We start from the raw sequence: 137874 nt of genomic DNA, 5'->3' as shown, positions 1-137874 counted from the left end.
AATATACAAACAGCTTATATAACTCAATATCAAAAAAACAAGCAACCCTACTGAAAACTGGTCAGAAGACCTGGATAGACATTTCTCCAAAGAAGACATACAGCTGACTAACAGGCACATGAAAAGATGTTCAACACTGCTAACTATCAGAGAAATGCAAATCAAAACCACAATGAGATATCACCTCACACCTGTCAGAATGACTATCATCAAAAAGTCTACAAATAACAAATGTTGGAGAGGATGTGGAGAAAAGCGAACCCTTGAACACTGTTGGTGGGAATGTAAATTGGTGCAGCCACTATGGAAAACAATATGGAGGTTCCTCAAAAAACTAAAAATAGAACTACCATACTATCCAGCAATTCCACTCCTGGGTACATATCTGGAAAAAACAAAAACACTAATTTGAAAAGATACATGCACTCCAATGTTCATAGCAGCTCTATTTACAATAGCCAAGACATGGAAGCAACCCAGGTGCCCATCAACAGACAACTGCCTTAAGAAGATGTGGTATATATATACACAATGGAATATTACTCAGCCATAACAAAGAATGAAATACTGCCATTTGCAGCAACATGAATGGACCTAGAGATTACCATACTAAGTGAAGTCAGAAGAGAAAGACAAATACCATATGATATCACTTATATGTGGAATATAACATAAATGAACATAGCTAGAAAACAAGTTAGATCCTAGAGAAATGGAAATAAAAACAAAAATAAACAAATGGAACCTAATGAAACTTCAAAGCTTTAGCACAGCAAAGGAAACCATAAACGAGACCAAAAGACAATCCTCAGAATGGGAGAAAATATTTGCAAATGAAGCAACTGACAAAGGATTAATCTACAAAATTTACAAGCAGCTCATGCAGCTCAATAACTAAAAACCAAACAACCCAATCCAGAAATGGGCAGAAGACCTAAATAGACATTTCTCCAAAGAAGATATACAGATTGCCAACAAACACATGAAAGGATGCTCAACATCACTGATCATTAGAGAAATGCAAATCAAAACTACAATGAGGTATCACCTCGCACCAGTCAGAATGGCCATCATCAGAAAGTCTACAAATAATAAATGCTGAAGAGGGTGTGGAGAAAAGGAAACCCTCTTGCACTGTTGGTGGGAATGTGAATTGGTACAGCCACTAAGGAAAACAGTATGGAGGTTTCTTAAAAAACTAAAAATAGAACTACCATACGACCCAGCAATCCCACTACTGGGCATATACCCTGAGAAAACCATAATTCAAAAAGAGTCATGTATCAAAATGTTCCTTGCAGCTCTATTTACGATAGCCAGGACATGGAAGCAACCTAAGTGTCCATCAACAGATGAGCGGATAAAGAAGATGTGGCACATATATACAATGGAATATTACTCAGCCATAAAAAGAAATGAAATTGAGTTATTTGTAGTGAGGTGGTTGGACCTAGAGTCTGTCATACAGAGTGAAGTAAGTCAGAAAGAGAAAAACAAATACCGTATGCTAACACATATATATGGAATCTAAGAAAAAGAAAAAAAAAAGGTCATGAAGAACCTAGGGGCAAGATGGGAATAAAGACACAGACCTACTAGAGAATAGAGTTGAGGATATGGGGAGGGGGAAGTGTAAGCTGTGACAAAGTGAGAGAGTAGTATATGGACATATATACACTACCAAATGTAAAATAGATAGCTAGTGGGAAGCAGCCGCATAGCACAGGGAGATCAGCTCGGTGGTTTGTGACCACCTAGAGGGGTGGGATAGGGAGGGTGGGAGGGAGGGAGACGCAAGAGGGAAGAGATATGGGAACATATGTATATGTATAACTGATTCACTTTGTTATAAAGCAGAAACTAGCACACCATTGTAAAGCAATTATACTCCAATAAAGATGTTAAAGAAAAAAAAGAAAACAAGTTAGAGATGACCACTCACTACTTTTTTAAAAAATTAATTACTTTATTTATTTGTTTATATTTGGCTGCATTGGGTCTTTGTTGCTGCACGCGGGCTTTCTCTAGTTGCAGCGAGCAGGGGCTACTCTTCATTGTGGTGCATAGGCTTCTCATTGCAGTGGCTTCTCTTTTTGCAGAGCTCGGGCCCTAGGCGCGTGGGCTTCAGTAGTTGTGGCAAGTGGGCTCAATAGTTGTGGCTTGCGGGCTCTAGAGTGCAGGCTCGGTAGTTGTGGCGCATGGGCTTAGTTGCTCCGCGGCATGTGGGATCTTCCCGGACCAGGGCTCGAACCCACGTCCCCTGCATTGGCAGGTGGATTCTCAACCACTGCGCCACCAGGGAAGTCCCAACCACTCACTACGTTTTTCAATGTAGTGCTGGAAGATCTAGGCGAACAATTTACTTTCTATTCTCCGTCTTCTCATCTGTAAAATGAGAGAGTTGGACTAAGTGATAGCTAAGCCTCCTACCACCTCTAATTTTCTCAGACTGGACTTATTCTATGCCTGATTTCTGAATTACAAAATCTTCCTTTCCCAACCATCTGGGAAAGAAGAGGGCCAGGAGAGGACAGGCACTTGTCACGACAAGAAATAGGAGAAACAGGACCACATGTCACTTGCACAAGTTGCTGCCTCAGCCACTGATAGGTTTAGGTGAAAAGCACGGTTATAATTAGAGCAGCAGCCTGTCCTGACTGCTCCACCAGCCACTGTGGGCACAGCTGGATCTGCCAACCACATGCACAGGACTCTATGAGGCTGCTCGGGCCTTGAAATGATCCTTCTTACAAGGATTTTCCTTCTTCCTCAAGGGAAAGAAAACCCATTGATATAAAACCCCACTTGCCTTCCGGCTTCCCCTGCTAACTGCCACTCCAACAGAGACCGAGTGTGGACAAATACAAGAGAAAGAAAAAATCGTAAGCTGAGCCTGGTCACATTGCCCCTTGTGATACAGTTTTATTTTTAACTTCAAAACACTTGAACTATTTCTGTTGAAGTTTTTTTCTCCTTTCCCTACCTCCTCGACGAAACTCTGTCCTCTGCTGTAGCCAATGCACGCCGAGCCACCTCCGGCAGTCTACTTGCTCACCATCAAGGGACACAAGTGCAGCAGATGCTGACTCAGCCCATGCCATTAAGGTAAGCTTTTCAAATGTGGGCAGGTTCATCAAGGGGAAATTTAGAGTGGTGAACATGGAGGCAGAGGCTGAGCGGCATATCACCTTTTTGCTCTGAGTAAGAGGGTTGTTAAGCAAATTAAGTTACATATGGGGGTGAAAAGGTTAGCACTGAGAATGAGACCCAGCCATAGGTAAACTCCTGCTTTGAATCTAAAATCTTAGAGCAGGAAGAGATGACCTGCTTTCTAACAGCTTAGGCTCTTTCTTCTAAAATCAACCATAGTGATAGCACATAGTGGTTATGTGCTATCTCTAAGGTTACACAGTATTGATGGGGGTTCAGGATGGCGGGGGGAGAGGAGATGGTGAGGAAATAGGTGGAAGGCCCAGAACCCAGGGTTTCTGTTTTCTGAAGTCCAAATGTTGTGATCTTTCCCCAATCAGCATTTTCTATGTAAACTGCAAGTCATTCTCATGTACTTTAAATTCCATCACCTGTGTCACTCTACCAGTTAATTTAGCACAGTTGTATTTACTGCGTATATTATTTAAATTCTGCCTGCAGAGTTTAAAACCTGTTTTTCTTTAACAATATTCCCTAAACATGACTCACTCCTCCCCAGCTCTCTTGAATCCAAATGCATCTATGGAATAGAAGTGAAAGTATTTTACAAGTTGAAAAATGGTATATACATGCAAACCAAAAATTATCACAAATTTGAAACTTGCAACTCCAGGGGAACAAAAGTAAAATGATTAATGATACTTGAGGAGTCAAACACTTTAAAGTGTAGATAGGTTATTTCTAGCTTTGGGAATAACAGCATAGTGTTGCATGCACAAACAAATTGGCAGGAATAAGGGAGCAGTGTTTATTTTCCTGTTTTCCTCTGGACCTTGCTTTAGTGTTATACAGTTAAAAGTTCAGCTAAGGACATACTAGGAAGTGGCCTGTGCAGCAAAAGGGATTCTGTACACTCTAAACTTTGCACTGTACAGGCTAAAGCCACCAATGTCAAGTAAAAGGAGACCTACCACCAGACACCTTAACTCCTGTTTCCTTCTTGCCTGCCCCTGTAACCTCCAGATGCATCCCATAACTCTGCTATAGGTGTCTGGGTTATAATTATGCCTGTTTGCTAGGCACAATCAAATGCACTGTGTATAATTGCCTAACTTCATTTAATTTTGTCAGAGTTTCCATGGCACAAAGGTCTTCAAGGGGTATACCGGGTACTTTCCTAGCAAGATGGGCATGTTAGCTTAGCAGTAACCAACCAGACCAGCTGACTCAGAGCTACTCCTAAATAATCCATCTAGTTTGCACTTTCTTGGCCAATACAAAACAGTAATTTAAAATACTGAAACTAATAATGTAAGTACAAGATATGAGAATTAACTAGCTAATTAAATAACTAGAAAGTTTAAAGGTGGAGAGATTTCTAGTGTAGGTACAGAACTGCAGATGGTGAGGTTGAACAGATTTGAGGGAGGATGATTTTTAGGGTATAGTGAAAAGGCTGAAATCATAGCCTGAAAGCCCAGGATTATGCGACCAGATGTGGGAACTATCCTCAGCCAACTGGTTGTGTTAACATCTCAAGATGCAAAGGGATTACTTTAATATTTAACTTTATACATTTTCTTTCCATAGAATTAAGTATCTCCATAGCAGGGAAACAGATTAACAATGTATAATTAAAGTAACAGATTAATTGACTGGTTAATAGGTTAACAGTTAATCTCTGTCCTTTAACTCTTGACCTTGTCACTTCCACTAAAGTTAAAGCTCAGGAATAAATAATTATTGCCAGGGCTAGCCACATGAGGAGGCAAAATAGTCGCTGCATCATGTGAGGGGTGCTGGGAGGGCCTCTTGCCTAAAAATATCTCCCTGACACCAACCCTGATTGCCTACTAACTTTATAGTGAAGAATGTTAAAACTATTTTCTGTTAATTGCATTCTCTTTTGCTTGAGTCAGTGATTTAAATATACCTGCTTTATGCCTTCTCATGACCTTGTTGGCCAGTGACACTTGGTCACCACCTCTTCCTCATTCTTCCAGGCCTTGTCCTGCTTTGCCCTTGGTACCACCTAAGCTGCCCATATGCCCTTGGCCGTCATCATGCAGGTAGCTCTGTGTGGCACTGTGGTTTCTACAGAATTTCTCAGTAAACTATCAAGGTGAAGTAGAAAAAAGAAAAGCATGTGATTAGAGTCAGAGACTGTGGGAGCATAAGCAAGACACATTACTTCTCCGGGCCTCAGTTTCTCTTGTAAAAAATGAAGAGTTTAACCTAGACTCTTTCCTAGACCATTTGTTCTACCAGATCAGAAGCTGCATTTCAAAAAAGATTGCCCAGGTGATTCCTATGCACACTGAAGTTTGAGAAGCTCCAGAGCAGAGGATTTCTGGTTATCTACCTGAGCCAGATTCCTGATTCTATGACTGTAAGTGTTGAGAACAAGTTGTAACCTCCTACAAACAATTCTGGCAGCATTCAGAGTATCTGTTATAACTGGAGTCCACGGAGTCTTTTCCATTCAGTTAAGGCAACATTAACCAAATAAAGTTGAAAACATTTATTTTTCTTCCTTTAAAACAAAACAACAACAACAACAAAACACAAATTAGCATATATCTGACATCATTACCCCTTCCTCCTAAAGGTCTCAAATTGCTCTCACAGGTGTTTCAAATGCTGCCTTCTTTAGGGTCCTGTTCAACTCCATCCAATCCAATCCTTCACTGAAGGCTGATGGAGTGCTGGGAGCCCTGTTAGCTCTACTCACTCTCAGGGCCTCAGAAATCATTTCTGTATCCCTCCTGGGGCATTCCCACCCTCTGCTGATATTCCAGTCAGAGCTCCTTTCACAGCCTACACACATTCCATGGGTCCCAGCACTTCTGTTCCGTTTATGCCCTTCATCAGGTCGTTCACCACTCACACCATCACAGCAACTTCCCTCGGGTTGTATCAACACCCAGAGTCAGTCGCGAGAGGAGACAAGTCTCAACTGAAACCTTCCTTTTTATTTATTTATTTATTAAATAAATAAATTTATTTATTTTTGGTTGTGTTGGGTCTTCATTGCTGCTGGCAGGCTTTCTCTAGTTGCGGCGAGCAGGGGCTACTCTTTGTTGCGGTGCGCGGGCTTCTCATTGCGGTGGCTTCTCTTGTTGCAGAGCACAGGCTCTAGTCACGCAGGCTTCAGTAGTTGTGGCTCGCGAGCCCTAGAGCACAGGCTCAGTAGTTGTGACGCACGGGCTTAGTTGCTCTGCGGCATGTGGGACCTTCCTGGACCAGGGCTCAAACCCGTGTCCACTGCATTGGCAGGAGGATTCTTAACCACTGTGCCACCAGGGAAGTCCCTATAGTGCAGATTTTTAACCTTAAAAATCTTCCCTGCCACATTTGTATTCCCTGAAATGCAAAGGCATGGAACCTGCGCAGTCTTCTTGTTTCCTCTATTCAGAAGGGCACAGTATGGGTTGTAGTCCAGGGGAGGACCAAAAAAGAAAAAAAATTCATCATAGGCATGGAGGATCTTCCTAATGTGAAGCATCCAGCTTCTCTACAATTTGGAAAGATTATACAGGTAGACACCTTTCTGTGCCCCAACTGGGGGAAAAAAGGCTTTCCCCTTACAGACTCTAGCCATGGTCTTGCATTCTCCCCAAACCATGGAGATGGACCACAAATGTCTCTATGGGTCTCTGATGGACACAGTGTGATGTAGCAGACAGTAGAGTTTGAAGCGAGACAAACTTAGGCTTCTTTGTGCCTCAGTGTCCTTATCAGTAAACTGGAGATGGTAATACCCACCTCACATTATTATTGTGAGGATTAAATGAGATGTTATGTAAATGCACATGTTAAGCACTAATATTTTATTTCTCTTCCACTATGACATCCAAAATGGAGAAATCACTCCATCTAGGAAACTCAGACAGACCCCATGGAGGATAAGAATCCAGTCACTGCACAGGAACAGAAATTGGGAGAACAGGGCATCTCATGTCACAAGACAACCAATGATAAATCTAATTTGATTAAATTGAGGCAATACCAGCTGACTCCAACCTAAGGTGACCAATCAGCTGTCTAAGTTTGCCTGGGAATAAGAGGTTTCCTGGGACCTGGGACTTTCAGTGCTCAAACCAGGAGAGACCGAGGCAAACCAGGATGATTGGTTACCCTGTTTCTCCAGCAATAATTAGACTATCAACAATTTTGGATTGTCCTTTATCTCAGTGGGAAAGATTTCCTCCAGATATACAACAAAAGGTTCAGATGTGATTTTTTATGCCCTTAGGCTATATTTGTCTTTCTCCTTTCCTCCACTGACAAATGTCTCCAAAAAGTCATCTCCACTCAGTGTCTTTCTGCTCAGCACATGCCTTCTCTCAAAGTCACTCATCTGGGGTAGCTCCAGAGCCTGGCAGAAGATCCTTAAATAGCAACATAAAGCAACAGCATCTTTGTTGCCTGCCTTCATTGCTTTTCTTTTCTCTTAAAGGAATATTTTCAAATAACCTCAAAGAGATGGAGAGCAATAAGACTCCACCACAAATGTTCCCAGCTTCAATAACGCTGTTGCTAAGAACCATCTTTATAATGCTGAAGGATAAGAAATGATTGGCAACAAGGACCTACTGTGTAGCACAGGGAATTATACTCAATATTTTGTAATAACCTATAAGGGAAAATAATCTTAAAAAATTGATATAGATGTATATATAACTGAATCACTTTGCTGTACACCTGAAACTAACACAACATTGTAAATCAACTATTCTTCAATTAAAAAAAGAAGAAGGAGAAGAAGGAGAAGGAGAGGAAGAGGAAGAAGAGGGAGAAAAAGAAATGATTGGGCTTAGAGTTCATCACTATTGTCCCTCCAGCCAGACACATGCCTGCTGATAGGGGCAGAGTTCTCACTACATACATTGAGTGCACAGAACTAGCCAGAGCTGCTTTGCCCTTGCTGGAAACTGGGCTCAACTTTGTGACAGAACCCGGTTGGCAAATATGAAGTTGGATATTCCTGGTGCTATTAGCTTTTTTCACATAACCTTACTCCATTCGTGATCTGCCTCTTCTTCCCCACCTAAAAACCAACAGGGGACCCTGAGTCATCCAGAGTCCATTCTTGATGAATGTCTATTATGAATAGAAAGCAGATGATCACATTCTCCCAGCCAGGGCACAGGCCCTGCCAACATTGGAGTGTGTGCTTAATAGCTTTCTCCTCTACTCCAAACAAACGCTAGATTTTGAATGGCCAAGGGTTCCACCTCACAGCTGAAATGCAAATGCTCTGGCAAGAGCTCTTTGGGGAACTGCCATGAGCAGTGGCATTGTCATCCCTGTTCTTAACCGCACAGCAGCATTGGAGGCCATCACTCACCCTTTCCTTTACATCTAGCAACAATAGTCCTGACTCTCTTAGCTCACTGGTCTCTCCTTCTCTGGCTCTGCTTCTTCTTATTGTCCCCAAAGTGGTCATACTTAGCCTTGTACTTCATGGCTCAGATTTCTATTCTGTGTTCTCACTTCCCCAGTTATGGCTTTCTCTTACTTTTAAGTGGATACTTCTCAAGTCTGAATCTCTATATTCTAACCCCTCATCTTCCCACCCACATGATCTGTCATCACCTAAAGCAACTTGTATTACACTCGCTGGACCCATTTTTCTTCCCAAAACAGTTCCCTCCTTAGACCTCTATTTTTCTCAGAATTACACCCAACATTCTCTCTTCTTAGTTCACCTTCTTGGCATCACCTTTGACTCTTCTTCTTCCCCCATCTCCAGCCAGAAACAAAAATGTTAGTTGACCCTCCCTTGTAATGTCTCCTCTCTGTCTCATCTTGCCTATTTCTACTGTCATCAGTCTCACAATCTCAGCCTCCATCATGTTCTCTACATAGCAGTTTCTAACTCTAGGTCTTTCCACTCCATTCTTCCACTACTACTGGTTAACACCCCAATTACAATGGTAAATGGTTCCTTACTGAGTACCAAATAATTCTAGATGCTTGAGCCTAGTATTTATGAATTTCTATAAGTCCATAATGGGCTTTTCCCCCTCAGGAGTGATCTGGAATATGGCAGGAGCCTACCTGAATGTTAAATTGTATGTTAAAAGATCAAGTAGCTAGACTCTTGTATCCAAAAGATGTGCTCTTTGCCTGATCCTATTCTGCTCCATCTCAGTCCTACCCTCATAGCTTTTCCACTCTGCTCAGTTCCCTCTCTGTCTGATTAATCTCCTAGTTAACCCTGAAGCTACTGATGGTCAGGCTGACTATTAGGGTATGAGGTATCCCTCTATAGCCTAAGAGGGATTCTGGCGTGATCCCTCTTCCACACTTATAGTGCATGAGTCAGATGGGGAATGTGTTAAGAATGTAAATTCCAGGATACACCCTTCGCTCAGGTCAGGGGTGCAGCCAGCATCTATAGCAGTGTTGTCCAATAGAGTAGCTATTGAACACTTGAAGTGTAGCTAATATGACTTGAGGAACTGAATTATTAATTCTAGTTCATTTTGATTAATTTAAATTTAAATAGCCACATGTGGCCAGTGACTACCATATTGAACAGTGGGGATCTATATATTTAACAAGAATCACAGCTGATTATAATGAACAATAGTGTTTAAAGCCACTTTAACAAGCAGTCCGGGTGACCCTTATGCTCACTTACTGGTACATAGTAGGTAATCAAAAATGTTTGTTGAATGAATGGATGAACAAATGAATACATGAATGAACTAGCATACAATTCCCTTGATATTTAAGGCTGTCTCTTCTAAAAAAGAAAAGTTGAGGGGGATTTTTCCAGAGGAAAAGAGGCTAAAAAGATTTAACAAACAAATGTAATAAATTAACCTTAAAGGGATCCTGGTTCAAAACTGAGTTGTTTTTTAAAAAGTACAGAAGATATTTTGGAGATAATTGGGAAAATTTGAATATAGACAGCATGTTACATGATGTTAGAAAATTATTTTTAGTTTTCTTAGGTGAGATAATGTTACTGTAGTTACAAAAAAAAGTCTTTATTCTTAGAAAATACATGCTGAAGTACTTACAGATGAAGGGTCATGACATCAGCAACTTATCTTCAAGTGGTTTGGCAAAAAATGTGTGTGTGTGTGTGTGTGTGTGTGTGTGTTGAGAGAGAGAGAAAGTGAAAGGGGCAAAATGTTAACAATTGTTGTATCTAGGTAGAGTATATTTGACTGCAAAATGTGGGCCAGGGTGGTGGAAGAATACATGAAGTCTCTTTGGCCCCTTTTAAAACAGATAAAATACTTTTCTTACTAATCATTCATATTTGTATATTTATATTTTCCCCTAGAGTTACAAAGCAAGAAGAAATTTGGAAGCTATGGTAAGTACCAGGTGCTTATTGGAACTTTACCTTTCACAGGTCCAGGTCTGGCTTCATTTAGCCTGTAGCCCAAGCATCTGGCAGATTTATCCTTTTGGTCTGATGATATATATTGGCTTTTTGCCGAACCATAGATGCTAGAGCAGAACCTAGAAGAAACTGACACAGAATAGGGGGAAATCATAGACCTGAGAAAGATCTGTGAGCAAAGATTTTTAGTAAAACTTTACACATGAAAAAGCAAAAAATCCAGGTATAACCTAAATGGCTAACAATTCCTTCATTCGGCAAATATTACTGAGTGCTTACGATGGTCCAGGCCCTGTGACAGGTGCTGGGGACCAAGATGTGAACAAAACCAGTCATGCCCCATGTCCTCCCAGCATACCCCTAGTGGTAGTTGGTTAAATGAATGACAGAACACTCATTCTGGAGTGTTACACTGCCATTATGAAGAAAGTTTGCAAAGAAAAATTAATAAAACAGCCTAGACATGTCATAATAGCAAGTTAAAGCAGAATGCAAAATTGTATTCATAGTATTAACTGTGTCATATAAATCCACCACAACCCACAACTCAAAAATAGCAATTGTCACCTTGTAGCCCATTACTTTCACCTTTGTTTTTTTTCTATTCTCAACACAGCTAATACATAGAATAAACTATTGGGAAATAAAGAGAAGAGTATTGATAGCTGTTATTTCTAGATTGTGTGGGATTATGAGTATTCTTGCTTTCTTCTTATGATTTTCTATATTTTTCAAGATTCCTACAATAAACATGAATAAACAGGAAATAAGTCAATTAAAACGTAAACACTCACAGACATGCATAGAGCTTCTCTTCCAGCAGTCATTTGTTTTCTCTTTCCCCTTGCCTTTGGTGTCTCCAGCGTAGGGCGCGCAGGCCTCCACGAGGGCAGCACAGGCACTGTGACAGATGCTTCAACCGTCACTGCCACATGCCTATGGAGCCTGGTGTCTCCTGCCTGGTGATAAACTGCCACCTGTCCTGCGGTGCTACCTTCCACATGTGCAAAGAGGCAGAGCACGAGCTCCTGTGCCCTTTGGAGCAGGTTCCGTGCCTCAACTCCGAATATGGCTGCCCCCTTTCCATTTCCCGTCACAAGCTGGCCAAGCACCTGCAAGTGTGCCCCGCCAGCGTGGTCTGCTGCTCCATGGAGTGGAACCGCTGGCCAAACTTGGACTCTGAAACAGCCCTTCACGAGAACATCATGAAAGAGACCCCCAATGAGGAGTGCTTGGACACAGCCCTGGCCCTCCAAGACCAGAAGGTCCTCTTTAGATCTCTGAAAATGGTAGAACTTTTCCCAGAAACTAGAGAACCCATGGAAGAGGAACCTACCATGAATGGTGAAGCCAGTTGGAAGGAAATGGAAGGAGCGGTGGGTGGGGCAGATGCTGGTTTGGTAACAACCACCAACGGAGAGGTGGCAGAGCTGAGTCAAGAAGAACGAGAGGTATTAGCCAAAACCAGAGAAGGGATGGACCTAGCCAAGTTTGACAAGTGGGAAAATATGTTCAGCAAAGAGCATGCGGCCTCTGCTTTAACGAGCTCATCAGTGAGCAGTGAGAGCAAGAGCAGGGATGGCCCAGAGAAAGAACAGATTTCCAGCAGCAACAACATGGTAGAAAAGAGCGCTGCCAAAGGGAAGGAAACACAGGAAGACCAGAAGCAGCAGGAATTTCATGAAGCCATAGAAAAGTCAGGGCTTGCCCCTTGGCAGGATGGTGTTCTGGAAAGACTGAAAACAGCTATGGATGCAAAGGACTATAATATGTATCTGGTGCACAATGGGAGGATGCTTATTCACTTTGGTCAGATGCCTGCTTGTACACCTAAAGAGAGAGACTTTGTTTATGGCAAACTCGAGGCTCAGGAAGTGAAGACTGTTTACACCTTCAAAGTTCCCATGAGCTACTGCGGGAAGCGGGCTCACCTCAGAGACACCTCGTTGAGTAGTAGGCCAAGTGAACACAAGGCAGTAGATACTTTGGATTTAGGGATCACTGTGGAGGACCTCCCCAAATCAGATCTCATCAAGACCACCCTGCTGTGTGCTCTGGAAAGAGAACTCAAAGGTCATGTCATCTCTGAATCCAGGAGCATTGATGGGGTGTTCATGGATTTTGCTACACAGACATACAGTTTTGAGCCAGAACAATTTTCCTCCAGGACGGTGCTGGCTGACCTTCTAACCACTGCCAATCTGAATGGGCTCCATATGGAGCTCCACAGTGAGTGTGTGACCAGGAGACACAACAAGAGCAGTTCTGCCTTTACTTTCACTTGCAACAAATTCTTCAGGAGGGATGAATTTCCCCTACATTTCAAGAATGTCCACACAGACATTCAGTCATGTCTCAATGGTTGGTTCCAGCACCGATGCCCCCTTGCCTACTTGGGATGTACCTTTATTCAAAACCATTTCTGTCCCCCAGGGAAAAAGGCAAAAGTAATCTACAGTCAGGAGCTCAAGACCTTTGCCATCAAGCCGGAGGTTGCTTCAGAGCTGAGTGAGGGAGGGAACAACCATCTCTCAGGCCATGAAGGAAAAAACCAGAATTCTCTAACCAGCCTGCCCCTGGAGGTTTTGCAGTACATTGCTGGGTTCTTAGACAGCATCAGCCTATCCCAGCTCTCCCAGGTGTCCGTGCTGATGAGGAATATCTGTGCCACTTTGTTACAAGAGAGAGGGATGGTCCTCCTGCAATGGAAGAAGAAGAGGTATTCCCATGGAGGCACCTCGTGGAGAGTTCACAGAAAGGCAAGTAAATAGTCATTCACTTATTCATTCATTCAACAAGTATTTACTAAGGGCCTTCTGTGCACCAAGCCATGTGCTAGGCACTGAGATTGTACTAGGTTACCGGGAATAAAGCACAGTCTATGAACTCAAGGAGGTCAGCATAGTAGAGGAGACAGACCCATAAACATAAAAATGGCAATACAAATGGTAATGCCTATTTATGTATGTGTCCTGCATGTCTTCCGTTTGCTCACATGATCCATTCTCCATCGTGATCTGTCCCCCAGGAGGCTGATCTTTATAGACTAGCTTAACCAGCTCCCCTGCCCTCCAGCTTCCAGTTGGGCTAATCTAACGGGAGTGTATCAGCAGGAGATGGTCAGGAGGGAGAAGAGTGAGGTTGACATGGTTATTCTTCTGGCTTCCTTCCTGCATGCATTCTCCCCTCCATGATATTTTGCACTGGCCATGTCCCTCCAACTGTATCTGATATCTGATAGGTTACCGATTCTGGGTTCCATTGACTTCCTTCCTCCCTTTCAGGCCTAGGGTAGTAACACTCTAGATTGTTACTAGCCTGGGTTTTCTATACCCTGCTCACACATTTGTATATCATTCCTTTATAAAATTCTCTTCAGATTACCCAGTTTGAGTGTGCCATCTGTTTTCTGCCTGGACTCCAACTGATACAATATGCCAACAAATTCTCCTCAGCCCTATGTCAACCAATTTATTTACAAACAAGTTTTGCCCCTGTTGAATTCATTTTGAAATTCTAAAATAATTTGGTCCACTGATTTCCCCTGGTTCAAATGCTTATTTAATTCTTTTAAAAAAACTCTGCTGTATAGATCAAAGAATCTTTCCCTTTGGAAAAACCTCATCCCCTTTTCCCAATCAGGTTAGGCTTGCTTAACTGTATAAGTTCTATTGGCTTGTACTCTATAGAAGTGAAACTCCCAATTTGTCATATCCAAGGTGCCGTAGCACCATAGCATCCTCTCTTATGGTACATATATTGGTAATGTGAATCACAAATTTATGATGCCCATTTAGGTCAATAATTCCAAAATCTCACTGTTGAGTCTCTTCCCAGTATGTGGGTATATGCAAACTGGTATTGGGGAGTTAGGAGATGTTTACATCTATTTTTGTTATGTCTAAAACATCTTGCATATTTTCTATTATTTATTCCCTGAGCAGTCTTCTTCAAAAAATAATTATCAGACTCTCCCTCATGAATTCATGCTTGAGTCCATGCCTGCAATCCATGTGTTAGATAATGACTGCCAACCAACCATGTGTTAGGCATAAACATGAATGAGACTAAGACCCTGCCTTTGGAAATTGTATTGCCAAGATACAATGTATCATTTAGAACTACCTAATATCTTCCTCTGTAAAATCAAATGCAAATAATTTAAGTTACATACTAGAAATTTCATTATTTTTTGGCTCACATTTTTTCCCAATTCAGTGATTGCTGACCGCTCTTAAATATCATTTGGGACAAACTAATTTCCTTATAGATCACAGGATACACTAATAGATCACAGGATACACTTTTCTTATATAGTAACAATGACAAGAAACTGAGGGTGAAATGATCAGGTTGAAGGATATCAGATTATGCCTATCCTCATAGGCAGATTTTAAAACTAGTGGCTTTGCCACCACGTCCTAGGTGGAAAGGCCCACAGGGATTTGAGTGCCAGACTGCTAGATTTCTCCTAAGGTTTCTGTTCTACTGAGACTCTTATTAGTTAACATACTTTTAGTTTTAAGTAATAGAAAACCAACTTAACATGACAAACAATAAAGGGAATTTATTGGCCCGTATAACTGAAGAGTGCAAAGGTGATGGCTTCAGGTATGGCTTGATCTAGCAGCCCAAAATGCCCCCAAATGACCTTTTTACTCTCTATTTCTTATCTCTACTTCTTCGCTTGTGGCTCCACTCTAAGACACAGTTCTCGCTTCGTGGTCCCTGCTGGCTGCCAGAAGCTCCTAAGACTGTAGCTTCCAAGTTCAAGCACAGAGGGGAAAAGAGAATCTGCTTCTTGGTATCACAAACAAAAGTTCTGGAGTAGAGTCTCATTGGCACTGGTTGTCCTGATTTGAACCATGTGTCTATTCTAGAACTAACCACTGTTCCTGGGGAGGTGGGGGATGGGGGAAGGGTATATGTCAATAAGCAGATTGGTGTTAGTCATTTCCACACAACACATGGCTGGCTGGGATGATTATCAGTTGGAAGGGGGCTCTAGGAATTGGATGCTGGAGAAAGGACTAACAAATGTATGCTGCAGCCACTAGATACTCTCAGGAATCTAAGAACAGAAAGGCATTTCCCCACACTGTTCAAACAAAGCTGGCCTGAGGGTAACACTCCAGTGTTTACTTTGGAACTTCTCTCTTTCCTCATAGATCTGGCAATTCAGCAGCCTCTTCTCCAAAATCAAGGGCTGGGAGTTTAATGAAGTTGCCTCCATGTCTGAGCACCTGAAGTCCTGTCCTTTCAACGTTGTAGAACACAAGACTGACCCGATTCTTTTGACCAGCATGTGTCAGCCCCGTAAGCAGGCCTCAGAGACTTTAGTCACAACCTTTAAAGCCAGACCAAGAGGAAGACACACCTACTAAAGGCTCAGAAGCCACCCTTCTTGGATTCCCACTCAGGGTTACTGAAAGTTCGACAGAGTTTGGTTTTGAGGACTTCCTTCTGTGAACTGCAAATGTGCTTATCTCGGTGTTTTGGAACATGCAAATGTCCTTCAAAACCTGAGCAGCTGCACAAGGCCGAAGAATTTCCTAAGCCATGGCTTGTATAACTGCTATAGTGCCATACTGATAACTTATTTCCTTCCTCCCCCCACACTCTTTTTCTAAAATAAATCAGTCTGTGAAGTATTTTAAATAGGTGACTTGAGGCCATTTGGAAGATGAGATGAGAGAGCCGTGAAATTCCATAACCAGCACAGGCCTGTGCTTTTGTGGAGAGCTTTTCAGTTTATAAGCACTTGTAATGATATGGAGCAGGCAATGTAGGGATGGGGACTGACATGCCTCCCAGGGTACCCAGGGTGAAGGGCACAGTTTGAAATTTCTGGAGCTGGGGTTGTCCTGACAGCCAAGTCCAGGGCTTTTTTTAGTTGCCCCACTGCGTCTAAGCCCAGACAGTCCAAACAGCCCGAAAGAATAGAGACCTAGGCTAAGCACAACAGCCTCGAGGACACCAAAGGCCAAAGGATGAGAGGTAGAAATGAGGTCCTAGAATGCGATTGTTGTATAGAATCCTGGCAACATATAGAAAGACAGCCTTGAAAAATGAAGAAGAATCCAGAGGAGATATTATATTTATGGAGAAAATTAGGACCAAAAGCCAGAGCCTACTTTCAAACATTTTAATAGTGACTTGAGAGTCAAGGTTCTTTTCCTCTGAAAATTATATTCTCCGTCTAGATTAGGGAGAGCACAGGCACGGGCCAGCACCACCCTGAGCTAAGTGAAATGATCACGAGACACTAACACCAACTTCAGTGTCATGTCAGAATGCACAGGGTAGCCCAAGGAGACCTCGCATTTGGAAAAGTCCAGACAAGGCCCACTGCAGCTCCTGTGGTACCAGTCGCCAGGTCCTAGACATCACTTGAGTACCCCATCGGGATTCTTGAGAAGGAAGATATCTGAACATAGTGATTCCCTATAATTGCTCCTACCTATTGCTGGCCATGACTGCATTCTGTCAAAAGTGCGTGACACTTCTGGGTTTTGGTAACAAATAGTTAAAACTTATGAGAACAAAAGTAAGATAAAACTACACAATAGAAGCTGGCATCCCTTAAAGCAGGGTTTCATGGAACTACTGACATTTTAGACTGGATAATTCTTTGTCATAAGGGACTGCCCTATGTGTTATAGGATGTTTAGCAACACCCTTGACCTCTATCCAATAGATACCAGTAGCACCCCTACAGCTATAACAACCAAAAATGTCTCCAGACATTGCTAAAAATCCTCTGGGAGCAAGATCGCTCCTGGTTGAGAACAACTGCCCTAAAGAATGACATGCCAATGGCAGTAAATTAGGATAAGTTTGCTTTTTAGTACAGCAAATTCTTATCTCACATAGTTATCTACAATGGTCATGATTTCATGCAGCTCTTCTTTCTTTACCAAATAGGTTTTAGACACATGATGATTTTAAGTTGGGAACCAAATGGAGATGGTTTGTTTGGTGTGGCTTCACGTCCCTGGGTCACAGTGCAAAAAGTATATCTTATCAGCTCTCCAGGTATAGCTGAAGCCAGGAAGGCTGAGCTATTTATCTTAACCCTAACCCTAACCCTCACCCTAGCCCTAGCCCTAACCCTAACCCTCTCTCTTTAATTGATGCCATTTTCCTAGCAGTCCTCAGCGAGTGAGAAAGAAGGGAAAAGGAGGATGGGCATTGTGGGGGAGCAGAGAACAAAGAATTTAACCAACAACAACAAAAAAGAGTCTAGTCAATATGAATGTTTGTTATTGCCTGGGTTCCCCTCTGAACATGGTTCAGAGCTGGTATAGATGAAGTAGATGACACCCCTGAGAAGAGTCAAGAAGGCATTAAAGCAAATCCCAGAGTAGAAGTATGCTCATCTTCCATTATAATGTGCCACTTGGTACTATTGAGTAACGTAACTCTATTTTTCCTAATCCTTATTGTTTGGTTTATATTTCACATTTGTATATAAGGCGCTATTTTCTAAAAAATATAACTAGAATGTGAGCTAAGATTTTATTCAGTGAAGATGAATAACTGCGACAGCTAAACAGTGAAGTGGGAGAAAAGGAACTGATCCAGGGTTCAGTTCCATGTGTTTTGAATCTAGTCCTTCCTATATGGAGGAAGAAAGTTCTGAAAATCCATTTTGGGTTTCTTATTTTATTAGAAAAAGAAAGCAAGGGGAGCTGTAGACTAAGGGAGGTGAAAATCCGGGGCTAACATGAGCTGCAAGAGAAGTATAGAGAAAGGAAGAGAGCAGAGGGCTCTTCCTTGACATTCTGGGCAGCCCAGGGTGCAGGAGGGCATTCAGGAGACTAACCGCACTGCTCTGTGGGCCCCACCCTTCCAGGCACGCTTTACTTTCCCAGCTGCTGCCTTCAGCACAATACTGAGCTGATCAACATCATCAAACACATTTTACAAGGTATCTAATTGTATACGTTGCAGGAAACCAGAGTATTGCAGGTATCCACTGGCCTACACAATCAAGCACATCTTATGGTGAGAGGGCAACTGGAGAAAAAGGGAAGCCTTTTAGAGAGATGGTGGATTAGACAGATGATTTGATTAGTGGGATGAAGCTGTAGTGAACAGCGTGAGCAGCAAGCATCACCTGAGAGAGGCAAGACAGCTAGACACGGCTTCAGATTAAGAAGCAGCTAAGGAGAGTGAAAGGGGACTGTGGACCCAAGAATAGGAGCCTGGACAGGGAGGTGTCTGCGAGCAGAGCCCTTGAAGAGAATCACCACCAAGAAAGTCAGTCCAAGTAGAGATCAGCCAAATGTGGAGGGCGAGGTCTATAGAACTGAGGCAGAAAGGACTTTATTGCCTTAACAATATGAGGATCTGGAAAAGAAGTTTCTGTCTTATAATGAAGGGAAAAGTGAAAAGCAAGGTGGAACTTGGATGTAAGAATAAAACCACTGCAAAAGTCTGATCTATGTGTGATGGCAGATCAAACTGAAGTGAAGAATGAAATTGTGTATATCTAGTGTGACTTACCTCTATACACTGGAAACCCCAATGTCTCTATAGGCAGAAATAAAAGCTGCTTTTCACTCTGAAAGTCTAACTGGGTGAATCTTATAAGTGAGGTGTAGAGACAGATGCGTGATTCACTGGCATAGAAGTCACTGTGAAAACAAAGGTGTGTCTTGAAGAAAAGCCAAGGAATGAGCCTGAGGGATGCAGTGCTCTAAGCACATGGACAGCTCACCACTGAACTTTTAAGGACTTTTATAAAGTCCTGCAGCAACTATGGGTCTCAGACACCAATCCTAGCTCTTCCTTGATCCCACTGTCTTCTCCATCTTTGAAAGCTGAATCCAACTTCAGATACTGGTTATAGCACAGACTTCTATTTTCCACCAATCAAAGATCCCCTATACCAAATCCCTGACTTTCATTTCGATTTGATTTTGGTTTTGCCTAGGATCTCCTATTCTGGACCTTGCCGAGCCCAATGGCCTGGGGGTTAGAATAAACTCACCGTGTCCTGGCCTTTCATTCTCCCTCATCCCCATACTTTGCTTGGTGATTTGCTTTTTGCCTATCACTGGCCGTCCAAAGGTCCTCACTTCTTCTCCTATCAGCAGCCTCAGCTCTGGACCACACAGAAACTTTATGAGCTTCCTCAATCTACCTTCTTACATGACCATCGATTTCATTCATCCAGCTACAAGGAAGCCTAGACTTTCTCTAGCAGAGGCCACTCTCACTCTAAATCCTCTTAACACCTCATTGTTTCTTTAGTTTTAGTCTTTTTCTCTTAGCTAAATCTTTTCCTCCTTTCTTTCCCCTAATTTGTGCTTTTGCCTCAAGAATCATTATGCATGAAAAGAGTGTAGTCATTACTCCCAGGCAGAAAGTGGCTGGCCTCTCACAACTGCTGAAGCCAGCAGAAGTTGAACTGTCTTATCATGGACACTTCCTGGCCCCTGTTCCCCTACCTTACTGCCATTCCCCAGGCCCATCTTGTTTTGGACTGGGTATCAGTAGAGTCTAAGGAAAGGGCACGGCCCTTGACATCCAGGGTGCAGAGTGATGGGCAGTGGAGGAGGGAGTTTTCTGGATACCCCTAAAAGATGGGAGGAGGATTGGAGCCATGAGAGTCAGGACCATTGAGGGCTGCATAAAAAGTACTATTTACCTCAGAATAGAGGTGAGCCGTGGTCCCGCTTTATTTCCACTTTAGGACTGAGCAGAGAAAAGATTCAGAGATATTTCTGCAGAGAAGGAAAGTGAGCAAACAGCACAACCAGGAAATATAAACATACCTTCCCAGGTAAGCAAACCAGGAAGCTCAGAGTTCACAAACAAAGGAAGGTAGAGTGGGGGTGGGGGTGGGTGTTAGAGGGGGGATTCATGGGGAAGGAGGCAGGACACAAGATAAACATCCCTGAGATCATCTAGGGTATCCAGGATAGACAGGACACCGAGGGGAAGGAGACCTCCTTCCTCATGCTGTCTCTGCCCCAAACCCTAATGGAGAGGGAGAGACAGTCTGTCTAGAGCTTCAGGCAACTCATGACATCCTGTCAGACACTTGCAGCAGAAATGGAAAGCGGGTGGAGGCAGAGCCACTTGGGACAAGGGAAGTCACAGTGCAGAAGACACACAGCCACAGTTACTGGAGGAGCGTGACATAATTTGCAGGGAAGAGTCCAAAGTGGCCGTGGCAACGTCCCCGCCACCAGCCCTCATCCACCATCTCAATGTCAGTGATGATGTCATCTGGATCAAAGGAAATCTCATCACTTCCCTCTGGGGAGAAAATTGACAGGATATTAGGATGGTCAGGCAGGAATCCCTCCACCCCTGTGTCCCCTTTAAACCTCAGGAAGGGAAATAGGCCTGTTCTTGATACCAAGTCTGGGCCCTATCCTGACCCCCAGAATCCATCCCCGTTCTCATGTATCAAGAGCCTCCAGGCACCAGGCCACTCCCAACCTACCTCCTTGGTAATCATACAGGGCTACAGCTGAGATCCCAGCCCCAGCCCCAGCCGGGCAGCCTGATGATCCTGCATAATGAGAAATATGAATATGGTCTCATCAACATGGAAAAGGAAAACAGACAGGTCCTTCTGTGTAATGGGGGAATTCTCCCTCTTCCTCTCCCCTACAGCTGACCAAATCCAGGAGCTGCCCCACCACTCACCAGCCAGAGTGGAGGAAAAAGAGGGATCCTCAGGCTCGAGCACATCTTCATAGTCACCCTTTGGTTCCTCATCTGGCTCATGTCTGTCCATTTCCCCAACATCCTCATAGTCATTCTCTGGTTCAGGCTCGGGCTCAGGCTCAGGTGCTTCTTCATACACTGGCTCTTCCTCCATCTGGAAGCCTTCTGGAGTCCTGGGGGGCAGAGCTGGGGGCTCCTCGTTGTCCTGAGAAGAGACAGTGTGAAGCAGGGTGACATCTGTTCACCGGGAGCTGCCTCTCCAAAATCTCCCAATGGAGGACTGCTAAGACCCCACCCATCCCCATGCTTCCATTCTACCCTCCATCCTTGCATCCTTCTAACAGTCTCTCCTAGGGAACACAATCTTTCATCCCTCTTCATTCATCAACCTCCCACACCCATCCACTCAAAGCACCTACCAAAAGATGATAGAAGGGAAGCAGAAAGCAAGTCAGAATCCTTGGAAGACCAAGAAAACATTGAAGCAAAAGCAAAAGCAAAAAAAAGAAAGGTGAAAGATGACAGCTAGGATGACTAAATATCCTAGTCTTCCCAGGACTGGGTGATTTCCCAGAATATAGGACTTTCCGTGCTAAGACCAGGATAGTCCCAGACAAACCAGGATCATTGATCATCCTGTACAGTCCACCTACTAGGACATGAGGAGATGGGGAAGGAGCAGAGAATCTTTGGGGCTCTGCTTACCTCTGGGGGATTCTGCCTTGGGGGCTGGGTAGGCACTGGTTGTTCCCTACTGGTTCTCACAGGCCCACGCTCTGATGACAGACAGCTCCCTGCTGGAGGCCAGGCCTGTGGAGGATGAAGCAACTTTCCAGTGAGCAAGAAACTTCCATCTTCTCTCTTGTACTGACCTGGAATACCCCTTCCTACCTCTGCCAGTTCAAATCATCCATTCCTCAAGATGGGCTCCAACCTGAAATGACAGCTCCTTCCTCTTGTTGTTGCAGCAGTAATTGACTGCACTGGCTGGTGACCTATCTTCTGTTGTACTATGTAAATCTTGGTTTTTTTCAGCTAACATTCTCATATGTATATATGAAGCTTAATTACACAATCAGATTGAAATCTTCCTGAAGACAGGGATAGCAACTGTAGACTTTGCCTAACACAGGGGAGGCCTGTGCTTTATTTTCTAAGAATACAGACCCCTTAGGCTCTTGTCTGGGCAAGGAATCCTTGACGTGGATCCCGAAGGGCCAAACACTTACCTCTGAGGAGATTTTCTTGGGCAGTGGGGCTGACACCACCGGCTCTTCCATAGTGGCCACTGGTGGCTGAGCCTCATGGCTCATCTTTACCAAGGCCTTTCTCTCCTGTTGCTGCCTGGCTTTCTGTTGTGCCTTCTCCTCTTCCTCCTGCTTCCTCTTTTCCTCAGCCATGGATTCAAATTTTGCCTTCAGCCCACGGGCACCACTGGAAGCTGCAGACACAGGCAAGAAAAATTAGGGTTGTCTTGGGTTGGAGGTAGGGGAGTGGCACTGGAATGAAGAAGAGGAACCAGTTAAATATCCAAAGAAGAGCAGGTAGAGAGGGGACTCATGGAAAGGGAGGTAAAGAGGTATCAATGAAGGAACAAGGGGGTTATAGGAGGATAAGGTAACCCTGATGCCTAGATTTCCATACAGCCAGGCCATGTGATCTCAGACTCTTGCCCTTTTTAAATCATAAGGCTTGTTCTCCTAACCTGCATCTTCTCTGTCCACATTTCTTAAAGCTGTATGCCCTCTGGCCACCATCTACCCTCTATCCCCCATCCAAAGCTCCTTTCCTTATGTGTTCTTCCCAAATGGCTCCCTCCCTTCCTCCCTCTGTTCTCTGCATACAGTTTCTTCACCAGTGTCACTCAGATATCCACTTAACCTAATTTTTTCTAGGAGAGCGAATCTGGGAATATGAGGGTAGGGGTCAAGTCTACCTCAGCTAATCTAGGTAGGTAAAGGCTTGGAATAGGTAGTCTAAGAAGAAAAAAGAATGAGAAGGGAGAAGAGGTTGAAGAGCACAGAGAAAGGGAATTAAAACTTACCAGCCTCTACGGGTGTTGTCTTCTTATAAGCTGTGGTTGGGGCCTCCATTTCATTGAAACCAACAGCGCTCTGCAGGTAAGAGAACAGTATAGGTAGTGGTGGGGACAGGGAAGGGAGTGGTAATAATCCAGAAGGCAGTAGTCGTGATTGGGTCACTATAGGAGGTCTCCCTAACCTTTTGATGCTTATAGTTAGACAGGGTATTCAAATAGTGTTGTTTTGTGGCAGAGAGAGGGGTAAAGAAGTTCTAGACTGGTGGGATTAGCTCTCCTTTTAAAAAGCTCAGTGTTCCTGGAATCTCACATCTCTAAGTCCAGTTGCCTGGAATGCAGGAGGGTCTCAGGCCAGTACATGAAGAGGTGTAGGGGACGACTGAATGGAGTGGGAAGAAATTATTGATTGAGTTAATCAATGCCAAGCAATCAATGAAATTTCGAATATCTTTTCCTGGAGTTTTTCTGTTTCTCTGTCTCTCTGCCTCCCTCCACTCTCCTTAGTTAAAGCTCAGGCTTCTGGGACTTCCCTGGTGGTCCATTGGGTCAGACTCCATGCTCCCAGTGCAGCGGGCCAAGGTTCGATCCCTGGTTGGGGAACTAGATTCTGCACGCATGCCGCAACTAAGAGTCCGTGTGCCACAACTAAGACCCGGCACAGCCAAAATAAATAAATATTAAAAAAAAAATCTCAGGCTTCAGAAGACATGCCCTTTAGATGCTGAGGGCAGTCAATGGGGAGAGCAGGACACCAGGAGGACAGTGCAGGGCACCTAGCTTTGCCCATCCTTTTTCCAGTTTTGCCTCTCACTCTTCTCCATGTACTTCAGGGAACCATTCTCAAGACACTAGTGTTCTGGTGCTTTACCTTATCCACTCGGTCCTTTTGGATGCCATACTGACCACCAAAGCCCTTGGCATAATCTGCAGGATGGAAAGGTCTGAGAGTCATAAGAGGAGTTAAAATGCTAGAAATGTACGGGAAGAGGGAGTGGGAGCAGTGAGAAGGAAGACCAGAAGACAGGAATGAGGAAAAGAGAAAGATCAATGAGAAAGTGTGAAAATCAGATGATAGAGAGGCATGGGTGGGAAAAGATGAAAAAGGATGGGGAGAAAAACACTTGAGAGAGGATGGAGGGATGAGAGATGGGAAGAGAGAAACAAAAAGAAAGAAGTGACAGAAAAGGGGAAAATATACGGGAAGAAACAGGAAAAATTGAAGAGCGCCCCCCAGCCATCCCCTATGTGTCCCAGGGAAGAAGGCTTTCTCTCTGTGAAGCAGAGGGGCCTCTAAGACTCACAGCCAAATCACCCTCTTGTCATCACCCGGCCTGTCTATCTTCATCCCTTTCTCAGTGATCCCTTTTCTTTGGTCATCCTCCTCTGTCCTGCTCCTTAGCTTGCTGTTTTCCCCTCCACCCCTGTTGGTCTCCTCCCAGCTACCCCTATATACGTACACTTACTTTTCATCCCACCACTTCCTGCATACCTGCCCCTCATATTCTGGGTCCTCCATGTCAGCCTTCAGGGACAGAAGGAGGGCTCCATGTACCCTGTGACCTCCCTCCTCTCCAATCCCAACTTACCTCTTTGGGATTCGTGTTTCTCTGTCTCTCCCTTGTAGTCATATCCCAGAGCTGCCTTGTCCCGTTTGTCCTCCTCTATCCCATAACGGCCACCGAAGCCATGAGAGTAATCTATGGTGGAAGGAGCAGTCATGAGAGCTCACTCTCAGCCCACGGGGAAGTGCTGTGGAAGAGAAGAGTCAGGAGGGATGGGTGCAGGGTGATAGGGGCCCAGGAAGAGAGCGGGGCTTGAATACTGGGAAATGAAAGAGAAATGTTATTCTAAGCAACTTCTATAAGCTTTAAACAATGTTCACTCTTTTCCTCTCCTCCCTTACTTCCATTTCAAGATGAGAAGATCATTTGAATTTTCTCCCTTCTTCAAGGAAGGAGAAAGTATAGAGAGTATAGAGGAGAGACTTCCAGAAAAAAAGAGAGATGCATATGAAATATATGCCTTTCCCTAATCTTATATAAACACTTAGCAATGTCAGAAAAATAGAGCAATCTCTCTTTTTTTTCTTTTTTAAATAGTGAATCTCAAAAGAAAAGAAGAAAAAAATTCCCAGCTCCAGAAACAAACAGGTGAATCAAAACAGCTGACATGATGGTAATTATGAGCTGATATAGAAAACCCAACCTGTTTTAAGTCCCAAATTTAGTGCCTAGGGATTAGCATCTAGGGTCTGGGGTTCTACTTCCTATAAGAACAGGTGGCTGGAGAGCAGGTTCTGCCCACTCCTATAAAAGAATTCTAGAAAAAGCCTACTTACCTGTCCAGGGAAATAGTGAGAGGAACTGTAGGGTTCTTTTTAGCATTTAGAGAAGGAAGTTTTACCTATGAGACTTGGAAACTCCAAGCCTACACCTGAAGGTGTGGGATACAAATATCCAGTTTCATGCTACTTATATCATACAGAAATTCTAAGCTGAGAAATTAATTGAATACTGATGTAGGAAAATATATACCGCAGAAACAGTAAGCATCAGAAGGATGGCATGAATATGAGACAAAATGGACCCCAAGACAAAATGCATTATAAAAGGTAAGAGAGACATAACTCAATGATAAGAGTGCAACTTGTCATTCATCAGGAATATATATGCTGGTATAAACCTATTATCAGAATCAAAACTCATGAAGCAAAGCAGAAAGCAAAATAGACAAATCTATGATCATAGTTGAAAATTTTAACACTCTTTTCTCATTATTAGTAGAAAATTTCAACAAAAAGAATCTAAAATTATAGAAGGCCCAAATAACATTATCAAGACCTAAGTGACATTTACAGAATATTGCACCCCCAAACTGCATAATACACATTTTTTTCCATGCACATATAACATTCACCAAGATAGACCACATGCTTGTCCTTATAAAAAGTTTCAATACATTTCAAAAGATTGGAACATGAGATAACATATCCTCTGATCACAATAGAATTAAATTAGAAGTTAATAACAATAAAATTAGAAAATTTCCCCACTACCTAGAAAATAAGCAACACACTTCTAAATGACTCATGGGTCAGAGAAGAAATGAAAGGGAAAATTAGAAAATGTTTTGAACTGAATGAAAATTAAAATATGCATGACTGTGGAATGTAGCAAAAACAGTGTTTAGAGGGAAATATATAGTTTTAAAAGCCCATACAGTAAACAAAGGTTTAAAATCAATTATCTAAGTTTTTACCTTAAGAAGCTACAGAAAGAACAAACTAAACCCACATTAAAATGAAAGGAAAAATAATGAAGATAAGAGCAGAATTCAATAAAATTTTAAAAACAAGTAAATAATAGAGAAAATGAGCAAAGCCAAAAGACACTTCTTTGAAATTAATAAAAAATAATACTGATGAATCTCTAGCAAAAATAATTAAAAAGAGAAAAAACACAAATTAACAATATCAGAAGTAAAAGTGAACATATCACTATAGATCTTACAGAGGTTAAAAAGAAAATAAGGGAATACTATAAATGAAGTTATGCCAATATATTTGAAAATATAGATAAAAATGGAAACATTCCTTGAAGAGCACACTATACCATAACTTAAGAAAGACTGAATAGACCTGTATCTATTTAAGAAATTGAATTCATAATAGAAAACAAAAATCATAAAGAAAACATGGTCTATTACTATTAAAACCCCTAGAACTCAGACAGAAATAAAGGCATAGTTTCTCTGATGGGAAACTTCTCAACCCAGGGCACATAAAACTCTCATAAAACAAATATCCCTTTCCCCCCACTGAAATAAATTTGCAAACAAAAATTACAAACCATCAAAAAAATAAATAACCATGAGGGAAAACAGATTAACTGAACAGAAGAATTAGCACCCTCAAGAACTGCAAATAATATAACAATGTGAAAGAAATTATAAAATGAATACTTTAAAAATAATTAAAGAGTTAAAGAAGGGTGAAAAACATAAGGAAAGCAATAGGGCATTATGGAAAAGGAATCAGCAGATTTTCTATAGAATCAAAGGGAACTTGCACAAATGAAAATACATGAAATAAAGTTAAAAATTTAGTGGACAACTTAAATGATAATTAAATACAGCTGAAGGGAGAGTTACAGAACTTAACAAAGATCCAAGGGAATTACCCAGAATACAACACAGGGAGATGAAGAGATGGAGATAGACAAGAGAAATTAAGAGACATCAAGAACACAACTTATCAAAATTTTTGGATGCAGTGAAAGCAGTGCATAAGGAAAAGCAATGCATATATTAGAAAAGAAAAAAGACCTAAAATCAACAATTTAAGTGTCCACCTTAGGAAACTGGAAAAAGAAGAACAAATTAAATACAAAGTAAGCAGAAAAAATAAATAAGAACTGGAGCAAAAAAATCAATGGAATTAAAAACAAGAAGCCTATAGAGAAAATCAAGGAAACCTAAAGCTGGTTCTTTGAAAAGATCAATAAAATAGATAAGCCTCTAGTCAGACTAACAAAGAAAAAAAGAGAGAACATAAATTACTATAATATCAGAAATGAAAGAGGCTATATTACAACAGATTCCAAGGAAATTAAAAGGTAATAAAATAATACTATGAACAACTTTATTCCCATAAATTTGATGACCAAGATGAAATGGACCAGTTCCTTGAAAAGACACAACTGCCAAAACTTACACAAAAAGAAACAGATGACCTGAAAGGCCTATATCTACTAAAGAAATTGAATCAATAATTAATAATCTTCCGAAACAGGAAGCACCAGGCCCACATGTGTTCACTGGTGAATTCCACCAAATATTTAAGGAAGAAATTATACCAGTCCTCTGCACACTCTTTCAGATGATAAAAGCACAGGGAATACTTCACAACTGTTCTATAAGGTCAGCATTACTCTAATACTCAGACCAGACAAAGACACTACAATAAAAGAAAACTAGAGACCAGTATTTCTCATGAACACAGATTCAAAAATCCTCAACAACATATTAACAAATCGAATCCAACAATGTATAAAAATAATTATCTACCATGACCAAGTGGGATTCATCCTAAGTATGCAATGATGGTTCAACATTTGAAAATAAATTAGCATAATCCATCACATCAATGAGAAAAAAAGAAAAATCACATGATCATATCAATAGATGCAGAAAAAGCATTTGACAAAATCCAACACAATTCACAATAAAAATTCTCAGTAAACTAGAAATAGAGGGGAAATTTCTCAACTTGATAAAGACTATCCACAAAAACTCTACAGCTAGTATCATACTTAATGGTGATAAACTTAAAGCCTTCCCACTAAGATCAGGTATAAGGCAACTATGGCCTGTCTCATCACTCCTTTTCAACATTGTACTTGAAGTCTTTGCTAATGCAATAATGCAAGAAAAAAAGTATGTAGACTAGAAAAGAAGATACACAACTGTCTTTGTTCACAGATGACATGACTGTCTATGTAGAAAATCCAAAAGAATTGACAAATTCTTGAAACTAATAAGCAATTATGGCAAGGTTGCAGGATACAAGGTTAATATACAACAGTCAATTGCTTTCCTATATACAAGCAACAAATAAGTGGATTTTGAAATTAAAAATACAGTATCATTTACATTACTACCCCAACAAAGAAATGCTTAGGTATAAACTTAAAATATGTATAAGATCTATATGAGGAAAACTATGAAATTCTGATGAACAAAATCAAAGAAAACTAAGTAAATGGAGAGATATTCCATGTTCATAGATAGGAAGTCTCAATGTTGTCAAGATGTCAGTTTTTCCCAACTTGGTCCATAAACTCAGTGCAACCCCAATCAAAACCCCAGCAAGTTATTTTTTGGATCAACAGTTTCTAAAGTTTATATGAAGAAGCAAAAGACCCAGAATAGCCAACACAATATTGAAGGAGAACAAAGTTAGAAGACTGACACTACCAGACTTTAAGACTCACTATGAAGCTAAAGTAATGAAGACAGTGTGGTAGAGGTGAAAAAATAGACAAATAAATCAGTGGAACAGAACAGAGAGCCCAGAAATAGACCTCCATAATTATAGTTAACTGATGCTTGCCAAAGGAGCAAAGGTAACACGATGAAGACAAGATAGTCTTTTCAACAAATGGTGCTGGAACAAGTGGACATCCACAGATTAAAAAAACAATGAATCTAGACACATGCATTACAAAAATTCTCTTTTCACAAAAATTAAATCAAAATGGATCATAGACCTAAATGTAAAATGCAAAACTATAAAACTCCTAGAAGATAATATAGGAGAAAACCTAGATGACCTTAGGTATGGTGATGCCTTTTTAGATACAACACCAAAGACACAACACATGACAGAAATAATTGATAAGCTGGATTTCACTAAAATTTTAAAAACTTTTGCTCTGTGAAAGACAATGTTAAGCAAATGAGAAGACAAGCCTTACACTGGGAGAAAATCTTTGCAAAAGACACATGTCATAAAGGACTGTTACCCTAAATATACAAAGAATTCTTAAAACTCAACAATAACAAAACAAGCAACCCAACTTTTTAAATAGGTCAAATATATTAATAGATGCCTTGCCAAAGAAGATATACAGATAGCAAATAAGCATATGAAAAGATGCTCTACATCATATATCATCAGGGAAATGCAAATTAAAACAATAATATAACACTACACACCAATTAGAATGGCCAAAATCCAGACTACTCACAACACCAAATGCTGGTGAGGATGTGGAGCAACAGGAACTGTCATACATTGTTGGTGGGAATGCAAAATGGTGCAGCCACTTTGAGTGACAGTTTGGCAGTTTCTTACAAAACTTAACATACTCTTACCATAGGATCCAGCAATTGCACTCCTTAGTATTTACCCAAAGGAGCTGAAAATGTAGGTCCACACAAAAACCTGCACACAGATGTTTATAGCAGCTTTATTCATAATCGCCCAAACTTGGAAGCAACCACTATGTTCTTCAGTAGGTGAGCGGATAAATAAACTGGGGTACATCAAGACAAAGGAATAATATTCAGCAAAAAAAAAAATGAGTTATCAAGCTACGAAAAGACATGGAGGAAACTTAAATGCATATTACTAAATGAAAGAAGCCAATCTGGAAAGGCTACATGGTATATGATTCCAACCATAAAATATTCTGTAAAAGGCAAAACTATAGAGACAAAAAAAAATCAGTGGTTGCTGAGGGATGAGGGAGATGAATAGGCAGAGCACGGAGGATTTTTAGGACACTGAAAATACTTTGTATGACAGTATAATGATGGATATATGTCAGTATACTTTTGTCCAAACCCATAGAAAGCACAACACCAAGAGCGAACCCTAAAGTAAACTATGGACTTTGGCTGACTTTGATGTGTTAGTGTAGAATCATCCTTGGTAAGAAAAAAAAAAGAAAGAAAAAAAAATACACACACACACACCATTCTGGTCAGTGATGTTGATAATGGGGGAGGCTATGCATGTATGGGTGCAGGACTGTAACTTCCTCTCAATTTTGTCCTAAATCTAAAAAGTTCTGAAAACATAAAGTCTTTTTTAAAAGAGAGAGAGAGATGGAGAATTAAAAGTTCTAATATACATCTGAGTTCCAGAAGAAAGAATAAAAGAGAAGAGAGGAGAGACACTACCTAAAGAGAAAATGCCCGAGAACTTTTCATGTTGAAAGTTAATTCTCAGGTTGAAGAGGAGCAATAAGTCTCATGTAGAATAATAAAAATAGATCAACACCTAGATATAGCCTGATGATATTTCAGAACATCAGAAACAAAAAGAAAAATTTTCATGAGACAAAACAAAAACAGAGAGACAAGACATGTTACGTACAAAGGAATGATGATCAGACTAACCCAAGAGAAATGCCATGGATGATGGAATAATATCTTCACCACGATGAAGGGAAAATAACAATGAAGAATGGAGCAAAATAAATTTTTTTTTCAGACAAAGCCTGGGAGTTCTCTCATAGACTCTCACTGAAAGAACTATCAAAGGATATACTCTAGCAAGAAGGAATAGAAGAAGTAAGGAGGAAACAATGAAATATTATAAACAATGATGAGCTAGTAAACTGGTAAATATGTTGGTCAATTTAAATAAGCCTTCACCTAGTAATAATAATGATTAATTTTTGTGGGGTTTAAAAACAAACACATGTAATCGATATACTAAACAATTGTTCAGTTGGTACAAAGACTGTAGAATGTAGAAGAAATGTAATTAAATTATTCTTCATTTCCTGTGTTACTCAGGAAGAAATAGTGATTAATTTAAAACTTAAGCCACAGATGCACATTAAAACTTAGGAATAACTTCCTAAAATAAAGGAGTATAATATCCTATTTTTGATCCATTAGAGGGGAAATGGGACTAAAGAAAACTTGACCAAGCTCATAGAAAGCAATATAGGAGAAAAAAAGAAGCAAGTACATGCTTGGATTTAAAAATAAAATAAAATAGCAGGGAACTGGGCCATGGAACTAAAGGGAGTTGACGATGGCTGTTGGTAGTTGAAGTCTGGGTAGGCAGGTTGCTAAGGCTGAAATGCAGGGTCCTTGCCTTTCTGAGATGCGTGTTTTTCCACTTCTCCTTTGTAATCAAAGCCAACAGCTGACTACAGAGAAAAGGAGAGAGAATTGATTAGAGTCAGAGATGAACATTTTCTCCCGCTCTCACTTACCCTTACACCTATAGCTCAGCCCAGGGGTTAGTTATAGGGGCTCAGAGCTGAGTATGGGGGTTCAATGTAGAAACAGACAGTACCCTGACAGGCTGGTGTAAAGGCAGTGTGCTACAAACCAATGACCATGGGCCCTGGACACAGATAGCTCTAGATCCAAACCCCAACCCCACCTTTCCTATTTGTAGTTGTGTAACTTTAGGTATGTCCTTTAATATTACTAAGGCTCAGCCTCTTTTTTTAGTTTTGTTTTTCTTTTGGCCATACGGAGGCATGTGGGATCTTAGTTTCCTGACCAGGGATGGAACCCGTGCCCCCCTGCAGTGGAAGTGCAGAGTCTTAACCACTGGACTGCCAGGGAAGTCCCCCTTGGGCCCTTTAAATATGAAATGAAAATAGGTATACCTGCCTTATTAACCTCAACTGTAAAATGATTCCAACTTATTTGGGATATTGTGAGGACTAAATGGGGCAAGATACATAAAGTGTGGGCACTCAGTAAATTAGTGTTTTTCTTCCTAAGTCTCATGAAACTAAAATGAGATAATAGCTAGAAAACTGCCTTTTAAACTATAAAGCAGCACTGTGCACATGTAAGAGATATCATCCTATACTGACTGATTATACTGTGCCTCTTCTCTTTCCTTACACAACAGTGGAAACGCAGAGATGTAGATTTTGGTGGGATGAGAGGCAACCAGGAGAATCTGGATCCTAGCTGCTTTGGGACAGGATATATTGGTAAATATCTAACCTAGCTATGTCCCCATATGGCTCAGTAATAGGTCCCTAAGCAAGTCTAGATTTTGCATTTTAAAAGTTATTAGTATGGGACTTCCCTGGTGGTGCAGTGGTTAAGAATCCGCCTGCCAATGCGGGGGACACAGGTTTAAGCCCTGGTCCGGGAAGATCCCACATGCTACGGAGCAACTAAGCCCGTGGGACACAACTACTGAGCCTGTGCTCTAGGGCCCAAGAACCACAACTACTGAGCCCTCGTGCCACAGCTACTGAAGACCACACGCCTAGAGCCCATGCTCTGCAACAAGAGAAGCCACTGCATGAGAAGCCCATGCACAACAAAGAGTAGGCCCCGCTCGCCACAACTAGAGAAAGCCCGTGGGCAGCAATGAAGACCCAATGCAGCCAAAAATAAATAAGTAAAATAAATAAATTTATTTTAAAAAAAGTTATTAGTATGTATTGTTTCTTGATTTACAAGACACACTGATTGTTAAGGTGATTCGGTTTGTGGCTGGTGAGGCAGGAATTGAAAGAAAGAACAGTGAAAGATTAGGCAAAGGCAGTAGGGGAGCCAAGAAGGAAGAGAAACTGCACCCTGATTAGAGACCATTACGTGCTCCATATTCCATTACGGCTTTTAAAAATTATCCTCTGTGCTTTTACTTTACCTTACAGTATGCTTTGAACTTTTCTGGGTTTTTTTACCCCTACAATTCAAATAACACTCTAACACTTAGCTTTAAGGATCCAGGCCTACTTATTAACAGCTGCAGGTTAAACAAACAAACAAACAAACAAAATCTCAGCTAGCTGTGAAGGAAATGTCCCCTCTGTGTGCTGCTGCAGGGCAGAGACACTACTCTGCTCCATAAAGAATGAGCTCAAAGAATCTGATCTACTAAGGTGTGAAAATGAGAACATGAATGAGTTATCAATCGTACTCTCCGGACCACTCTATCGTCTGTAATCATGCTGTCCTTTTTCTCTTTCTCTCTTTAAAACTATCACTATTTTTTGTACAAAGGAGTCTTTAAAACACCTGGACTTCAAGGAGTTAGTACTAAGTCCTGTGAAAAGTAACCTTCACCTTCTAAAAACATTGTAACCTTAATTAGTTGTTTTACTTGATTATTTGTTACCATTGTAATAATATTTCAGCTGATATGTCTGTTTTCCTGAAAGGCATAAATATTTATAAGGCTTTCATATTAGACCAAAGGAGGAACTTTGGAATTTCCTCTTCTCCCTTCATGCGTACAGGTATGATAAAACCAATGGCTTAACATAGCACAGGGAGATCAGCTCGGTGCTTTGTGACCACCTAGAGGGGTGGGATAGGGAGCGTGGGAGGGACACGCAAGAGGGAGGGGATATTGGGATATATGGTATAGCTGATTCACTTTGTTATACAGCAGAAACTAACACACCACCGTAAAGCAATTATACCCCAATAAAGATGTTTAAAAAATAAACAAATAAATAAAATAAAATGCAGGGGGAAAACAATAAAACAATGGCTTAGGGATTCCTTATTCAGAGTTTGGGAGTCTTTGTCTCTTTTAAATTAACACCTTTCAGGTCAGCATGTGGCCTCCAACAGCGGCACCAAAGAACTTGCTGAAGGGGGTGTGGGAGCCATCCTCATGATGGACCCTCCGTGAGGCCACTGCCCCATCTTTCCACAGGAGAAGCACAGACCTACATTCAAGGTGATTGTTGGTAAGTCCCACATGATCTGAGTTGGGTGGCACAGGGAGAGAGTTGTCACTTACCTTGTCTGCCCTGTCCTTCTCCACTCCGTATTTGCCCCCAAAGCCTCTGGCAGCATCAGTCTGGGAAGAGTGCTTCTCCACCTCAGCAACATACTCATGGCCCACAGCACTCTGAAAAAAATCAAGATCGGAATGAGTGAGAAGATAAAAATGACCATGAAAAAATAAAATGATCAGAGATAGGATGGGATGTAAGAATACAAGAAATTCCACTCTAGGTCACACAGATAATCTCTGACGGAGTGCCAAGGAACGTGTGATGGGAGAGCAAGATGACTTTTTCTGGAACCTTGCACATCCTGACTCTTCTTTAATACCACTAGGAACCCATCATTTAGGAAACTCCCATAGGATGGGTTGGGAACCAGAAGGATAGAGACTACATAGACAGGGAAGTGTTTAAACCACTGCTTAAAAAGAGGGTGAAACACGGGCTTTGTGCATCAAAATAGAAATGAGGGTAGTTACTGGGGAGACACCTAAGGGGACTGACTAGATGCCATAGCCCGGATTGAATATTTAACACAGCCAGGTGCTTTTGTTCTGGACCTTTGTTCCTACACAACCATCAAAGTTCAGAAGTGCAGCCTGGGCCTTAATATTAACAGTGATTGACTCTTTATACCAAAGGGGGCTGGTAGACAACACCGTGAGTAGTCCAAGATGGCATATAATTTAACTGTTTTTTATTCCCCTCCACTTTTTTCTCCATCTACCATTTTCTACTTGGTTTTGAAAGGTATGTCTCTTTTAATATTTGGATATGGATGCTTTAATAATCTTGGAATTGAATAATACTTCAAACCAAATAGTGATACCTTGCAGAGTCTCAACTAAGAAGAAATTAGAAAGTTTCTTCTTCCTCCTGAATTTCCGATTCCATGCTGGGATAAATATTAATACAGAGATGGATGTGAAACACTGCCCTATATGAGTTCCTGGGAGCTCATTTTGCAGTGTTTTTGGGTCTGTGTAGGTCAACTTTGTTTGCTGAATTCAGGAATGAATGACTGCTTATCTATTTTACTCTTTCCTAGGAATTCTGTGGGAGAATACAATGCCTACTTTGCACTTTACACAATGACAGAAGGGTGAACTAACAGCTTTCATTAAATTGCTTTTTCTCCTTGGAGATTAACTCTTTTTTCTTATGGGAATATATCTCTATCTTTTTTTAAAATTTATTTATTTTTTATTTATTTATTTTTGGCTGCATTGGGTCTTCGTTGCTGCGTTCGGGCTTTCTCTAGTTGCGTCAAACGGGGGCTACTCTTTGTTGTGGTGTGCCAGCTTCTCATTGCAGTGGCTTCTCTTGTTGCAGAGCATGGGCTCTAGGTGCGTGGGCTTCAGTAGTTGTGGCACATGGGCTCAGTAGTTGTGGCTCTTGGGCTCAAGAGTGCAGGCTCAGTAGTTGTGGCACATGGGCTTAGTTGCTCCACAGCATGTGGGATCTTCCCCGACCAGGATCGAACCTGTGTCCCCTGCATTGGCAGGCGGATTCTTAACCACTGCACCACTAGGGAAGTCCTATATCTTTATCTTTGAGGTTAGGAAACTCAATGGAAAAATACAATTCAACATACAGGCTTTCTTTTTATCATACTTTCATAGTATCTAATGGATAAAGGAAAAATAATAATATATTTGAGGACATCTAATAGATAAATTCACATAAATATTTTTCACGTCTATGTGCAAATCATATTAAGTGATGTATAAAATATGTACAAAAAGAACACTAAATATACAGTAAAGAAACCAGTAAGAGACACATCCATTTAAAAGCAGTAAGTGATTTTAAAACATATTTTCCCCTTCTCTACGTGTGTCTCCTTAGTCTAGGAGTTACAGTGTGGCTGGGTCTACATACACTAGGCCAGCCCTTCTAAATTCTTGGCTCCCATTTTCCGCCATCTATATTTTATGTGTTGAAATCAGGGGGCAAATGACACAAATAATATGTGGACATTCTCTTTTAAAACCCAAATGAATATTTTACTTTTGAATAAGTTTTAAACCATAAAACCAACAAACGAATCAATTCACTTATTTATTTTTTTAAAGCAAATATCCCCCTTTCAACTCACCTTGTCCATTCGGTCTCTTTCCACCCCAAACCGACCTCCGTAGCCGTGGGATGCTTTGGGCCCTGATTCCATCTCCTTCTTCTTGAGAACATCATGCTCCTCTGACACTTTGTTCCTCAGCTGGTGAATGCTGGAAGTAACCACATCACAGAGACTCGTCTAGCACAGAGATGTCAACAAACCCTCCTTCACAGAAAAATTGAAATCTTGCAGCGTGTTCTGTTCATTTTTAGCAATAGCCCCCAAAGTGTACCTGTGCTGGGTCTGGGAGTAGGAGGTTAGTGTGGTCTGCATATACAGCCTGATATAAACTCTCCATAAGCCAATAGTATTTCTTCTAGTCTGTTATTTTGCTCACTAAATAACCTTCTGATATTTAGTCTCATGTTCCTAAATATTAGAGGACAGTGTTACCTATATTCTAGCAACCGAAAAGTTATTTTCCTCTCTGAATGGATTTATTGTTTAACAGTTCGGTACTCTACCTCAAGAAGCACAAAGATATTCATGCACCCTTTACCCACACATTCTAGTCCTAGAAGTCTACCCCAAGGAAATAGTTTTAAATATGGCAAAGTTTAATGTCTAATGATATTCACTGAAACATTGTATTTAATAGCAAGAACCAAGAAACAATTTATATGGAAAAAATGGGGAATAGTTAAGTAAATTGCAATATTACTTTTCAATGGCACATGAGGAAGTCATTAAAAACGATGATTACGAAAAATGCAGCATTGGGAAATTTATCTATACATTAAGTATTCTGTGTCTCTTCTTGTCAAAAATGAATGCCCTTCACACTGCCCATATATCTGCTAATTCCTGAGAGGACTAAAAACTAAAAAGGGCTCACTAATAAAATTCACTCTCATCACTAATTGTTGCAAAACTTTAAGGCTCAAATAACCTTGATTTGGGACACTTCTGTCCTTAAGAGAACATAACACCAAAAGGAGGCATTCTCTTTCTTACTTCACTTTCATCTCTACCATGTGGGTAGAGAATACCTCTCTGTATTTGTTTGGGCTGTGGATAAGAAGTGACAGCTCAGCACCAGCACCAACACCAGTACCAATAAGTGACAATCAGGACTGATACTTGGACACATATAAGGACCACTGGGGATTCTTAGAAATATTTGGGCAAGAGAACCCTAAATAAAAAATTTGACTTCCTGCAGCAAGAAATGGACGTTTAAGGAACTGAGATATAGTGATGTTCCTGGGAGTGCGCTAGCTCAGAAAAACCAGATATATTGCTTACAGGTAGAATGGCCATCTCACATCAGAAAGTCTCCTCTTTCGTGGAAGAATAGATCCATCTTGTGGCCTTGTAGTATAAGCCCAACAGAGGTCTTTTTAAAAAGCCTTCTCAGCTTTAGTCAAAGTTAATTTTAGAAAACTGGCTTTGAGCCAGATGAAATTAAGCTAACAGCTGGAAGAACCCTCTGTTCCTGTGCCTGCTCTAAACCCTCTGGCAGCAGTGAAGGCAGAGATCCTGTGTTGCTATTTCAACAGCATCAACACTTTAGAACTGTCAGTGTCAGAAAAGTTATTGGTTCCAAGAACAGGTAAATGACCAATATTTCCCAACAAAAGTGTTCAGATGAAGAATGAAGAAAATGGGACTAAACATTACTTTCAAATGGGAAAAATTAGCAAAGTTTTAATAAATCCAATTACTGTTACATGGATCATAACTGTATTATAGTTGAAACAAGTTTTTAAAAGGGATTAGAAAATGAGATTCAGGAATATCCACCTAATAGATGACAATGAGGTTAGTCAGAGAATCATGACAATAGATAATATAATTTGAATGAAAATGTTGGGGCCAACAAAGACCAACTTCTTACCAAATTCATCAGAATATAGCTAAGGCACTATAAATGTGTTAGTTATATTATTCCTTTATTAAATAAATATTAAACTTTTTTGAGTGTGAGGCACCATTAGGCTCTGGCAATACAAAGATAATTAATGTATGAAAATAGTGATCAGGTGGAAATACAGAAAGGAAAAAAAAAATTGTAATTCAATGTCCTAATTGGCATACCTAAGAAACTTTTAACACATTAACTCTCAGATGTCTATTTTAAGGCTTAAAATACCTTGGAATTGATGAAGCAATACAGTTTATAGAAATCAAGTGACACCCAGGACCTCAAAGATGAGCTAAGAGAAGGAAGAGCTTTTTTTGTTTTTTTTACAAAAGTAAAAACACAAAAGTGAGTGACAGACTGTAAGATTTTATTCACAAACAGTATGATCATAGTTGTAGAAAATCCTAAAGAATCTACATAAATGTGCTACTAGAACTATTAGGTATATTTAGCAAGGTCCCAGGAGACAAGATCACTATTAAAAGCAATTTTATTTCTACATACTAGTCACAGACATTTCTGAAAAAATTAAAGAAGACCTAAATAAATGGAGACATATCCCATGTTCATGGGTTGGAAAACTCAAGACTATTAAGATATGAGTTCTCTCTAAAATGATCTATAGATTCAGTGCAATCCCATTCAAAACACCAACAGGCATTTTTGCAGGAATTGACTAGCTAATTCTAAAATGTATGTCATACAGAGTGAAGTAAGTCAGAAAGAGAAAGACAAATACCGTATGCTAACACATATATATGGAATTTAAGAAAAAAAAATGTTATGAAGAACCTAGGGGTAAGATAGGAATAAAGACACAGACCTACTAGAGAATGGACTTGAAGATATGGGGAGGGGGAAGGGTAAGCTGTAACAAAGCGAGAGAGAAGCATGGACATAGATACACTACCAAACGTAAGGTAGATAGCTAGTGGGAAGCAGCCGCATAGCACAGGGAGATCAGCTCAGTGCTTTGTGATCGCCTGGAGGGGTGGGATAGCGAGGGTGAGAGAGAGGGAGACGCAAGAGGGAAGAGATATGGGAACATATGTATATGTATAACTGATTCACTTTGTTATAAAACAGAAACTAACGCACCATTGTAAAGCAATTATACTCCAATAAAGATGTTAAAAATAAAATAAAATAAAATGTATGTGGAAATGTAAAGTCCTAGGATGGTAAAAAGTGTTTTTTTTTTTTTTTTCAAAGGAGAGCAAAGGAGAAGGACTACCTGATTTCATGACTGCAATAAAAAGTGCAGTACAATAAAGCTACAACAACCAGTGCAGTATAGTGTGGGTCAGAGCAGACATATAAATCAATAAAATAGTCTAGAAATAGACCCTCATGTATATGGTCAAAGATGCCAGGTAAGTCAGTGGGGAAAGATTAGTCTTTTAACGATGTTGGAATAATGAGATATCCTTATGGAAATAAAATGAACCTCAATCTTTACCTCACACTGTATGCAAAAGCAAATTTGAAATAGATCATAGACTTAAATGTAAAAGCTAAAACTATAAATCTTTTAGAACAAAACATAGGAAAAATCTTCACAGTTTGAGGTAGGCAAAAATTTCTTAGACACATAAAGCACTAACCATAAAAAATTTTGATAAATTAGACGTCATCAGAATTAATATCTTCTGGTCTTCAATAGAAGCCATTAATAAAATGAAAAGGCAAGTTACAGTCTGGAAGAAAATATTTGTAAAACACATATGTCACGAAAGACTTTTATCCAGAATATATAAAGAACTCTTAAAACTCAATAAGAATACAAAGATCCCACTTTAAAAGTGAGGAAGAGATTTGAATAGACACTTCAGAATGAAGATAAATGAAGATATATGAATGGCACAAGAAAAGATGCTCAATAAAATTAGTCAGCAGAAAAATACAAATTGAAATCCCCACACACTTACAAAAATAGTTAAAATTAAAAATATTAATAATAACAAGTATAGACAAAGATGTGGAGCAATTGAAACCCATACATTATTTGTAGGAGTGAAAAAACGTTTCTTTCAGAAAACAGTTTACTGGTTTCTTAAAAAGTTAAAACACACTTTTTATATGATTCAGGAATTCTACTACATTTAGGTGTTTCCCAAGAGAAGTAAAAATATATGTTAACAAAATGACTTGGATCAAAATGTTCATGACAACTTTATTTGTAATAGTCCCAAATTGTCAACAACCCAAATGTCCATCAACAGGCTAATAAACCAAACTCTGGTATATCTGTACAATGCAAAATTACTTGACATTAAAAAGGAACAAAAGACTGATATACACAAGACCATGAATAGATCTCAAAAATATTATGCTTAGTGAAAGAAGACAGACACAAAAGAATACCTTCTATATTATTCCACGTACATGAAATTCTAGGATAGGCAAAACTAATCTGTAGTGACAAGAAGCAGATCAGTGTTTACATCCAGCCAGGGGTGGGGAGGGGTATATCGACTGTAAAGAGGCACATGGGGGCTTCTCTGGTGGTGCAGGGGACACGGGTTCGTGCCCCGGTCCGGGAAGATCCCACATACTGCGGAGCGGCTAGGCCCGTGAGCCATGGCCGCTGAGCCTGCACGTCTGGAGCCTGTGCTCCGCAACGGGAGAGGCCACAACAGTAAGAGGCCCGCGTACCGAACAAGAAAAAAAAAAAAAAAAAAAAAAGAGGCACATGGGCACAAGTGAGCAAAAGTGGGGAGAAGAAGATGGAGAAAATGCAAGAGCCCTTGAAAACCTGGCAGCTCCTGGAAGCACTAGGCTGCTTGGAGCTGCCTGGCCCAGGACTTCTCTACACAATAGATGAAGGATGGATAGGATCATTTGAACTATTCACCAAATTACCAAACCATTCCCCAAACTAAATATATTTTAGGCAGACTTAAAAAAGAAAGATCATGGTGTAGAGGATGGTAGTGAGATTAATGAGAACCACAATCACTTCCTTTTCCTGCTTTGAGTCATTTGAGCTCTGCAGCTACTGTTCTCCTGTTCAACTTCCCCTCCTTTCCAAGGACTTTAGTGATTCCCATCTGACGTTAAAGGTTTTCCTAGCCCACACTAGCCAGAAAGAATCCCAGAGTATTGGAGGCTTACTATTGGAAGGTCCTGTAGAGGTCTTTTTGATCCCAATGGCAAGACTGGGAATCAGAGAGGGAAGTGACCTGTCCAGGATCACCTGGTTAGTTACTAGCAGAGACTGAGCTTTTATACCTTAGTAGCCTGGGTAAACGGCAGGGGAGTGGGTTTTTGTGTAAACGTCTCCACCACTTATTCTATCAGATATAGATTCAGTGAGGCTAATAAGGAAACACCCAGGGTCACCACATTTTACAACTCTAGCGGTCACCAGTCAGAGTAATATATATACTGGACTGTGTAACACAACAGTCCAGGTAAACGCCACTTAGGAAGAATGAAGATCGCCATCTGTTTACATGTTTACTTTTAGGTTTTTAGGAAGAAAATCTGATTCAACTAATCTATATTAACAGGAAAGAGAAATAACATTATTGAGCTGCTAAGTGGTGCTAAGTACTGCACTAGATTTTGCTATATGTTAGTTCATTGAATTCTAACCATACACCTGCCAGGTAGCTATTATTATCCTCATTTGATAAATAAATAAGCTGAGTTTCAGAGAGGCTATATGTCTAACTCACATTGCTATTAATGGTAAAGCTGTGAATTGAATCTGAATCTATCTGATATCCAAACTCCAGCTCTTTCCATAAGATCATGGCAGGGATTTAGGAGTCTTCTTTAAAATGTTCTACTCCTACTCTGCATAAGACAGGCACTGGGAGGGGAAAGGTACAAGGAGAGTTTGTATGCTTATCTTAACAGTTTTCAGGATACTAGGACTGAGCGGCCTTTTCTCAGAAAAGGAAAGACGTCTTACTTTGGGTAGGATTGATGAGCCTACAGAGGAGCATCAAAGAAGCTTCCTGCATGACCCAATTCCATGTTTTTGCTTTCCAACTGCTTCCAGAATTGCCTACTTTCTTTAAATATGATATTCATTACAGTTACTTGAAATAAATCATTTATGTCTGATTAAACAACACTGTGGAGTACTGAATATTATCAAATTGTATAAACATGTGCCAGGTTTTCATAGTGTGTTTCTTGTGCAATGTGATAATCCACTGACACTTTTTAAAATCTAGAAGAAAATGAGGTAAAAACACTGCTGTTTGTGGGGGAGGGGAGTTAAAATGGAGCTTAAAAAAGATTAATTTTGCCTATTTATTTACTTTTAAATTTTGCTCCTGTTATACTGTTTATTGCGTCTATTGGACATTCTGACACTATCCAAAGCAAACAGCCCTGGTTAGATGATCCCGAATAATCCATGGATTATTAAAGAAGAGAGAATCTCTCAATCCTAATACACAACATATCCCACAGAAACCCCTGGATTTGTCTGTGAGTAACTTCCTTCTCTGTTATGGTATCAGAGTTTATTGTTTGTTTTGCTTTTTTTTTTTCTGGTAAAATATTGGGTTATAATCTTTAAGATCCCTATACATCAACAGGTTTTCCAAGTGTCATATTTCTTCATATTACCATTCATGGCTTCCTACTTCTATTAAGTAGCCAAACACAAATTTTTATTTTAAAAGGCAATTAGACCAGGTATGGGACCTGATATTGTCCTTGTTTTACAGCATTTATTCTGAGTTCTTTATCTTGACATTTTACTGAATCCCCCTTGGCCCATCAGAAGTCACCCTACAATCCAGACACACATTTACATTTATGTGAATAGATAGAGAGTAAATGATACAAGCTCAGCACTTCCCTCTCTGAATTCCTCATGCCTTACTGACGGAAGAGAAACAGTTATAATAATAGGCACAGTTGGGGAAATATCAGAGTGGCTAGAAATAAAAGACAGATAATAGGGTTGGGGGGATAAGAGGAGAGACATGAAACAAATACACAATGACACCCAAAGGGACACATGGGGACAGACTGAAGGAAAAGCAAAGACACACAGACAGGAATTTCCCTCTTTCCTTCCCTCCTCGCCTTCTCCTGAGTCTCCAAGGTTTCCTTGGGTTCTTCCCATACCTCTTTCCCTCCTCCCAGTCCTTTTGGTACCTACTTGATGTGCTCTGTGCGTCCAGACCCCTCAATGGTCTTGGCTCCCCACCGTTGTTCCTTCTCAGAGATGTCATTCTACAAAAGACAACACTCAGCAATAAGTGATGGCAAGAAATGTGCCAGGCTGCGAGAGGCCACACAGCTGACACACATAACCCCCACGTCCCCTGCATTAGCTGCTTCCGGCACTCAGGGACTTTACTCAGACTCCTCTCTGTGCTTATCCCACCCAGGCCCCCATGTTAAAATTAAGCTGGTGAGCTCTGAAACCTCCCTTTCTACTCTGCATCCCTCAAACTTTCTTCTTTAGGTCTCCTACAACTTCCGAATTCCCCCAAATTATACATGTTCAGCTCAAATCCTGGCTCTCACGCCAAAGGACACCCAGTTAACCTGTTCCCTCAGCATAGCCTGCCATAGCCTGTCAATCACAATGTCAAACTCCTTCGCACCCGTCTCCTTCCATCCTCAGCACAGGCTATCATGCAGGCCCCACTCATGACAGCAAACTGTCCTGCCAGGCAGTCCCACCATGAGGGCTATCCCAGTCCCAGACTTTTTCTAAGCCCCCTCAAGGGTTACAGAGTGGCCCACACGCCTGCCCACTGCCCTTCATTGTCCAAGGAAAGTTATTTCCACACTCACCACAAAGTCAGGGTCTGTGTCCCAATCATCACCCTGGGTCTCCACGGAAACAGATACATCATGACCTACTACAGACTTCCACATCTGAGGGTGACAGAAAATGGGAATGATTAGGTGAAAAAATCAAGAAGAGGGAAAACAAGAACGCTGAAGTCAATGATATAGCAGCCAAAGTTTCATGCTATTTTTTTCTTAGAAGAAAATAGAATCTGAGGCAAAGCAGATGGAAGTTTTAGGAAAGCACTTTTTCTCAGTTAGAGGAAGGGGGATGTGGATTTATTTAAGACAAACTAATGTGGCCTGGGCTCATTAGTCTGGACTGAAGTCATCATGAATGTAGGTAATACTAAATAACCTGGGTGTCAAATGGCTGAGATCCTTCACTTGTGTCAAGAGGCCAGCCAGCTAGTGGCTTGAAGAGGTAATCAATGAGGATTGCTAGAACATCCCTGGAATTACAGCAACATTTCACTCAGGTATCTACATATAACTTCTTTCATAGTTCTTGAGATATATATTTGTCCAGCTCTTGATAATGTGAACATCTACACTCCTCTACAACCTGCTAAACGCCGTTGAGAATTTTTCCAACCTCCACTCAATACTGGCCACTGCACAGCTGTGTGTCAGTAGGGGCACTCAGCTGAAATTCCTCAACTGAACAATGCATGGGGAAGCATTATTTGCTGAGAATAATTCATTTATTGTTCAATTTTTAAAAACAGTTTAATTATACTTTGAAAGTAGATAACTGGTTCAAAAAAGAGCATGTAATAAGCCCCTTGTTTTGAACATTAAGAATTATTTGACTTTTATTAACTAAATAAATGTTAGAGAAATATTTAGAGAACACTGCTTTGAGGGGGTGCCAAATTGTTATTCCACTAGGGCATCCCCAGTGTTTCTGCTGGCCCTGCCAGTCCTGTGTGAGGAGCTGCACAGGTGCTCTGCATCTGTGGGATCCTGGATCTTGGTGTGGAGAGGAAACAACAGACAATGCCCATCTGTTCTGGTGCTGAGACTTCTTGACCCTGGTACCACTTGCTGGCTGGCAACTCCCTGCCCACCCTTCCCTGCTCAGACTCCTTCCCCACACTGTTTACTGTCTTTTAAACAAGCCCATCTTAAAACCACTCCTAAGACCCTCCAGTCTCTCCAGAGGTGCTCAGATTCTCCAATTCTCCTTTCCACTTGAAAACTCCATCCTTCTCCAGCTCTTTGAAAAACCCCTTGGAAACCAGTCCAAGGGAAATCTGGGGGTAGATTGGTTAACAAGATGCAAAGAGGACACTGGGGAAGTACGGACCGAGTCAGCTGCACTGTGCGATGAGTCACTGCCAAGAGCAGCTCTGCCTTCCCCTGTGGGGCAACAGTAATGCATGGTGGGGGGCACATTGATAAGACCTATGGTCCTGGCTCCTGGGTTGCTCTGTAACAAAAGTTCACACAGAAAACTGGAAAAGAGAAGTTTCTGAAATATTCATGAGCAATAAGGAAGCAGTGAGGACCGATAGTCCTGTCCTCTTTCTTGCTGTTCCTCCCAGGTCTCAGGTTGACTCTCCCATAAGCCTGCCATCCTCATGTATTTTTGAAACAGAGGGAAGGGTTTCTGACACAGAGACAATTTAGTATGCTTGAGCTACTGGCCGGAAATACGGAAGCCAAGAGGTACTATTTAGAGGTGGGAGACCAGAGAATAAGTCGGTGAGGCCTGGTGGCCAGGATATCAGGCACAATCGAAGGCCTCTTCTTAAGGCTGCCTGAGTAAGGTACACGGACAGAGAGTCAGATCATCCAGCTCTGTGGGAATATGGGTTAGGGAGTCAAAGTAGAGAGGGTATGTACTTATTTGCCAGGTACCAGGTTAGGCAATTTACAAATATTAACTTAAATAATTTGGTAAATCACTGAACTTCTCTGATACTGTTTCTCCCAAGGGAAAATAAATGGAGAGGTTAACCTCGCTAATTCATCAAGTCCCCTCCATTTCTGACATTCTGGGATCCTGTGACCCTACAATCAGAGAAACTAGCCCTAATCGAACCGCCACACCTTCATCTGGCACTTGGTTCTCAGCACTGGTATACATTAGCTACCACTACTTCCTGATCTGTTGCAATGTCTCCTGCGGGTTTTGTCTCTCTGCTAGACCATAAGCTCTCCAGGGGCAGAGACCGTCTCATCTCCAGTGGTCCTCCTCCCAGCTCAGTGCCTAGGACCATCGGGCCTTAGAGAGGATTGTAGATTGTGGGCAGAAACCAGGGGTCCTGGGTGGCTGCTGGATCGCGTTCCCTGGGCTCCAGCATCTCCCTTCTGCTTCCATCCCCAGATGCTTGTTATCCACAAGACCTCACACCCAGGCCGGCCTTCTGGCCATGAAAGGTTAGCAGCTTACTAGCAGGGACTTCACAGCTCAGCAAGGACGAAAAGTCAGGCAGAGTCCTCTCACTTCAACTCTTGTCCTATGCTCCCCAACTTTCCCACTGCCCGGAGTACCCACCTTTAACTGCGCAAGCGTTTGCTCTAGGCTCTCGGCTCCTCAGGTAGACACTCGGCTCCTCTCTAGCTCCTGCCACTTCAGAGCAAGAAACTCTGAGCTGCTGCTTCAGTTCCGTATTCAGGTTTTCTGTCATTTCCTGCTACCCTGTCTTCACAGCTACTTCCTGAAGTTTGAGTCAGTTCCTTCTGCTGAGGCATTGAAATAAATAAGGATTAAATGCTCTGTGCTTACTCTTTTGCAAGGCTTTGAGGGTTCCAGAGGTCATAAAAAAGTGCTGCTCTTACTCTCAGAGTCTATAATCTGGTCGGGGAGCAAAACGTTCAACTAGAAAGCACATAGAAGAATGCTGTACAACACTATTTGTGTCCCAAATAGGTGGGCAATTGTATCTGTTTATATTGAAGAAATTTAGAGAATTTGGTATGGGCTGAAGGAATCAAGAAAGGTTTAATGGAAAAAATGATTTTTATGTGGTTTTGAAAGATAAGATTTAAAAAGAAAGTCACTTCCACATTACGCACAGTACTAAAAACTGGGGTTTGCATACAGTAGATGTTCAAATAAACATTGATCAATCAAATGATGGAAGGGCATAACTCATAGGGGAAAGGCAAGACATGGAGGGAGGAAAGTTCAGAGATTGTTAAGGGGGCAGTGAGGAGTGTGAGCTAATTCAGAAAGATTTGGTCCCAGGTAGTAGGAAGAAGTCTGAAAAAGCTAAGTGGTACCAGATGATGAAAGGTCTTTGTGGTATTCTGTTATTACTGTTCTGTAAGATTTGCTGCCCCTCCCTTCCCTCTTGAAGTCAGACTTGCTCAGGTGACTTTGTTTTGACCAGTGAAATGTAAGAAGTGAAACATCAAGTGAGACTCGAAGTGAGACTTCAAGACCAGCTCAAGCTTTGCTATGCTCCTGTGTCCACTGCTTACCAAGTGTGAATGAAAAAAATGTTGCCTATCATTATCAGTAAATAAAGGATGCTGCAGCTATCAAGCCACGGGTGATGCCTGAGGGGACTCAGGATGGGAAAGAACAGGACACTGGCCCTAGATAGCTAAGGTGCATATCAATGAGCCCAGACTCTTACCTCCTCCCATACACAGAAAATTAACTTGAGATATCTGTTTTTCTTTCATTAACAGTAATCTTTTGAAGTTCCGACTATCTGGTCTTTGCAAAAACTCCTATATATCCTGGCTCCTCCCTTACCTCTTCAGAGCAGTCCCTCAGAGCATCTGAGAGGCTGCATCCTGGGTTTAAGTCCTCAGTTTTGTCTGCCAAATAAAACATAATTCTCAACTTTTAGGTTGTGCATTTTTTTCGCAGTAGACACAAGGCAACCTGCAACTCTCCAGAGTGGCTCCTCTGGCAGCCTAGGTCCCTGAGTGAGAGGGTCCCCAACTAAGAATGACAATACAAGTAGAGCTCCATCCATTGTGTGAGGGACTTGGAGTCTTTGACTAAAAAATAATCCTAAAAACTAATTACTGTTTTAGCTACTGAGAATTTGGGGGTGTTTGTTACTGTATCTGACCAAGCCTCTCCTAATCTTGATTGACATGGAGTCCTGACCTCATTTGCTCAGTTGTGGGCTCCCCAATGGATTCAAACAGATAATGGATGAAATTTGTCCAAGATACAGAGGAGGGGATTTCTGCATTAGGAACGTAAGACTTTAGTCACTTCCAAATCTAAGGATTCTACGCCTAGCATGGAGATCAACTGATTATTTCTCCTACTTCATAACCTATTTATTATGGCAGCACCAAAATTATTTTAAGGAAGAGTAAATTTGTAGAAGGAAAAAAAATCTTTTAGAACATTTTGAGTCCTAATTTTGGGTCAAAAATAGAAATGATCAGACCAGATATTGTGACACACCATCCAGATACAGATGTTTAGAGAAATCATAGAATTTAATCATAGATGACAAGAAAGCCCATCTTGGATAACAAGACGTGATACATACATACAATCGAATACTACTCAGCCATAAAAAAGAATGAAGTAATGCCATTTGCAGCAACATGGATGGACATAGAGATTATCATACTAAGTGAAGTAAGTGAGAAAGAGAAAGCCAAATACCATGATATCACTTATATGTGGAATCTAAAATATGACACAAATGAACTTATCTACGAAACAGAGACAGACTCACAGACATAAAGGCCAGACTTGTGGCTGCCAAGGGGGTGGGGGGGGAGAGGGATGGGAGTTTGGGATTAGAAGATACAAACTATTATATAAAGAATGGATAAACAAAAAGTTCCTACTGTATAGCAGAGAACTATATTCAATATCCCGTGATAAACCACAATGGAAAAGAATATGAAAAATATGTATAACTGAATCACTTAGCTGTACAGCAGAAATTAACACAACATTGTAAATCAACTACACTTCAATAAAATTAAATTAAAAAACAATCAAGGGCTTCCCTGGTGGCGTAGTGGTTGAGAGTCCACCTGCCAATGCAGGGGACACAAGTTCGTGCCCCGGTCCGGGAAGATCCCACATGCCGCGGAGCGGCTGGGTCCGTGAGCCATGGCCGCTGAGCCTGCGCGTCTGGAGCCTGTGCTCCGCAACGGGAGGGCCCAGAACAGTGAGAGGCCCGCGTACCGCAAAAACAAACAAACAAACAATCAAGTGCACCTCTCCTTAGCAAATGTCCCAAGTTCACTCTTTTGTGGTTTTTTTTGGCCGCAACGTGTGGCATGTGGGATCTTAGTTCCCTGACCAGGGATCGAACCCGTGCCCCCTGCATTGGGAACACAAGTCTTAACAGCTGGACTGCCAGGGAAGTCCCCCAAGTTCACTCTTGATGAGAGGCAGTGAGACAATAGCAAGCATGGGCCTTAAAGCCAGATAGACGTGGTTCAATTTACTTATTGTACCTTGAGAAAGTGAGCTAGCGTTTCTCAAGCAGTGACTTGATGTAAACACATCATAATGCCCATCCTGCTTTTCCCCTATGAGACTTCCCTTCCCGCACTCCTACCCAGAGGGATCCCTAGGGACAAAATGTTTTCAATATGCACCAGACAGTTCTCCCAGGCCCAGGCAAAAACCTGCATGAATCTCATGCCCTAAGGCCCAGCTTGTTTGGTTCAGTATTAGGATGGAATTTCCTCACTCTGCTTCACCACCCTGGGGTCTAGCAGCTAAGGCTAGAAGGACGCAAGCAGCCGGACGCTGGCCAGTGAGAATGAAGCCTGGATATGCAGAGCTTTCTACTCCTATGGTAATTCCTGGCTACTCCATCCCTACTTCCTCTATGTACCTTCCTCTCCTCAGCATGCACACACATATATGTAAGCACCTGTGTATACATGCATTTACACGCCACCACAGTATTTCATTCTGAAAATAATTTTATTATTTTACAGTTGTTCAGGAAAGTTCCTGGGTTGCTGTGACCATGATTTGGCCACCACAGAACAAAGGATTAGAGCGGATCAGTCCGTCCACCAGTTTTCTCTCCTCTCTGGGTGGTGAGAGCAGGCAGGGAACATGTGCAAAATGAGAAAATAACCAACGGGTAAGGGTTGGAGAAAGGAGAGCTGGGGAATAGGCACAAACGGAATTCAAACCCGGCTGTCATTCTCAGGCTTGGATTTAAATATTTTGTCTTCTCTATAATCTCCCTCCATTTTCCTCAGCTCTCTGTTACCGCAGAAGGCAGATGACGACGCAATGAGAAACTGGAATAACTGTCACCAACAGCAAAGCAGCTCCGTACTTCAAGCAGCTAGGAGTGGTTGTCACAGCAGTCAGACCTCCCTGGCTGGGAGTCAGTGCCTCACTTAGGACTGGTTCCTAGGGTACTGTCTTAGGGTCCACATTCGAGGCTTATTCAGATAACACACAAATGACAAAAATTGAATCCCACTGTCCATAGCCAGTTCCTCTTGCCTTTCAGTGAAAGGAAAGGCACAGGCCACTTAATACCTTAGTACACAAGTGATGAAGGGATAAGTAGTGGGATCCTCACCTTATAGTCCAGGACCATGACTCTCACTCCACTTATGCCTGAACAGCCAGGGAAAGCGATGCCGTCCTCCCCTGTGATCCAACAGCTAAAACCCCTGGGGAGTTCTTCTATTCTGGCTCTATTTTGCCAGAGACCTAATTAGATATCCTATGAGATAATGTTCCCCAGAACATTCCCCCTGCCATTGTTTATGGCAGGTTCACCTTCCCTCTGAAGCAGGACAAAATATAAGGTACATGAGACAAAGAAAGTATCAATCAAAATGATATTGGACTTCTGATTATTAGGTTTATTGGAACCGTCCTCCTGGCTGAAAGACATTCCTCAGCATCTTTCATAGGACCATAAAAGATCAGGGCCCTGCAAAATCTGAACAAATATTGGGCTCAATAACCAACTGTGGGGCCTCCTCAGATTTTGCAGAAGAGTCAGGTCCTGGACAGTAGAAGAAAGCAGACTCACTGGTCCCTGCAGCTCTAACCTGTGCTCATATCCACCTCTTTTTGCAGGCACTTTCTGTGGAGAGTTGGAGAGAGGACCTGTAAGTGGGAAGATTGTTCCATTGGAATTGATGGTTTTGATGCTAGAGGTGAGGGAATTCCAAGTTCTGAGGGGAGTGATCCAAAAGGTGAGAACTAGGTTTATAGATGGCCTGTGAAACATAGAACAAGTAGGACATGAACCATCAGAAAGTAGATGGCTGCCAGCAGTGGCACCCGTGTCCGGGAATGACAGAGCGAACGCAGGACCCGCTTCCATCCAGCACCACTCCGGGTCTGAAAGGAAAATTTGAAAGTCAGAGAGTTTTGCCCTATAGAGATCTGTCCCTTTCCCTTCTCCAACCACTGTAGAAAAGAGGTAACCTGAGAGAAAGCCCCTCGGGGCCAACGACTTGGCAGCTTCCACTAGTTTCTTCCAACCTTCCATATCCTTCCAGTCTCAGGCCCACATTCCTCCTCCTTGACCCCTTGCCCTCAACACAGCCAGCCCTGTCTGAGAGTACAGTACCCTCTCTTTATCCTTCTCCCTTCTTACCCTTCGACAACTGTTGCTTGTAAGATCTATTAACAGTGCCTGCTCCTGGGAGCCACAGGAGCCAATGATAGGAGACCGGGCAGAGTCCCATTCGCCATGCTCCAACCTGTGTTGAGAAAAAAAAGAGGCATTGGTCCACGGCATGAGAGGCTGATGGCCTTCTTGTCATGTGATGCAGGGTAAGGGACTTGCAGCAAGGGCTGCTCCCACGGCCCCACCCCCATGCAAGGAGTGTAAGGGCAGACAGATTTCTTTCAGCAGCAGTAGAGATGGTAATAATTACCAGGAATTGACTGCCTACTGTGGATCAGATGCTGGATCACATGCTTTACATACATCTAATCCTCAGGTTTGAGGTTGGTGCTATTATCTTCAAAGTAAGGCTTAAGGAGGTAAAAGTACTTTTCCACGGTGGCACAGCTAGTGAGATGTAGAGCTAGAATTCAAAACCCAGGTGTGTCTCTAAACCTCTGCTACACCATACCTGACTCAGAGAAGCTCATTAATTTTTTTTCCATTTATTAAAAGCTAATAGGCAAAAGCATCCAAGAAAGATTTTTGTGGGGTTCTTACAATTAAACTGAACTGGCAGCCTCTACTGCTTTCTGCTTCATTTTTTGCTGATTTGCTTATTTATTTAATACTGGAACTTCTCCATTTAGTGAAGAAGCTGCCTTTATCCACTCAATGGTTTCTCACAAAAATGAGAAATGTATCAAGGGGCTGTGAGTAAACATAGTGCACACTTGATCAAGCATTTGCCTAGAGGGATGCACGTTTTAATCGTGGTGGGGAGGATGGAACTCTACTCCTGATGTTTCCTCCATGTGAAGGTATGTCCATTAGCCTAAAACTCCTGGACTTTCTTGGCAGGGCCCACACTTTTCTCCAGGAGAGAAGGAACACTTTAATCTGATTTGTGAGCCTGGAAAGAGAAACTGAACATGCCCAGCCTAGCTCCATCCTGCCTGTTCTCCTCATGAGAGCCAGGCTGGCTGAACAGGACCCCTTCTGTGTCTGTTCCTCCATAAGATAAGCTTTTCAGGGGCAGCCTTGATGCGGACAGAATGGTCTGGTACCGTGTAGGTCAGTCTGTCACCTTCTGCAGGCTAGGGTGAGGAAGGAGGAGATGTTTATAAGTATTGGTGAGCTGCTTTTAAATGGCAAGTCTGCTGAGTTCCACAAGCACTGTAGAGTGCGTATGAGGTGCTAACACGACAACGGCAGCGCCAGGCCTGGGAGGCAGCGCTTGATTAGCTGCCTCAATTTCCATTCTGCATCAGGGCCAAAGAGGGAATTGCGGAGGGGCTGAGCTTGGATTAACGTGGCTTGTCTTGATCCTACCCTCACTACAGCACCCATCTGTAGTGAGAATTAGAATTAGATCCTAATTATTCCCAAGTCTGGCCACTGAAATGCACATGAGTATGATCAGAAAGGGTCAGAAGTGAACAGAGGCTGTGTCCCTCAGCCCTTTACCGCCTGATCTGCTCCTCAGCCATGGAGAGGGCAGCCTCAGCAGCCACTTTTTGGTCACGTTCTTCTTCCAGCAGCTTCCTCAATTCATTCATCTCCTGTTTAGTGTTGCACAGCTGCTGCTGGGCTTCAGAAAAGCTTCAGGACAAAAGGAGAACAACAGCATCACTAGATGCAGGACATAGTTGCTGACACAAGGGATCCGGAGTCTTCAAAAGGTTATAAAGCATGAAAATTTATAGAAAACTGTACAAACACAAAGAATATTTTAAAAGCATACCTGTCAAGAGATGTAGGAAAATCTCTTAAAGCTGTAGGAAATGCTTTAAGAGATTTTAGGGACTGACTGAATAGCTTTCATTTGAACACCATAACATTAGTAAGGTGTGTGTGGGGCAGGGGCGTTGCTGTATAAACTATTCACACACAATTTGTTATTAGAATTGTCACTTTTAATCCTCACATTAATTCTGTGAGGCCAGTAAGATAAGAAGGCATAGTAAATCCATACAATGGACTCCTGTTCTAACTCGATGACCACCCAATTTCTGCAGACATAGCACACGCTCCGGGGTTGAGAACTCCTCCCCAACCTTAGTTGTGGCTCCCTCAGTTCTTCAGGATCACCCTTCCTGTGAGCTCCATTCTTTTCCTGGGGAGCTCCTGGAGCAACATCTATATTCAGTGGTCCCTAGAAGAAGAATAAGTTTAGTAATTCAGTGATGAAAGCAGTTAAGAAACTGTGCTTAGGCAAACTGAGAACTCACTTAGGCATTGGAGAGAAAGAGAAATGTGGAGAGGAATACCTCCGTTATCACTCTCTTTAGGTACAGATTTAGAAGTGAGAATCTTTTGTTCTAATAGATTAATCTCCTACATAAAACTCTTTATTAGATTTTCCTTCAGATTCTCATTCTTGAATCTCTCCTCTTAAGGGGCTTCCCTGGTGGCACAGTGGTTGAGAGTCCGCCTGCCGATGCAGGGGACACGGGTTCGTGCCCCGGTCCGGGAAGATCCCACATGCCGTGGAGCGGCTGGGCCCGTGAGCCATGGCCGCTGAGCCTGCGTGTCCGGAGCCTGTGCTCCGCAACGGAAGAGGCCACAGCAGTGAGAGACCCACGTACCCCCCCCCCAAAAAAAAAAAAAAAAAGTTTAAAGGCTTACCACTGAAATCTGCTTTCTTCTAGTGGAGGTTCATGTACATTCCAGAAGCTACTCTGCTCCTTCCCTTATTCAACAACTCCTCCCCAACCCCTCCTCTTCCTTCCATGTCCTATTCACCTCCACCCTAACTCTCAGTCTCCTCCAACTTCAACAACCTCTCCTCTCCACTGCTGTCAACAGCTCTGCCTATTTTGTTTCTCAGGTCCAAATCTTCCTACAGCTGTCTTATTACTTAAAGCAAAAAGCCTTCCAAAAGCCTCAGTCATCACTGTTTCCCACTCACTTTTTTTTTTTTTCCCACTCACTTTTTGATTTCTCTCTCACCACCTCTCTCATCTTTTTCCTTCTAATCCATTCACTCTTTTTAAAAACTAATTTATTTATTTATTTATTTTTGGCTGCATTGGGTCTTTGTTGCTGCACGCGGGCTTTCTCCAGTTGTGGCGAGCAGGGGCTACTCTTCGTTGCAGTGCACGGGCTTCTCATTGTGGTGGCTGCCCTTGTTGCGGAGCACGGGGTCTAGGCGCGCAGGCTTCAGTGGTTGGGGCTTGCGGGCTCCAGAGCACAGGCTCAGTAGCTGTGGTGCACGGGCTTAGGTGTTCCGCAGTATGTGGGATCTTCCCGGACCAGGGCTCAAACCCGTGTCCTCTGCATTGGCAGGCGCATTCTTAACCACTGCGCCACCAGGGAAGCCCCTACCGTTCACTCTTTAGTTTTTCCTGGACCTTATTCCTCCTCTCCTCTCCTCTCACTGTCTCCATCACACCTAATGAATCCTCAGCCTGAAGACATCAACCTCTTCGATGCTGTGCTTTACGCTTTATCATCTGCACTCAATTTCCCAACACTCTTCCCAGCCTCTCACCTTCTCACTCACCGCTTGCAGCTCTTGAACCTGCTTCTCCAGAACCGCACAATGATTGAAAAGGTCGCTGTAGTGCTGCTGGTTCTCACGGAGACTCTGACTGGTGTCACAGAGCTGAATGGAAAGAGTATTTTTCTCTTCCAGCAGTTGAGAGAACTGAAATAGGAGAGAGGATGAGCACCAGCCCATAGGACTGTTTCACTAGTTTCACTACGAGCAGTGTATAGGCAAACTGTCCTAAGTCTTAAGGATCAAATTTTTTTATGCAAGACCTTTCTTTCAATAATAGCAAAAATAGCACTGTGTTCCTCCAACATGAGAAAACTCAGAATTTTTCAACTGAGAAAGGAAAACAATTCTGGAAGAGTGGTAAAAACTTTACTTATGGTGCCTAGTACATTAACTGAATAACTAGGAGGCAGAAACCCAAAAGCAGTCTAACAGGATAGGCTAACCAAGGCCTGTAAAAGGAGAAAGGCAATAGCTTGGGTCCAAGTTGAGATTACTAATAAATGACTATAATCCTCAGAGCTCAATATGGCTGGAGACAGAGCTATCACCTAAAAATTCATACAATAATATTCCTGGGCAGATTCTTCAATGCTGTAGACAGTTACAAGCTACCGAGAAAGTAAAAATGATAACAGGTGGTAAGAGGGAGAAACAGAATAAATCCTACTATGCCTATGTATGTAAGAAACTATATTGGGAGCATCAACTCTCACAGGGGGAAGCATTTCAGTCACTCAAGTCAGGGCTCTCCTCTACTGCATGAGTAACAGGTAGTAATTCTGTCTTCCCTTGAATGTGTCCAGCAGCCCAAGCCATTTTTTACGTCAAAAACAGATATTTTTCTTTTTCATACTGAATAAAAAATTTACCTATTGTAGCTTCCACCCAATGACTTGAATTCGGTTTTCCTGGAACTATAATTCTAATTCCTCACTTGCAGGCTGTCAAATTTTAAGCTTTAGTTATGATTAACATCCAGATACATTAACAACCACAGAGATGTCTCTCTGAAGTACCTTTTTGTTGGATAATGTACATTATGTGAAAGGAAATTGGTGTACCTGGCTGCACATTCAGTCTTTTCTCAAGTATTCTCTTTTGTAAGTATTCTGGGTTAATGTTTGTGTAAAAAAGTTGAATCAACATTTACAGGAGAAAGGACAAACAGTTTTTTAGAGATACTCTGACTGGGAAGGACATTTAATGCATATGGAAAATTAGAACAAGAAATCCATGTGGTATAACAAAAATATTTGCATAGCCAGAATGAAAAACACAACAAATAACCTTACCTCTAAAGAGCAATTTTCAGTTTACAAAGCACTTTCAAAAGTATTATCTTATTTGAGAGAGTTAGAGGAAGAACCACTATCTTCACTTACAAATGACAAAAAAGAGATGAGTGGTGACTTGTCCAATGTTATGTGGCTAAAAGATGGCAGGCCAGGACTCAAGTATGGTTCTTGATTCCAAGTCTGGAGCGCTATCTGCTTTCTGATGGTGTCCCATCTGAGAATTCAGCAAGGGAACTTAAGTAGGTTGTAGGGTTTTTCAGGGGTGGGAACAGTTAGTAAAGGAAAGAATATAAATGTTTAAGAAGCAATACTAATTGGAAAACAAAGGTAGCTGGGTACAATGACAACTACTGGGTTCTGAGACAGGGAGTAATATGGTCCTCTCCTAATATAGAAGAAAGTCAACTTTCCTGGCCACAGTAAGCAGCCCAAACCATACCAAGAAAAACCAAACAAATAAATGAAAAAACAACCCCCCCCCCCCAATCACTCAGTGTTGAAAAAATCCAACACATTTTTCTTGGAAGATCTAGAGGAGAAAGGGTAGACCAGTAAAACTCACTGGAAGCAAAAATTCCCATAACTTAAGAAGTCTAACTGCTTTTAAGCCACCCTCATACAAACCACCTTTTGTAATGTCTGCACTGTTCTGTCTAGGACAGACGTAGATCCCTGTAGTTTAGGGGTTGGCAAACTATGAGCCAGGGCCTACTGCTTTTTTTTTTTTTTTTTTTTTTTTTTTTTTGGCTGTGTTGGGTCTTCATTGCTGCGCATGGGCTTTCACTAGTTATGACGAGTAGGAGCTACTCTTAGTTGCACTGCAAGGGCTTCTCATTGTGGTGGCTTCTCTAGTTGAGGAGCACGGGCTCTAGGTGCACAGGCTTCCATAGTTGTGGAGCGTGGGCTTAGTAGTTGCGGCATGAGGGCTCTAGGGCATGCAGGCTTCAGTAGTCATGGCATTTGGGCTCAGTAGTTGTGGCTCGCAGGCTCTAGAGCACAGGCTCAGTAGTTGTGGTGCATGGGCTTAGTTGCGCTGCGGCATGCAGGATCTTCCCAGACCAGGGATCGAACCCGTGTCCCCTGCAATGGCAGGCGGATTCTTAACCACTGCACCACCAGGGAAGTCCCTGCCTTTTCTTTGTAAATAAGGTTTTATTGGAACATAACCACCCCATTTGTTTACGTGTCATCTGTGGTTGCTTCCGTGCTACAACTGCAGAGCTGAGTAGTTGTAACAGAAATGGTATGGCCTACAAACCCAAAATATTTACTGAGTCTTTAAGAAAAAGTTTGCTGACCTCTGCTCTAACTCATAAGCTACTGTATTTCACCATATCTATACTTGTAAAAACAGAATAGTAGGGAATAGAGACTACAGGATACCAATAATCATTCCCCTCATGTTTTTAAGTTTTAAGTTTCATGTTTTAAGTTTGCATTACATACAAATATCCAACAATGCTAGCAGAGATACATATAAAATCTGAGCATCCATGGGAAGAATTAGGGCAGTGGCTTGGAGAGGAGACATTCTATGCTGACAGCCCATCTACTACCATCCCATGCTAGGACCTAAGAAGCAGTCCTCCTAGCTAGCTGGGACCCATTTAGAGTGAGGCTTTAATATCACCAATTAGCTCCATGAGGGGTCACTGTGTATCCTCAATACCTAATGTATGGCCAGGCTCATAGAAGGCAGATAACAGTTATTTGTTTTTGATGAATGATGAATAAGTGAACAACCAATCCTAGGGATGGAGATGCCTCCTTACAGCTGATTTCTAAAGGAAGAACTCTTTCTCACCCAGAATGAAAGTGATCTAATGCAGTGTTTCTCATACTTTAAGTGGTATGTGAAGTATATCTCAATAAAGCTGTTAAAGAAAACATAACTTTGATAATGACCCAGAACACAGTATTTAAATATAAGTAACTGAAACTAAAGTTTCTCAAAACAAATTATATTCTTTATTACATATTACATAATACATAGTTTCAATCTCTTTTACTTGTTTTATTAAAAAAAAAACTATATGCACTATTTGTAATAGCTCAAAACTGAAAACCCCAAAAGTTCTTTAACAGCAGAATAGAGAAATTGTTATATGCCTACAATGTAATAAATACTACACAGCATGAGAACAGAAAAATCACAGTACACATAACAACATGGATGAATCTCACAAAATAAATGAAGCAAACAAAAGAGAAGATATGATCCATTTATACATAGTTCTAAGGTGGTGGTAGTGAATAGAAGACACAAGGGACTCCTGGGGTTCTGGTATGTTCTGATTTTTGATCTGGGTGCTGCTTATACAGGTGTCTTCACTTTCAGAAAATATACCATGATGCACTTGTGATTTGTGTGCTTTTCAGTGTTTTACTTCAGTAAAACATTTACATGAAAAATGTTTCAGTTGCTGTCCACGAAAATGACCTCATCATCTACTAATAGCCCTGAATTGCAGTTTAAAGTACTGTCCGGAAAAGACAAATGCCCAGAGTGATTCACAGTCTAATGTTCAGGAGGGCAAATATAACAAAGGTTGAGATGGAGTCTATTGAATAGTTTCTAGAAAGAGGAGGTGTTACAGAGCTATGAAGGGCAGAACTTTCTGGAAATAACTGACTAGGCTAGAAGAGGAACTGGGTAGGATCTGCTCTGGAGTCTCCCCACTGCCCCCCTAAAAACTCCCAGACAACCTCCCCAAAAAGGGTCTGCAATTTTACCAATTCATTTTGATCAACAAACCTACTTAAAAAAATGCAAATTTCTCTGCCAAAATTAATAGTGTTATCAGTCTCTGATACTTCAGTGTCAATTAGTTGAATTTAATAACATTTAGTAAGTACCTTCTACATAAACCAGGCACTGTGCTTTTCCATGTACATTATCATATTTACCTCAGTCTGACCTCCTCCTAACACATCAGGCAAATTACTTAATACCTCTGGGCCTTAGTTTCCTCATCTGTGATACAGCCTACTGATCTTTACCACTTTTGGATCACAGATCCCTTGGTGAATGCCTGAGTTCTTGTGATGAGAAATTTACACACACACACACACACACCATTCTGCATATATTTTTTGGATATTTATAGCCCTCCTCAAAGCTAATTTTTGGATTCCAGAGTCTCAATGATTACTTAAATCCCTTCCAGTGCTAACATACACTACCTAGCTGGCTTCCTCTGAAGAAGGCAGAACTAGAGGAGGTGCCACTAGAGAATACTTTGACTAGTCAGAGAGCAACAGGAGTATAATAATTCATAAGAGGGTGGTGGAAGGGAAGCAGATGAAGGAAGAAGCGAAGCCAGAGAATGGATGAGGGGAGAAGACAGAGATGTGAAGGCACCAAGAATAATCTTTTTTTATCTTACCTTGGCTTTTGCTCTAGGAACCATATGGCAAAGCAGCTCTTCCCTATAGACAGAGGTCCTCTACTTCAGCATGCTTCCCTAGAGTGTCTAGAGTGGCAAGGCTGGGGTTTGGGAAAAAGCAAGCTGGCTTCTTTAATTCCGGAACATTAAATACACAATGAGGGAGCTTACAAATGGAGTGAAATGAAGAGCAGATCTCTCACCTCTGTCCCTGTTATCTAATCACACATGAAAATCCTCTTTCCTGAGACTTCCCTGTTACACACTATTGGGAAATACAGAGAAACTTGCTGGAGGATTTGTGGGGAGTTAACTCAATATTACTAACAAGTGATACAGATGGGGAGATGATGTTGGGGAGGAAGGCTCCCTTAAGGAGTTGGCTTTTTTATTCTTACTGAATGGGTTTCTCCAAATCGCTCCCAAGGACTCTCCAAGAGTGAGGAAAAGGAAATGGCCCTGTGTGCAGTGCTTTGGGGTAAGCAACCCAGGCTCTGAGAAAGGTAAAGCTTCTGTCCCCTAATACAGCTAGAGCCAGGCTTAACCAGATTCTACTTACCTTCTTGATTCTAGTCATGGAAACAAGAAATTGAACTCCAGCCTAGCAGGAAACACCTACCTTGCTGTTCAGTTGCTGAATTCTTAACTCCTTTTGGTGAATTTCCTTTAAGCTGTCATTGAGCTGAGTCCTAAGACGTTCTGTCTCATAAACTAGGTTTTGTGATCCATCTAGGGAAGCTGGTGTCTCTGGGGATGCCTGCCAGGATACAAACACTGATGAAATTCTCTCTTAACATTGTTCATGCTTAAATCCTTCCTTCCAGAAACCCTGCCCACCTCATAGGAAGTCATCAGATGGTTTGCCTAATAGTGGCAGATGGGCACTTAGCTTGCAGGAAGCTGATGTTTCCTGGGTAGTGGTTACCTCTGAGTAGCAATCAGCGCTGAAATCACTCACCTGTCTTTGATACTGCATTTTGTGGGTCTCAGTCGGGGAGGAAGAAGATCTCAGTTCCCTCATAAGATTCTGCAGATGGCTGAGCTGCTGATCTTTATCTGCAATAGCCATAAGGTACTGCTCCTTCATCCTCCTCTCATGAATTTCCCAGGAACTCTTCTCCATCCTAGAAAACACATGAAATAGTCACAGGCAAAAATATACTTGTGAGACAAAGATGAATAATTGCATATTTAAAACAGTATTATGGGCTGTAGAGACGTAGTAAAGAAAATACATAACCAGAGAGAAATTTATGTTATAAACAGAACTATGCAGCAAGATGATGGAGTAGAACTTAAAAAAGAATTGCAACTGGCAGGATTGGGGAAGAAAAGCAGGCATTTGGTCTGAATCCTGAACAATGAGTCAGGCAGGTTTCCATAAAGGGAAAGGCATTCCAGGTTCAGGGAGCAAACAGAACAAAAGGCACAAGAATGAATATATATAGTGAGTTTTGGAATTGTTGTAGTAGTGTATAGAGTGGATAGGGCAGGAAATGAGGGTGGAGAGGAAAGAAGTCAGACCCTGTGGGGCATTGAACACCATGCTAAATAAAACTTACTCTAAGCAATGGGAAACCACTGTAATTCTTCAGAAAGGCGATGCCATGATGCAGTATACTATCAGGGTTATGAGAATGCAACTGTAGAGTCTGAAGGATCTGGGTTCAAATGCTGGCTCTATCATACACTAGGCATGAGACTCTGGGTAAAAGTAACAATCTCTCTGAGTCTCACTGGTAAAATGGAAATAAATGATCTATTCCTTAGGATTATTGTGAGGATTAAATGAGATACTTTATGTCATGTACCAAACACAGAGCCTGGCATATCACAATCACTCAACAAATATAAACTGCTGATATTTATTTATCCCCTGAATTTGACCAAGAGGGAAGCTTCTATTTGACCCCAGCTAATTTTCATAGTTCTATCAAAAACTGCCTCTCTGCCATATTCTTTAGTTCTACTTCTTTCTACACTATGATTGAAAAAAACCATTAGGATTGTAATCAAATTTCTGCAGCATCTGTTTACTTTGAATAGTACCCATGTCTCTAATTTTTCCTAAAAATATAAGATTTTATTTGAATTGCATCTGACTTTTTTGTTTCTCTCTAGAAGTAAGGTAAAATGGTCCTTTCTTTTCTAAAGGACATACACCAATTATGAAATAATCCTGCTATGTCAAGAGGCGACTTGGATTACAGTCAGATTTTTTTAAAAAGGCAGAGCTAAAACTTAGAAACTAAAATAAATTTTTATTACAAGGCCACTATATGGAAAAGGCACAGAAATTTTCTAAAACACTTTCTCCGATATTTGTCTGTGAAAAATGAGAGAGAATAAGAAAGGAGGAGTGTAAGACTGAGAATGTACAAGAAAGATCACAATTCTTCCATAAAGCTTTAAGCCGCCATTTTGTTTAGAAAGATGGACAAGTAGTTATGGTGTGGAGAGACTCTCAATGGAGAAGAGGCACTAAGGAACAAACCTGATTACTTAAGAGAACACAGCCATAAACGGGCTATACCTCACTTACCCCTTAAGTAAGAGAGCAGAGGAACCAGAGCAGAATAAGCAAATCAGTAGCTACAAGTGGAAGAGAAATGTTACTGTATAAATCCAGGCTCTTCTCATAAGCCAAACCCAGTGCCATAGAAGTCTGAATGAGATGTTCCAGCTTTTTCATGTTTGAAAACCTCATTTCTCTCAAGTATTTCAAGAGCAAAAAACAGGGAATCTTAAAGATATTTGGCTAAAGAAACTGGTCCTAGAGTCAGTGAATCAAATCTGTGTCCTCATTTTCTTCTTCTAAAAGTGACGTTAAATGTCTTCCTTTCCTTCTCATAATTTACTCACATCCACTTGATATACAATTTTTCTTTTCTTCAAAACTTCTCAAATGTGGAAGGTAAAGAGAGAAAGGCTAAGAGAAAGGTGGAAAGGGAGAAAATGAGGGAGGAAAAAAATCAATAGGCCAGAAATCATTTTCTTTCTCCCTCTTTTTCTCTTCCCTTAAGGGTCAACTTTATAAGGAAAGTATCCTTTCAGAATGCCCTGTGAGGAAGTTTAAAGAGGAACAAGTGGCTGCAGAAAATAACCCTTTAGAGCCTTGCAGCCCTTCTTCCGTTTACACTAGCAACTGGACACAATATTTTTTTTAGTTCCAGGTGATCTGGAGATAATATGGGAGATGTCAAGGTGATGTTCCCATGTGCTCCCAATCACCTTTGGGGGGCCCTAAATTCAGTGGTCAACATTAATGTGCATCTGAGGGAAGATGATCTCTTGATGGTGAATTGAGATTCTAACAGAATAAGCTAGGGCAGCTATTCCCTGGCGGAAAAAAGGATGAGGTTAAAATGGAGCATCTTTCTTCTAGGGTTCAATTCCAGAAAGAAGAAACAGAAGCAATTTGTATTCCCAGAGAGCAAAAATTCAGTATTTTTACCTTCTCTGCAATCATCCTTTGATTAAAAAAATGTGCTCTTGTATTATCTGGGGAAGTTGCCAACTCCATGGAATAAGTTTAATATATTTTCACTTATAAAAATGTCTGTAAAGATGTTGAATATGAAAATCTTTTGGACGTAATTTCACTCCATAAAATTTAAATGACCAAATTCTAAAAAGCATTTTGCTCTATAAACCTTGCTTAAGGTTTATTTTGAAATATCACGTTAGTAAAGTGCATGGCATCTAGGATCTGTGAAGGAACAAATCTCTTCTATCTACACGTTAAGAGCTCTCTTAGGGATGTTACAATAATAATTTTACTATATTGATATCTGTCATCATGGTAGATAATGTAACCTGGATGGGACTCTAGATTCCACCTCATAATCTCTGTATTCACTTGCCTATGTTTGTCCTGTAGCAGCAGGTGAGACAAAGCAGGTGCTGCTTGATCAGCAGCACTTTCCAACATGGAGATTCCCCTTTTAGTATCAAACTCTGAAAGCTTTGGGTCTGATTTTACTAAGGTGGCATGTACCACCATCTTACACTAAACAGTAATAAAGTCCCAACAATGAGGCTGCAACAACAGGACCTGTTTTTATACACTGTTAAGCACTTATTCTTTACCTTTACTTTTCAGATCAAATCTGAAACAATGAATTAAAAAACCATCCAAAATTTGAGTTCCTATCATAATTTTTTTCCCTCTAGTAGAACATATAGCACTGTTAGTCATCTTTAAAGGAAAAGGGCTTGGATGTCTAGATCCAAACAAGATGGAGTAGATGCAGTTTTCCTTATTCCACCCACTAAGTATAGATAAAAAAAAACCTTGGAAATTATATATAAAACCAAACATAAGACGACTGGAAAAGATGGAGAAGAAGGTAGAGAAGCTCAGGACTCTAGGACTTAAGGAATGACATGGTGGTGACTTCACTGGTTTTCCTTTTTGAATTCTACATATCCCAAACTGGGTGAGGGAGGATCCAACAACTTAGAACACGAATGAGTGCCAAGAAAAGTTTGCTGTCTTTTGCCAAAGGCCCAGGAAGGGGAGGACTAGCAAGACAGAAACATTAATGACAATAACCACCCAACTGCAGCAGAACGCCATGGAAAGACTACAGTATCTCCCTACCGCCATTAACAAACTCCTAGTGAACAGATTAGTGTCATTCTTGCCTGGAGGTAACTAGGTGCACCTCACCCTCCATGCTAGGTGGTGTCAGAAGAGACCAAGTGGGGACTTCCCTGGTGGGCCAGTGGTTAAGATTCTGCGCTCCCAATGCAGGGGGCCTGGGTTCGATCCCTGGTCAGGGAACTAGATCCCACATGCTGCAACTAAGAGCTCGCATGCTACAACTAAAAGATCCCGCATGCTGCAACTAAGTATCCTGCATGCTGCAACTAAAGATTCCACATGCGGCAATAAAGATCCCTCATGCTGCAACTAAGAGCCAGTGCAGCCAAATAAATAAATATTAAAAAAAAGAAGAAGAAGAAGAAGAAGAGGCCAAGTGTGTACACTGGACTGTCCATCACTCTGGTAAAGAGGTGCCTCTCTCTAACCACCCTCACTCTCACCCTCGCTACGGTGTCATTGGAGACAACATGTGGAGACTGGACATCCACCTCCACCCATAACAGACTAAAAATGTTCCCTCCTGTTCCTGCAGAGGTAGTAACAGAAGAGGCCAGAGGGAAGTTTGAACTGTGGGCACTAACCAGTGGTAACAGGTGCCCCTCCTCAATCACCCTCCTGCAGTGTCAGTGGAGAGTAAGTGGGGAGCCTGGACTTTCACCACTGCCCAGTGACAATGAAGTGCTGCCCTCCACACCCCTGAGTGGTATCAATGGAACCCATGTGTGGAGCTTAGACTTCTACTCTCACCTAACAGTAATGAGGCACTGCTCCCTGCTAACTGCAGTCTCAGTGGAGTACTAAGTGGGGAGCCTGGACTTCCTCTGGCAGTATCAGGGCACTGCCTCCCACTAGGGGTTATCAATGAAGGCTGAGTAAGGAGCCCACTGGACTTCACCCTCCTCTAGCAGTAAAGTGGCAGTGTTCCCCTTCCCCTGCTGGCATGGTGTCAGTGGAAGCCTACCAAAGATTTAAGTAAGATTGAGTCTTAAAACTTATAGGACTCCAAAACGTCCAGGTTACAACTGAAAATCACTCATCATACTAAAAACCAGGGAAATCGCAACTTGATTGAGAAAAGAAAATCAATAGATTACAACACCCGAGATGACAGAGATGTTGGAACTATATATATGGAATTATAGAAGTATTTTAAAGTGGCCATCATAGAAATGCTTCAACAAGCAACTACTAACACACTGGAAATAAATGAAAACAGAGAAAGCCTCAGCAAGATACAAAGACCTGAATGGAAATTTTAGAATGGAAAACTACAATAGCCAAAATAAAAAGCTAACTCAATGGACTCAATAGCAGATTGGAAGTGATGAAGGAAAAAGAAAAATTATCAGTGAACTTGAAGACAGACAATAAAAATTACTGAATTTGAATAAAGAGAAAAGTAATCAATAAATTGATTTCATCAAAATTAAAAAGACCTTCTCAATGGAAGGATGAAAAAAATAAACTGCAGACTGGAAGAAAATATTTGCAAGCCATGTATCTGACAAAAAAACCTGTGTCTGGGGACTTCTCTGGTGGTCCAGCAGTAACGAATCCACCTCCCAAAGCAGGAGGTGCGGGTTTGATCCCTGGTCAGGGAACTAAGATCCCACATGCCGTGGGGCAACTAAGCCTGCCCACCACAACCACTGAGCTCGCGCACCTCAACTAGAGAGCCCGTGTGCCGCAAACTACAGAGCTCACATGCCCTGGAGCCTGCACGCCACAACTAGAGAGAGAAAAAAAGCAAACGAAAAAAACAAAAACCCGTATCTGGAATACATAAAGAACTCTCAAAACTCAACAGTAAAAATTAACAACCCACTTAGAAAATAGACAAAACACATGATCAAATATTTCATCAAAAAGGACCTATAGATAAGCATGTAAAAAAATGTTCAACACTAGTAGCCATTATGCAAATTAAAACCACAGTGGAACAGCATTACATACCTGTAAAAAACTAAAATTTAGTTACAATATCAAATGCTGATAAGGATGTAGCATTTGATATTGAAACTGGACCACTCATATATTGCTGGTAGGAGTATAAAATGATACAGTCATTCTGGAATACAGTTTTGCAGTTTCTTAAAAAACTAAACGCCACTTATTATATGACCTAGCATTTGCACTCCTGGGCAATTATCTCAGAGAAATTAAAACTTATTGTCCACATAAAAGCCAATACACAAATGTTTATAGCAACTTTATTTATAAGAGCTAAAAATTAGAAACAACACATGTCCTTCAATGAGTGAATGGTTAAAGCAGTACATTCATACCATGAAATACTACTCATCAATAAAAAGAATGAAGTATTGATACACACAGTGATGTTAACGGATGTCAAGGGCATTATGCATGAGTAAAGCTAATTTCAAAAGGTTGCATACTTTAAAAAATTCTCAGAATGAGACAAAATTATAGAAATGGAGAACAGATTAGTGGTTGCCAAAAGTTAGGGATATGGGGATGGGAGGGAGGGGAAAAGTGTGACTATAAACTAGTAGCACAAAGGACACATCTGTGATGATAGGGCAGCTGTATACTTTGTTGTAGTGGTGGTTACATGAGTCCACACATATTATAAAGTTGCATAGAACTATATACATACTTGAGTGAATGTCAAATTGGTATGAAATCTGCATAAGATCTCTGAATTGTACCAATATCAATTTCCCAGTTTTGAAATTGTACTATAGTGATGGGAAACTGGATGAAGGGTACATGAAAGCTCTTTGTACTATTTTTGCAATTTCCCATAAATCTATAATTATTTCATTTAAAAAAAACTAAAAGAAAAGGGTTAAATAGCAGGGATTACCATACCTGAGCTGATGCAGCTCATGCTGCCAGGAGAGGTTTTCCTGCCTGAGTTCTTCTTGCATAATCTGAAATGTTTTTGTCTTATCTTGATACTCCTGAAGTTGAGCCTTCAGTGGACGTAACTCAGTGATTTCTTGGTTAATCTGTAAGTATTGCTGCTGCAGATTCTTCAATTCCTTCAGCTTTAACCAAAAGGAAAGTAAAAGGGTGATTCATCACATTTCACTCATTCAGCTGTAAGTCAGCAGCACCTCCCTGCTAAGTCAGTCAACATCACAACTGACTACCAGCACCTAACAGTCCACTGACATAATGGCAGCATGAATCCCTAAAATGGTGAAATACAAGCAGCCAGGCTGGTGGGAATCTCCTGATGGAGCGGCCATCAAGGCTGTAGGGCCTGACCACTACTGCAACTTCAACCCCAGCCCACTGGCCCTGAGGTTCTAAGTTGACACTAGATCTACAACTCGGAGATAGGATAGACTTAAAGGACTTAACAGCTTCTTGGTGGGTGGTAACTCCCTAGAACAAGAAGTGTAAAGATAGATTGGCTTTCTATTTAGTCATATGCCCTGGCTAGGCTTCTAAACTTTCTTACATGAATATCAATCTTAGTTCTAGCTTAGCTGATGTTGATTATAAAGAAGGCATTGATGCCCAGGCCAAGTGTTAAGAGCAGTTAGAATTTGGAGTCAGCTGTCCTGCCCACATAGTGTGTGATGCTATGCATGTTCCACACACCTTCTAAGCCTTAATTTCCTTCACCTATAAAATGAATGTAATTATAGTACTCCTCATAAAGATTATGAGAATTCAATGAGAAAATTAATGCACTCCACACATAAAAGTTAGTGGTGGTGATGATGATGATGAACTTGCCTTTAATTAGCAAAACTGCCTATCTACATTCCAGATATATCTTCTAACTCTTTATCCCCAATATTCTTTAAAAGCTTGGTAGTAAGAAATAATGTCAGGACATCTGGGCAAAGAGAGAGGCCTTGAACACACATCTCTTTCACCCTCTCTGGAAACATCACTAAAGCTACAATAAAGGCATCATTTTATAAGCACAGAAAACAAGAAGAACAAGAGAGGAGTCAGCAGCAACAAAATTAATTTTAGAAGCTGAAAAGGAGATGCATAAATGGTAACTGACTTAACAGATCTGGGAAAGGCAAGTCTTAAGCTGGCAGTAGGAAAAGCCAAGAACCAATAGAATTTACTCTGCAGACTCTTCAAAAGGCTCAGGAATTAACAGCACCAAGTACCTCTGGAAAAGATGGTGATGGGGGTAGGGAGGAGGAGGTGATAGCTGAAATAAGGAGGATTCGATGAAAACTGCTTGAGAACAACTATATCCCTAAATACCGTCCCAGTTCCACACTTTTTGTTACTCTGACAGACAACTAGAATTTTATTCTCTAGAAGAAGTTAAAAGAGTGTCTCTGGACTATGGAACACTAGGTACAGTAGAAGGTAAGGGTACTGCTCCAAAACAAGGGTGATCAAGTGAATGTGTGCTTTCTGAATGCTTGAAGCCTTTCCCCTTCTTAGCTTGAAGAGTGCTGGCCCACAGGCCTTTACCGTCCATAAGGGAAATTGAGAAGTCTTCTCTAGAAAATCTGACCAACCCAAGAGGAACTAAAAATATCAACATGGGGACTACCCTCAAAAATCTCAGCAAGATCACCATGCACTGAAACTCACAGCTGGTTAAGTCCCACCCACAAACATTTTAGACTCTGCCCACAAACATGAAGAATAAACCAAGGATTAACCCTCACCTGAAGAACAGCTAACATTAAGCAGGGATAAAAAGAAACTAGAAGAAAAGTAATTCAGAAGACATCAGCAGAAGAAAGAATGTCATGTACTCAAAGACTTAAGAGAATATTGGAAGTTAGAAACATTATAGTAGAAATTTTAAAATTATAAAGAAAAACTTATTATGAAAAAATTTCAAAGAATAAAACTACCCCCAATCTTCTTGGAGAGATAAATTAAGAATATATATCCATGAGAAAAAAAAAATCTTTAGAAATCAGGAACATGATAGCAAAAATGAAAACTTCAATATAGGATGCATATGATGAACGTGAGAAAATCTTCCCAAAGTAAAGCAAAAACAATAAAAAAGGTAAGAAAATTATAGAGCCAATCCAGAAGGCCCTACACCTAAACAACAGGATTTCCAGGGAAAAACAGGCAATAGAGAAAAAGGATGGGGGAAAATGGTAAAATAGAATTCAAAAGAATTGCCCAAAATTGATGAGCATGACTTCTTAGATTCAAAGGACTAGACAGAATGATAAAAATAGACCCACACCAAAATACATTATCATGAAATGTCAGAACACACAAGACTAAAAGATTGCATTTACAGTTGACCCTTGAACAAGGAAGGAGTGGGGGTATCCACCCACTGTGAAGTCAAAAATCCATGTATACTATTGTTGGCCCTTCATATATGCGGTTCTTCTACTGAATATATCCGCTGTTCTGCATCCACAGAGCCAACCACCCACTGATCCTGTAGTACTGTAGTATTTACTACTGAAAAAAATCTACGTATAAGTGAACCCATGCATTTTAAAGCCATGTTGTTCAAGGTCCAGCTGTATTTCCAGAGAGAGAGAAAGAGATAAGAGATGAGGGAGAGAGGGAGAGAGACAGAGACAGAACTATCTCACAAAGGATCAAGGATCAGAATATCTTTAGACTCCTGAACCACAATGTAAGCTAAAAGGGAACAGACCAATGTCTTCACAATTTTGAAGGGAAATTATTTTCAGCCTAGAATTCTATACTCAGCCAAACTATCAATCAGGTGTAAGAGATAAGACATTTTCAATAAATTTACCTCCCCTGTATCTTTACTTAGAGAGCTGCTGAATGATTTATTCCAACAACATCATGGCACAAAACCAAGATGAGGAAAACACGGAATACAAGAAACAGGAACTCTAACACAGGAGAGAAATGGAGGGAGATATTCTAAGATGAAAACTGTGTCCTAGGAGTACAGGGCAACTGATTCATTTAAGAGCAAAAAAGAGATTCCAAGAGAATTTTCTTCCTGAAGACTAAATAGATAGGAATAAACATCTTGAAAAATGTGGATTAAATGGCAGTAAATCTGGCGTTAATTACATTGATAAGTACAAAGAAAACTAAGTAAGCAACAACAACAAAAACACAGTTATTCACTCCAGGAAAAACAAAGGTGTTGAGGAAACTAACAGTAACACATGTCTCAGGTCTAATAGCATTTGTAGTCATAAAAATGTAGACATTGAATATTGACTTAATCAAAATTAAAATTAAATTACATCAGGACAATGGGGAAGGGGTTGTATATTGAAAATGTACGTGTATACTGTGAAAACAGAGGGAGTGGGCTTGCCTGGTGGCGCAGTGGTTAAGAGTCTGCCTGCCGATGCAGGGGACACGGGTTCATGCCCCGGTCCGGGAAGATCCCACATGCCGCAGAGCGGTTAGGCCCGTGAGCCAAGGCCGCAGAGCCTGCGCGTCCAGAGCCTGTGCTCCGCAATGGGAGAGGCCACAACAGTGAGAGGCCCGCACACCGCCAAAAAAAAAAAAAAAAAAAAAAGAGGGAGTAAAGAGAACTAAACCCTGTTAGCATATAAGAAAGTCAACAGCTAATGCAAAGAATGAAAAGCCAAGATGCACTATAAACATGATATTTAGCTACTGAGGAAACACCAAAATAACAAATTAAAAGGGTTGAAAGCAGATTGCCTCAGAAGAAGGAGAAACAGGGTTGGGAATGCTACTGTTTGTTTTTCTTATCAAACATTGTAGAATTTAGTGACTCATCAAATATATGTGTATAGCTTTATCTTTTAACCCAAAACTAAAATAAAAACATATTTTTGTTTTGTTTTAAAGCAAACATATATTCTTTATGCAATCCACTCACTCCTCTAGTCCAGATACTCTAAATGTTACCTTTGGAATAGAGCAGATCATCAGAAAGCTGTGTGTCTGGAACTGCATTTTAGCCACTTGCAGAGGTAACTTCAGTGAATTACTCAAAATTCTTTTGCTATGCACTTACATCAAGGGACAGCTAAATAAAAATCCTATAAAACAATTATTATATTTACTGTAGAGAAGTAAAGAATGTTTCATAACTTCATAGTGACCTCCCTATGGAAACACAGAAGAAATTTCTTACAGGCCTCAATACTTAAAGAATAACTATTCTTATCTGTTCCAAGTAGTTTTACTTTCTTCCTTTTCCCTAAAATATGGACACTGCAATTCATACACAAGGTTTTAAAATTCCATACTTCTGATGGCTGCCAGACCTCAGAGCAAAATTAGTGGTCCATCTTTCTAATAGGATATTGTGATAGCCCTTTGGGATAAGTTTACTCCTAAACTAAACTTACTTCTGGTTTAATCTTTTTCTCTCAGATCCTAATTTTCTTTTCCTTCCCAGTTCCTCACCTTATATTACCTTGAAAAACTGTTCATATCTTTATATGCTACCTCAAATCATTTTCAGACTGAAATAAGTATAGACAAACAAAAAGGCACCTCTAGAGATTTGCTCTACAGCCTTTAGGTAGGGAAAATCCTAAGGAAGTTTGAACACATATGAAAACTCCAGAATGTTTTCAGAGTTGTTTGTCATGCCCTAGTAGAATCCTAGAATCCCCTGGGTTAACTCCTTGCCACTTAGACCCTCGGACTTTATTTGCGAAACTTCCCTTTGACTAATTACATAAAGAAAACCAAAGTCACCTAAGCTCCGTTCAGACCTAGCTCATCTCTTGGGTGGTCCTGAGGGAAAGGAAGCATAGTGTAGGCAGAGGTGACAAACCGCTGGCCTAGGCTAAATGTTTAAACTGATAGTGATTGAAATAAGTTATTGTACATGCAGCCAGTGGCTAAGAGACTAGAAACTTCAATGCTCATGAGACAGACTGAGAACAAGATATGTGGAAAAGAAGATTTGATGGACAATTAACAATACATTCAGTAAGTATGCAGAAGGGCCTCAGCGGCTGTAGCAGAGCCTGTATGCAATATCATTGAGTCAGACTGTCAGGCCTTCATGTGATTTATAACCCTGCCTAGGCTTTATGACTTGTTCATGGCAGATATAAAAGCCTCAGTCTCAAAAGTTCCTATAATTTCCCTACACGACAATTTCACAAAATAGAGAAAAGTGTTTTCAGTAACAACACATATAGAGAATATACATCAATTTTTGATTATCTACCATATGATTAAATACCCTTCTGCTAAAAACCATGGGAAATATGAACAAGTATAAGACATGACACATTTACCAAGAGTTTACAATTTAATTGTGGAAATAAAAAATAAGGGTATAGAAATTAAACACACACACACATACACACACACCCATATATATGAAGGCAATATGGGACAAAGGAAAAGAAAAGCACTAGGGAAGTACAGACAGAAGGTAATAGACAATCAAGCGGTCTGGAAATGTAGCCAGAGGATTTGAGCTCTGGGGCAACCTTTAAAGAGTAGGAAATATGTGCCCAAAAAAGGAAAATGGAGAGGACATTTTGGTTCAGAGGACAATAACGTGGGTAAGTAGATCAGTTTGTGGGTGAGTAAATCAGTTTGGCTGAAATGAAGAGGATGAGTAGAGAAGCAGTAAAAGAGGATGCTGGAAAGAGAGGCAAAAACAAACTATAGGGTATTAAACCCAGGCTAAGAGGTTTGAATCGTCCTAGAATGCCCAGATAATATGAATAAATTTTTTTTATCATTTTCTATAAAAATGAAAATCAATTTAAAGAAAGTTTCAAAAACTCTCAAAAGAAGATTGGAAAGAGAAATCTAGATACTCACTAGTCGGTCTCGGTCATTTTGAAGAGATGACATAGCTTTTTTTAAACTCTGTACTTCATCTGGGCTGGTTGAAGGTGGGGCTGCAGACCTCTGCTTCCCTTCCTCTGACTTGCGGAATTTGTCCAGTTCACTCAACAGGCGATCTCTCTCATTCTGTAGACTGGCCATAGCCTTGGAAAAGGACTGCACTTGGTTGTAAGAGTCTTCTAGTTGTGAGGACAAGTGAAGCAGTTGGTCATCTTTGGATAGAAGCTGTTGGTTAAGTTTCTCAAGGTGGGGCAAGCTGTTATCCTCAGTGGAGTTAACTGGAAACGCAGCTTTAGAAACAAGAACATCTCTCTCTTTGCTTAAGAGGCCTTGCTCTTCTCTCAGCTGTGCCAACTCCTTCAGACTGGCCTCATATTTCTTTTTCAGTTCCTCAACTTCCTCATTGGCATGATCTCTACTATCTTGTAGGGAACTCATTGACCTTCCAAAAGACTGGATTTGTGCTGTGAGACCTTTATTTTCTTCGGTGACCATGAGTAACTTCTGTTCCATCTCTACCAGATCTCTTGCTAGCTCCGCCACCCTCTCTTCTGCTGTTTCAGTTTCATTTCGCATTATCCCTGCATCATGATGAAGATGCTTTAATTCTTTCTTCAGTTTATCTTCAATTTCATCTACCTTTTTGGCAGCTTCCTTCTGAACACGAACCAATTCCTCTTCCAGTTCTGTAATTCTCTTCTGAGACAAAGAAAGGGTAGTATTTAACTTCTCTACCTCTCCTTCTTTTGCTTTTAATTGGGCCTGGAATATTCCTAAAGTACCTTCTTCTTGCAAGGCTGTCAATTGTTTCTTTAGTTGGGATAGAGATACTTTTAAGTTCTCAATCTCTTTAGATAAACCTCGTTTCTCCTCCTGTAGGGCAAGAGAGAACCTCTGCAGCTCCTCCTTTGCTTCCTCAGACTCCTTGAGCTTTTCTTCTAATTTAGCATACTCACTTTTCACCTCCTTAGTCTGCTGAAGTTGAGCTTCAAGGAGCTGCTTTTGCTGACAGTCCTTCCTTGATATCACTTGGTTCAGGTCTTCTCTATATTGGATCAGTTCTGCATTGAGCTTGGCATTCTCAGAATTGAGATCATCCATATGACTTCTCAAGCATCGAATTTCTTCCTTCAGCTTATTATTCTCAGTAGCAGCATCCTGGATGAGTTGGTCTTTTTCCAAGATCACAGAGAGATGTCGCTCTTCCAGCTGTTGGTAGTCACCTACTATACGGTCTCGGTCATCCTGGAGAGAAGACATGGATTTAACAAAGGAATTCAACTGAGCCTTCTGTTGCATGTTCTCCTTTTTCATGTTTTTCAGTGTTTCCATAAGCTGATTGGTTTTGTCAACAGCTTTTTTGTTCTCTTCTTCTAAAACAGTATTCTCCTCTTCCTCCTGGGACAGCAGATTTTCCAATTCTTTAATTTCTTTTTCATGCTGCTGATGCAGTTCAGCAACTACTTGGACTGCCTGTTCCTTGGCAGAAAGCAGGCTTATAATCTTCTGCTCTTTCATGTTTATTTCTTCATGCAGCCTACTGGTCAGTTGTCTGGAGGCCTGAAGATCTGTCTCTAGCTGTTCATAACTGAACTTACAATTTTGGATATCAGCCTCTTGCTGCTTTATGATCCCTTCCAAATTTTCTTTATTTTCCTTATATTTTTCTAAAGAGTTATTTAAATCAGTTGACTGGTCTCTGAGAATCTTCATTTCTGATTCCAACTTAGCTAATTCATCCTGAGAACTACGGTATAGATGTTGAGTCTCTTCTAGCTGGGAAAAAAGTTCTTTGTTTTCTCCCTGTAGAGTATCACAGATCTTCTGCTGAAGCTGGACTTCTGTCTGAGCTTTGGACTCCCAAATCTGCTTGTCATGTTCAAGCCTAGAAAAAGAGAGAAGGTCATTAATTACAGATTTCAAGGGAAAAGTACTTGATGCCTAAGGAACACATACTAAAACATGTACTCAGATCTACAAGTGAATAAATATTCATAATTGAAGGTGTTCATCTTTTTAATAAAGAGGTATTAGCTCTACTGAATGTTCTGTATTAAAGGTATATTGCACCTAAGAATTCGTATAAAAATAAACTCCAAAGTATGTTGCTAATTTAGTGACATGACCTTGGACACTCTAAAAAGTGCCCCCAATTTTGTTCTTTGCTCTAGACAAGCTGTTGTCTGGCCCCTTAACGGAATAATCTTGGTATGAGAGGCAATGAGGAGACCTGTCTCAGAGCAGAAGGATCCTACTAAAAATGAGAGTACAAAGTGTGGGGGACACTGTTATTTCCTGAGCTTGAAAAGTGATATGAAATTGGAGTTTGAAGAAAGTAACTCTAGCAGGCATATGCAGTATGAATTTATGTGGAATATGAGGAAGAGAAAAGAGGAGATCGTTTTAGAGGCTAAGGCAGTAATTTGAGAGTACAATAATATGTACTATGGTAAAAATTCAGACAAGGATAATGGAAATGAGAAGAAAGGAAGAAATCTAAGAGATCTCTCAATAGAAAGATGGGTAGAGAAGCAGATGTAAATTTTTCATGTTAATACAAGTTGTAGCAGAAAGTCATTTGTAAGTCATTTGCAAGAGAGCGAGAGAGACAGAAGTGAGAGGGAATACATCTTCAGGGAGAATTTAAACCAAAATCAGTCCCATAATATTAAAGGGAATAGAAATAGTTTAAATAGAGACTTCCTTTGCCTTCAATTACCTTTGGAAGAGCAAAAAAAGTCATCATTCATTTACCTGGAAATGTTGATCTTCAATTCCTCCATGTGGATGGACATCTGCCTAAGCTGATCCTTTAGAACACTGAAATTCTCTTCTTTAAGTCTAATTTCTTCTTCTTTGGTTTGAATAGCAACACTGAACTTCCTCTCCCATTTCTTGGCTTCATCTATCACCCTGTCCCGATCATCCTGGAGGGAAGACATGCTCTTAGTGAAAGCTGCAAGCTGGGCCACAGTACTATCCAAGTTTTCCTGAAGTTGCTTAACTTCCTTGTCTTTCTTGTTCAAAGTAACCTGAATCTCTCCAAATGTCTCTTCTAAGTGGACTTTTTCTCTATGCAAAGCATCCAGTTTCTCTTGCATATTCTTCTTCTCTTTCAGGTGTTTCTCCTCTACCTGCTCCAGTCTTCGCTCAAGATCTGCATCCTTTTGTTTCATTTGGCTTTTAACTGATTCTTTATTTGACTGAAGCTCCTTTTTCAACTTGAAATTGTCTGCTAGGACCCTTGCTGCTTCACTTTGAGTGTCATCTAGCAGTACTTTGAAGCTAGCTAATTCTGTTTCTGCCTTCTTGCGATGTTCATTGGCTTGAGCCAGATTTTCTTTGGTTATTTCCAAATCTTTTTGGGACTCAGTCTGAACAAATTCTAAGGCCTTAACAGTTCTCTCCAGAGCACTGATTTTCTCTTGGTACCTAATGCAATCCTTCTGCAGCTGCTTTACTTCTTGCTGTTTTTCTTTTAACAGCTCCTGAAGTTCCTTTGCATGACTTTTATTGCCAGGCCCTTTCTGAGCACCTTGTATTTTCTCCATATATTCCTTTCGTATTTCTGATTCCACCTTAGTTTTCTCCTTGACTAACTGCTGCTTTTCTTCTTCCAATTCACTCACACACTTTTTAAGGTTCTGCATTTCAGATTCTAGTAGTTCATTTTTGATTTGGGCATCTGTAACATCCTGATAATAATTCCCAATGCTTCCATTAAGTTCTGCTAATTGATTCATAAGCCTCTCTTCCAAATCATCTTTCTCTTCCTCTGCTGTCTCCTTTAGCTTGGTAACTCTGGCAAGTTCTTCTTGGATTTGCTGATTTAATGAGTTTATTTTGGTTACTTCTTCCTGAAGCATTCTTAGTTCAGCATCCTTAGCTGATATTTGACTCAATAAAGCAGCTCTCTCATTTTCTAAAGTCTGGCTAAATTCCTTGTCTTTCTGCTTGTCCTCCTCTAATTCAGTGATTCTTTCTTTGAGCTGATCCATCTGCTGTAGGTAATTATTAATTTCATCATGTAAGCTGACATTCTCACTTATATCAGGCTTGGCACTGTTCTCTGAATGAATGGATTCTGAATTTTCAGACCTTGGGTTCATACTTGGAGAGCTTTGCTCATGGGCCTCACCTGGAGCAGACTGGGTTGCCTCTTCAGTGACAACCATCCGGTTATCATGTTTCTCAGTGGCCTCCAGGCTAGCTTGTTTGGATACATTACCTTCTATCTGATGCTTTAAATCCTGAACCTCTTCACTTAAAGAGTCCTTCTCCATCATTAAAGCCTCAAACTCCTTAGAAAGGGTTTTATACTCTGTTTGGACCCTTTCTAGTTCCTCCTTCATGTCAGAATTGGAAGAAAGAAGTGCTTCCATACTATCTTTAGATGTACCTCCTGCAGGGTGTACCTCTGCTCTAAGCCTCTCATTCTCTTCTTCCAACTCTAGGATTTTCTGCTGTTTAGATTTAGCAAACTTTCTCATCTTTTCTTTCATCTCCTCCATTTCCTGTTTAGCTTCCTGCAACTGCTTTTCTGTTTCTTTCTTGTTTCCTTCTGTGCTTCTTAACTTGCCGTATAGTTCTTGCTTCTCTTGCCTCACAGTTTCTACCACATGCTGAATCCTTTCTGCCTCATTACTAACATTCTCATAGGACTGCAGAAGAATTTCATATTCCTTTTGTAACTCTTTGTGTTTCTCTTGCCACTCTGTTATTTCTGCAATCTTAGAACATTTCAAAGATTCAATTTCTTTCACTAAGTTTTCCTTGTCTTCAGTAAGACCCTCCAGAGCTAATTTCAGACTTTCACAAGAACCATTGAGACTTTGATTTTCCATTAAAGATATGTCCATTTCTGCAATGAGTTTGTCTCTTTCTTCCTGAAAAAGAGCTAACTTGCCTAAGAATATATCTTTCTCTTTATTTTGAGCAGAAACTTGGTTTTCCACATCTGCCAGAGACTGGGTGAGATGTTCAATGTTATCTCTGGCCAAAGACAACTCCTCTTGGAGACGTTTGTTTTCTTTTAGTACTTCTTTTCGGGAAATAAGGGCAGCTTGCAGTTTCCTCTGTATTTGTTGCTTTGCTTTACTTTCTTCTCCAGTCTCTTCTGGTTTCTGCTTCATTTCACAAAGCTCCACCTGTAACTGCTTTATCTTCTCATCATGTTCTTTGGCTTGCATTTCCAGTTCTGTATGCAGAGCCTTCACTAAATCCTCTTGTTCTGTTATCTCTGTCTGTACTTTAGTAAGGGCTGTTTCCTTCTCACTAAGCTGTCCAGAAAGGTATCTAACTTCTTCTTCTTTTTTGCTTATGAGTTTTTGCAGTTCATCTAGTTCAGGCTGTAATTCTCTTAAATGTTCTAATCCAGTGATTTCTAGTTGACTGCTTTCCAGTTGTTGCCTCAGGCTTTCTGTGTGGGCTTCAGCTTCATGGGACGCTGCCTTCAGACTCTGGATTTCTAAATTCTGTTTATTTATCTGCTCTTGTAACTGAAATACCTCTTCTGATTTTTTAGTCAGCTCACTTATTGTAGAGCTAAGCTTCAACTCTAACTCTTCTTTCTCAGTCTCTATTTCTTTCAGCTGTGTCTTAATCTGGGCAATAGCAGTATTGCCCTGCAGACCATTTGTATTTCCAGGATGAGAAGGCCAGTCTGGGTACAAGTCAGACTCTGAAGCAGGTTGAGCAGGTTGCTGCTCTGTGGCTTTGAATAAAGGTTCTTCTAAACCTTGAGTGGGAGAACCTGGAACCTGCTGGCCACTGCCTGGGAGTTTTCTGTCCGAAGATTCCTTTACTTGAATCTGTAGTTGCCTTAGTTGGTCCCCAATGTTCTCATTTTCCTTGCTTTGCTCATCAAACTGTTCTTGCAAGCGATTATAGTCATCTTTCTGTTGCTTGAGCTCCTCCCGAAGATGTCTTTCTTTCTCCTGTGCCTTTTTTAGAATCACCTTGCGAGAGGTTAATACTTCCTGTAGCTTCTTTTGAAGTTGCTCCTTTTCTTTTTCAAGGTCCACTATTTTTTCTTCCAGTTCTGGTTTCCAGTGTTCTCCACTACCTGCACCAAGTGGACTGATGGCTGCTGCTACTTTTACAGGTGCTGCTGACTCTCCATCACCTGCATCCTTGTTACCTGTGGTTAACTTTTGGATAACTGTTTGGTTTTCAATGATTTCTGCTTGGAGCAGATCTATTTGGTTTGTCTTCTCTTGCAAATTCTGATTCATCTGTTTGACCACAGCCTGTAACTGTTCTTCAGCTGCTGCCTTTTCTTCCAAATCCTTCCTTATCTGCTCTAGTTCCACTTCCTTCTCAGATATTACCTGTTTTAAAGATATTACCATTTCTATTTCTCGGCACTTAGAAGTCATACATTTTTCTGAGTCTTTTTTGCTTTCTTTATCTTCCTCCATTTCCCTCCTCTCACTCTCACTGAGTGGGGTGTCTTTCCTGGGTTCATCTTTCACTTTGGCCAATTCCTCTTCTAATCTACTGACTCTCTGTAGAAGTTCCTTTCTGTTAATAAGAGCAGCCTGGAGCTTTCTTTTTCTCTGCTCACTTTCTTTCTTTACAAGGTCTAATTCATACTGAAGTTCTTCTTTACTTATTAGCCCTACTGGGTTCAGCTCATCATAATTCTGTTTAATGCCAGAAACAGTTTCTTTATCTTCTTCCACCTGCTCTTTTTTGGCCTCTTCAGCTCTGGATAATAAATTCAGCTGTTCTTTAAGAGTCTTAATTTCAACCCCAAGAGAAAACTTCTCTTCATTAAGCTGAACCATTTTCTCCATCATACTAAAGCTGATTTCTGTCACTTGCTGATCCTTCTCCTTGATGGTTTGTTGGAGGATTTCCACATCTTTCTTTTTCTCTAGTAAGAGTTGGTCCATTTTTGCTATTTCAAGTTCCTTCTGTGAAAGAGCCTGTAAAAGTTCTTCCACCTTATTTGAGATATCCCGCTCACGGTCTGCCCCCTCGAGCACTTCACTTTCCTTCTTCTGCAGCTGGCTCTGCAGGCTTTTGATCACTGTACTCTGCTCGGAAAACTGAACCTGCACATCATCAAGTTCGTTCTGTAAAACTTCAATCTTTACATCTTTAGTTTTGGCTTCTATGCTGAGACTGTGGATCTGTTCAGTGAGCAAGTTGTGATGAGCAGTCTGGCTTTCATAGTCAAGTCTTTTTTGCCTTTCTGCTTCTGCAAGGATCACTTCCAGTTGCTGTACCTGAGCCCTCAGTTCCGTTACCACACTAAGTTCCTTCACCTGAGAAAGAAGTTGGTCTCTTTCTTCAGACAAAGCAGTGAATGCACTATTGGTGTTTTCAGCATTTTTCTTAAACTCTTCAATCAGCTGGGTTAGGCTGCCTATTTCCTTAGCTTTCTCATCTAAATTTTTCTCATAGATCTCTTCTGCTTTATGAAGGTTTAGCTCAAGCTCCAAAATTTGACCTTTTAGCCTTTCCAATTCATCCTGGTGATACTGACAAATACCTGATACCACAGAAGGGGATTTATCATCATCATCCTGCTTTGCTGATTTTAATTCCATTCCAGTGTCACTAAAAGATATTTCCTCAGATGTTCTGTGTTGGTATTTAGTGTTCATCTGTTCTTCTTTCTCAGTTGTTGGAAGACCGCTCTCTCCATTTGGCATGGGGGGAAAATGTTGCCCTGTATCTTCAAGCAATACTGTCATTTTAACTGGAGGTATTCCTTCACTCTCTGTCTGTTTCATTTCTTTTTGGTCAGGGACCTCAGGGTCACCGTCTGCCCTTTTGCCTTGAAGCTGCAACTTAAGGAATGCAATCTCCTCTTGGGCTTCTTTCATTTCCAACAATAAAGTGGATAGTTCTTTATGCTTCTGAGAAAATGTGTTCTCCAGGACATCTTGTCCACTTTCCTCAGCAGAAGAGCTGCTCTTGTTGAGCCTGGCAATATCAACCATGCTCATCTGTTTTTAAAAAAAGAAAGAAAAAGCCTCAATCAAATGTTTTATAGAAAAGAGCCTAAGTAGGGACTTCCCTGGTGGTCCAGTGGTTAAGACTCCGCACTCCCAATGCAGGGGGCCCAGGTTCAATCCCTGGTCAGGGAACTAAGATCCCACATACCACAACTAAGCCCTCATGCCACAACTACTGAGCCTGTGCACTCTAGAGCCTGTGCACCGCAACTAGAGAAGCCTGCGTGCTGCAACGAAGACCCAGTGCAGCCAAAATAAATAAATCTCCAATATAAATAAATAATAAATAAATAAATTTATTAGAAAGAAAGAAAGGGAGGGAGGGAGGGAGGGAGGAAGGAAGGAAGGAAGGGAGGGAGGGAGGGAGGGAGGGAGAAAGGAGCCTAAGTAAAAACTGGTATTTTGTACATTTTCCAAAACCTAAAACTTTTCTGTCCAAACCTTCCTAACATAACACTGCTAAATACTTTTAAAATCAGTTTTCCCAACTTGGACCTCTGAGGGCATCCTGTCAATGCTGCACTGAGGTCATGTCATATTCATAACACTTAAGGAAACCTGAGACTCATTTTCTAAATATTCCGCACTTGGGAAACTTTTCCTTCAGATTAAAACTACTTATTTCTCCTAAGAACTGCTTAAAAATAAAAAGGGAAGCAGGAAATGAATTAAATTTTTGTTTCATCCCATGCCAAGGAGGAAGTTAGGGATTCCTTTTCCTAAACTATCTATTGAAATGGGAAGTATTAGATAAGACAGCCATTAACAGACAAATATCAAACAAGTTGATTGAGATAAATTGCCAGGATAAAATAATCAAAAAGGAGTTCTGTTGGGGATTGGGAAGACATTATGGACCTGTTTTACAAAATATTAACCAAGTTACTATTACAAGGATTACTGTGTTAGACTGCTCAATCCACATAAATTATTCTATAATTGTTTTCTTGGGAAACAAAACCAGTGAATCTCATGGCAAATTTAGTATTTTATTAAATGAGTTTGGGGACATGGGTCCAATCCCTGGTCTGGGAAGATCCCATATGCCACAGAAAAACTAAGCCCGTGAGCCACAACTACTGAGCCTGCGCTCCAGAGCCCGCGAGCCACAACTACTGAGCCCACGTGCTGCAACTACTGAAGCTTGTGCACCTAGAACCCGTCCTCCACAATAAGAGAAGCCACCGCAATGAGAAGCCCATGTACCGCAACGAAGAGTAGCCCCCACTCGCCAAAACTAGAGAAAGCCCACGTGCAGCAACGAAGATGCAACACAGCCAAAAATAAATAAATAAATAATTTTTTTAAAAAAAGGAAGTTACATTATTCCCCAAAGCCATTTATGAGTCTATCACTGACTTGCTGATTGGAAGGACAATTAAACACAGTACAGCTAACAGTAATCTTAAATCAGCAGAATATTGAGCAACCATACATTTCTTACAGTAATTTTTAGGTTATAAAAAGCACCATTCTCTGACAATACCCTTTTTAATATAATCCTAAGTGAAACTGTGCCAACTGGGGAAGGGGATTTGGGGAGAGACTAGAGACTTTAACTAATCTCTTCACTGAGAAACTTATCTGAGATGGGCAAAGAAGCTGAAATAAATGATAACCTAGCATGAAAAATGGGTTATCAAATCCCAAGCAAGTGCTACTGTACTTGCGTTGGTTCTGAACAAACAAAAAAATTCCAAATATTTAGAAACAAGTGAGAGTAAAAGATAAATAATAAACATTACAACTCTTAAACCTCACTTTCCAGGTAATGTAATTCTCTATCAACATTAGAAAATTGCAGAAAAGCTTAGGTTTGAAATTACCTCCCTTTGATTGAGCTCATATTCTGATTATTTTAAGAATGCATCGGTCTTCCCTGGTGGCACAGTGGTTAAGAGTCCGCCTGCCAATGCAGGAGACATGGGTTCGAGCCCTGGTCTGGGAAGATTCCACATGCCACGAAGCAACTAAGCCGATGCACCACAGCTACTGAGCCTGCGCCCTAGAGCCCACGAGCCACAACTACTGAGCCTGCACCCTAGAGCCCGCGAGCCACAACTACTATGCCTGGGCACCTAGAGCCTGTGCTCCACAACAAAACAAGCCACCCCAATGAGAAGCCCGCACACCACAACGAAGAGTAGCCCTCACTCACCGCAACTAGAGAAAGTCCACGCATAGCTACGAAGACACAACACAGCCAAAATAAATAAAATAAATCATTAAAAAAAAAAAGAATGCATCACTTACCTCACTGACTTCTCTATCTGCCTCTCCAGTTCTCTTCTGAGCCTCTAGGAGAGTAATCTGAGAGGACAGTTTTTCTGAAAGTCACAAAATAAATATCCTTAGAAGATAAATGTAGAGTGTTTGAAAAAAACAGAGGTATGATTGTGTATGTGGCTATTTGAGATGCATGAAATAACCAAGAGGAAAGAACAGATACAATAGTTTGGGGGAGATAAAACGTTTATTTTATTAAAGAAGTTGCAAAAGAAGATGAGAAGATGAGATATAAGATAGAATGGTACTAGGTGTTAATTATTAACCTGAGTGAAGTATAATAAATAGTGGAAGGCTTTAAAGGGAATAAAAATGCCAGAGCATATGACAAAAAGCAGCTATTTCTGTGGCATAATTTGGGACTTCTAGGGCAATAAATTTAACTTAATTTATCTATAACCCTCTGTATCCATATTATAATGTATTAATATAGCACTTATAATGTCTTCAACATTCTTTCACATATTTTCATAAGGACGTCAAATTTTAGCACTAGAAGGGAGCTATCCAATCTCCTCAATGACCATATGAGGAAACAAAGAAATGCCATGACCTACAGCTAGTTCATAGAGCTGGGATCAGAATTCAGTCTTCTGAGTTCCACCCCATGTTTACAAAGTGTGTATTTAAAAACAGTAGTAGTACCTTGGAGGATAAAAATGTTGAGTATTAATAAGCCCCCAAGAAGTTTATACTCTTTCTGAGAAGTTAAGACAAATATACTAAAGAAACAAACAAAAGAAGCATATTTTTTACACTACATCCAAATGTCTTAACGTGACCTACATGATTTGACCCCACTTATTCTACAAACTCCTCTGCTTGTACTACCCCTTTTTTGCTCACTCTAATCCCAAGAACACTGGCCTTCTTTCTGTCTGCAAACATATCAAATTTATTCATACTTCAGGGTGTTTGCACTGCTCTTCTCTGCTTGGGATTCGATTTGCTCAGCCTCTTTTTGCATGGCTGTCCCCTTTTCATCATTCAGGTATCAAGTGCTCAGAGAGGCCCACCCTAACCACTCTGACGCTACTTTCTTCTTCCCCCAGGCACATGTGCAGTAGCCTGTTCTATTTTTATCCTAATACTTATCACTCCCTGAAAGTTTCTTATGTATATACATGTTTATAGTCTGTCTTGTCCTCTAATATGTTCAGAGCAATATGCTTAGCAACTAAATTAGTGCCTGGTACATAGGAAAGGCACCACAGATATTTGCTGAATGAATGAATGAACATTTATGAAACGAATTCAAGACTGTATATAATATGTTCAGACATTTCACAAGATTATTTGAGGAAGGAGCACAGTGGCAGAAATGGAAGCACAAAAGGTGAGTTTAATAGAACATGACTCATAAAACAAAGGTAACCTATGAGACCAGACCCAAAAACTAATACAGAAAACAAGTCCAGTGACCCCTGCAGGAAAGAACAAAGAGAATGGAACTCACATAAACTCTAAACCACAGTGAGCTACATGAAAGTGACAGGGACTGCTTGCAAAACTACAAAATAAGCATCATGGATAAGATCTCAAAGAAGTATTTTCAGTGGGTTGAATAATGAACTGAATTTGTGGCGTTCTTTCTTTATCAGCAATGGTGGGACTAGTCTAATAAAGGTATACGATCCCTAGTTTATAGCTAAGTGGAACTGTAAGATGGTTAAGTTGGAAATATTGGCTATAGACTTTAGGAAATGGTACAAACTTTATTTGGTATTCATTCTCACTCTTAAAGATAAAGCATGGTAGTCAGTTACTCCAGGATAAAATAGATAAGTAAAACGTTATTAACTAGAAGTTATTAAAACCATAAGGTCCTTATGAAGCAGGTGACAAATGGAAGGAGGTATTATCTTCATTCTTACTAACTCTTCACACACAGTCCAATAGAATAAAGTGCTAAATTTAGTTCAATCAAACAAAACTTTATTCAGCAGTCACTCATTTGCCAGGTATTATTCTAGTTCCTGGTAAAGCAAAAGACGAAAAAAAAAAGGGCCCCTGCCTTTGAAGAGCTTATACTTTATCTCTAAAGAGCTTATAATATAAGACATAAAATTATAAATAGATGATCTTAATACAATGTTAAAAGAATGCAATTTGGAAGCACAAAAATGCATTTAACCCAACTTTGGGAAATTAGGATCGACTTCCTATAAAAGATAATGGCCTAGTTGAGGCCTGAAACATGAGTAAGAATTAGCCAAGCTAAAGAAAAGGGATAAGGTCCTAAGCAGTATATACTATGAGCAAAAGCCAAAATGGTTTCTACCTCTGAACCTTTATTTATACTGATCTCTATTATCTCACCCCACAAATTTATTACTGGAAAAGTCTTTTCTCTCTTTATTTTGGCTATTTAAAAATTCATTGTCTTATTAAGGTCCTATTCAAGCCATACTTCTGAGAAGATTCCTTGGCCACTCCAAAATGAATATAATACAGATCTCCTGCAGCATCTATAGCCCATACTGTAAAATGTTATACTTATGTAAACACTGGTATTGTGCTTAAATTGTTTAATGTGTATTAATCCTAACTTCAATAATTACCAGCCATGCTGTCTAAGATCTTTATTATCATAGAATCAGAGAATCTACATGTTATACATATATAGTGATAAAAGTAGAGGCACTTGTGGGTTAAGAAGTCAGAGAATTATGGTTTTCATTTGTACGTACCATTCTCAGCTTTCAGCTCCTCCAGCTCTACAGAATTAAAGAGCAAGGCTCCCTTTTCATTCTCTAGTTCTACCACTCTCTTCTGCAAAAAGGCAATACTCTCCTCAGTGACTGCCTAAATTGTAGAAAGACAACAAATTAATGATTCTCCAGTACAAAACTCTCATACTAATGTCCAGACAGCTTCTGGCATTTTTGTCTTCTAAAAGTTCTCCAGCCATGAAAATACTTTTAAAATAGCATCTACTTATCTGCCTAGGTAACCTTTAAAGTAATACTTTTCATCTGAAGACAGAAAGAGAAAATCTTTCACACAAATTTGCAATTCATTGGCTTTTGAATTTAAGACTGAAGTCTGGATTACAAAGAGAGAAATTCCAAGTCTACTGCACATGAAAGAAAATTTTCAGAATCCAAAAAACTAAAAGTGCATTATGAGTTCTGGAAAAACTTCAAGTAATGTAATATATGTGTAATTGGAGTCTCCAAAGGAAGGGAGAGGGTCAAAAAAAATATTTGACTAATGAACAGCAGAAAATTTTCCAAATTGATGAAAACTATAAACATAGAGATTCAAAGTCCAAGCAAAAGAAACATGAAGAAAACTATGCAAAGGCACATCATAGCCCAAGTGCTCAAAACCAGTGATAAAATCCTAAAAGCAACCAGGAAAAAAAAAAAAAAGACAAGGATGACAGATTTCTTGTCAAAAACAAAATGCAAGAAAAAAGATAGTAGAGTAATAGCCTTAAAGTACTGAAAGAGAAAAAAAAAACCTATCGATATAGCTTCTCTAGTCAGCTTTTAACAATATCTTTTAAAAACAATGGAGAGATAAAAATGTCTTCGAACATACAAGAGCTATAAGAACCCATCACCAGCAGACTTGCGTGCTCATGACAGTACACCCACATTAAAAGAAGTCCTTTAGGCAGAAGGAAAACAAAACCAGATGGAAATATGAAACTACACTAGAGTTTGGCAAAATTTGGAGCCTTCCACCTGTTTTTGTAAATAAAGTTTTATTTATGGCCTAAAAGCCTAAAATATTTACCATTTGACCCTTTATGGAAAAAGACAGCCAACTCTTGATCTATCCTAAAGAAAAGTACCAGAAATGGTAACTGCAATGGTAGTTAAGATTTATTTTCTTATTATTTGAATCTTCTAAAAGATAAATGACTAAACAAAAATAAAAATTTTTGTTTATAACGTTATATTTTTGTACTTTTTGTTTATAATATATACATAAGTAAAATAATAATAATATAAATCCCAAGAGTGAAGAAATAGAAGTATATAATTGTAAGACTTTTATTCTATACTTGAAGAAGCACAATATTATATGTAGGTAACTGTGATAAAAATGCAGACTATAATCCCTAATGCAGTCACTACCATAAAATAAAAAATTATAGCTAATACGCTGAAAAGGAAGAAAAACAGAGTCATAAAAAATACTCAACCAATTTTTTAAAAGGAAGGAAAAGTAAAAAAGTAAAAGACAACAGTTGGAAAAATGGAAAACAAATAACAAGGTGAGAGACTTAAAACTATATCAACGACAACATTAATGGAAATGGTCTGAACACTCCAAGTAAAAGGCAGAGATTGACATATTGGATAAGAAGTAGGCTCAAACTCTATGCTGCATATAAACTTTAAATATAAAGACAAAAATAAGTTAAAGAGTGAAAAAAGATACACCATGCTAAAACTACACAAAAGAAAAGTGGAATAGCTATATTAATATCAGAAAGAACTACATCTCACAGCAAAGAATGTCACCAGGGATAAGGAAGGTCATTTCATAATATCAATGGGTCACTTAATCAAGAAGACATAAACATCCTAAATGTCTAAGCCCCCAATAACACAGCATGAAAATACATGGTGTAAAAACTGATAGAACTGTAAATAAATCCACAAATATAATATGGGATTTCAATAATTGAGAGGCAGAAAAGCAGCAAGGACATAGTACACTTGAATAAGACTATCAATCAACTTTACATGATTGTCATTTATAGAACATTCCAGCAAACAACAGCAGACTACATATTATTTTCAAGTACATATAGAACATTTACCAAAACAGACAACATTCTGGGCCATAAAACAAGTCTCAATCAATTCTTAAAGAGCCAAGTCATATAAAGTATGTGCTCTGACCACAATGGAATTAAAATAAAAATCAATAACAGAAAGACCTCTAGACATATGACTCCCAAATATTTGGAAACTAAGTAACCCGGGGGCAAAGAAGAAATTAAAAGGGAAATTAGTATTGTGAACTGAATGAAAATGAAAATACAACAGAACTTGTGAGACACTGCTGAAGTAGATTTTTTGGGGGGAATTTATAATGCAAAATGTCTATATTAGAAATAAGAAAGGTGTCAAACTAATGGCCTCAGCTTTCACCTTAAGAAGCTAAGAAATGAGGATATCAAATCCAAAGTAAACAGAAGAAAGGAAATAATAAAGATCAAAGTAGAAATCAATAAAATAGAAAACAAGGCAGAACCAATGAACTCAAAGCTGGTTTTTAGATCAGTAAAGTTAATAAACCTCTGGACAGTCTAACCTGTGTAAGAAAGAAAACACAAATTACCAATATCAGAAATGGGAGAGGTAACATCACTACAGATTCTATACATATTAAAACAATAATTATAGACTATTATGAATAACTTTATATAAATTTGCCTACAAATTTGACACTTTATATGGACAAATCCCCTAAAAGATATAAAACACCAAAGCTCACTCAAGAAGAAATAGATAACCTAAACAGCCAAATAGTTATGAAACAAATAGAATTTTTAGCAAGTGAATTCAAGAAAGTATAAGGATAATATATCACTACCGAGTGAGGTTTACCCCTGGAACTCTCATACACTTCTGCTGGGAATAGAAAATGGTAACACCACTTTGGAAAACTGCCAAGGTCTTAAAACCTCCCATATGATCCAGACACTTCACTTCTAGGTATTTACTGAGAGTAAAGAAAGCACAGGTCCAAACAAAGATTTGTAAAAGAATATTCATAGAAGCTTTATTTGTAATAGCCAAAAATTGTCAACAATCCAAGTTTGTCCATCAACAAGTAAATGGATAAACAAATTGTGGTAGGTACAATATCCTCAACAATACAAAGGAATGAATTCTTGCTGCATACAATAGGATGAATATCAAAATAAGTATGCTGAGTGAGAGAACCAGGAAAGAAAAAGAGCACATATAATTTATTAAAAATACAAACTAATCTATAATGACAGAAAGAAGATAAGTGGTTGCCTGGGTAGTGGGAGATGTGAGAGAAAAATTAAAAGGGGGCATGAGAAACTTTGGGGGGGTGATGAATATGTTCATTTTCTTGATAATGGTGATGGCTTCATGCATGTCAAAACTTATCAAGTTGTACACTTTATAAGTATGCAGGGGGCTTCCCTGGTGGCGCAGTGGTTGAGAGTCTGCCTGCCAATGCAGAGGACACGTGTTCGTGCCCCAGTCCGGGAAGATCCCACATGCCATGGAGCGGCTAGGCCCGTGAGCCATGGCCGCTGAGCCTGTGTGTCCAGAGCCTGTGCTCTGCAACGGGAGAGGCCACAACAGTGAGAGGCCCGCGTACCGCAAAAAAAAAAAAAAAAGTATGCAGGATTTCCCTGGTGGTGCAGTGGTTGAGTCCGCCTGCCAATGCAGGGGACACGGGTTCGATCCCTGATCCGAGAAGATTCCACATGCCATGGAGCAACTAAGCCTGTGCGCCACAACTACTGAGACTGTGCTCTTGAGCCCGTGTGCCACAACTATTGAAGCTTGCATGCCTAGAGCCTGTACTCTGCAACCAAGAGAAGCCACTGCAATGAGAAGCCTGGGCACCACAACAAAGTGTAGTCCCCACCTGCCACAACCAGAGAAAGCCTGAGTGGAGCAACGAAAACCCAACGCAGCCAAAAACAAATAAATAAATAAACAAACAAATAAATAAATAAATAAACTCTTTAAAAAAAATCAGTCTAGTTTCAAGAGTTGGAAGGCAACCTGATGACTAAGACGAGATGTTAGGCTTCTGGTTTTAAAGATGGAAGAACAACCAGGAACCAAGGGTGTAAGTAATACAGCTCTAGTCACTGGAAAAAATGAGGAAATGAATTCTTCCCTAAAGCCTCCTTCCCTGCAGCTCAGCTGATATCATGACTTTTGGCCAGTGAAACCAATTTTGATTTCTGATCTCTAGAATTCGAGGAATCTCATAACTTTCTGTTTAGAAGAACAACTAAATCATCCCAATGAAGAAATAGCAATCAAAACACCAGCCAACCCATAAGAGAAGGGCATGTGATTATGTCAGCAAACTCAAGTCATCCTACTCCTGGCGCCAGAATTGAGTTGAAAAAGCCTCCAGATAATTCCAACTCTCAGCTTTCAAGTCAACTCCAGTCTTTGATTCTCCTACAGAAGGCTCCAGACTTCAGGGAGAAAAGAGCCATCCTCATCATTCATTCCTCTCCAAATCTCTGGAACACAGAATTGAAAAGAAAAGAAATCCAGAATTTTATGCCTCCCTCTTTGTTCTTTCTCAGGACTGCTTGGCTATTCCAGATCTTGCAAGGACTTCCATTATTATGTTGAATAGGAGTGATGAGAGTGGGCACCTTTGTCTAGTTCCTGATCTTAGAGGAAAAGCTTTCAGCCTTTCACCATTGAGTATGATGTTAGCTGTGGGCTTGTTGTATATGGCCTTTATTACATTAAGCTACATTTGTCTATGTCTAATTTGTTAAGAACTTATTATTATGAATAGATATTAAATTTTGTCAAATGCTAAAAAAAACAGTCAAGTTTCAACAACTAGACAAAAATCAGTCAAATATAATTTGAATAATACTATGATTCAAGTGATATTTATAAAATGTTACAGCCAGTAACTACAGAATATACATTTTTTACAAGTGCACAAGCTACATTCACCAAGACACCCCATATGCTATGTCATAAAACAAATTTCTATAAATTTCAAAGCACTGAAATCATATAGAACGTATTACCTGATCATAATGAAATTAATTAGAAATCAATAATAATATCTAGAAATAAAACCAAATATCTGGATATTAAATAACACACTTCTAAATAATCCATGATCAAAGAAGAAATCATAAGGAGAATTAGAAAACTCTTCAAAAACTGAATGATAACAACACAACATATCAAACCACGTGCTTAAGAGGGAATTGTGTAACTTTAAATGTTTAAATGAGAAAAGAAGATCTGAAGTGTTTGACATAAAGTTACACCTTAAGAAGTTAGAAACAGAAGAGCAAAGTAAACCCAAATAAATAGAAATACCAAAGAACAAAAATCAATAAACGTGAAAACAGACCAGCATTAGAGAAAACTGACAAGGCCAAAAGTTGGTTCTTTGAAAAGATTTTTTTTAAAAGTCAAATAATTTCTAGTTTAAAGTCTCATCAAGAAAATGAAGCACAAAGTGGGGAGATGTCGGCCAAACAGTAGAAACTTGCAGATCGAAGATGAAAAAGTTCTGAAGATCTAACACCCAACATTGTGATTATAGTTAACAATAATGTATTATATAGTTCAAAGTTGCTAAGAGACTAGATCTTAAATGTTCTCATCACAAAAAAGAAATTGTAATTATGTGTCATGATGGAGGTGTTAGCTAATGTTATGGTGGTAACCCTATTGCAATATATACATGTATCAAATCAACAAGTTGTACACCTTAAACTTACACAATGTTATATGTCAATTATATCTTAATTAAAAAAAAACAATAGGGATTGGGGTAGGGGTGGGTATCACTACAGAGCGTACAAGCATTAAAAGGATAAAAAAGGGAATACTATAACCAACGTTATAACAAAAATTTGACATCTTCAATGAAACGGACAGAACAAAACAAAACTAAAATCCAACTGGCACAAGATGAAAAAGAAAATCTTATTAGTCTTATATCTGTAAAAGAAATTCAATTCATTATCAACTCCAGACCCAGATAGTTTCACTGGTGAATTCTTTCAAATTCTTGAGAAATAATACCAATTTTACACAAACTCTCAAATAAAAGGGAACACTCCCCAACTCATTTTTTTTATGCCATAATAACCCTAATACCAAAATCTGACAAAGTACTATAAAACAAAGGAAAATCTTCATGACCAAAACAAAGACCAATATCCTTCATAAGTACAGATACAAAAATGCTTCCCAAAATAGTAGTAAATCAAATTCAGTAATATATATAAAGGATAATACTTTATGACCAAGTTGGGTTTATCCTAACAAAACAAGGTTGGTTTAATAGTCAAAAATTAAAGTAATGTACCATATGAACAGAAGAAAACCCATATGATCATTTCAATAAATGCAGATAAGGCATTTGGCAAAATTTAATACGAATTCTTACCAAATTAAGAATAGAAGGTAAAGTCCTCAATCTGATAAAAAAGATTAATGAAAACTTGAAACTAGTAACACAGCTAATGGTAAAATATGAAATACTTTCCCCTAAGATCAGGCAAAATGCAAGAAGGCCCAGTCTTACCACTTCTATTAAACAGTGTTATGAAGGTCCTAGCCATTGCATGAAAAAGAAATAAGGGCATAAAGATTAGCAAGGAGTAAGTAAAACTTGCCTTTATTTGAAGATGACATGATTGTTTATGTAGAAAATCCTAAAGAATCTACAGAATGAGCCTAGAATTAATAAAATAAATATCAAGTTCACATAAGCAAAATTCAATTATATACTTACATAAAAGTGCAAACAGTTGGAAAGGTGAAATTAGAATAAATTCCACCTACAACAGCATTAAAAAATATGAACTATGGGCTTCCCTGGTGGCGCAGTGGTTGAGAGTCCGCCTGCCGATGCAGGGGACATGGGTTTGTGCCCCGGTCCGGGAAGATCCCACATGCCGCGGAGCGGCTGGGCCCGTGAGCCATGGCCGCTGAGCCTGCGCGCCCGGGGCCTGTGCTCCGCAACGGGAGAGGCCACAACAGTGAGAGGCCCGCGTACCGCAAAAAAAAAAAAAAAAAAAAAGAACTATTTCAGAATAAATTTTAAAATGTGCACAACTCCTCCAACCAAAACTATAAACCATTGCTGAAAGAAATTAAAGAAGATCTTAATAAGTGAAGAGATATACTATACTCATGGATTGAAAAGTTCAGTAGTATTAAGATGTCAATTCTCCCTAAAGTGATCTATAGATTCAACACAATGCCAATTCAAAATCCCATCCAGCTTCTTCTTTTTTTCAAATAGAATTTGAGATAGTTGATTGTATAATTTCTGTAGAAATGCAAAGAACTTAGAATAATCAAGGCAATCTTGAAAAGAACAACAAAGTCAGAGGACTTATACTACCTGACTTCAAGACTAACTACAAACTACAGTAATGAAAACAATGTGATATAGGCAGGAGTAGCAAGCAAAGGAACTTATCACTTGTTCTCACTCCGCCCTGCTGTAGCAGGGGCCCCAATAAAGCCTTGCCTGAATTTCTTGTCTGGCCTCTAATCAATTTCTACTGATTGGGGAAGGCCAAGAACCCTGATCAGTATCAGATTTACAGTGCTCAGTGTGGGGCAGTTGTCCTCTTCCAGGGAGAGGATCTGGGCACCTCCAGGACCACTGAATGCAGCTTCCCTGTGGGTGACAAGTAGCCACCTGAACCTCTTGTTTCAGTGTCACCACGTTTGGGGGGTCCCTCTCCTGAGATGGCCATGCTGGACGACTGAGCGGGCCTGGGGATTCTGGTGGCTCCCCGCAATGAGACATCTATCTCCATCAAGGAGGCCCGGGTGGTCCTTGACATAGCAGGTAAGAAAATCAATTTTTTAAGTGATAATGGAGTCACTTACTCTGTCCTGATCTCTCACACTGGGCCTCCTTCCTCCAAAAGCTGTACTGTGACTGGTGTTGATGGAAAGTCTCACACTCGTTACTTCACTGGGCCTCTCACTTGCCTATTTGAACAGTGTTTGATCTCGTGCCTTTTAAGTTGGGCCTGAGTGTCCTATCCCATTACTGGGGAGAGACCTTCTGGGCTCCCTTGGAGCCATATTACAGTTAGGAGGCCCGAAGCAGCCCCTTATCTTGATTCTGACTAAGACAAATCAACTGGAAGAACAAGGGCCTATTCCCAGCCATATTCTACACACAGTAAACCCTGCAGTTTGGGACAAAGGAATCCCTGGGAAGGCTATAAATGTTCAACCTGTAAAAATTAGCCTTAAGCCAGAAGTCGCTTATTCTAACAAGAGACAGTACCCCATAAAGTTGGAAGCAAAAAAAGGTTTGCAACCCCTCATCCATAAATTTTTAAGACGTGGCCTCTTAGTGCTCTGTCAGTCTCCATACAGTACCCCTATTCTGCCAGTTGTTAAGCCAAATAGGGAATATCGAATAGTACAAGACCTTAGAGGAGTAAATGATGCAGTGGTCCCTATACATCCCCTTGTGGCCAATCCTTATATTAGTCTAGATTCCTGGAGTGCTTGACCTCAGGGATGCCTTCTTTTGCATCCCAGCATCTCTCATCTCAGTATCTGTTTGCCTTTTAGTAGACTAACCCCCACTCAGGTCAAATGCAATAATATACCTGGACAGTATTGCTTCAGGGGTTTCAGGACAGCCCACACTTGTTCACCCAGGCCCTAAGAAAAGAACTAAGGGAGGGACCTTCCTGGTGGCACAGTGGTTAAGAATCTGCCTGCCAATGCACAGGACACGGGTTCAAGGCCTGGTCAGGGAAGACGCCACATGCCATGGAGCAACTAAGCCTGTGCGCCACAACTACTAAGCCTGTACTCTAGGGCCCGCAAGCCACAACTACCGAGCCCATGTGCCACAACTACTGAAGCCTGTGCACCTAGAGCCCGTGCTCCACAACAAGAGAAGCCACCACAATGAGAAGCCCGCGCACCGCAACAAAGAGTCGCTCCAGCTCGCCACAACTAGAGAAAGCATGCGCACAGCAATGAAGACCCAACGCAGCCAAAAATATAAATAAATAAATAAATAAATAAATAAATAAATTTATTAAAAAAAAAAAAAACTAAGGGAAATACATCTAAAAGAAGGGGCCAGTCTACAGTATGTAGATGACATATTAATACATAGTTCCCACCATGGAGGCCTCAGATCAGAATACCATTTAAGTCCTTAATTTCCTTGGGACCCAGGGTTACAGGATCTTTCAGAAAAAAGCACAAATCTCAAAGTAACAAGTTAAATATCTGGGATATATTATAAACCCTGGAAGCAGACAGCTATCTCTAGATAGAAAAGAAGCTATATTAGAATTAAGCGCCCCAAAGACCAAAAAAAAAATCCTTGTACTTTCTTAGGCATGACAGGATTTTGCGGAATTTGGATTCCAGGATTCAGACTAATGGCTAAGCCTCTATATGAAGCCACTAAAGGCCCAGATACAGAGCCATTACTTTGGACTGGGGAACAAGAAAGGGCTCTTAATAAGATCAAACAGACCCTCACCAAAGCTTTTGCTCTGGGTCTCCCCAATTTAAAAAAGCCATTTATCTTGTATATAGCTGAAAAACAGGGGACAGCTATGGGAGTCCTTGTACAAAAGCTAGGAGAAGTTCCTCAACCTATAGGCTATTTTTCCAAACAACTAGATTCCATGGCCCAAGGTTGACATGGCTGCTTCCGGGCCGGTAGCTGCCACTGCTTTATTAGTGGAAGAAGCTAACAAGCTTACCTTTGGACAGCCGCTGGAAGTCCAGACCCCTCATCAAGTACAAAAGATTCTGGAAATTAAAGGCCACCATTAGCTAAGTGGAGGCTGCCTTACTAAGTAGCAGGCTTTACTCCTTGACTCCCCAGAACTAACCCTCAAAACTTGCCACACCCTCAATCTGGCTACTCTAATCCTGGCTGAAGGCCCAGAACTAACACATTCCTGCCTTGAAACCCCTAACTAGGTTTATGCCTGTAGGCCTGATCAGACCAGACCAGGCCACAGAAAACTCTGAGGAAGAATGGTTTACTGATGGCAGTAGTTTCATTAAAGATGGAGTCAGGAGGGCAGAGTATGCTACTGTGAGCACTTATAGTGTTATATAAGCAAAATCTTTGCCACCTAACACTTCAGCCCAGAGGGCTGAGCTAATAGCCCTAACCTGAGTCTTAACGTTGGGGGAAGGAAAATTATAAATATATATACAGACTCAAAATATGCCTTCCGGGCTTCCCTGGTGGCGCAGTGGTTAAGAATCCGCCTGCCAGTGCAGGGGACATGGGTTCAAGCCCTGGTCCGGGAAGATCCCACATGCCGCGAAGCAGCTAAGCCCGTGCGCCACAACTACTGAGCTTGCACTCTAGATCCCGCGAGCCACAACTACTGAGCCCACATGCCACAACTACTGAAGCCTGCGCGCCTAGAGCCCGTGCTCCGCAACAAGAGAAGCCACCACAATGAGAAGCCCGCGCACTGTAACGAAGAGTAGCCCCCGCTCGCCGCAACTAGAGAAAGCCTGTGAGCAGCAATGAAGACCCAATGCAGCCAAAAATAAATAAATAAAATGAATAAATTTTAAATATATATATATATGCCTTCCTTGTTTTACATGCCCATGCAGCTAATCTGGAAAGAAAGAGGACTTTTAAATGCAAAAAATTCCACTGTAACATATGGGGCTGAGATATTACAACTCATAGAAGTGCTCAAAAATCAACACTAGTAGAAGTCATTCACTGCTGTGGGCACCAAAAGGAAAATTCTCAGATTACCTAAGAGAACAGGGCACATCAGGAGGCAAAGAAAACAGCCCTGATGCCCGTACCGGGTAGAAACCAACATTGAGAATATCTGACAACAAACCACCTGGTTTCAGCAGACAATTAACCACCAATCCTCACTATTCAATATGGGCAGGGAAACTGAAAACTGGTTCTCCAGTTTGTTCTCTTGGATACCACAAGGTATCAAAAGCTTTCTGGGGCTTCCCTGGTGGCGCAGTGGTTGAGAGTCTGCCTGCCGATGCAGGGGACACGGGTTCGTGCCCTGGTCTGGGAAGATCCACATGCTGCGGAGCGGCTAGGCCCGTGAGCCACGGCCCCTGAGCCTGCGCGTCCGGAGCCTGTGCTCCGCCACAGGAGAGGCCACAACAGTGAGAGGCCCGCGTACCGCAAAAAAAATAAAAAGCTTTCTGGCAGGAGGTTTTTGTTTTCTCATAACCCTTTTCTTTTCAGTCATACTGATTTAGACTATATTTTGTCTAGTACTCTGTTGTCTTCCCTATTGTTGTAAACCTGTGACTAAGACTTTTCAGTCCAAAAAGGAGACCTGGGACCAACCCAGACCTTCCATTCTAAAAATAGAGAAACATGTTGAACTTTAACCCCGCAATTAACAAAAATATACACCCAAACAGAATGGCTTCTTGGCAGGGGTGACACTGCTTCCCCTGTCAGGTCAACAGTTAAGGAAGCCCTCCCAAAGTAACCTGGTTCCTTCCCTTCCTAGGCCCTTTAATGGCTATTGTTGTTTTTCTCCTTTATAGCCCTTGTTTGTTTAACCTTTTGATTGAGTTTGTGTCTTCTAGGCTCTGACAATTTGAAGTAAGGCTCATGATGGCTCAAGGAATTCAGCCCATTCCAGCAGAAAATGGCCCAGGTCCTTGGGACAGTCAGCAAGAGACTTCTACACCTCTAGGGTCTAGGGTCTGTGGCCCCTGTCCCCTTATGCAGGAAGAAGTTTCAGAAGAAGAGATCTTCGGTCCCTTACCCCTTAAGAATAAGGGTGTAGAGTCTCTCAGCAGGGGATGAGATAGGCTGGGACCTAGGACCCTTTCCTGCAGTGCTGCAGTGCTGCAGTGCTTGCACCTGGACAAACATCTCCTCGAGCAACAAAATACAAAGAAACTATATGGGACTAAAAATAACTGCATGCATGTGCAGTTGGAGCAAATTCTGGGCCCAAAAGATACAAAGAGACCAAAAACACCCAACTGCCACTTTTGAAGAGCTTGGAGCAAAAACAGGGTATTGGGAGCAAAAGCAGGGTACTGAGCATATGCTACAACACCACCTTAGGGGTGGGCAAACCACCTAAGCCACCCCTCCAGCAAGACCCCTGGACACACCCCTACCCTCACTCCATATAAGGAACAAGCTCGCCTCCCCTCAGGGAGCCAGCCAGCAAGGGAACCTGTTACTTGTTCTCACTTCCCCCTGTTGCCCCAATAAAGCCTTGACCGAAAAAAAATATGATACAGGCCTAAGAATTGGCTAGACTTGACTGGAAAGCTCATAGACTAGAAAGCTCATAAATAGACCTATTAATCATTTGTTTTCAACAAAGGTACCAAAGCAATCCAAAGAGGAAAGTAAACTCTTTTCAAGAAATGGTGCAGAGACAACTGGATATCCATATAGGGAAAAAAATAAAACTTGACCCTTATCTTACACCACACACAAAAATTTACTGAGGTTCAGAGACTTAACTGTGAAAGCTAAAACTATATAGCTTGTGGAAGAAAACATAAGAGAATATCTTCATGACTTGGGGTTAAGCAAAGGTTTCACACACAGGACAAAGAAAATTATAACCAGAAAAAAAATGATAAATATGATAAATAATAGACTTTATCAAAATTTTAAATGTCTGCTAATTAAAGAACATCATGAAGAAAATGGATAAGAAGCAAGCCACGGGGACTTCCCTTGTGCTGCAGTGGATAAGACTCCACGCTCCCAATGCAGGGGGCCCAGGTTCGATCCCTGGTCAGGGAACTAGATCCCAAATGAATGCTGCAAATAAGAGTTCGCATGCCACAACTAAGGAGCCAGTGAGCTGCAACTAAGGAGTCCACGAGCTGCAACTAAGGAGCCCACCTGCTGCAACTAAGACCCAGTGGAATCAAATAAATAAATATTAAAAAAGAAATTCTACTTTTAATAAAAAAAATTCAATATGTGATTTTCAATTTAAAAAAATTAAAAAAGAAAAAGAAGCAAGACACAGCATGGGAGAAAATATTTACCAAACGTGCCTGATAATAAATTGGCATTCAGGATGTATAAAGAATTACTACAACTTGATAAATAGGCAAAAAACTCAATTTTTAAAATGAGGAAATGACATGAACAGATACTTCACCAAAAGAAGATATACAAATGTCCAAGAATCTCAAGTAAACATGTTCAACGTCATTTGTCATTGGGGAGATGCAAATTGAAACCACACTGACCTACCACTACACACCCATTAAAATGGCTAAAATTTTAAAATTGATAATACCAAATCTTAGAGAAGATGCAGAGCAACTAGAACTCTCATATATTTTAGGTGAGAGTATAAACAATATAATCACTTTGGAAGAAGATCTGGCATTTCCCTATAAAGCTAAATATATTCTTACTCTATGGCCTAGAAATTCCTCAACTAGCATTTAATGAAGACAAATGAAAACATATGTCCACACAAATACTTGTACAAGAATGTCCATAGCAGCTTAATTCATAATACCCAAAGCATAAAAAGACCAGTTATCCATCAAAAGGAAATTATAGCACAGTCATGCAAAAGGAAAATACAGTGTATTCATAAAATGGAATACTTCTCAGCAATATAAAAGAATAAATTATGATACATACGATAATATAAATGAATCTCAAAATATGCTGAGTGAAAGAAGTTTTCTACAAAATAACACAAATGTACGATTACATTTATAGGATATAAAACATGCAAAATTAATCTACGGTAAAAATATAGAACATTGGTTCATCTCTGGAGGGGAGTAATGCGGTTGACTGCAAAAGGGTACTTTGTAGGGTGATATATCTTGATAGGGATTTGGGTAACGCATTTGACAATACTCAATGAATGGTACACTTAATACCTGTACATTTCATGTTTTGTAACTCTCACTTCAAAAGAAAAAGAACTATAAACAAATATTAAAATCTAGTCAATGATATGCATGCCGAAATATTTAGAGAAAAATTTACTGATGTCTACAACTTACTGTGAAATGTACAAAAAATTAAGATGAATTGGTAGATGGATAAATGGATAGATATATGATAAAGCAAACATAGTAAATATTAATAGAATCTAAATGGTGAGTATGCAGGTGTTCACCATAAAATTCTTTGAATTTTTGTTTTTATTTATTTTTTGGGTTTTTTTGACATCTTTATTGGAGTATAATTGCTTTACAATAGTGTGTTAGTTTCTGCTTTTTAACAAAGTGAATCAACTATACATATACATATATGCCCATATCTCCTCCCTCTTGTGTCTCCCCCCAACCCTCCCCATCCCACCCTTCTAGGTGGTCACAAAGCACCGAGATGATCTCCCTGTGCTATGAGGCTGCTTCCCACTAGCTATCTATTTTACATTTGGTAGTGTATATATGTCCATGCCACTCTCTCACTTCTTCCCAGTTTACCCTTCCCCCTTCCCATGTCCTCAAGTCTATTCTCTTCCTGTCCTGCCCCTACATTTTTCAGAACCATTTTTTTTTTAGGAGCTGGAGGAGTCAGGCTCCCAGACTTCAGACTATACTACAAAGCTACAGTAATCAAGACAGTATGGTCCTGGCACAAAAACAGAAATATAGATCAATGGAACAGGATAGAAAGCCTAGAGATAAACCCACGCACATATGGTCACCTAATTTTTGATAAAGGAGGCAAGAACATACAATGGAGAAAAGACAGCCTCCTCAATAAGTGGTGCTGGGAAAACTGGACAGGTACATGTAAAAGAATGAAATTAGAACACTCCCTAACACCATACACATAAATAAACTCAAAATGGATTAAACACATAAATGTAAGGCCAGACACTATAAAACTCTTAGAGGAAAACATAGGTCCAACACCCTATGACATAAATCACAGCAAGATCTTTTTTGACCCACCTCCTGGAGAAATGGAAATAAAAACAAAAATAAACAAATGGGATCTAATGAAACTTAAAAGCACAGCAAAGGAAACTATAAAGATGGAAAGACAACCCTCAGAATGGGAGAAAATATTTGCAAATGAAGCAACTGACAAAGGATTAATCTTCAAATTTTACAAGCAGCTCATGCAGCTCAATATCAAAAAAACAAACAACCCAATCCAAAAATGGGCAGAAGACCTAAATAGACATTTCTCCAAAGAAAATATACAGATTGCCAACAAACACATGAAAGGATGCTCAACATCACTGATCATTAGAGAAATGCAAATCAAAACTACAATGAGGTATCACCTCACACTGGTCAGAATGGCCATCATCAAAAAAATCTACAAACAATAAATGCTGGAGAGGGTGTGGAGCAAAGGGAACCCTCTTGCACTGCTGGTGGGAATGTAAATTGATACAGCCACTATGGAGAACAGTATGGAGGTTCCTTAAAAAACTAAAAATAGAACTACCATACAACCCAGCAATCCCACTACTGGGCATATACCCTGAGAAAACCATAATTCAAAAAGAGTCATGTACCACAATGTTCATTGCAGCTCTATTTACAAGAGCCAGGACATGGAAGCAACCGAAGTGCCCACTGACAGATGAATGGATAAAGAAGATGTGGCACATATATACAATGGAATATTACTCAGCCATAAAAAGAAACAAAATTGAATTATTTGTAGTGAGGTGGATGGACCTAGAGTCTGTCATACAGAATGAAGTAAGTCAGAAAGAGAAAAATTCTGTATGCTAAAACATATATATGGAATCTGAATTTTTTAGAGTTGCTGAAAAATGTCTTAACAAAACACGGGAGGAAAAAGTTGAGAATGGGAGAATAGAAGAGATTGGAAAGCCTAGATGCCAAAAACCAGGAAGGAAAAATTTTTGTCAGTGCACAGTACTGCCCAGGAACTATGGGACTCTGCTGACCCCTATATCTGTCAGTTTGGAAGGTATAATCTTATAATGGAGATAAATTAATCCAGTTATCCCAGCTTGACACTAGTTAATTAAGATCATCAAACTAACTCTCCTTGTTCTGATATTCAAGCTCAATAAGCAGCCTTCTGGTGATTAAAATCTAGCTCCCTGGAGACTTTTATAGAAGGCAGAGAGAATATACTGGCCAATCAACAGGAAATTAAACTTTTTACTGTTAACTGATTAATGTGGGCATTATGATTTCTACAATAGACTTTTAAGTTTGGTTAGACTGAATTGTATACTTTAAACCTGATCAAATCTCAGTCTACCAAAAACAAAATTGATTTCTCAACTGGGAAAGCTGATTATAAGATTAAAATTAATGACTCATCTCCAATACAGAAAGGCTGTAGAGGTTAGAAAGGCTCTTGAGGTTATGTTGCTCATTGTCTACTTTTTTCTCATTATTCATTGTTGGGACACTACTGTCTTTCATGTTTCCTTTCAAATAGAATTGGCTCCAAAAAAGCATTGTATAGGCAGAAAAGAGAGAAGGCTTATACTGCTTTCTGGAATAAATTCTATTAGAACACCCAAGTATAGATACAGCAAAGACAAACAGATCATATTCATAAGAAGTACACATTTAATTACCTGTGTGCCCTCGTTAGAAACATCTGGCAAAGAAGTCTGAGATGCTATTTCATGTTTTAGCAACGTTGCCTTATTTAGAAATTGGTTGATTTCTTCGGATTTTTCCTGGAGTTGATCTAAGGAAAAGAAAATAAAATTGAAATGATCTTTGCCTCAAGCCTGAAACTTAGTGAGTTATCTTCTAGGGATACACCATATGCTGTTTATTCTAGTTCCGTTATCTTAATTAAAATTACGATGCCAATACCATCATTTTTATAAATTGTTTATATGCTCTCAAGGACCAAAGGACATCTCAGTAAACCTCCTTCAAAGGTAAAATAAAACAGGTCTAGGTATTTTTTTTTAAAGTCATTTTTCCTTTCCCCCTTGAAAATGCCCTTAGTGTTTTTTATTTTATTTTCTTCACTCTCCACATAAGCATTATAAATTCTACTGAGATGTTTTAAACATGAACATGGTTCAGTTAAGAGAACAGCATGCTCATGTAACACACTGTTCCCATGTAATGTCCCTTAAGGCTTTCTGATTAATGTTCAGCTCTCTTCAATACAGATGTTCAATTTAATGCTTTCTAAAATCTTTCCTGTATGCCAATCTTTTAGAATTAAACTAAATCAGAGGCATGTATTACTTTAATAATAACACATTTTTAAAAAAGTTTTCTTTAAAAAGAAATTTTCACCTATAAGAAAAGCATTCAGATCCATCTTTAGAAGTAAAGATGACTCCACGCAATTCAGTCTCCCTACCTTTGCAGCTAGATCTGGCCTGAGCTTTCCACAAATTAATTCAAATCCTACTCATTTCAGTCAGTGAACCCTTCAGACCACAGTTATGTTTCACATAGGGTTCTTTTTAATGTCTGACACATTACTATCAATAGTTTTTAGTACTATAATAATAATTTTATTAAGCCAGATTATAACTTCAGTCAGAGATGGGAGAAATGCAACAAAGAGTTCAGAAGAGACACCTTTCTTAATCATTCTATTCATTCAATTGGTTTAAGCAAATGATGTCACTAAGAGATCCCTGAAATTTTAAAGGGATGCTAGACAAATGGGCTAGACAAATGGGCTTCAAACGCAATCAAATACTGACCTTCTAGCTGCTGAATGACCTGAGCTGAATGAGCTGCCTGTTCACTCTTATCTTGGAGAAGCTTTGAATTTTGATCCTTTAGGGCATCACAGGCAGAGTGCAGCTCTTGTTCAGTCTTTTGAAGACTCAAAATGTGAGAGGTCTTCTCTGCCATTTCTGTTTTGTACTTCTGCTCCAAAGCACTGTACCGGGACTGCAGTTCAGCCTGGGCTTGACCTGCCTGTTCAAGCTGTTCTAGAAGATGATGCATTTCTTCCTTCAGGTTATGGAAAGATAGTTTTCTCTCTGCCACTTCAAGTTCCATCTTTTCCATCAGAATCTTGGACTCCTGTCTTTCTGTTTCTATAGTGTTCCTTAAAGTACTCTGCTCAGCTTCTATCTGCTGTAACTGCTGGGAGAAAATCTAAGAAAAAAAGACAAAGCCTCATGAACCATAAATTCATTCTTTCATTTCAATAAGCATAGTGAAGAGTCTCTTCTAGGTGAAGCCCAGGCCTAGACACTCAGGACCAAACCTACAATTCCATAAGACCCTCTGTTTTTGCTTCTTGATACTTTTGACAGTTTCTGTTCATATATATATTTATTTGTGTCATCAGCTTTTCACTTATGTGTCTCCCAATACAAAATTAGTTCAATAAGGAAAGGGACTGTGTCTGTTTTATCATCACTGTTCTCCAGCATCTAGCATAATATATGGCATACTGAGTATGTGGTACTCAATAAATACTGAATAAATGGATCCAGTCCCTGCCCTCAAGGAACTCAGAGTTTAGTGAGAGAGTCACACTTAAACAGATCATTATAATACAAAATATTAGAGGCCATGAGAGAGATACTTATAAGGTACTAAAAGGAGCAGAGAATGGAAACTTACCATAAAGTCACACATATGTAACTATCTCCACAGTACCTATCTAGTAAGTAGCACAACTGGGATTTGAACCTGACTATTCAATGACAGCCAGAAAGGGGACTCAGGGTCAGGGTATGGGTTCTGTTAGAATTGGAGATATGGGAACATGTTTCTATGCAAGAAAGACAGTTGTTCTCAAGGAGAGTTGAAAATTAAGAAGAAAAGATATGACTTTCTCCAGCAGCATGCGGGACCCAGATGAACAAGCAGAGAATGTGGACCATAGCACCGATTCCACATTAGGATTTGGCTCCCTGGATGTGAAGGGGCAGGGACACAGGGAATCCAAGGGCTGGTAAAGGAGTAGTCCAAATCGCAGTTGCAGATCTATACCAGATAAGGAAAGGAGCGAGGCCAAGAAAGAACCAACATACCAGAGCAACACATGAAAGGATCAAGAAATCTTAATGAGAATGAAAGTCAGGACAGCCTAAGAAAGGGAATGACAGGATGGGCAACAGTCAGGGAATAGGATACGTGAGTTTAAGATTTTAGAACATCAGCATCCTTAATCACCTTTAAATTTAAGGGAATATTGCATGGTGGGATTATTTCAAACCAACATAAAGTTAAACAACAAAACAAACAAAGAAGGGACAGTACATAAAGCACAAGAACCATTGAAGACAGAGAAGGGGTAAACTGACAGAAAAGAAACTCCTTAGATGAAAATATGACATTCTAAAGAAACTAGGACCCTAGACCTAAAATCACAAAGGAAAAGAGCAACAATAAAAGATGTGAAATGTAAGCCTCATGAGGGAAGGAACTGTATATATTTTGATCATCATAGTATCACCACCACTTAAGCACAGGGAATTGTTGAAAGAATGAATAAATGGCATCAATTCTCTGAAGGCTTCTAACAGGATTTTATACCTGCTGCCTGGCAAACTGAAGTGGAAATGAATACTCCCAAGGCAGGTAGTAGAGAAGGCAGTACCTGGTTTCTCTGTTCGGCAGCAGTCAGCTCCTGTTGCAGCAGGTCCACAACCTGAGCACGGCCCAACAAGGCTTCTTCATGCTCCTCAAGCTTCCTCTGCAGCACCCTCAATTTCTGAGAAGAAAACGTTTAGACATAATGTGCTAACGCATGAGCATCATTATCTGCTTACCTTTCAAAATGTCAGGTAGACTTGTGTACTTAAGATTTTTAGATGTTGAGGATGACAGATTAAAGGGTCGGACACCAGCATGCCACGCTTCCTATCCAAGAGCAACAAAGAATCTCCAAAAATGTCTTCTTCAGAGCACCAACAACAACCAAACTGACACAAGGAAGTCCCTGAATTAGGGAACCTTTTTAATAATTAGATATTTATTATACATATCCACTTTTAAAATTATATAGTCATGTCCTGTACCTAAATAACATAGGTACACGTATATCCCACTCACCAAAGAGAATATTCTCTATAGGCAAGAACCATTTCTCTTCTAGTTTCATGCATGGTACAGTCACTTGGTAAACATTTGTTGAATGAATAAGTCAACAATACATGTATATATTAATATACTACTTTAAAAGTGCTATATAAATTAACTTTATTTAGTGGTATATTCTGAAGAATTGCCTAGAATTTGGAAGAAGCTCAAAAACAGTTAAATGAATCAACTATGAAATACCACTGGAGGGCCTTTGGGTACCACACTGCACTACATACTAAACAGAAACAGATACTTTTGAGTTAGTCGATGATAAACTTAAAAACAATGAAGCCAATTTTCAAAAATTACTCAATGAATTAAAAATAATGAATGAGTTAATAAAAGACCTTATGGCTTCAAAATCACTGCTTTTTATCTTTAAATTTTCTAAAGTGTAAAACAGACTTCATTGTTTTTGAAGCTTTGGATCAGGTTTTCAATGCACAAAGGTAGCTACAATCAGCAAACTGAAGAGAAACCAATTTCTGACTACCACATACATTTGCCAATTAAACTCAGCTTTTGAGTAGGGACAACCTGATTAGAGGGGTAAGAGGCAAGGTAAGGGAAAATAAATAAGCAATATGCAACAGAAGAGAAGAACACCGAAAAGAAGGCAATTAATGAGCAAACCCAGACCAAGTGAAGAGCAGTGGGTAAGGGTGGAAAAGTGGCTGTGATAACTTAATTAAATGTTAACCAAAACTACAATCATTCTACTAGGTTTTAGCAACACACCTGTTGCATCTCTGTTTCCACATCTGCCTGGGTTACTAACTGAAGAAGCTCATCTTCATGAAGACGAACTTGTGTCTCAAAGCGGGCATCTTTCTCTCGGACCACCTGCTGCATGGAACTCAACTGAAGACACACACCAGAGAAACTATACAAGTTACACTCCCAGAATATCGCACAAACAAAACACACAGACTATTCTCCAAACACAGACACTGAGAATTGATAGACAATAAGGTTTTCAAATTAAATTTTGAATGCCAAGGATGAGAATTTTGGAAGAGAGATAGGCTTTGATGCTAACTTCGGAATGAGAGAAAGCCTACCATCAAATTCAGAAGTCAGCCTAAACATAAATTTTGAATAAAAACTGTATTTGCATGGTTAATAGAAGTGTTTAAATATACAAGAGGTATATTTTTAAAAGATCTAAGGAGATTAGAATATTAAAGATACAAAGTTAGATTCCTGTTAAGTCCTAGACAATTCTTTGAATATCACACTCACGCTCAAAAACTTTCAGTTTATAAATATAAACTTCAAACTAATGTATCTTTTACTCAAGATTCTCTACAACTGGAAATACAAATCTTTCTTTCAGATCTCATTTTCAAAGAATTGCTTCTACCAAAGAACTCGGTATATTTCCATCCAAATCCACACCACCTCCCCAGACAGCTATTTTCAACTGTCATTACTTTCAGGCTTCTAGATCACCCTCATTTGTAACTGGCTCTTAACAAAATGAAATGGAAATAAATTGACTGGTTGTGAGTTGCTCGGTAGCAGTGTTTTTGTTTTGTTCATAGGTTTTGTGTGTGTGTGTGTGTGTGTGTGTGTGTGTGTATGTGCGCGTGCGCGCCTGCTTATTCATTTCCTTAAGATCTGTGGTTAAGCATGCCAAACAGCTCTTCGCGTGTCCATTTTGCACAGGTCCTTCAACTATTGTTGATTTTTCAATTTGTGACACCTTGAACCAACCTTGGCTCTCCTTCTAGGTAGGAGAAAAAAAATCTTCATAATATCTTTGATTATCTGAATTCTGAAATCACTATGAATTTGAAATCCTGTGTTTCAAATGTATACGCATTGGACTCCTTCATGAGCCAAACACATCTACACATCCTTTCCCATAAATGTACCATATTCTTTTTCCTGAGACTTTGCTTACAGCATTCCCTACAATTGGAATACCTTTCCCCACCTTGTTGAAACTATATTATCTATCCATCATAGTTTTACCTAAATCCTGAGTTTTCCATGTAACCTTCCTTGGTTGTCACATGCAAGTAACCCCTTTCACCTCTCAAAATACTTTCAGTTTGTATTGTTGCTTGCGATGCACATTCTGAATGGCTTGTATTCTGATGGATTTGTTAATTCACATAAATGTATTAACGGATCCATCATAGTGTGTGTGTGTGTGTATGTGTGTGTGTGTGCATGTGTGTGTGTATGTGTATCTTGGCTTGCCATGTTTTAAGCCACTTGGTAAAATTATTTTTTTTTTTTTTTTTTTTTTTTTTTTTTGCTGTACGCGGGCCTCTCACCGTTGTGGCCTCTCCCATTGCGGAGCGCAGGCTCTGGACGCGCAGGCTCAGCGGCCATGGCTCACGAGCCTAGCCGCTCTGCGGCATGTGGGATCTTCCTGGACTGGGGCACGAACCCGTGTCCCCTGCATCGGCAGGCGGACTCTCAACCACTGCGCCACCAGGGAAGCCCCGGTAAAATTATTTTGTATTTCTCCATCCTACATTGTATAAAGTGTACAAAAAAGGACACAATAAAAGCTAATAGGTAAAACTAAGGATTTTAGGATATCCAGTTTTAAATGTATACACAGCAGTAGGTTATCCATAGACAGAGAGCACCACTAATACTACAAGTTATCAATAAAGTAAACACCTAACACCCAATGGATAAGATTAGCTATTATACAAAGGCACTTGAGGGAAAAAAGAAAAAAAAATGTTTCTTAAGTCAAAAGCATTCCCAAAGGAAAAATACGAGTGGGTGGTCAAACTGGAAATTTAGAAAAATAGAGAGAAAAAGTTGAGGATGCCAGTCCAAACGGTCTGGTTCTGGTAAGCAGAAATAACTATGAAGAAGAAAGGCACATACTGGTGCCTTTTAACATTGAATCACATAACCTATACCACTTTCTCATTACATAATCACTAAGTAATCTTCTGACTATAACTTATCATTAAGATTTTACTATAAAGAAATAATGGACCTAATCACTTGTATTTCTTTTGGTTTATCTAACAGTCTCTTTCGAACTTAGCATAAGCTCATTCCTTCCTGAAAGACAGAATCTCTGTGTGCTATTAAAACCAAGTTTCTGGGCCTGTAGATCTAAGAAACAGCCATAAATTAAGCTATGGTGTATTCATCAAGGTAAATAACACTTCTAATTTCTTCTACTATCACACCCTTCTAATTTCTACTATAATATTCTAGCTACTATACTTTCATCTACTAAAGTTTTAAAAATAGACTGTCTGAAGTGACTTGTCATGATTCTTTATTCTAATGATTCTGAGGTACCTTCCACCCTACCTGAGCAGCTTGCTCTGCCTGTGTCTGGCTGAGCTGGGTTTGCAAAGTGCTAACGAGTTCCTCCTTCTCTTGGAGCTGTTTCTTCATCATTAAAAATTCTTCCATCTCTGTTGAACTCTTAGCAAACTGAAGACATAGAAGAAAAAAATATTTAAGCAAAAGAATTGGCACTCTTAATTCTTGGACCTCCCTTTCTCATTTGCCCTAAATACCTACCAATATCCTTCTAATTTCTGCTTAACACTGAAGGGAATTGATGTACTGTGTTTTTTTTTTTTAATTATCAAAATTATTTGTCAGAGGAAAACAGAAACAATAGCGGCAGTTGTTCAATTTCTCTGAATCCTCACATAGAACCAGACAGTACAACTAGATAATAAAATCAAAAACCCATGGACAATATTTACAATAAATTAGGAAGGTAGTACTACAAACCCCAAAATACAAGTAGGCAGAGACAAGCCACCAAAAGACTCTGGTATTAGAGTCTGTACAACAGGAAGAAGGCAGCGACAGAGCAACATCTGATGGCCTTGAGAACAGGAAAACCTCCAAATAGCCAGTAAATTCTTATTGGAAAGCACAGTTGGGCAATCTTAGAACAACAGCTTAAATTGGCAGGGCTTTCCCATTCTCCAATACTGGCTGAATGCAAGAGGTCCACAGAAAAAAGGACAAAAGTGCTAGAACAATCTGGCCCAGCTGAAGTCTCAAAACTAACTCATCAGGGCTGCCTTCCAAGACACCGACTGCACCAAGAAAAGACTTCTAGGTGTGAAATAGAAATTAAACAGAATAGGGATAACAGAAATAGAAGACAAAGGGCTATACATGTGTTATAATATTCATTATCAACTATGATATATTCATATATCAATTCATGTGGCTATCAAGGGCTTGAAATATGCTTAATGTAAATGAGAAATTTATTAATATTAGTTAATTTTAATTAACTTAAGTATAAATTATTTTTCCATTAAATACAATTGTGTTTTGATATGATTATATTTCACTTCACTTGTTGCATCACATAATATACTGCTGAATTGTTGTGCAAGTAATAAGTGTGCATGTTGCTCCTAGTGTTAACAATAAACATACCAGCTATCTAGCCAGTGGCAATGGATTGATTCCATTTAAATAATTTTTTTCCTACACACCTATGTGATGTGTTTATTAGAATACTTTATGCAGAGAGCATGAATAACAGTTGATACCTATGTAAATCATAATTGGTAATTAAAATATAAATACTTATTTTTATTGAATTATTTTTCTAGTTCAAAAATAAGTATAGACACACTTAAGTTTAAAATAAAGGTGTACTACCGATGCATAGTTCATTCCTTTTTACTTCTAAGTAGTATTCCATTGTGTGTTTAAATATTCTCCTATTGATAGACATGTTGTTTCTAGTTTTTGGTTTCACAAGTAAAGCTGCTATGAACACGCATATACAAGTCTTTATGTGGACATGTGCTTTCATTTCTCACAGATGTAGCTTTAAAGCTGATATGTTTTTCAAAGTCAAATTAACGATTCTAAATAATTAACCAGTTTCTAAACGTGGATGCAAATATTAAAGGAAAATGATGTTTCAGCACTCAGTTCAGTTATTAGAAAGTTTCTATATATGTATGGAACAACTTGAGTATATGAATCTATTTTCTCAACTGGAAATTTTATGAAATCTAAACACAGATGAAGTATTTCCAATGAAAATTTAGCATCCAAATTGATATATAATATAAAATACACACCAAATTTCAGACTTAGTGCAGAAAAAAGATTATAAATTTACACAAAAATAATTTTATATTAATGTTAAAAGTATATTTTTAATAAATTGAACTAAATGAAATATATTGTTAAAATTAAGTTTACCTGTTTCTTCTTTACCTTTTGTAATGTAGCTGCTAAAAAATTTAAAATTATACACATGACCCATATTATATTACTACTGAGCCAATTTGGTATAAACCAGAGTGAAGGGCAGGAAGAAGAAAGCCAGGAAATCTCAGAAATCCACCTGCCTTATCTTTGAACACAACACAAAAACAACAAAAGAAAAAAGTCTGTTAAATAAAAAAAGTTTTCCTGAATCAAGCCTCCTTCTAAAAGTTTAGGAAAATTAATTTCACACAAAAATAAGAAACATAAAATGATCAAGGTCAAATCCCATCCAAAGTTATTATTAAAAAAAAAGAAAACTAAGGAGCAGGTGAGAAAAGCATACGATAGGCATGCTCAAAAAACAAATCGAGTATGGATACCAAAGGGGGAAGTGGGGATGGGATGGATTGTGAGATTGGGATTGACATATATACACTACTATGTATAAGATAGCTAACTAATGAGAACCGACTGTATAGCGTAGGGAACTCTACTCAGTGCTCTGTGGTGACCTAAATGGGAAGGAAATCCAAAAAAGAGGGGATATAAGTATACATATAGCTTATTCACTTTGCTGTAGAAACTAACACTACATTGTAAAGCAACTATACTCCAATAAAAGTAATTAATTTTTAAAAAATCAAAATTGCAATTTATTTCAACAGGTGTTAAAAAAATTAACAAAATTATACAAGACATGAAAGAATAAAATTAAAAAATGAGAATCAGAAAAACTCAGAAATGAGGTGACAGAATTCAGGAAAACTTTGATTCTTCTGAATCAAAATGAATTCTGAAAATTCATTTCAGAAAAGAACACAAAACAAGAAGGAACACAAAAGTAAATAAACATAGAATGCCTTAAATAAGAAAAAAAAAGAAGAAACTTTTGAAAATGAAGAGGTAAAAAGGAACCAAAAGTGACAAAATGGAAGATAATCAAAGATAGAACATATGGATAATAGAAGTCCCCAAAGAAGAAAACAGACTAAATACTACAGCTATATAATTCAAGAAAACTCTTGTGAAATAAAAATGTGCAAAACCAAATATTGAAAAAGCATACTGGGTATCTACAAATACCAACCATGGATGACAAACACCAATGCACAGTCTAGTAAAATTACTAGACTTAGTGGGGAAGGAAGGAAGGGAGGGAAGAGAAGGAAAAGGAAAAAGGAAGGAAGGAAATTGATAGATTCATAGACAAATATTATAGAACTAATGTTATTAGTCATATAACAATCCATTGGGCTTTAGTGATTTGTTAACTTAATGATTATGAGGTGACTTATACCCCTACCTGTGTAGCTTGCTCTGCCTGTGCCTGGCTAAGCTGGGCTTGCAAACTGCTAATTAGTTCCTCCTTCTCCTGGAGTTCATGTTTTATCTTTTCTACTTCCATCTCTTCTTCTGTAGAACTCTTGTCATGCTGAAAACACAGGAGATAAAGTCATTTAAATAAAAGAATCTAATTTGCCCTATACAGCCATTTGATTATAGTGTTATCCAACTGATGGGAGCAAAAAATAACACCTGACCTAAAAACAAGGAAGGAATCTTAGAGTTTTCCAGTTTCAGTATGGCCAAGTAGTTCCTATTAAAACCATCCTCCCTCAGATAACCACTATAAACTGGACAATATAGAAAAACAGCTATCTGAAAATGCTGGAGAGCAACCAAAAGCAGGAAGATACCAGAGGGGAGTCAATACTTGGAAGAAATGGCACCATGTTTCCCATTTTTATAGTTTTTAGTCTGAGGACAAAACCAGTCAGTGACATACAGGACTAAAACATAACAGAAAACTCAGTCTCACTGCCTTGAAGAACAAGAGGACAGAATTCAGGAAAACACAGCTGCTAAGTGAGGGGCAAAGCATCATAAAAGAGACAGTGGCAGGAAGGGGGGAGGAATTCAAATATTTCAATAATCTATTTTTTCCCAAAATCTCTTCCTTCGACTGAACCAGATTCTACCTCCCATCTGAAGTCACCACCAGCCCCTAGCCCCCAAAATGAACCTAGCCTGCTTATTGGAACCACACAGAATAATTTTACACTTTCTTCCACATAGTAGTCAAGTATCTGAGGATTGCCATCATTTCTTCAACTACGCTTTCCAGAGACTATCAAGCTCTGTCATGGGTATACAATAGTTAAAGAGCTGCTGTGACTGACTGCTGGAACTTAGAAATCATTTAATCCAATGCTTTTATTTAAAACAGAGGAAGGAAATGAAGCTACAAGATGATAATTTGTTTAAGGTCTCAGAGCTTTAAAAAAAAAAAGAAGGCAGAGTATAAAATGGATGATTTAAAAATCTAACAACATAGCAAAGGGAAAAGTTAAAAGAAACAAAGCCACATGGGGAGAGACAGGTTGGTGCTACCACAGCCAGGGGGAAGAAAGAATAATGAGAGGAAAAAAACAAAAAGTAAGAAAAGAAGAATCAAAATGAATACATTAGTTGAGAAGAGTAAGAGAAGCTTCTAAAATAAGCTTTGAGAAGTTAAATAAGGCTATCAATTAAGGAAAAGTAATATCTTCTGAGCATTACACCCAGGAAGGAAAGACGAACCACAGTACTAGTGAGCTAACTAGTGACCCCAAAGGTTGTGCCTAGAGAATTGATTAAAATCTCATTTCCCAAGAACTAAAATCATTGTGAATAAGAATACCAGTGGGTCAAAAACTAAAACAGGATGAAATCTAAGAAAAAATTAAAAGGTTTCTTATGTAGAGTTACATCTAAGCCAACTGGTAATGTGTACTGTGATGTGCTGGCCTCTCTGTATTCTATACCAAACTCTCCAAACAACTGAAGTTTCTTGTTCTCTAACTAGCTGGCTGAATGTGAATATTTGGGGTTTAACCATAGAGGAAAGGTAATAATAACAAGTATTAGGACAGTGCTCTATTCCTCAAAAGGCATAGGCACTTTCCTCACTCCTCTCTCCATTCCCAACCTTGAATGTTTTTGTTGGTGGCAGGCATAAACCTACAAAGCATCACTTAGAGGAGCCCAAAGTAATCTAGCTGATTAAGCCCACAATGCATGAAACTTTAATATACTATTATGTGGCCATAAAGACAAAGAATATTCTGTATCAAGTCACTGAACTAAAGAATTTCAGAGGTGGGAGAAACCTTAGAGTTCACCTAGTTTAATCTTCTAACTAAAGATAAAACTCCTCCAAAAGCTATGTGCCTCTCCTACTTAAATGCCTCAATTTAATTTTTTTTCTTCCTGTTAGCCTTTTTAACTCCCTGAAAGTCTAGGTCACAACTAATATTTAATTTCCATATGTTCTGTTGGCCTTTTATTCTGTGTTTGGCCCACAGCCCAGCTAGACTGCAAGCTCAAAAAGAAAGGACAGTATTGGGGACCTCCCTGGTGGTCCAGTGGCTAAGACACTGAGCTCACAATGGAGGGGGCCTGGGTTCGATCCCTGGTCAGGGAACTAGATCCCACATGTCACAACTAAGAGTTTGCATGCCACAACTAAAGATCCTGCATGCCGCAAATAAAAGATCCCACATGCCACAACGAAGATCCCATGTGCTGCAACTAAGACCCAGCACAGCCAAATAAATAAATAAAATTTTTTTTTAAAAAAAAGGACTGCACTGGGCTTCCCTGGTGGCGCAGTGGTTGAGAGTCCGCCTGCCGATGCAGGGGACACGGGTTCGTGCCCTGGTCTGGGAAGATCCCACATGCCGTGGAGCGGCCAGGCCCGTGAGCCATGGCCGCTGAGCCTGCGCATCTGGAGCCTGTGCTCCGCAATGGGAGAGGCCACAACAGTGAGAGGCCCACGTACCGCAAGAAAAAAAAAAAAAGGACTGCATTTAGTGCTATATTACTTTAGCTTCATAAATTTTTGTGATTAGTGAAGATCTGCTATAATGAGAGCCTTTTTCTACTCAGAAAATGTGTATTATACCCAGTCACCATACCTTGGAGAGTTGCTCCTCTGACTGAGGTTCTGTGGACAGAACAGTCCCTCCTTGTGCCTTCATCTCTTCTATGTGTTTATTCAAAGAAGTTAATTTGGCCTTAGCATGAAGTTTTAGTTTTTTAATTTTGTTATCAGCAGCTTTTCTTTCTTCCTGTCAGAGAACAATGATGGTAAATACACAAATGCTTATTCATCACTTATCCAGCATATAACAAGTTATTCTCAGTAGGCATCATCTTGGACTAGTAGGGAAATCAGATTCTCTAATAATCTAAGTGAAGAAAAAAATCAAAGTGACTGTTATGTCTTTTATCAAGTGCTTGGCAAGGAAGGACAATGGTACCTGTAGAATTTCATCCTTCTGCTGTAGTTGAGCATCCTTCTGTCCAATGATTTCTTTTAGTTCCTGCACCAACTGCTCTGCATAAGCCAGGCGCTCCAGAACATCCTCTTGTGTTCTATCATTAAATTCCATGTCAGATTCTTGGGGTAATTCCTGGTATTTAGACAAAAAGTTGCCAATTTACAAGGGAAAAGGTATCAGCTTCCAAACAGGAGGTCCTTCATTGTAACTTTATCTTATGTCTTGTCCAACTCATATCCTTACTTAAGAAATCTTTCCAAGGAGATGAGAACCCAGGGGCAGGGTATGGGTTGGAGGAAAGGAGGAGCCTTAGTTGTCAAGAATGGGGCTTGGCTTATGTAAATCTTGTAGCCTAGTGGTAAAATTCCCGGGGACTGAATGCCCTGGGCTGTGGAAGTCCTCCAGAGATGTTAGTTGGATATTATTATAAGAGTTGTTTGGAGGGGCTGAGAGTTGTGGAAAAGGAGGGCGTGTGGAGGATGGTGGAGGGTGGAGGAGGGGGAATGCGTAGGGAGGGGGAGCAAAGTGAGCATGTGTGTACACTGTAAGGCGTCTAAGGCTGTGCAGGGATGGACAGGGACACGCTCATACTTACCTGGCAGAGGAAATAAAAATTTAAAAAATTTTAAATTTTAAAAAGAAATCTTTCCAATAATAACTACCCAATATTAGTTATTACCCAATATTATTATTAACCAATAATTATTATCATAGCCATTGCAATATATATTAAGTATTTTGTAAATGTTAACTATTTTACAAACATTATCTCATTTACAGTCTTATCATACTAATTTTACCAAAGAGAAAAATAAAGGGAAGCAAAGATCACAAAACATTTAGTGGAAGAGCTCAAAATTTAAAATTAAGAGAGTAGTTGAATAAAATTCTCTTAATCACCAGGGAATACTGCTTGTCTTTCAAGAAAGTGAAAGGACTTTTTTTGAGTCCTATGTGACCTTCAAAAAATACAATACAGACTATAAGAGAAGTGATAGATGAATTTACAATAGCAAACAGATGGTCTGAAACCCAAAAGGTGCTCCAGTTCCACCATTTGTTGTTTCAAACCTTTCCTATGAAACAGGAATACATATCTGAGGAGTTAAAATAATCTAGCACTAAGTAAGCCCCAGGGGGACAAATGAGGACAATCTTTCTAATCTCATCCAGGACTTGATTCCCATTACTGTGTCTCACAGGCTACAAACTTACAGGAAAAGGATAATTTACAAAGTCTCAATATTTTTCTTAATCTTCTCTTCCACCTAGCACAAGGAAGGCTGCTCACACCCTTCTACCTTAAATTCTTGTCCTCAGAAGAACACGGAACATATTTCTCATTAGTTTAATTCAGAACAGAGCTACTCACAGGTTCTAAGGAAGCCCTCATATTCTCATCAGTTTCATCTCCTGATAATTCATGCAAAACAACATTTGCTAATCCTGACAATCGGCTCAGCATTTCTGCAAGAAAAGAAAACATAAGAATCAGTCAGATACATGCTTCTCCTATGATGGTAACTATCATTTATAAGTTAAATAAGAAAACTGTGCATGTGATATATATTAGACACAGACTACATCAGGATGATGTCTTTAAAAAGGCATTTCAGTATGTACACTGTAGTCAAACACTGTTCTTTTCAGTGACAACTACACAGAGATTTTAATCACCATCACTAATGTTTTAAAAATGAAATACATAATTGTTTAGTGGAAAATAATACACCTTACAGGTTATCTTTAATGCCTTTTCTTTCATCATAATTTCATTGGCAAACATGGAGTTCTAATTATTCCTTCCCCTGCCAGACTATTATTCACTTCTGATCTGTCATATACACCCCATAGTTCAGCAAAATTTTTCTTTTTTTTTTTTTTTTTTTTGCGGTACGCGGGCCTCTCACTGTTGTGGCCTCTCCCGTTGCGGAGCACAGGCTCTGGACACGCAGGCTCAGCGGCCATGGCTCACGGGCCCAGCCGCGGGGCATGTGGGATCTTCCCAGACCGGGGCACGAACCCATGTCTCCTGCATCGGCAGGCGGACTCTCAACTACTGCGCCACCAGGGAAGCCCAAAATTTTTCTTTTTTATGTGCCTCATGAACCTGTTCTTTCAGGAAGCTTTCTCAGTAAACCATGTGGTTTCACTAAAATTTAAATGTAATCCTTGTTCAAAACATATAGCATTAAATGCATACATTAGAAAAAAAGGAAGAATGACTAAAATCAGTAACCTATGCTTCTTCTGTAGGAAATTTGAAAAAGAAGAGCAAATCAAAACAAATTTAAGCAGAAAAAAGAAAATTAATATTAGGGCAGAAATTAATAAAATTGAAAATAGAAAAATAAAGAAAATCGGCAAAACTAAAAGTTGATTCTTTGAAAACATGAATAAAATACATAAAGCTTGGTCAGACTGACAAACAAAAAGAGAGAAGACACAAATTGTCAATATCAGATATGAAACAGGAGAGAGACATCACTACTGACCTACCATACATTAAAAAGTAATAAAGGAACACTACAAATAACTCTATACCCATAAATTCATCAACATAGATGAAACAGGCCAATTCCTTGAAAGATAACAAGCCACCAAAACTCACTCAACTCACCTGAATACACACACACACACACACACACACACACACACACACACACACACTCACACACATGCAAGCACACATACCATTTCTCTCTCTCTTCCTTTTTCCTTCATTATTTATTTAATCATTCATTCAGATCAGTGTCACTTGCTAGTCCATAAACTCCTTAAAAGTGAGAATATTAATGTTTTGATAGGAAAAATCAAAATAAACTGGATTATCATAGCATTATTATAAGCAATTATGCTGAGTGACAAAATATTATTCGGCTTTTAAAATCCTCAGCAGGAAGAAATGTAAAAGCTATTGCACAAAATAAGCACTTGAATAAAACTAGTCTCTGCTATAGTTTTCTTCCACTCAGTAACAGTGTTTAGGGCAGCCATGGTCATTAATTAAGAAATGGCAAGACCTTTGTTTCTATAACAGGTTACTTAGATAAGCAGCATATAGCATTTGGAAAAGACGTGTGAAACAGGAAAGGAAGAGAAAACCACTAGGAGGGCAACATAGGACCATATAAAATTACATATATAATTACTGAAAGGGAAACACAAAGTCATATATAAGTGCATAGCGACATAATAATCAGTCACTCATCAGGTTATGAGACTCACAACTACAGTCAGCTAAAAAACAAACAAAACTCACCAGGACACAGACTCTAAACTTTCTTTTTAGCTCTAGACATTCAATTTTCTATAGTAATCATTAAAGAAGGAAATGAACACTATAACTAAAGAGTCTTTTTTAGGCACAGAAATGTGTACTAATCAAATAGTCATAACAGAACCTAACATATCAAGCAGAAGCACTTTATCTTCAAATTTTTCAGACTATGTTGGGAATAAGCAAAAGGAAAGAAAAAAAAAAACAACCGATAGGACTCTGAGAAGATGGTAATAGCAGATAGCATAGCTTTTGGATCTTCCTAAATTCCCACATAAAAACAGACAAAGCAATTAGATAACAAAATTAAAAACCCATGGACAGCCTTTACCAAAACGAACAAGCAAACAAATAAAATGAGGCAAAGTTTCCCACAAACTCCAAAATAAACATGGATATAGAAAAAACACCAAAAGCCACAAGATCTGTGTATCACTGTTGTCCATGCAGGAGGAATAAAGGGAAGCAAAGGGTAGCAGAATGTGCCACTCACTCCAAAATATGTCACTTGGCAGAAGGATTATTTTGGGCTAAAGCACTTGAAAAACAGCAGGTACAAGTAGGGTGTGCTGATCTCCCATTTTTCTCCCTGAAAGGAAGAGATAAAACACCCATATGGAAGATGTTCTCTCTCTACCAGGAAGAAAAGTAATATTGTTGTCTCCAGGGATGGGAGCTGAAGCCAAAAGAAATCTGTAAAAACAAACCTTGTAAACTAACACTTATCTCCCAAGTCATTGCTCTATGATTAATGACCTCCTTCTGTTGTCTCATTTTCACAATTTACTACTGTTTGACCAACTCATTGTACAGATGTTAGATTCTAACTGCTTCTTTGGGTCTTCATTTCCTTATAAGGGCTCCCATGCCACATAAAGCTGATATTAAATAAATTTGTATGCTTTTCTCCTGTTAATCTTTCCTATATCAATTTAATTCTCAGACCTAGCCAAAAACCCTTAGAGAATAGAGGCAAAATTTTATCTCCCCTATAGAAACTGTAAGAGCACAACAGACCTAATACCAAGAGAACCACAAAAAATCCAGTGGGTATTCACTGGAAAATGTGTCCAGCCAATTCAAGAACAGTAGTTGGAAAAGGGAAATGCATCCCCACTCCAACAACAGGTAAGTACAAGAAACCTGCAAGGTCTGAAGTGGCTAAGGCAGCGCAGGCCACATTAATTCTCCAACCGATGAGCCAGGGATCTTTTTCAGAATAGGGCCTCCACTGAGGAGAATTTTCTGAGAAAAATTTGAAAATTAAGTCCTTACCTTTCAATAATTACTTTAAAAGTAAATGGATTAAATTTTCCAATCAAAAGACATCGTGGCTGAATGGATTAAAAGAACAAGATCCAACTATATGCTGTCCACAAGAGACTCACTTGATCTCTAATGATAACACACAGGCTGAAAGTGAAGGGATAGAAAAAGATACGCCATGAAAATAGTAACCAAAAGAAAGCAGGCGTAGCTGTACTTATAACAGACAAAAAAGACTTCAAGTAAAAAACTGACCAAGAGACAGAGAAGGTGTTTATATAATGACAGGGGAGATCAATTATTACATAACAGGATATGAACTTGTAAGTCTATAACAGGAAATAACACTTGTGAATATATATGCACCCAAAATTAAAGCACCTAATTATATTTAGCAAATTTTAACAGAATTGAAGGGAGAAACAGGTAGCAATACAATAACAGTAGGAGACTTCAATATCCCACTTTCAACAATGGATAGATCATCCAGACACAAAAGCAATAAGGAAACACTGGACTTGAACAACACGTTATACAGAAAAGACCTAACAAACATATATAGAGCATTCCATCCAACAGCAGTAGAACATGCACTTTTTTCGAGTGCATATGTAACATTCTTTAGGATAGATCATATGTTGGACCACAAAACAAGTCTTAACAATCTTAAGAAGACTGAAATCACATTGAGTATCATTTCTTAACACAATGGCATGAAACTAGAAATCAATAACAAGAGGAAAAATTGAAAATTCACAAACGTGAAAATTAACACACTCTGAAAAAACAACAGGTCAAAGAAGAAATCAAAAGGGAAATCAAAAACTATCTTGAGGCAGATGAAAATGAAAACATGACATATCAAAACTTATGGGATGTAGGTCTAAGAGGGAAGTTTTTTTGTTTGTTTTTTTATTATTATTATTTTAACATCTTTACTGGAGTATAATTGCTTTACAATGGTGTGGTATTTTCTGCTTTAAAACAAAGTGAATCAGCTATACATATACATATAACACCATATCTCTTCCCTCTTGCGTCTCCCTCCCATCCTCCCCATCCCACCACTCTAGGTGGTCACAAAGCCCCAAGCTGATCTCCCTGTGCTATGTGGCTGCTTTCCACTAGCTATCTATTTTACGTTTGGTAGTGTATGTATGTCCATGCCACTCTCTCACTTCATCCCAGCTTACCCTACCCCCTCCCCGTGTCCTCAAGTCCATTTTCTATGTCTGCGTCTTTATTCCTGTCCTGCCCCTAGGTTCTTCAGAACCTTTTTTTTTTTTTTTTTAGATTCCATATATATGTGTTAGCATACAGAATTTGTTTTTCTCTTTCTGACTTACTTCATTCTGTATGACAGACTCTAGGTCCATCCATCTCACTACAAATAACTCAATTTCATTTCTTTTTATGGCTGAGTATTATCCCATTGTATATATGTGCCACATCTTCTTTATCCATTCATCTGTCAATGGACACTTAGGTTGCTTCCATGTCCTGGCTCTTGTAAACAGAGATGCAATGAACATTGTGGTATATGACTCTTTTTGAATTATGGTTTTCTCAGGGTATATGCCCAGTAGTGGGATTGCTGGGTTGTATGGTAGTTCTACTTTTAGTTTTTTAAGGAACCTCCATACTGTTCTCCATAGTGGCTGTATCAATTTACATTCCTACCAGCAGTGCAAGAGGGTTCCCTTTGCTCCACACCCTCTCCAGCATTTATTGTTTGTAGATTTTTAAATGATGGTCATTCTGACTGGTGTGAGGTGACACCTCATTGTAGTTTTGATTTGCATTTCTCTAATGATCAGTGATGTTGAGCATCCTTTCATGTGTTTGTTGGCAGTCTGTATATCTTCTTTGGAGAAATGTCTATTTAGGTTTTCTGCCCATTTTTGGATTGGGTTGTTTGTTTTTTTGTTATGGAGCTGCATGAGCTGCTTGTAAATTCTGGAGATTAATCCTTTGTCAGTTGCTTCATTTGCAAATATTTTCTCCCATTCTGAGGGTTGTCTTTTGGTCTTGTTTATGGTTTCCTTTGCTGTGCAAAAGCTTTGAAGTTTCATTAGGTCTCATTTGTTTATTTTTGTTTTTATTTCCATTTCTCTAGGAGGTGGGTCAGAAAGAATCTTGTTGTGATTTATGTCATAGAGTGTTCTGCCTATGTTTTCCTCTAAGAGTTTGATAGTTTCTGGCCTTACATTTAGGTCTTTAATCCATTTTGAGCCTATTTTTGTGTATGGTGTTAGGGAGTGATCTAATCTCATATTTTTACATGTACCTGTCCAGTTTTCCCAGCACCACTTATTGAAGAGGCTGTCCTTTCTCCACTGTACATTCCTGACTCCTTTATCAAAGATAAGGTGACCATATGTGCGTGGGTATCTCTGGGTTTCTGTCAGGTTCCATTGATCAATATTTCTGTTTTTGTGCCAGTACCATACTGTCTTGATTACTGTATCTTTGTAGTATAGTCTGAAGTCAGAGAGTGTGATTCCTCCAGCTCCGTTGTTCTTTCTCAATATTGCTCAGGCTATTCGGGGTCTTTTGTGTTTCCATACAAATTGTGAAATTTTTTGTTCTAGTTCTGTGAAAAATGCCAGTGGTAGTTTGATAGGGATTGCATTGAATCTATAGATTGCTTTGGGTAGTAGTCATTTTCACAATGTTGATTCTTCCAATCCAAGAACATGGTATATCTCTCCATCTATTTGTATCATCTTTAATTTCTTTCATCAGTGTCTTATAATTTTCTGCATACAGGTCTTTTGTCTCCTTAGGTAGGTTTATTCCTAGATATTTTATTCTTTTTGTTGCAATGGTAAATGGGAGTGTTTTCTTGATTTCACTTTCAGATTTTTCACCATTAGTATATAGGAATGCCAGAGATTTCTGTGCATTAATTTTGTATCCTGCTACTTTACCAAATTCATTGATTAGCTCTAGTAGTTTTCTGGTAGCATCTTTAGGATTCTCTATGTATAGTATCATGTTATCTGCAAACAGTGACAGCTTTACTTCTTCTTTTCCAATTTGGATTCCTTTTATTTCTTTTTCTTCTCTGATTGCTGTGGCTAAAACTTCCAAAATTATGTTGAATAAGAGTCGTGAGAGTGGACAACCTTGTCTTGTTCCTGATCTTAGAGGAAATGGTTTCAGTTTTTCACCACTGAGAATGATGTTGGCTGTGGGTTTGTCATATACGGCATTTATTATGTTTAGGTAAGTTCCCTAAGAGGGAATTTTATAGCAACAAATGCCAACCTTTAAGAAAAGAAATATCTCAAATAAACAACGTAACTTTACACCTTAAGGAACTAGAAAAAGAAGAACAAACTAAGCTGAAAGTTAGCAGAAGGAAGGAAATAACCAAGATCAGAGCAGAAATAAATGAACTGAAGAGTATAAAAATAATAGAAAAGATTGATGAAACTAAGTGATTTTCTATAAAGATAAAATTGACAAACTGTTAGGTATATCAACTAAGAAAGAAAGGAGAAAATTCAAATAAAAGTATATGTGAAAGAAAAAGAGGGGCTCTCCTGGTGGCACAGTGGTTAAGAATCCACCTGCCAATGCAGGAAGAACCCACATGCAGTGAAGCAATTAAGCCCATGTGCCACAACTACTGAAGCCTGAGCGCCTAGAGCCCATGCTCCACAACAAGAGAAACCACCACAATGAGAAGCCCATGCACCACAATGAAGAGTAGCCCCCACTTGCCGCAACTAGAGAAAGCCCGCACACAGCAACAAAGACCCAACACAGCCAAAAATAAATACATAAAGAAAAGACAGTAAGATGGATATCACAGAAATACAAAGGATCATAAGAGACTACAATATACAATTATATGCCAAAAAATTGGATAACCTTGAAGAAATGGATAAATTTCTAGAAACACACAACCTACCAAGACTCATTCATGAAGAAATAGAAAATCTGAAGAGACCAATAACAGTAAGAAATGGTAATCAAAAACCTCTTAACAAAGAAATGTCCAGGACCTGGTGGCTTCACTGGTGAATTCTACCAAATGTTTAAAGAAGAATTAATGCCAATCCTTTTCAAACTCTTCCCAAAAATCAAAGAGGAGGGAACACTTTCAAATTCATCTTACAAGACTAGCATTACCTGATAATGAATCCATACGAGGACACTACAGGAAGAGAAAATTACAGCCCTATGTCCCTGATGAACATAGATGCAAAAATTCTCAACAAAATACTAAAAGATCAAATTCAGCTTCACACTAGCAGGACCATACACCATGATCAGGTAGAATTTATTCCTTGGATACAAGGATGGTTCAACATCCACAAATCAATTAATGTGATACACCACATCAACAAAATGATGGATAAATATCATAAAATCATCTGAATAGATGCAGGAAAAGCATTTGACAAAATCCAACACTCTTTCATGATAAAAACTGAACAAATTAGATACAGATGGGATGTACCTCAACATAATAAGTTTATATACGACAAGACCACAGCTAACATCATACTCAATGGTGAAAAGCTGAAAGCTTTTCCTCTAAGATCAGAAACAAGACAAGGATGCCTATTCTCACCACTTCTACTCAGTATAGTACTGGAATTCCTAGGGAGAGTATTTAGGCAAGAAAAATAAATAAAAGCCATCCAAATCAGAAAGAAAGAAGTAAAATTGTCTCTGCAGAAGACATGATCTTACATAGAGAAAACTCTAAAGAATCCACGAAAAGGCTGTTAAAACTAATAAATGAACTCAGTAAAGTCAAAGGATACAAAATCAGTATACAAAAGTTATTGTTTTTATACACTAACAATGAGCTAGCCAAAAAAATAATTAAGAAAACAAAACAAAACAAAACAAACAAAAAAAAGAAAACAACCCCATGTTTAATAGCACCAAAAATAATAATAAAGTACTTAGGAATAAATTTAACGAAGGAGGTGAAAGATCTGTGCACTGAAAACTACAAAACATTGGTGAAAGAGATTAAAGAAGACACAAATAAATACAACGATATCCTGTGTTCATGGATTAGAAGAGTTAATATTGTTAAAATGTACCTACCACTCAAAGCAATGTACAGAGTCAGCACAATCCTTATCAAAACTCCACTGGCTTTTTTCACAGAAATAGAAAAAAAAATCCTAAAATCATATAGAACCACAAAAGACCCTGAAAGGCCAAAGCAAGGAAGATCAATTCATCATCAAAGAAGGTGCCAAGTATAGACAACGAGTAAAGGTCAGTCTATTCAATAAATGGTATTGGGAAAACTGGATATCCACATGCAGAAGAATAAAATTGGACCCTTATCTGACACCACATACAAAAATTAACTCCAACTTGGTTAAAAACTCGAATATAAGACCTGAACTGTAAAACTAGTGGAAGAAACACAGAAAAAAGGCTTCTCGACATTCGTGTGGGCAATTATTTCTTGGCTATGATCCCAAAAGTGCAGACAACAAAAGCAAAAATAGAAAAATGAGATTCCATCAAACTAAAAAGCTTCTGCATAGCAAAGGAAACAATGAAGAGACAAACTACGGAATGGAAGAAAATATTTGGAAACCACACACCTGATAAAGGATTAATATCCAAAATATATAAGTAACTCTAACAACTTAATAGCAAGAAAACAAATAACCCAATTTTTTAAATGGGCAAAGGATTTAGATAGACACTTCTCAAAAGAAGACATACAAATGGTCAACAGGTATATGATAAATGCTCAACATCACTAATCATCAAGAGAATGCAAATCAAAATCACAACATCACCTCACACCTGTTAGAAAGGCTATTATCAAAAAGACGAAAGATAACAAGTGTTGGCCAGGATGTGGAGAAAAAGGCATGCTTGAACACTGTTGGTGGGAATGTAAACTGGCATGGCCATTATGAAAAACATATGGAGGTTCTACAAAAAACTAAAAATAGAACTACCATCTGATCCAGCAATTCCACTTCTGGATATATACCTAAAGGAAATGAAATTAGTATCTTGAGGAGATATCTGCACTCCCATGTTCACTGCAGCATTATTCACAACAGCTAAATTACAGAATCAACCTAAGTGTCCACTGACAAATGAATGGATAAAGAAAATGTATACAGTATATACACACAATGGAATATTATTCAGTCCTAAAAAAATAAGGAAATCCTGCCATTTGTGAAAACATAGATGAACCTAGAGGACATTATGCGGAATGAAATAAGCCAGGTACAGAAAGACAAGTACTGCATGATCTCATCTATATATGGAATCTAAAAAAGTCAAACTCAAGGAAGCAGAGAGTAGAATAGTGATTGCCAGGTAGTAGAGGATAGGGGAAATGGGGAGATATTTGTTAAAGGGTACAAAATTTCAATTATGCCAGATGAATAATGTCTGGGAATCTAATGTACAGCATGGTGACTACAGGCAGTTTGCTAAGAGAGTAGATTTTAAATATTCTCACCTCCAAAAAAAAAAGGTAACTACATAAGATGATAAATATATTAATTAGCTTGACTGTGGTAATCATTTAACAATGTATACATATATCAATACATCACTAACACCTTAAATATATATATTTTTGTCAATTACACCTCAAAGAAGCTTAAAAAAATGATTAATATCTACTTCCAATATTGACACCTACTTAACAAAAATTAACGGGTAAGTATTAATTGCTAAATGAATGTAGAGCACCTAACAGTACAGCAGAGCACAAACCGTAGGTATATGACAGAAATGTGTATCATATTTACTTTTACAAAAGAAAAATTAAACTTTGATATTCTTACCATTTTCTATGATGCAAACTTTGGTGAACACACACACATAGGTATATATGTGATTTCTTCATATGAATTAAAACAAATAAATTTATCAATTATCCCCCAACAAAAATAGAAAAACCCAGAAATGAAGCAGAAACACAAGAAATAATTTAAAATTAAAAAAATATTTTGGAAATAAAGATGAAACTAAAGGGAATAAGTATACGAATAATCACAACAAAGATTGCCTTAAAAAAAAAGAAAGTTGAAATGAAGGATAATTTTAAAAATCAAAAAGAAATTCACCATAAATTAAACATGTAACTACTTTGTGACCCAGTAATTTTACTCCTAGGCATTTATCTCAGAGCAATGAAAACTTAAATTCACCCATCAACCTATACATGAATGTTCTTAGCAGCTTTAGTTTTAAGTACCCCAAACTGGAATCAGCAAGGATGTCCTTCAACAAGTAAATGGTTAAATAAACTATGGTACAGGCATAGCTCGTTTTATTGAGCTTTGCTTTATTGTACTTTGCAGATATTGATTGTATTTTTTACAAATTGAAGGTTTGTGGCAACTCTGTGTTGAGCCAGTCTACTGGTACCATTTTTCCTATAGCACTTGCTCACTTCATATCTCTCTGTGTCACATTTTGTTAACTCTCGCACTATTTCAAGCCTTTTCACTATTCTTATATTTATGGTGGTCTGTGATCTTTGATGTTATTGTAATTGTTGTGGGGCACCATGAACCACACCCTTATCAGGTGGTGAACTTAATCAATAAATGCTGTATGTGTCCTAACTGCTCCACCCACCAGCCGTTGCCGCCTCTCCCTCTCCTTGGGCTTCCCTATTCCCCAAGACACAACAGTATGGAAATTAGGCCAATTAATAATCCTACAATGGCTTCTAAGTGTTCAAGTGAAAGGAGGAGTCACATGTTTCTCACTTTAAATCAAAAGCTAGGAGTGATTAAGCTTAGTGAGGAAGGGAGGTCAAAAGCCCAGAGAGGACGAAAGGCCTCTTGCGCTAAACAGCCATGTTGTCATTGCAAAGGAAAATTTCTTGAAGGAAATTAAAAGTGCTACTCCAGTGAACTCACAATGATAATAAAGCAAAAGAGCCTTATTGCTGATGTGGAGAAAGTTTCAGTGGTCTAGATAGAAGATCAAATCAGCTACAACATTCCCTTAAGCCAAACCCTAACCCAGAGCAAGGCCCTAACTCCCTTCAATTCTGTGAAGGCTGAGAGAGGTGAGGAATCTGCAGAAGAAAAGTTTGAAGTTAGCAGAGGTTGGTTCATGAGGTTGAAACAAGGTGAAACAGCAAGTGCTGATGTAGAAGCTGTAGCAAGTTATCTAGAAGATCTAGCTAAGATAATTAGTGAAGGTGGCTACACTAAACAACAGATTCTCAGCGTAGACAAAACAGCCTCCTATTGGAAGAAGATGCCATCTAGGATTTTCATAGCTAGCGAGAAGTTAATGCCTGGCTTCAAAGCTCAAAGGACAGTCTGACTCTCTTGTTAGGGGTTAATGCAGCTGGAGACTAAGTTGAAGCCAATGCTCATTTACCATCCTGAAAATCCTAGGGCTCTTAAGAATGATGTTAAATCTACTCTGCCTGTGCTCTATAAATGGAAAAACAAAGTCTGGATAACAGCACGTCTGTTTACAACATGGTTTACTGAATATTTAAGCCCACTGTTGAGACCTACTGCTCAGAAAAAAAGCTCCTGGTTATCCAAGAGCTCTCATGGAAATGTATAATGAGATTAATGTTGTTTTCATGCCTGCTAACAAAACATCCATTCTGCAACCCAAATTCTTTTTGAAATTACCCAGGAGTAATTTCAATTCTCAAGTCTTATTACTTAAGAAATACATTCCCTAAGGCTATAGCTGTCATAGATTCCTCTGATGGATTTGGGCAAAGTAAACTGAAAACCTTCTGGAAAGGACTGACCATTCTAGATTCTGCTAAGAACATTCATGCTTCACGAAAAAAGGTAAAAATATTAACATTAACAGGAGTTTGGGAGAAGTCAAGCCCAACCCTCACTGATGACCTCTGAGAGGTTCAAGACTTTGGTGGAAGAAGTAACTGCAGATGTGGTGGAAACAGCAAGAGAACTAGAGTTAAAAGTAGAGGCTGAAGATGTGACTGAATTGCTGCAATCTAAGGATAAATCTTTAAAGGATGAGGAGTTACTCCTTCTAGATGAACAAAGAAAGTGGTTTCTTGAGATGGAATCTACTCCTGGTGAAGATGCTACAAAGACTGTTGAAATGACAGCAAAGCATTTAGAATATTACATAAACTTAGTTAACAGAGTAGCGGCAGGTTTGAGAGGATCAACTCCAATTTTCAAAGAAATTCTACTGTGGGTAAAATGCTATCAAACAGCACTGCATGTTACAGAGAATTTGTTCATGAAAGGAAGAGTTAATCGATGCAGCAAACTTCAATGTTGTCTTATTTTTAAAAACTGCCACAACCATTCCAACTTTCAGCAACTACCACCCTGATCAGTCAGCAGCCATGAACATCAAGGCAAGATCCTGTATCTACCAGCAAAAAGATTACAACTTGCTGAAGGCTCAGATGGTAGCATTTTTCATGATAAAGCACTTTTTAATTAAGGTATGTATATTTTTTAGACATAATGCTATTTCACACTTAAAAGACTACAATATAGTGTAAATGTAATTTTTATATGCACTGGGAAACCAAAAAATTTGTGTGACTCACTTTATTGTGATATTAGCTTTATTGCAGTGGTCTGGAACTGAACCCACAATATCTCCAAGGTATGCCTGTACATACATACCATGGCATACTACATAGCAATAAACAGGAACAAGCTACTGATACACCTAACAATTTAGATGAATGAATCTCCAGGAAATCATGCTGAGTGAAAAAGAAAAAGCCAGTTCCAAAAGGTTACATGCTATATAATTCCACATTTACAGAATATTTTGAAATGACAAAATTTTAGAAATGGAGGACAGATGAATGGTTACCAGTGCTTAGGGAGAAGCTGAAGGTGAGAGGGTAGGAGGTGGTTATAATTATAAAACGGCAACACAAGGTATCCTTGTGGTGTTAGAACTGTTCAATATCTTAATTATGGTGGTGGATACAGGAACCTACACATAGGTGATAAAATTTTATAGAACTTAACATACATGTATACAAATAAAATTGGGGAATGTATTATCAGCATCCTGGTTGTGATATTATACAATAGTTTTCTAAAATGTTACCACTGAAGGAAACTGAACAACGCATACAAGGTTTCTCTCTATATTATTTATTAGAATTGCATGTGAATCCACAATTACCTCAATTTAAAAAATAAAAAGATTAAACTAAATGTGATATCTTACGATAATACCGTGGAACAGAAAAAGGACATCAATGGAGAAATGAGTAAAATCCAAAGTATGGAGTTTAGTTAATAGTAACGCATCAGTGTTGATTTCTTAGTTTTGACAAATGCACTTTTCCACTGTAACATGCTAACATTAGAGAATACTGGGTGAGAGATATACTGAATTCTGAACTATCTTTGCATATTTTCTATAGTAAATTTAATATTGTTCCTAATGCTTTGTTTCTCTTAAAAAATTCAAAGAAATAAATAGTAAAGAAGGAATCAAGAGAAAGTGATAAATATTGCAGATAAGCAATGAGGATAATAGGATCCCCGAAAAAGAAAACCAAAGCAAAGGTACAGAACAAACGCAAAAAACAAAAGCCAAGAGCACTTATCTGAAATTTTAAAAGATCTGAAGTTACATACTGAAAGAAGCCACCAGATACCTGAGAATATCAACCCAGAATGACCAACAAGACATTCTAGTAAAATTAATGGACTTAAAAGAATTCTTTGAGGTTTAGGCTGAAATGTGACTTACAGGCAAAAAAACAAAAAAGACTATGGTCAGACTTTTCAACAGCAATGCTTTGCCAGAAAAAAAAATGGAGTTACAGACTTGAGATATTTAAGGAAAGAAAATGTGAGCTAAGGATTTTATTTTCAGAAAAAATGACCTTCAGATATAAAGAGCACAGACAGAATGTTACAAACTTGCAAGAAAATTAATGAAAAATTTTCCCAGGAGCCTTTCCTAAGGCATCTATTAGAGAAAAAGCTTGAGATAACCAAAATGACTAAAGAAACATCATCATAAGGACTGGTGTGAGCACTAAATATATTACTCATAGAACTAAGACTGGGATGGAGACAGCATAGTATTTAATGATTATATGCTCTGACAACATATAGGGCTCCAATTTTTAAAAAATGGGGAAAATGTAAATAGCACATACAAAAAAAAACTTATAAAAATTTTAACAACCAAAATTGGCGGTGTTCATTATCAGTATTATTATTCCTTGACTATTATATGTGCCCTGTGGAATTAAATGAGTAATTATGGGCATAGTAATTCTATCATACAGTCATTATGAAAAAAGGAGATAGACATATAACACAAAAGAAATTAAGAACCCCAAAATAAAAACTAATCTTGAATTTGAATCAAAAGTACCAGTATGAACCTATAAGGTATTTTACCTTAGCACATATATTTTCCTAGCTCTGTGCATTGAAAAAAACTATGACAAACTGAGAAGCAATAAGTATTTCTAGTCTTGAAATACTATTCCCCGTTAAAAAAAAATTTTTTTTAATAGGAGGGCTTCTTAGAGAAATGGCTGATTTCAATTCTGAAGCAGGAAATGGTACAAAATGAGCCTGAAACATTTTTTCATACAAAATAGCAAGGAAGCTAACAAAGACTAACATAGAGTCATGTCAAAAGGATCCAGGAGACAAACTGAAGAAGTTCCCACAGGCCAAAGGAACAACTGAGTTTCTAATAAGATTATGAATTAAATTGCAACAGATATTTAAATCCACCAAAAATGTTTAAATTCACAAGTTCATGATAATAATAAACTGGTCATCATCTGAACTAAGTATCATGAAAACTAGGTAAGTACAAGGATTTATCTTGTCTTTTCTATTTGGACTTTGCCTTATGACTCCATGATACAAGAGTGATTTCTATAGCTGTTGACATTAAAGGAATAACATTGAAGTGTAAAAGGATGGGCACCTCAGGCACAGTTAGGGTCTTTAGGTAGCTCAGAGGTTGGGAATCTGAGGGCAAGAGAGCCACTAAGTAGCCATGCTTAAGCTAAACGAAGAAAGATGGATCTCTGCCTCTGAAAGGCTCACTGTAGGATAGAAATGGGCAAATGCACATATAAAAATTAGTAAAGGGGAAAACATATAGTAATAAATTAATGTAAGGAATATCTGTGACTACTGGACAAGCAATGCTCTTGCTGTTGTTTTATAAAGCACCAGAATCATGAATAGCAATTTGGGAAAAGAATAAAATAAAGAGCTTCATGCCAAGGTCAGGGTTCAATAAAACATTCAGGCAAATAAAACAATCCCTCAGAGTCAATGCTGGCCACACCTTCTATAAATTCTGCCACAGGATCTCAACACTTCTGTGTTGAGGTGGCATTTAGAATTCCATGAGTCTTATTTTCTCAGTATTCACTGCTAATTGTTTTCAAAATATCTACTTGGTGTGGAGCATTATGCTAAGAACCACAAAAATATAAAAAGAAATATAAGGCATGCCCCAACCACAGAGAACCTAGTACAAAATGCATGGGAAAATAAAGTAACTGAAGACAGTGAGCACATGCCTATGACTACATGCATACGCACCACTTGCTTTGGAATTTAAATCACATTTTCCCACAGAAACAACAACACAGAAAATGGTTGTATTTCCGTATCAGTCCTCAAACTCACTCAATGCATGTTTAGCTGAGCCTCAGTAGTTTTCCTTAATTCTAAGTGATCCTCAACCAGTTTGAGAAGCTGATAGGAAATGGTGCTATATAGCTGGGAAAAGCATATGCAATACTATGATATAATTTTACAGTTAGAAAATGGAAAACCAGTTTTCATAACACAAAAAAACTTGTTTTTATTAAACAAATTTAGCAGTAAACGGTATCTATAACTTATATACACAGTACTATGTACTAAATACTACTCTAATTGCTTTACATATAATAACTTATTTATCCTCATCATTTTACTCATTTTATTTTTAAAACAACTCCAAGGAGGAGTTCTATCAATATCCCTAGTATTAAAGTCTGTAAGGCATAGGGAAGTTAAGTAATCTTCCCAGTCACAGAGCTCGACAAAGCTTCTTTACTGGTAGAGATTCAGAAGATAACCTATTTTCTGAGCAACCTCATCACCCAACATTCTTCACTGGGGCTGCAAATAGTGCTGGAGGCATGAGGGCACTCGTATACTTGTACATACTTACAGTTATATAACCACTAGACTAAAATGAAATGACTCACAGTAGTAGGGCTCTAAAGAATTCCGTATTGTTTATACCATAGATAGGCTCATTCAAGGGAACAAAGGATATTTGCACATGGATATTCACTACAGCAGTGGTTTTTGTTTGTTTGTTTTTAAGAGAGTTTATTTTTACTTTTTAAAATTTTTGGCCTCGCAGTATGCAGGATCTTAGTTCCTGGACCAGGGATCAAACCCATGCCCCCTGCAGTCGAAGCACAGAGTCTTAACCACTGGACTGCCGGGGAAGTCCCTACAGCAGTGTTTGTGATGACTAATGACTAAAAACAATATCAATGTCCATCAGTAGGGGACAGGCTAAATACATTTTGATATTTCTACAGGGGAATGCTGTACAGCCTTTTAAAAGAATGGGATAGTTTATACTTATGGATATGGGAAAAATACCTTATAGTATAAAGTGGAAAAAAAAAAGGTGTAGAATAGCAGGTATATTACGATTCAACTTGTGTGAGAGAGAAAAGGAGAGGGATATATATTACACATGTGCTTGAATATGATCAGAAATTTTCTTAAGAATAAACAAATTATTTACAGTGCTTACTTCTGGGAAATAGGGAATGGGGAAAAGGATCAGTACATAGAGGAGAAAGAGATTTTTGTTTTTATATTATATCCTTTTATATTGAATTTACTTTTACCAAAAGCACATACTGCTGATTTTAAATTAGCTTAATTAAAAATGGAGTATTGTAGAGCTTAACATCCTTTCATATAGTGGTTCCTAACAATATACCAGTAGGTAATGATCAGTGATGAGATGTGTCCCAAATAATTTATTTCTAATAGTAGTTAAGCTAGAGAAGTTTATGAATGATTTTTTATAAACAAGAATAAAATCAACATCCTTTTAATTAATCCACTAATGTAACGGGGATAAAAAGAGAGACTTTAATATTCAAGCAGAGGGAAAAGAGAGTTATATCCTAAAGATGATTATTTTTAGAAGAGGCTGCATCTCAGAGGAATGGAGGTCCTCAATAATAATAAATTAAAATAAAAAGGATTCCCCCAATCTGGAAGTCCTCAGAGATGCAAACACCTTTCTCAAAAAATAAGGAAACATCTTTATGTGATCTCCAGATTGGGGTGGGAGTGTCCCAGAAAATGGGCAAGAATTTGTTTTCATCCTTTTAAATATGTATGTTTTTGTATATTTTATAAGTAATATATTTACAGTGTTATTCATACATTATTTATAATTAAATATACAGTATTTAGAGGATGGTTGCTCAAAAAAAAGTTTTATTGATAGGGCAAGCAATTAAAAATGTTTGGAAACTACTGATGTAGTCCAACAAATTTAATACAGTGAAGAGGAAAGCATTAAATGGCCATTCCATGGTCAAAGGATGAAAAGTAAAAGCTGTGAAACAGTGTACAACGTCTGCAATTTTTTGACCATTCACAATTATTCTGACCATCCAAATTTAATTACTTCATTCTTCTGAAAAGGCCTCCAGCCTTTCTGCGGGGAGTTCTCCACTGCCATCTTGCACAGAACTGTGAGAGCCTTTAAAAGCTCAGAAAGCTTCCAACTACTTCCAAAAGTGAAAGTACTTATCCAGTGATTTTTAAATATCTCTGCCCCACTCTTAAACTGTCCTCTCCGCACAGACCAACTGGAACTCCTTGAGTAAGTCAGACAAATATATTCCTCATTTGTCGAGGGGCTCATCCTCTGCTTCACACTCCTACGCACCACTCCTGTTACGCAGAATAAACATCCTCCACACCACCAAATCAAGTTCTTTTTCCTCCAAACTCTATTAAGGGTTCCCTTTCCTCTAACTGCCTGACCACCTCTGATTCCTGGGACTTTAGTGCTGATGGGATCGCAAGGATCTTCCCTCTCTCCGAATCTCTCCAGCAACTCATTAGCAGGATCATTCGTCAGGCCCTCGTTTGAGTTACTGTCGCCAATGTTTCTGCGATCTCTGCCCTCAAGACTTTTGGTTTGTCTGGGTCCCGCCTCCCCTTCCCGACACTAAGTTTGTTTAGGGCCTGAGCGCAGGGGCCTGGCAGGTTCTCTCCGACGTCAGCTGTTGCGTACACAGGTCAGCCTGAGCAGGCCGCTCAGGGAACAAGGCCGTCCTGACAGGACCGCCCGGAGCGCCTTTCTCCGTCGCTCCCGGAGGAGAAACGTCCTGGGGATGGGGTAAAGAGTGCATATGTGCCTAGAGGCTGCACAGGGCGACCCCGAAGCCATCCGGCGGGGCCAGCTGGCGGGTGGACGATTAGAACTAGGCCTGGTAGGTGAAGGGAGGCGGACTGAACGGCCGGATCCGGGACTGAATCAGGACGGGGAGGGAATCCGAGTGTGGCTGCTTTGGCAGCCCCGCGGGTCCTGTGGCGGGGGTGACCGTTACAAGGCTCAAGGAGGCGAAGAGTTGGGGAGCGTCCCCCACTCACCTGGAAGAGGCTGTCGCCGGAGGCTCCAGCTGCCCCCCTCCCAAATTTAAGCCACGTCAGCTCGGGAATCTCGTACGCGACACCTACCGCTGCAGCGCCCCGCCAAGGGACTCAACCACTGGCAGTTGGGACGGAAAAGGGGATTAGGCTATGGACCAATCAGGACTTAGCAGCCGGGCGTTACCAGGGAGACCAGGCACGCCTTGTTTGTAACTAACTCATCAACAATGACAGAGACCAATCAACGTCGGGATGTGCTCCGCTTCCTCAAAGAAACAGCCAATGGACTCTGAAGAGTAGAGGAGGGGCGGAGTCAGACGGGAGCAAGGGTTCCGGAAGAAAATCTAGGGAAGAGCCGGAAATGCCGGGAGGGCGGGCGTTCTGGTAAGGTCAGGTGTTGATGGGACGGCCGATTTCTTCTAATTCTTCCGCGGGATTGGCGGTGCCTGACCCAGCTTAGGGCTTGGGATTTTGCTGAGACACTGCACCCCGGGAAACCAGCTGCCGTTAGGATTGTTGAATGAGCTGTGAAGGGAGTGGGGATGTGGGTTTTGCTCTTAGAGTCATAAAATATTAGAGCCAGAAGGTAGGTGGTCTAATATGACTTTTTCATTTTACTGATGAAAAATGAGAACCAGTTTAAAGTGACTTGCCCAAAGACAAACAGCAACTTACTGATGGAACTTGGGCAAGAACCTGGCGTTTGTATGAAAGGATCAGAGATGTTTCTAAGGACATGAATGAGAGAGAGAATAGTGAACACTAGGAAATGCGTTTTAGGAAGGGGGGCTTGAACTGGCCCTTAAACAGAGGTTGAGGGTTGAGGGCTTGGGTCCTGGAATGGGAGTCAGTGACTAAGGAAAGGGGGGAAAGTAGCTTACTGTGTACCAGGCACTCAGCCCACTATATGCATCCTCACCCTAGTGCTTACATAACCCTTTGAGGTTTGAACATCAGTAAGGCCTTTGCTGGCTACCCATCTAAAATTGTAGTCCCCTGTAATCACCGTGTACTGTTCTTAGACCTGGAGATATTGCTGAGACCAAGAAACAAAAGTTCCTGCCCTTTTGAAAATAATAATTTAGTGAGGAGAGAGAAAATAAACAGTTGGCCCTTGGACCACACAAGTGTGAACTGCACGGGTCCACTTATACACTGATTTTTTTTTCAGTAATAAATACTACACTATCTGGCCTGGTTGAACCCGTGAACAGAACCACCTGTAAGGAAGAAACATGTATAGGGAGAACCAACTCCCTAATTTATTCTGGGGTTTACGACTACAGAGGGTCAGTGCTCCTAATTCCCATGTTGTTCAAGGGTCAACTGTAATATGGTAGATGGCAAAATGGTTAGGAAAGATGCAAGCAGAGATGGAGTATAGTGGGTGCGGGGGACTGCAATTTTAGAGAAACTGAGACCAGGCATGCTGGCTTTTGCTTCATTCTCTTGTACTTCTTAAAACTTGGAATGTAAAGGGCAGCCCTTCCAGGGCCCAACATGAGCCAGGGCTTGCAGGGCTTATTCTGCAGGCTCTCCAAGAGATTTTATTTGCGGTCAGTGAGCAAGGGAATGTTGCTGTATATCAACTGCAGCTGTTTAGGGTTGAGGCACCCAGCTGACTGCATCAACAGCTGAAATTGCTCCCTGATGATGTGCAGACCTTTCATGTAGCTGGTCTCTGTGAGTTATATTTAAATACAGTCATTAAATAAAATCCTCACTAATCAGGATTCCCTAGTGGTAAAGAAGTCTAAATTATGAGATCTGGATTTTGTATGAAAGTATCTGTGTATACTTGTCCACAGAGGTCTGGGTCTTTATCTATATTCCCCTAGGTCAGCAAAAATCCCAGAAGGATCCAGAGTGTACCAAATACCCAATACTCAAAGCCTAAGAAAAGACTGTTCTGAAATCCCTAGCCCTCATAAGTAGTAAGTCA

At 39.5% G+C, this 137874-nt stretch overlaps 3 protein-coding genes and 1 long non-coding RNA gene across 8 annotated transcripts; 1 reads left to right on the top strand and 3 right to left on the bottom strand.

The window, feature by feature from the left end:
• Nucleotides 1-1993: 1993 nt before the first annotated feature.
• On the bottom strand, nt 1994-10568 carry LOC309822857. Its single transcript, XR_014296780.1, has 3 exons — nt 10517-10568; nt 5084-5264; nt 1994-2385 (listed from the first exon to the last, which is right to left on the bottom strand). It is a non-coding gene; the product is annotated as an uncharacterized lncRNA (long non-coding RNA).
• On the top strand, nt 2677-20235 carry FBXO40 (F-box protein 40). 4 transcript variants are annotated; one of them, XM_082654916.1, is made up of 5 exons: nt 2677-2882; nt 3015-3105; nt 10454-10486; nt 11380-13275; nt 15685-20235. In XM_082654916.1, exons 3-5 carry the CDS (start codon nt 10484-10486, stop codon nt 15898-15900), a joined length of 2115 nt encoding a protein of 704 aa, XP_082511042.1. In that variant the 5' UTR covers nt 2677-2882; nt 3015-3105; nt 10454-10483; the 3' UTR covers nt 15901-20235. The 4 variants fall into 4 exon arrangements, with proteins under 4 accessions (XP_082511042.1, XP_082511041.1, XP_082511040.1 ...); XM_082654915.1 differs by having other exon boundaries at nt 2964-3105; XM_082654914.1 differs by having other exon boundaries at nt 2677-3105.
• Nucleotides 20236-20367: 132 nt separating this feature from the next.
• Nucleotides 20368-46819, bottom strand: HCLS1 (hematopoietic cell-specific Lyn substrate 1). The gene is made up of 14 exons (XM_082654972.1): nt 46733-46819; nt 44233-44316; nt 43589-43662; nt 36576-36705; nt 34489-34599; nt 31852-31906; nt 24827-24937; nt 24109-24164; nt 23247-23316; nt 22432-22643; nt 21908-22012; nt 21182-21407; nt 20976-21044; nt 20368-20785 (listed from the first exon to the last, which is right to left on the bottom strand). The coding sequence occupies exons 2-14, from the start codon at nt 44314-44316 to the stop codon at nt 20649-20651; spliced, it is 1440 nt and encodes a 479-aa protein (XP_082511098.1). The 5' UTR covers nt 46733-46819; the 3' UTR covers nt 20368-20648.
• Nucleotides 46820-50088: 3269 nt separating this feature from the next.
• Nucleotides 50089-136043, bottom strand: GOLGB1 (golgin B1). Of its 2 annotated transcripts, none has more exons than XM_082655172.1 (22): nt 135933-136043; nt 117124-117218; nt 115731-115883; nt 115386-115538; nt 112733-112861; nt 109537-109662; nt 106978-107100; nt 105755-105868; nt 103896-104298; nt 102792-102907; nt 86233-86347; nt 83510-83583; nt 76044-81247; nt 73263-75174; nt 67401-67579; nt 60918-61083; nt 60579-60716; nt 55267-55422; nt 53831-53928; nt 53241-53375; nt 51762-51867; nt 50089-51502 (listed from the first exon to the last, which is right to left on the bottom strand). In XM_082655172.1, exons 2-22 carry the CDS (start codon nt 117214-117216, stop codon nt 51368-51370), a joined length of 9828 nt encoding a protein of 3275 aa, XP_082511298.1. In that variant the 5' UTR covers nt 117217-117218; nt 135933-136043; the 3' UTR covers nt 50089-51367. The 2 variants fall into 2 exon arrangements, with proteins under 2 accessions (XP_082511298.1, XP_082511299.1); XM_082655173.1 differs by having other exon boundaries at nt 55279-55422.
• Nucleotides 136044-137874: the final 1831 nt, after the last annotated feature.

This window comes from Grampus griseus, assembly GCF_964374135.1.
Source record: "Grampus griseus genome assembly, chromosome: 5".
NCBI lineage: Eukaryota > Metazoa > Chordata > Mammalia > Artiodactyla > Delphinidae > Grampus > Grampus griseus.
The sequence above is the reverse complement of the archived record's forward strand: the minus strand, read 5'-3'. Positions and strand labels throughout refer to the sequence as shown.

Excerpts from the sequence above, each read along its gene's own strand:
- FBXO40 (XM_082654913.1), top strand. Across the intron at positions 10,487-11,379 it reads GAAGAAATTTGGAAGCTATG|CGTAGGGCGCGCAGGCCTCC; the intron begins GTAAGTACCAGG and ends TGGTGTCTCCAG. Across the intron at positions 13,276-15,684 it reads CGTGGAGAGTTCACAGAAAG|ATCTGGCAATTCAGCAGCCT; the intron begins GCAAGTAAATAG and ends CTTTCCTCATAG.
- GOLGB1 (XM_082655172.1), bottom strand. The coding sequence starts at position 117,216 with ATGCTGAGCCGATTGTCAGGATTAGCAAATGTTGTTTTGCATGAATTA. Across the intron at positions 107,101-109,536 it reads AGGCAGAGCAAGCTGCTCAG|TTGAGTTCCATGCAGCAGGT; the intron begins GTAGGGTGGAAG and ends GTGTGTCTTCAG. Across the intron at positions 60,717-60,917 it reads AAATGCAGTATCAAAGACAG|GCATCCCCAGAGACACCAGC; the intron begins GTGAGTGATTTC and ends GTATCCTGGCAG.
- HCLS1 (XM_082654972.1), bottom strand. The coding sequence starts at position 44,316 with ATGTGGAAGTCTGTAGTAGGTCATGATGTATCTGTTTCCGTGGAGACC. Across the intron at positions 31,907-34,488 it reads AGAAGGACAGGGCAGACAAG|TCAGCTGTTGGCTTTGATTA; the intron begins GTAAGTGACAAC and ends TTTTCTCTGTAG. Across the intron at positions 21,408-21,907 it reads CAAGGCAGAATCCCCCAGAG|GACAACGAGGAGCCCCCAGC; the intron begins GTAAGCAGAGCC and ends GTCTCTTCTCAG.